Source organism: Mobula birostris, chromosome 12, assembly GCF_030028105.1.
Source record: "Mobula birostris isolate sMobBir1 chromosome 12, sMobBir1.hap1, whole genome shotgun sequence".
In the NCBI taxonomy this organism is placed as follows: domain Eukaryota; kingdom Metazoa; phylum Chordata; class Chondrichthyes; order Myliobatiformes; family Myliobatidae; genus Mobula; species Mobula birostris.
This window is the reverse complement of record NC_092381.1, coordinates 15882826-16027004: the sequence shown is the minus strand read 5'-3', so window position 1 is coordinate 16027004 and position 144179 is coordinate 15882826. Positions and strand designations below refer to the sequence as shown.

At 42.6% G+C, this 144179-nt stretch overlaps 1 protein-coding gene across 5 annotated transcripts; it reads right to left on the bottom strand.

The window, feature by feature from the left end:
- Positions 1-44122: 44122 nt before the first annotated feature.
- LOC140205755 (calcium-activated chloride channel regulator 1-like) lies at positions 44123-132707 on the bottom strand. 5 transcript variants are annotated; one of them, XM_072273356.1, is made up of 17 exons: positions 132639-132707; positions 129006-129108; positions 127271-127352; positions 108634-108849; positions 108316-108459; positions 104192-104342; positions 102387-102495; positions 97218-97383; positions 79014-79235; positions 74874-75098; positions 74615-74792; positions 70391-70497; positions 70084-70305; positions 56002-56263; positions 55369-55536; positions 50796-51023; positions 44123-44810 (listed from the first exon to the last, which is right to left on the bottom strand). In XM_072273356.1, exons 4-17 carry the CDS (start codon positions 108796-108798, stop codon positions 44389-44391), a joined length of 2769 nt encoding a protein of 922 aa, XP_072129457.1. In that variant the 5' UTR covers positions 108799-108849; positions 127271-127352; positions 129006-129108; positions 132639-132707; the 3' UTR covers positions 44123-44388. The 5 variants fall into 5 exon arrangements, with proteins under 5 accessions (XP_072129457.1, XP_072129459.1, XP_072129462.1 ...); XM_072273358.1 differs by having other exon boundaries at positions 127285-127352; XM_072273361.1 differs by lacking the exon at positions 79014-79235.
- Positions 132708-144179: the final 11472 nt, after the last annotated feature.

The following is a 144179-nucleotide window of genomic DNA, read 5'->3' as shown; positions in this document are numbered from 1 at the left end:
GAAGAAGCAGCTTCAGAATAGAGGGGCAACCTTTTAAAATGCAGATGAGGAGGAATTTCTTTAGACGGATACTGGTTAATCTGTGGAATTCATTGCCGCAGGCGGCTGAGGAAGCCAAGTCATTGGGTATAGTTAAGGCAGAGATTGATAGGTTCTTAATTAGTCAGAGCATGAAGGGATATGAGGAGAAGGCAGGAGAATGGGGCTGAGAGGGAAAACAGATCAGCAATGATGAAATAGCGGAGCAGACTCAAAGGGCCAAATGGCTTAATTCTGTTCCTACATTTTACGGTCTTATGATATTGTGTACAATGGCAGTTTTGCAGAAGTAATCTCACCACGTCGGCCCAGTGTCTGAGTAACCTGGTTTGACTGGTCTGAACCAGAATTGAGGGGAACAAAAGAAGTCACCTATGGCATGACGTTGTGTTGCCCTTGGACTACACCCAAGGGGAAGGTGTTATAGGTTCACAGATGAGTCATAGCCAATAACACTGAAATGCAATATTCATCTGGTAATGAACAAATATAAAAAACAGAGGTTTCAATTTCAAAGAGCTATAACTTCAAACGTTCACCATCGTCAGTAAGAACCCCCATACCAGAAGCTGGGAGAAAAAAAGACTGATAGTCTGGCCAAAGGAGATCCCCTATTTCAGTGTAATTAATTGGAAAAGTGGTCTGAGTGAGTACTATTACAAAGGAAACAGTGAAATTCATTTTTAAGTTGTTCGCCTAGGGTCAACACAGTCACATTGTTGTTTGTGCAGAGAGAATAAAATGCGACTTTTGATACCTTAAGGATTTTGTAGGGAATTTCCTAACCGAGTTCCGTTGATGAATGGTGAACAATAGGATTAAGAGGAAAAGGAAACCAGATTGCAACCAACATATAGAGGTAATGGAGTGAAAAAGTGTGGCTAAACCAAGATAGGTGTTGGGAGGAGGATGCTGGGTCCACAGAATCCCTATAACTCATTAAAAATAGCATATTTATTAAAGGAAAATCTCATTGTGTGTTGAATATTATTGCAATACATAACGCATTCTGCATACTTGTTACTGTTATACTTCTAAGAAACGGGAGCCGGGGGCCATGGGAAGACTGGCCAAGCTGTCCTCAGACTAGTGGAAGATCCCAGTCCATAGGACTAGCTGGGTTAGACGTTCACCTGAGCTCTCAGATTAGTGATAAAATGGCAAGAATGGACCCTACTGGCTGTATGGTCCATCGTGGAATGCCTTAGGGAATCTAGCTTCAGATTTTTACAGCAGTGCTTACTCCCGAAGCCTTTCCCATGTGTGGGTATAACAGCTGGAGAAGGATGTTGTCTGGATTGGGGAGCATGCCTTATGAGAATAGGTTGAACTCGGCCTTTTCTCCTTGGAGCGATGGAGGATGAGAGGTGACCTGATAGAGGTGTATAAGATGATGTGCATTGATTGTGTGCATAGTCAGAGGCTTCTTCCCATCTCCTGAAATGTCTAGCATGACAAGACACAGTTTTAAGGTGCTTGGAAGTAGGTACAGAGGTGAAGTCGAGGTAAGTTCTTTACGCAGAGAGAGGTGAGTGCATGGAATGGGCTACCAGAGACGATAGTGGAGGTGGATTCAACAAGGTCTTTTAAGAGACTCCTGGATAGGTACGTGGAGCTTAGAAAAATAAACGGCTATGGGTAACCCAAGGTAATTTCTAAAGTAAGTATATGTTCGGCACAGCATTGTGGGCTGAAGGGTTTGTACTGTGCTGTAGGTTTTCTATGTTTTCTAAGGTGAAGTGTAGGTAGACAATAAGCTGTTAGATCATAACGAGGTAGATTTTGAGGTCAAGAATCCATTTTACTGATCTATATTTGAGACTTGGTCATCATCAGCAAAGCTAACATTTATTCTTCATCCCTAATTGCACTTAAGAAGGTAGTTAAGATTTTTTTTCAAGATTGGCTTCACTTGTAATAAATGCATCAAAGTATACAGTGAAATGCGATGTTTGCATCTAAGGATGTGTTGAAGGCAGCCCATAAGTGCTACCATGCATCTGGTATCAACATAGCATGCCCACAACTGACTAATCTTAACCTGTACATCTTTGGAACATGGGCAGAAACTGGAGCTCCCGTGCTGTAAATCACAGTCAGCGTCAGGAATTAAATCCCAATCACTGATTCTATAAAGCGATGTTAACACTACCCTGCTTCCTTCTTGAACTGCTAATAAACATGCTCCCATGGCACTATTGGGTAGTTAGTGCAAGATTTAGACCCGATAATGATATAGAATTGTTAAGCCAGGTTGTTGTGTGGTTTGGAAGGGAACCTGTAGGAGCCAGAGTTACCTTTGTTTTAATTGGTGATAGAGGTTGTAGGTGTGACTCTTTAATGAATGATTAAAGAGCTAAGATGCACTTTTCTAGATCACTAGTTTGAGGGAGACAGTTCTCGGAAGATTATTGTATAAAGCTTCAAACTCTGGATGTCCCAGTTGCGCAAAAGTGGACTTTGCATGAATCAAGTCATTTTTCGTTGCAGTTTTGATGCTTTTGGAAGGTAACATAGATCCCTACCAAAATCACCCACTGTAAACATGCCTGGGACTTTTTCTCCCAGATGAGGACATTATTGCATTTCACTCTGGGTGGCATTGAAACTGGATCAAATTAGGTTGAGTCAAGTTATGGTCATGTGCACCATGAAATGAGAACATTTTCACCTTTGAGAATCTCAATATCATACACCCTGATTGCTAAATTGCTATTCTCAATCTAGTTGTCTGCTGTTAATTTGAAGTACAGTTACTTTTAAATTTTCTGAAGTAAATTGGTAAATTGGTTTATTATTATCAAATGTACTGAGGTAGAGTGAAAGAATTTTGTTTTGCATGGCATCTCAACAGATCATTTTATTACCACAATGCTTTGAAGTCACACTAGTGAAAAATTAGCAGAGTGCAGAATACAGTGCGACAGTTATAGTAAAGTACAGAGAAAGAGTGGCTCAGCAGGGTAGCGGCCAGCATAATGCTTTACCGCGCCAGCAATAAGGGGCTTCTACGTTCCCCAGAGATTGTGTACGTTTCCTCCAAGTGCTCCAATTTCCTCCCACATTCCAAGTATGGGTTTGGGTAGTAAGATCTGTCATGCTAGATTGATCCTTAGTACATCCTCGGATTGTGTTGGCTGGTGACGCAAATGTTGCATTTCACTGAATGTTTTGATGTACTTGTGACAAATAAAGTTAATCTTTAAATTCTGTTATGCATGTTGGTATGGGACATGCATATAATATAAATTATACCCAAATGATACATAAAAATTATACCAGACAGTGAAAAAAATAATAGTTGCCCAGGAAAGTTCAAGAACCTGATGGTTATAGTGTCAGAGTGATGGAAAAGTACAGCACAGAAGCAGGCTATTCGGTCCATCTAGTCCATGCTGAAAATGTTTAAACTGCCTACTCCCATTGAGCTGCCCAGGGACTAGAGCCCCCCCATATCCCTATCATCCATGTATCTATCCAAACTTCTCTTATATGTTGAAAATGATCTAGCATGTACCACTTGTACTGGTAGTTCATTCTACACTCTCTAGACCCTTTTAATGAAGAGGTTTTCCCTTATGTTCCACTTTAACTTTTCACATTTCACCTTTAACCCATGATCCCTGGTTGAAGTCCCACCCAACCTCAATGGAAAAAGCCCACATGCGTTTACCCTATCTAAAGCCCGTATAATTTTGTACACCTCTATCAAATCTCTTCTCAATCTTCTACATTCTAGGGAATACAGTCCTAACCTATTCAATCTTTCCTTATTACTCAGGTCCTCCAGACCTGCCAACATCCTTGCAATTTTTCTCTGTACTCTTTCAAACTTCTTTATATTTTTCCTGCAGGTAGGTGACCAAAACTGCAAACAATACTCCAAATTAGGCCTCACAAATGTCTTATAAAACTTCAGTATAACATCCCATCTCCTGTACTCAATATTTTGATTTATAAAGGCCAATGTGCCAAAAGCTTTCCTTATGACCCTATCTACCTCTGACGCCATTTTCAACAAACTATGGACCAGTATTCCCAGATCCCTTTGTTTTACTACATTCCTCAGTGCCCTACCGTTCACAGTGTAAGACCTATCCTGGTTTGTCCTATCATTAAAGCCTGCATTAAATTCCATCTGCCATTTTTTCCAGCTGGTCCACCTCCCGCTGCAAATCATGATAGCCTTCCTCACTGTCCACTACACCACCAATCTTGGTGTCATCTGTGAATTTGCTGATCTAGTTAAGCACATTATCATCCAGATCACTTATATAGATGACAAACAACACAGGACCTAGCACTGATCCCTGTGACACACCAGTAGACATAGGCCTCCAATCAGAGAATCAACTATCTACTACCACTCTCTGGCTTCTCCCACGAAGCCAGTGTCTAATCCAATTTACTGCCTCACCTTGAATGCCAAGTGATTGACCCGTTTTGACCAACCTCCCTCGTGGGACGTAGAAACATAGAAACATAGAAAATAGGTGCAGGAGTAGGCCATTCGGCCCTTCGAGCCTGCACTGCCATTTATTATGATCATGGCTGATCATCCAACTCAGAACCCTGCACCAGCCTTCCCTCCAGACCCCCTGATCCCTTTAGCCACAAGGGCCATATCTAACTCCCTCTTAAATATAGCCAATGAACTGGCCTCAACTGTTTCCTGTAGTAGAGAATTCCACAGATTCACCACTCTCTGTGTGAAGAAGTTTTTCCTAATCTCAGTCCTAAAAGGCTTCCCCCTTATCCTCAAACTGTGACCCCTCGTTCTGGACTTCCCCAACATCGGGAACAATCTTCCTGCATCTAGCCTGTCCAATCCCTTTAGGATTTGATACATTTCAATCAGATCCCCCCTCAATCTTCTAAACTCCAACGAGTATAAGCCTAGTTCATCCAATCTTTCATCATATGAAACTCCTGCCATCCCAGGAATCAATCTGGTGAACCTTCTTTGTACTCCCTCTATGGCAAAGATGTCTTTCCTCAGATTAGGGGACCAAAACTGCACACAATACTCCAGGTGTGGTCTCACCAAGGCCTTGTACAACTGCAGTAGTACCTCCCTGCTCCTGTACTCGAATCCTCTTGCAATGAATGCCAGCATACCATTCGCCTTTTTCACCACCTGCTGTACCTGCATGCCCACTTTCAATGACTGGTGTACAATGACACTCAGGTCTCATTGCACCCCCCCTTTTCCTAATCAGCCACCATTCAGATAATAATCTGTTTTCCTGTTCTTGCCACCAAAGTGAATAACTTCACATTTATCCACATTAAATTGCATCTGCCATGAATTTGCCCACTCACCCAGCCCATCCAAGTCACCTCGCATCCTCTTAGCATTCTCCACACAGCTAACACTGCCGCCCAGCTTCGTGTCATCCGCAAACTTGGAGATGCTGCACTTAATTTCCTCGTCTAAGTCATTAATATATACTGTTAACAACAGGGGTCCCAGCACTGAGCCTTGTGGTACCACACTAGTCACTGCCTGCCATTCTGAAAAAGTCCCGTTTATTCCCATTCTTTGCTTCCTGTCTGCCAGCCAATTCTCTATCCACATCAATACCTTCCCCCAATACCATGTGCTTTAAGTTTGCACACTAATCTCCTGTGTGGGACCTTGTCAAAAGCCTTTTGAAGATCCAAATATACCACATCCACTGGTTCTCCCCTATCCACTCTACTAGTTACATCCTCAAAAAATTCTATGAGATTCGTCAGACATGATTTTCCTTTCACAAATCCATGCTGACTTTGTCCGATGATTTCACCGCTTTCCAAATGTGCTGTTATCACATGTTTGATAACTGACTCCAACAGTTTCCCCACCACCAACATTAGGCTAACCGGTCTATAATTCCCCAGTTTCTCTCTCCCTCCTTTTTTAAAAAGTGGGGTTATATTAGCCACCCTCCAATCCTCAGGAACTAGTCCAGAATCTAACAAGTTTTGAAAAATTATCACTAATGCATCCACTATTTCTTGGGCTACTTTCTTAAGCACTCTGGGATGCAGACCATCTGGCCCTGGGGATTTATCTGCCTTTAATCCCTTCAATTTACCTAACACCACTTCCCTATTAACATGTATTTCACTCAGTTCCTCCATCTCACTGGACCCTCTGTCCCCTACTATTTCTGGAAGATTATTTATGTCCTCTTTAGTGAAGACAGAACCAAAGTAATTATTCAATTGGTCTGCCATGTCCTTGCTCCCCATAATCAATTCACCTGTTTCTGTCTGTAGGGGACGTACATTTGTCTTTACCAGTCTTTTCCTTTTTACATATCTATAAAAGCTTTTACAGTCAGTTTTTATGTTCCCTGCCAGTTTTCTCTCATAATCTTTTTTCCCCTTCCTAATTAAGCCCTTTGTCCTCCTCTGCTGAACTCTGAATTTCTCCCACTCCTCAGGTGAGCCACTTTTTCTGGCTAATTTGTATACTTCTTCTTTGGAATTGATACTATCCCTAATTTCTCATCAGCCACGGGTGCTCTACCTTCCTTGATTTATTCTTTTGCCAAACTGGGATGAACAATTGTTGTAGTTCATCCATGCAATCTTTAAATGCTTGCCATTGCATATCCACCGTCAATCCTTTAAGTGTCATTTGTCAGTCTCTCTTAGCTAATTCACGTCTCATACCTTCAAAGTTACCCTTCTTTAAGTTCAGAACCTTTGTTTCTGAATTAACTATGTCACTCTCCACCTTAATGAAGAATTCCACCATATTATGGTCACTCTTATCCAAGGGGCCTCTCACGACAAGAGTGCTAATTAACCCTTCCTCATTGCTCAAAACCCAGTCTAGAATAGCCTGCTCTCTAGTTGGTTCCTCGACATGTTGGTTCAAAAAACCATCCTGCATACATTCCAAGAAATCCTCTTCCTCAGCACCTTTACCAATTTGGTTCACCCAATCTACATGTAGATTGAAGTCACCCATTATAATTGCTGTTCCTTTATTGCACACATTTCTAATTTCCTGTTTAATACCATCTCCGACCTCACTACTACTGTTAGGTGGCCTGTACACAACTCCCACCAGCGTTTTCTGCCCCTTAGTGTTATGCAGCTCTACCCATATCGATTCCACATCCTCCCGGCTTATGTCCTTCCTTTCTATTGCGTTAATCTCATCTTTAACCAGCAACGCCACCCCACCTCCTTTTCTTTCATGTCTATCCCTCCTGAATATTGAATATCCCTGAACGTTGAGCTCCCATCCTTGGTCATCCTGGAGCCATGTCCCTGTGATCCCAACTATATCATAATCATTAATAACAATCTGCACTTTCAATTCATCCACCTTGTTACGAATGCTTCTTGCATTGACACACAAAGCCTTCAGGCGCTCTTTTACAACTCTCTTAGCCCTTATACAATTATGTTGAAAAGTGGCCCTTTTTGATGCTTGCCCTGGATTTGTCGACCTGCCACCTTTACTTTTCTCCTTACTACTTTTTGCTTCTACCCTCACCTTACACCCCTCTGTCTCTCTGCACTGGTTCCCATCCCCCTGTTGCGAACTAACCTCCTCTCGCCTAGCCTCTTTAATTTGATTCCCACCCCGCAATCATTCTAGCTTAAAGTCACCTCAGTAGCCCTCGCTAATCTCCCTGCCAGGATATTGGTCCCCCTAGGATTCAAGTGTAACCCGTCCTTTTTGTACAGGTCATGCCTGCGCCAAAATAGGTCCCAATGATCCAAAAACTTGAATCCCTGCCTCCTGCTCCAATCCCTCAGCCACGCATTTATCCTCCACCTCATCGCATTCCTACTCTCACTGTCGTGTGGCACAGGCAGTAATCCCGAGATTACTACCTTTGCAGTCCTTTTTCTCAACTCCCTTCCTAGCTCCCTATATTCTCCTTTCAGGACCTCTTCCCTTTTCCTACCTATGTCATTGGTACCTATATGTACCACGACCTCTGGCTCCTCTCCCTCCCATCTCAGGATATCTTGAACACGATCAGAAATATCCCAGACCCTGGCACCAGGGAGGCAAACTACCATCCGGGTCTCTGGACTGTGTCCACAGAATCGCCTATCTGCCCCCCTTGCTATCGAGTCCCCTATCACAACTGCTCTCCTCTTCCTTCCCCTACCCTCCTGAGCTACAGGGTCGGACTCTGTGCCGGAGGCACGGCCACTGTTGCTTCCCCCGGGTAAGCTGTCCCCCCCAACAGTACTCAAACAGGAGTACCTATTGTTAAGGGGCACAGCCACTGGAGTACTCTCTATTACCTGACTCTTCCCCTTCCCCCTCCTAACTGTGACCCACTTGTCTGCCTCCCGTGGCCCCCGTGTGACCACCAGCCTGTAACTCCTCTCTATCAACTCCTCACTCTCCCTGACCAGACGAAGGTCATCGAGCTGCAGCTCCAGTTCTGTAACGCGGTCCCTTGGGAGCTGTATCTCGATGCACTTGGCGCAGATGTAGACGTCCGGGAGGCTTGGAGACTCCAGGGCCTCCCACATCCGACACCAAGAACAACAAACTGCCCTCACACTCATACTGCCCCTCTCCTCAAATAACAACAGAAAATGAATACCAAACCTTCCTTGCCTCGCCCGTTGAGCCGAAGCTCTTAAGTCTTCACTCTGCTCCCGGCTCACTCCGCCGCCCGCAAACTACACTGCTCGCTGTATGAGGCTCTGTTCCTTTTAAATCTGCCACGCTGCACTGCCCGACGTCACACGCCTGCGCAGTCCCGCCTCTCTGAACGCCATTGGGACCTTGTCAAGTGCCTAGCTGAACTCCATGCAGACAACACCCACTACCTTGCCTTCATCCACTTTCCTGGTATTTCCTCAAAAAACTCTATGAGATTGGTTAGACATGACCTACCATGCACAAAGCCTTGCTGATTCTCCGTAATCAGTCCACGTCTATCCAAATACTTATATATCTGGTATCTTAGAATACGTTCCAATAACTTTCCCACTGGCCTTTAACTTCCTGATTTATGTTTAGAGTCTTGCTTAAACAGCAGGACAACATTGGCTATCCTCCAATCCTCTGATACCTCTCCTGTCACTAAGGGTGATTTAAGTATCTCTGGTAGGGCCTTGGCAATTTCTGTGCTTGCCTCCTGTAGGGTATGACGGAACACCTCGGTCAAGCCCCAAGGATTTCTCCACCCTGATTTGCCTCGGGATAACAAACACCTCCTCCTCTGTAATCTGTACAGGGCCCATGAAGTTGATGCTGCTTTGCCTCATTTCTGTAGACTCTGAGTCCATCCCCTGAGTAAATACAGATGGAAAAAATATTTAAGATCTGTCCCATATGTTTTGGCTCCACACATGGATTACCATTCTAATCTTCTAGAGGACCAATTGTGTCCCTTGCAACCCTTGTGCTCTTAACATTCCTGTAGAATCCCATAGGATTATCCTTTGCCTGGTCTGTTAGAGAAACTTCATGCCTTCTTTTAGCTCTCCTTATTTCTTTATTAAGTGTTCTCTTGCAGTTCATTTACTCTATAAGCACTTCATTTGTTCCTACCTGCCTATATCCATTATGCACCTCCTTTTTCTCTCTTAACCAGGACCTCGATGTCTCTTGAAAACCAAGATTCCCTGCACTTGTATCTTTACCTTTAATTCTGACAGGCATATACAAACTTTGTACTCTCAAAAATTCCACATTTGAAGGCCTACCACTTACCAAGTAGACTTTTGTCAGAATACTATCCGTCCCAATCCACTTTTGCCAGATCATTTCCAATGCCATCACAATTGGCCTTTATCCATCTTAGAATCTCAACCTTCAGAGCAGACCAATCTTTTTGCATATTTACTTTGAAATTAATGGCACTGTGGTCACTATATTCAAAGTGTTCCCCTGTACAAACTTTTGTCACCTGTCCTGGCTCATTCACTAATAGCAGATCCAGTATCACATGCTCTCTCATTGGGACTTCTGCGTACTGATGAAGGAAAGTTTCCTGAACACATTTGACAAACTCTATTCCATCTAGTCTTTTTACAGTATGGCATTCCCAGTCAATATGTGGAAATTTAAAATCACCTACTGTAACAATCTTATGTTTCTTGCACCAGTCTGCAATCTCTTGCCAATTTTGTTCCTCTAAATCCCCAGTGGATTGCCATGACATTTTTCTTGACTAGTAATGTTAATCCCAGAATATTGATCCGCCAGTCCTGTCCCTCTTGCAACCAAATGTTGCAATATCATAATCCATGCCCTGAGCTCATCAAGCCTTTCTATGATACTTCTTGCATTAAAATATACCTATTTCAAGGTACTAATAGTATCATGCTCAATCTCTTGATTCCTAACTTTGTCTGAGGTCTTACCGACATCTGCCTCACAACCTCTCCGTTAACTGTTCTGGCACTCTGATTCCCATCCTCCTGAAACTCTAGATTAAACCGCACTGTGCAGCATTAGCAAAACTTCTCACTAGGACCTTAGTTCCCCTCCAGTTCAGTTGCAAATCGTCCCTTCTGAACAGGTTCCACCTTCCCTGGAAGAGAGCCTAATGATCCAACATTTTATGCCCTCCCTCCTACACCAACTCCTTCACCACTTGTTAAACTGTATAATCTTCTTATTTCTGGCCTCACTAGCATGTGCCATGAGTAGCTATCCAGAGATCACAATGCTGGAGATTCTGCTCTTTAAATTAGCACTTAGTTACCTGAACTCCCTCGCCCACAGAATCTCCTTTCTGTTCCCCTAACAAACAAATCTCTTGTCACCACAGCACCTCTTCTCACCCTTTCCCTTCTGAGCCACAAGGGTTCTCTGCAATGCCACCTTGACCCCGTTCTCCTTCCTGACTCTCACCCAGCTTCCTGTGTCCTGCACCTTGGGTGTGACTACCTCTCTATGCATCCTATCTATACAGAAGATATGGAAAAATAGCTCTTCTGAACCTCGTGGTGTGGGACTTTGAGTTGATAGCCATAAATCAGAAATATTTGAAAATCCTTTTGGTGGAATATTTGGGAAATGTACAAAAATCCTTTGCTGTTGCTGAAGGGGAAAGTTTCAAATCAAATTAATTGTCATCAGTCAGAAGTAATGTTCATCCCAGCAACCTCAGCTGCATTTGAATTCATCAGTCAAGGATATGTTAAAAACAAAGCTGATGTTACAATGAGAACATACAAGAAAAAAGGTTGAGATGCAGCTCCTGAGAGACTGTGAGAGACCGTGTCTGGAGCTGCGACTTGATGACCTACAGGAGATAGAGAGAAGCGATGGGGAATTAGTTACCCCAAGGCTGCAGGAGTTAGATAAGTGGGTGATGGTCAGGGAAATGAAGGGACGAGCCCAGATAGTAGAGATCACCCCTGTGGTCATCCCTATCAGTAATCATTAGCTCTTTTGGATGCAGTTAAGGGGGATGACCTGACTGAGGACAACCATGGCGATCGGGTCTCTGGCACTGAGCTTGGTTCTGTGGTGCAGGAGGGAAGGAGAAAGATGAGGAATACAGTAGTCATAGGGGATTCCATAGTGAGGGGAACAGACAGGAGGTTCTGTCAGCCTCTGTGCTGCAATACACAGCTCGAACCACATCATCAAGGTGATGACACGTAGTGGGTCTCATCAGCAAGAAAGATGAGCCAGCATACAGAGAGAAGGTGCAGTGGCTAACGGACTGATGCAGAACCAACTACCTGTCTCTGAATGTGAACAAAACAAAAGAGATGGTTGTTGACTTCAGGAGGACACGGAATGACCACTTCCTGCTGAACATCAACGACTCCATCGTAGAGGTTGTTAAGAGCCCCAAATATTCTTGGTTTTCACCTGGCGAAGAATCTTACCTGGTCTCTCAACACCAGCTCCATAGCCAAGAAGGCCCAACAGTGTTTCTACTTTCAGCGAAGGCTGAGGAAAGTCCATCTCCCACCCGCCCCCCCCCCCCCCCCATTCTCACCACATTCTACGGAGGTTGTATTGAGAGCATCCTGAGCAGCTGCACCACTGCCTGGTTTGGAAATTGCACCATCTCGGATTGCAAAACCTTGCAGCGGATAGTGAGGTCAGCTGAGAAGATCATCGGGGTCTCTCTTCCCGCCATTAGAGACATTTACACCACACGCTGCATCCATAAAGCAAACAACATTATGAAGGACCCCACGTATCCATTGTATGAACTCTTCTCTCTCCTGCCACCTGGCAAAAGGCACCAAAGTATTCTGGCTCTCACGACCAGACTACGTAACAGTTTCTTCCCCCAAGTCATCAGACTCCTCAATACCCAGAGCCTGGACTGATACCAACCTACTATACCCTCTACTGTGCCTATTGTCTTGTTTATTATTTATTGTAATGCCTGCACTGTTTTGTGCACTTTATGCAGTCCTGGGTGGGTCTGTAGCCTAGTGTTGTTTTTTTTACATAGTTCAGTGTAGTTTTTGTATTGTTCATGTAGCACCATGGTCCTGAAAAACATTGTCTCGTTTTTACTGTGTTCTGTACCAGCAGTTATGGTCGAAATGACAATAAAAAGTGACTTGACTTGACTTGACTTGACTTGATAGAGATACCCGCGTGGTGTGTTGCCTCCCAGTTGCCAGGGTATGGGATGTCTTGGATTGGGTGCAGAGTATTCTGAAGGGAGAGGGTGAATAGCCAGAAGTATTGATACACGTTGGTACCAATAAGATAGGTAGGAAAAGGGAGGAAGTCCTGAAGAGAGAATTTGGGGAGTTAGGTAGGAAGCTGAAAAGCATGACCTGTAGGGTTGTAATCTCAGGACTGCTGCCAGCGCCACGTGCTAGCAAGTGAAAGAATAGCATGATCAGGCATATTAATGTGTGGCTGACAGACCGGTGTAGGGGGCAGGGCTTCGGATTCCTGGATCATTGGGGCCACTTCTCGGGGAGGTACGACTTGTGCAAAAAAGCATGGGTTACACCTGAACCCAAAGGGGTCCAATATCCTAGCAGGCACATTTAATAGATCTGTTAGGGAGAGTTTAAACTAATCCAGCAGGGGGATTGGAACCGGAGTGATAAGTTTGGGGAAGGGGAACACAAAAATAAATCAAAGATAGAGTGCAACAGAGATTATAGAAAGAACAGGCAGGAGATGAGGCCTTATCACAGCCGGTGGCATGAGTTACAGGGCAATAGAGGCATGGTGCAGGTAAAACAGTAAGCAACAAATACTGGACTGAAAGTGTTATATTTGAATGCACGCAACATAAGGAATAAAATGGACGATCTTGAAATTCAGCTACAGATTGGCAAATATGACATTATGGCCATCTCTGAAACTTGTTTAAGGAATGGCTGCCATTGGGAGCTGAACGTCCAAGGATATACGGTGTATTAGAAAGATAGGTTAGTAGGTAGAGGGAGAGGGGTGGCTCTGTGTATAAGAAATAATATTAAATCATTAGAAACAGATCACATAGGATTGGAAAGTGTAGAATCTTTATGGGTTGAGTTATGAAATGGCAAGGGTAAACGTACCCTAATGGCAGATGTATACAAGCTTCAAAACAGCAGCCAGCATGTGGATTTTTAATTACAGCAGGAGATAGAAAAGGCATGTCAGAAAGGCAATGTCATGATAATCGTTGGGGATTTTAACATGAAAGTGGATTGGGAAAACCAGGTCAGTACTGTACCTCAAGAGAGAGAATTTGTCGAATGTCTAAGGGATGGCTTTTTAGAACAACTTGTTGTTGAGCCCGCTGGGGGATCAGCTGTGCTGGATTGGGTGTTGTGCAATGATCCGGAGGTGATAAAAGAGCTTAAGGTTAAGGAACACCTAGGGAACAATGATCACAATATGATCGAGTTCACATTGAAATTTGAGAGGGACAAAATAAAATCTAATGTGTCGGTATTTCAGTGGAATAAAGGAAATTACAATGGCATGAGAGGGGAACTGGCCGAAGTTGACTGGAAAGGGACATTTGCAGGAAGGACAGCAGAGCAGCAATGGCTGGAGTTTATTAAAAAATGAGGGAAGTGCAAGACAGATTTATTCCAAATAAGAAGAAATTTTCAAAGGGAAGAAGGACACTACCGTGGCTGACAAGTGAAGTCAGAGCCGAAGTAAAAGCAAAAGAGAGGGCATACAAGTCAGCTAAAGTTAGTGGGAAGATAGAGGTTTAGAAAGCTTTTAAAACCTGGCAGAAGAAAACTAAAAAGGTCACTAGGAAGGAAAAGATGAATAGTGAAAGGAAGCTGGGAACTAATGTCAGAGAAGATACTAAAAACTTTCTTAAGTATATAAAGGATAAAGGAGAGTTGACGGTAGATATAGGACCAACACAAAATGATGCTGGAGATATTGTATTGAGAGATGCAGAGATGGCAGAGGAACTGAATGCGTATTGTGCAACAATCTTCACAGTGGAAGACATCTGCAGTGTACCAGACATTTAAGAATGTCAGGGAAGTGAAGTTTCTACAGTGAAAATTATGAATGAGAAGGTGCTTCGGAAGCTTAATGATCTGAGGATGGATAAATCTCCTGGTCATGATGGAATGCACCCTTGGGTTCTGAAGGAAGTAGCTGGAGAGATTGTGGAGGCATCAACGATGATCCTTCAAGAATCGATAGATTCTGGCATTGTACCGAATGACTGGAAAATTGCAAGTGTTACTCCTCTCTTTAAGAAAGGTGGGAGGCAGCAGAAAGGAAACTATAGACCTGTTAGCCTGACATCAGTGGTTGGGAAGTTGTTGGAATCAATTGTTAGGGATGAGATTATGGAATACCTGGAGGCACATGATGATAGGCCAAAGGAAAATCCTGCCTGACAAACCTACTGCAATTCTTTGAGGAAATTACAAACAGAGTAGAGAAACGAGATGCAGTAGACGTAGTGTAATTGGATTTTCAGAAGACTTTTGACAAGGTGCCACACATGAGCCTGCTTAACAAGATAAGAACCAATGGAATTACAGGGAAGAAACTAGCATAGGTGGAGCATTTGCTGGTTGGCAGAAAACAGAGAACAAAAATAAAGGGATCCTGTTCTGGCTGGCTGCCTTTTACCACTGGAGTTCCGCAAGGGTTGGTGTTGGGACTACTGCTTTCTATGATGTATGTGGATGATTTGGACTGCGGTATTAATGGATTTGTGGCTAAATTTGCCAATGATACAAGGAGGAGCAGGTAATGTTGAGGAAACAGAGAGCCTGCAGAGAGACATTGATAGTTTAGGGGAATGGGCAAAGAAGTGGCAAATGAAATACAATGTTGGAAAGTGTATGGTCATGTGCTTTGCTGGAAGAAATAAACAGGCAGATGATTATTTAGATGGGGAGAAATTTGAAATGCAGAGCTGCAAAAAGACTTGGGGCTCCTTGTGCAGGATACCCTAAAGGTTAACCTCCAGATTGAGTCAGTTGTAAAGAAGGCAAATGCAATGTTGGCATTCATTTCTAGGGGTATCAAATATAAGAGCAGGGATGTGATGTTGAGGCTCTATAAGGCACTTGTGAGACTATACTTGGAGTATTGTGTGGAGTTTTGGGCTCCTTATTTTAGAAAGGATGTATTGACATTGGAGACGGTTCAGAGAAGATTCATGAGAATGATTCCAGGAATGAAAGGGTTACTGTATGAGGAACGTCTGGCAGCTCTTGGGCTGTATTCCCTGGAGTTCAGGAGAATGAGGGGGGATCTCATAGAAACATTCCAAATGTTAAAAGACCTGAGCAGAATAGATATGGTTAAATTATTTCCCATGGTAGGAGATTCTAAGACAAGAAGGCATGATTTCAGGATTGAAGGACGTCCTTTTAGAACTGAGATGCGGAGAAATTACTTTAGTCAGAGGGTGGTAAATCTGTGGGATTTGTTGCCGTGAGTGGCTGTGGAGGCCAGGTCATTGGGTGTATTTAAGGCAGAAATAGATAGGTTCTTGATTAGCCAGGGCATCAAAGGGTATGGGCTGAAAGCAGGGGAGTTGGGATGGCAGGAAGAATTGGATCAGCCCATGATTGAATGGCGGAGCAGACTCAATGGGCTGAAAGGCCTATTTCTGCTCCTATATCTTATGGTCTTATAATTTCCACAATTGTCTTCAGTTATTCTACTTTGTTTGGTATCTTAAGTCATTTTGAAACTAATGGTGTCACAAGGAGAATTTGTAAACTCCATACTTCAGAAACATTTTTGCTTTTCTATCTGTTAGAATGCTTTGGATCTAATCACTTTGACTGACCTTGGATTCTTCTGATGTACACTTCTGCAAAATATGTTCAGCTGCATTTTCTCTATTTCATAAGAGCTATAGGAATACTGGTTGTTGTTAGCATTGTAAGAAGCATTTCAACCATTAATTGATAACATGGCTAGAAATTCCCAGGTATCCATGTCTAGAAACTCCGAAGTATGTATTTTGTTGTTGACTTAACTTTCTAAATTCCAGACATGGAGAAGTATGGCGCAACTTCTGGCCACGTTCCAATTGCCCAATCAGCGGCAGTAGCAGGCCACAGCAACGAAGTTTCTCGCAGGTGGGCCTTGCTTCTTTAAAATTTGATCTTCACGGGTGTTCAGGCTCATTCCAATGACCCAATCAGCCCCAGGACCGGCCACTGGTATGAGGTTTCTCTTGCACGTCAGAGACACTTGTTTAAAAGGGACAAGCGGGGCGGCCATTGCCAGGGCAGCTATGGTTGGGAGTAGGCCAGTGGTGAGAGGAGGAGTGTCAGGCTTTGGCTCAAAGGAGGCTTCAGCTCCAAAGAGATGTTGGCTCTGGGTAAGATTCCGTTAAGTTTCTCTTTTTCTCTTCTTCTGTATCTGGTGTAATGAATGACTGCTGTGTATACTTTGTGCAGGATGTTGACATCCTGGGAGATCCAGACTCTCCCAGGGAACTACATCCGTATGCAGTACATCCGACTGCAGCAACTTGAAGACCGCGCTAGAGATTTGGAGCAGCAGCTGAATGATCTTCAACTTGTACAGGAGAGTGAGGAGATCATCGATCAGAGTTACAGGGAAATAGTCACCCTGAAGTTGCAGGAGGAGAGTAGCTGGGTGACTGTCAGGAGAAATGGAAATGTGAAAAGACAGTTATCACAGTACACCCCTGTAGCCATTCCCCTCAAAAATAAGAATATTGGTTTTGATGCTGTTTTGGGGGATGACCTCACAGGGGAATGTAACAGAGAATTGGTTACTGGCATTGAGCATAGGTCCATGGTGCAGAAGGAAAAGAGGGAGAAGAGGGGAGCAGTAGTGATAGGGGACTCAGTAGTCAGGAGAGCAGACAGGAGATTCTGTGGACGTGAACGGGACACCCAGTTGGTATGTTGCCTCCCAGGTGCCAGGGTGAGTGATGTCTAAAATTGCATCCATATCATCTTGGAGAGGAAAGGAGGGCACCAGATGTCTTGGTAGATATTGGTACCAATGGGACAGGAAGGAAAAGCAAAGATGTCCTGAAAAGAGAATTTAGAGAGATAAGTAGAAAGCTGAGAAGCAGGACCTCCAGGGAAGTAATTTCTGGATTGTTGTCTGTGCTATGCGCTGGTGAGGGTAGAAACAGGATGATTTGGCAATTCATGAGTTGCTGAGAAGTTGGTGCAGGGGGCAGGACTTCAGATTCTTGGAACATTGAGATCTCTTCTAGGGGAGGTATGACCTGTTCCATAGTGATGGGCTGCACCTGAACCCAACGGGAACCAATATTCTCACAGGCAGGTTTGTTAGGGCTGTTGGGAAGGGTTTAAACTGATCTGGCAGGGTTGTGGGAACTGGAGTGAAGGGACTCAGGATAGGACGGATGATAAAAAAGCAAAGATAGCGTGCAGCCAGACTGTCAGGAAGGGCAGGCAGATGATAGGACATAATTTCAGCCAGCATGGTGGATATCAGTGCATTAGGGATGCAGAATCAAAAAAGGGTAGCAAATGCAGTACTCATAGTGTTATATCTCAATGCACAGAGTATAAGAAATAAAGCAGATGATCCTGTTGCATTATTACAGATTGTCAGGTATGATGTTGAGGCCATCACTGAATCGTGGCTGAAGGTTGGTTGTAGTTGGGAGCTAAATATCCAAGTTTACATGACGTGTTGGAGAAATAGGAAGGTAGGCAGAGGAGGTGGTGTGGCTCTGCTGGTAAAGAATGGCATCAAATCAGTAGAAAGATATGACATAGGATCTGAAAATGTTGAATCCTTCTGGGTTGAAATAAGAAACTGCAAGGGTGAAAGAACCCTGATGGGAGTTATTTACAGCCCTCCCAACAATAGCTGGGATATGAACCACAGATTACAACAGGAAGTAGAAAAGGCATGTCAAAAGGGCAATGTTATGAGAGTCATGGAAGATTTCAACATGCAGGTTAATTGGGGAAATCTGGTTGCAAATGAATCTCAAGAGAGTGAGTTTGTTGAATGCCTATGATTTGGTTTTTTAGGGCAGTTTGTCATTGAGCCTATGAAGGGACCAGCTATACTGGATTGGATGTTATGTACTGAACTGGAGGTGATTAGAGAGCTTTAAGGCAAAGGAACCCTTAGGAGCCAGTGATCACAATATGACTGAGTTCAACTTGAAATTTGATCGGGAGAAAATAAAGTCTGACATAGCAATATTTCAGTGGAGTAAAGGAAATTACAGTGGTATGAGAGAAGATTTAACATAGAAACATAGAAAATAGGTGCAGGAGTAGGCCATTCGGCCCTTTGAGCCTGCACCGCCATTCAGTATGATCATGGCTGATCATCCAACTCAGAACCCTGTACCAGCCCTCCCTCCATACCCCCTGATCCCTTTAGCCACAAGGGCCATATCTAACTCCCTCTTAAATATAGCCAATGAACTGGCCTCAACTGTTTCCTGTGGCAGAGAATTCCACAGATTCACCACTCTCTGTGTGAAGAAGTTTTTCCTAATCTCGGTCCTAAAAGGCTTCCCCTTTATCCTCAAACTGTGACCCCGCGTTCTGGACTTCCCCAACATTGGGAACAATCTTCCTGCATCTAGCCTGTCCAATCCCTTTAGGATTTTATACGTTTCAATCAGATCCCCCCTTAACCTTCTAAATTCCAATGAGTATAAGCCTAGTTCATCCAGTCTTTCATCATATGAAAGTCCTGCCATCCCAGGAATCAATCTGGTGAACCTTCTTTGTACTCCCTCTATGGCAAGGATGTCTTTCCTCAGATTAGGGGACCAAAACTGCACACAATACTCCAGGTGTGGTCTCACCTTGTACAACTGCAGTCGTACCTCCCTGCTCCTGTACTCGAATCCTCTTGCTATAAATGCCAGCATACCATAACAAGATAAATTGGAAGGAGATGCTGGTGGGGATGACAGCAGAGCAGCAATGACATGAGTTTCTGGGAGGGTGCAGGGTAGATGTATTCCAAAAACAAAGAAATACTCAAATGGCAAAATTGTACAGCCATGGCTGACAAGGGAACTCAAAGCTAAAGAGAGCATGTACAACAAAATAAAAATTAATTGGAAGACAGAGGACTAGGAAGCTTTTAAAACCCTACAGAGAGCAACTAAAATAATCATTAGGAAGGAAAAGATGACATATGAAACAAAGCTAACAAAGTGGATTGTAAAAGATATAGACCTGTAGGAAAATGAGGCTGGAGAAATAGAAACGGAGGCCAAGGAGATGGCAAATGATCTAAACAGGTATTTTGTTTCAGTCTTCACTGTGAAAGACAATAGCATTGAGCTATATGTTATGACAATAGACAATAGGTGAAGGAGTAGGCCATTCGGCCCTTTGAGCCAGCACCACCATTCACTGTGATCATGGCTGATCATCCACTATCAGTATCCAGTTCCTGCCTTATCCCCATAACCTTTGATTCCACTATCTTTAAGAGCTCTATCCATCTCTTTCTTGAAAGCATCCAGAGACTTGGCCTCCACAGCCTTCTGGGGCAGAGTATTCCATATATGTTGAAGGGTGTGAAGGAAGTGAAGTGAGTGTAGTTACTATTACAAGGGAGGAGGTGTTCAAAAAGCTGAAAGATCAGGGCCGGCTGGTGGCGCAATGACATCGGCGCCAGACCCGGGAGTGGAAGTTCCTGGGTTCGAAACCAGTCGGGTCCGCTCCCGAGTATGCTTTCCATCTGTGCCAGGTTGAGCGTCGAGATCACAACTGAACATTGTAAAATAAAGGGAGAAATACTGTGAAAATGTCTGCGTGGGGAGTGGCGCACCACACAGTCTCTCTCTCTCTCTCTCGATCTGCGCCTTGGAAAAAGCCATGAAAAAAGACATCATCACGGACGCATGCACGCACACGCAGACGCACATGCACAGACTCGCACACACGCAGGCACACACCAAAAAAAAGACAAAAAACAAAAAGCTGAAAGATCTAAGGATACATAAGTTACCCGGACCAGATGAACTGCACCCTATGATTCTGAAAGAGGTAGTGGTAGACCTTGTGAAGGCATTAGTAATGATCTGTCAAAAATCATTGAACTCTGGTATGGTGCCAGGGGACCAGAAAATTGCTAATGCCACTCTACTCTTTAAGAAAGGAGAAAGGCATCAGAAAGGAAATTATAGACCAATTAGCCTGAACTCAGTGGTTGGGAAGATGTTAGATTCAATTGTTAAGGATGAGGTTATGGAGTACATGGAGACATGCAGTACTTGGAGACACAGGACAAGATAGGAAAAAGTCAGCTTGATTTCCTTAAGAGAAAATCTTACCTGACAAGCCTGTTGGAACTCTTTGAGGAGATTACATGTAGGATATATAAAGGGGATGCAGTGGATGTTGCATATTTGGACTTTCAGAAAGCCTTTGACAAGGTGCCATGCATGAGACTGCTGACCAAGTTAAGGGCCCATTGTATTACAGGAAAGTTACTGGCATGGTTACAGTATTGGATGATTGGTAGAAGGCAGCAAGTGGGAATAACAGCATCCTTTTCTGGTTGGCTGTGTTATAAGGTGGGTGTTGATGGCAGACCCAAATGCAAGACACAGACACTGAAGTACTAGGAACAGGACTAGGTTTATCGAGATAGCAAGGTAAGTTAGGAAGACTTAGATTAGAAGAATGGGCAAAAGAGTGGCAAATCAAATTCAATTTTGGAAAATGCACACTCATGCTCTTTGATAATAGAATTAAATGTGCAGGCTATTTCTAAACAGGGAGAACATCCAAACATCTGACTTGGGAGTCCTTGTGTAGAACACGCTAATGGTCAATTTGCAGGTAGAGTCAGTGGTGAGGAAGGCAAATGCAATGTTAGCATTCATTTCAAGAGGTCTAGACTTCAAGAGGAGGGATGTGATGCTGGGGCTTTATAAGGCACTGGTGAGGCCTCACCTTGAGTATTGTGAACAGTTTTGAGCTCCTCATCTAAGAAAAGATGTGCTCGCATTGGGAAATTTTCAGAGCAGGTTCACAAGGATGATTCTGGGAATGAAATGGTTATTATACAAGGAACATTTGATTGCTCTGTGTCTGTACCCGCTGGAATTTAAATCGATGAGGGGAATCTTACTGAATCCTTTCAAATGTAGACATGGTAGATGTGGAAAGGATGTTTCTCATGGTGGGGGAGTCTAAGATAAGAGGACACAGCCTTAGGACAGAGAGACGTCCATTTAAAACAGAGATGCAGAGAACTTTCTTTAACCAGAGGATGGTGAATTTGTGGAATTTGTTTCAACAGGCAGCTGTGGATGCCAGGTTTTTGGAGTATTTAAGGCAGATATTGATAGGTTCTTGATTGAACATGGCGTCAAAAGTTACAGGGAGAAACTGGGGAATGTAGCTGAAGAGGGGACAGAATGATCAGCCATGATTGAATGGTGGAGCAGTCTCGATAGGCCAAATGGCCTATTTTGGCTCCTATGTCTTATAGTCTTATGGTCATATCTTCATAGGTTTTTACCTATTTTTGGAGATAATTGGACCTTTGAATATGGATGGAGAACTGGATGATATCAAACAATGGAACATTGTGACAGGAATATAAATGTCAGAAGGAGGTCTATCAGTGGGTAAGAGGTTGGAAAAGGGCTAAGAAGTCAGTAGCAGCACTTCTGAAATTGAGAGATGAGCATTGCAGACAAAAAAGCAGCATATCAAGGAGTCTCATTACAGACTAAGAAATAGTGGTTTTGCAAGAGTGAAGGAAATTGAGGGGAAAGGGAAGAACTTTTCTTTTCTTGCTCACCTTCCAGTTTAAAATGGACATTTTAAATTCAGTTGTCTCAGCAACAGGAATCCCCAGGATGTTAGGGCCAATATTGTCCTACAAAGCTCCAGAAGTAGAATTGCTTGGGCAATGATTCCATCCTGTGAGAAAATTACATGGAACTTGTGTTGCGATTGTAAGGTTGACTTGTGTCACAAAGTTTTGAGTAGTGTTTTTTGAGTAATGTGAATAACCCAGAAATGGTTGTTAAAAGTGTTTTGCGATGCATTTTAACTTGCATTTTGCGGAAATATGTCACAGGAATTATGTCACAGAAGTTTTCACTCATCTAAATTCATAGTCTGTTGTAATTCATAAAGTTAGAAATTACTTTTCATTCCCAGTACTAATTATTACAAAACTTTGCTTCTTATCATTTGCAAATCCAAACATTGAAGGATTTTTGCCATTAATTTGTGGGAAGTTTGCATTCTGACCATGCACAAACTTCAGTTTTGGAATATGTGCTGTCTTCTGTTTGTCAAATCACAAGCAAGAGAAAATCTGCAGATGCAGGAAACTAAAGTAATACACATAAAATGCTGGAGGAACTCAGCAGGTCAGGCAGCATCTGTGGAAAAGAGTAAACAGTCGAGTTTAGGGCCAAGACCTTTCATCAGGTCTGGAAAAAGCTACTTCCTTCAGAACCCGAGGGTGCATTCCATCATGTCCAGGAGATCTATCCACCCTCAGACCATTAAGCATCCTAAGTACCTTCTCATTCATAATTTTCACTGCACAAACTTCACTTCCCTGACACTCTTGAATGTCCGGTATGTTGCAGACATCTTCCATTGTGAAGACTGATGCACAATACGCATTCAGTTCCTCTGCCATCTCTGCATCTCTCATTACAATATCTCCAGTGTCATTTTGTATTGGTCCTATATCTACCCTCAACTCTCTTTTACCCTTTATATACTTAAGAAAGCTTTTAGTATCTTCTTTGATTTTAGTCTCCAGCTTCCTCTTATAATTCCTCTTTTCCTTCTGAATGACCTTCTTAGTTTCCAACTGCAAGTTTTTAAAAGCTCCCCAATCATTTATCCTCCCACTAGCTCTGGCTTCCTTGTATGCCCACTCTTTTGTTTTTACTTTGGCTCTGACTTCACTTGTCAGCCACGGTAGTGTCCTTCTTTTCTTTGAAAATTTCTTCTTATTTGGAATATATCTGTCTTGCACCTCCTTCATTTTTCTCAGAAACCCCAGCCATGGCTGCTCTGCTGTCCTTCCTGCAAATGTCCCTTTCCAGTCAACTTCAGCCAGTTCCACTCTCATGCCATTGTAATTTCCTTTATTTCACAGAAATACCAACACATTGGATTTTATTTTTTCCCTCTCAAATTTCAATGTGAACTTGATCATATTGTGATCACAGGTCCCTAAGGGTTCCTTAACCTTAAACTCTTTTATCACCTCCAATCATTACACAACACCAAATCCAGCACAGTCGATCGCCTAGTGCGCTCAACAATAAGCTGTTCTAAAAAGCCATCCCTTAAACATTCTACAAATTCTCTCTTGAGGTACAGTACTGACCTGGTTTTCCCAATCCACATTCATGTTAAGATCCCCAACGATTATCATGACATTGCCTTTCCGACACAACTTTTTTATCTTCTGCTGTAATTCGTAATCCACATCCTGGCTGCTGTTTGGAGCCCTGTATACAACTGCCATTAGGGTCCTTTTACCCTTGCCATTTCTCAACTCAACCCATAATGACTCTTCACCTTCCAATCCTATGTCATCTCCTTCCAATGATTTAATACTATTTCTTATACACAGAGCCACACCACCCCCTGTACCTACTAATCTCTTTCCGATATACCGTAATTCTTGGACGTTCAGCTCCCAATGGCAGCCATCCTTTAACCACGTTTCAGCGATGATCATAATGTCATATTTACCAGTCTGCTGCTGAATTTCAAGATCATCCATTTTATTCCTTATGCTGCGTGCATTCAAATATAACACTTTCAGTCCAGTATTTGTTGTTTTCTCTTTTAACTGCACCATGTCTCTATTGCCCTGTAACCGTCATGTCACTGGCTGTGATTAAGCCTCCTCTCCTGCCTGTTCTTTATATCATCTCTATTGTATGCTATCTTTGATTTATTTCTGTTTTCCCCTTCCTCAGCCCTATCACTGCGGTTCCCAACCCCCTGCCAAATTAGTTTAAATCCTCCCTAGCAGCTCTATTAAATAGGTCCGCTGGGATATTGGACCACTTTGAGTTCAGGTGTAACCCATCCTTTTTGTGCACGTCAAACCTCCCCCAGAAGAGGCCCCAGTGATCCTGGAATCTGAAATCCTGTTGCTTTCACCTGTCTCTCAGCCACATAATAATACGGCTGATCATGCTATTCTTGCACCCGCTAGCATGTGGCACAGGCAGCAATTCTGAGATTACTACCCTAGAGGTCCTGCCTTTCAGCTTCCTACCTAATTCCTTGAACTAGGGCTGTGGAAAGGGCTTCAAACTAAATAGTAGAGGTGAAGGGTTCAACAGATTGGAGAGGTAAGAATAAAGTAAAAAAGAAAAATGTGGATAAAGAAAAAGCAAAAAGATAAAAAAGTGAAAAGTAAGAGAGGAGTGAAGAAAAGTCAAGTACAAAAGTAAAAAAATTACAAGATTTTAAAAGCACAATGAGTGGAAGGGCACTTTATTTGAATACCCATAGTATTCGAAACAAGGTCAGTGAACTTGTGGCACAAATCAGTACAAAGAGGTATGATTTAGTGGGCATTACAGAGATGTAGTTGCAGTGTGGAAAGGATTGGAATTAAATATCCATGGATATCAAGTAACACGGAAGGATAGGCAAGAAGGTAAGGGGACTGGGGTAGCGCTCTTAATCAAGGGTGAAATCAGGGCAATAGTGAGAGATGATATAAGTTCTAAGGAGCAGAATATTGAATCCATATGGGTAGAGATTAGGAGTAGTAAAGGGAAAAAAATCACTGGTGGGACTTGTCTATCGGCCACCAAGTAATGACATCACAGTGGCACAGGGAATAAACAGAGAAATTGCTGAGGCACGTAAGAATGGAACAGCAGTTGTCATGGGGGACTTTAACTTGCACATAGATTGGGTGAATCAAATTGGTCGAGGCAGTCTTGAAGAGGACTTCATAGAATACATCCGTGATGGCTTTCTTGAACAGCATGTAATGAACCTACAAGAGAACCTGCTATCTTGGACCTGGTCCTGTGCAATGAGACAGGTAAAATTAGTGATCTTGTAGTTAGGGATCCTCTTGGAAAGAGTGATCACAGTATGACTGAGTTTCTCATATAAGTGGAGGGTGCAATAGTTTGATCTAAAACCTGTGTAATATGCCTAAACAATGGAGACTACAATGGGATGAGGGAGGATTTGGCTCGTGTGGACTGGGAACATAGGCTATATGTTGGGACAGTTGAGGAACAGTGGAAGACTTTCAAAGAGATTTTTCACGGTGCTCAACACAAGTATATTCCAGTTAGAAGCAAGGACAATAAGGGTGGAGAGAACCAGAATTGATAATTAAGGAAGTAAAAGAATGCATCAAACTAAAAGCTCATGCATCCAAAGTCACCAAGAGTAATGGGAAACTGGAAGACTGGGAAAACTTTCAAAAGTTGCATTGTACCACCAAGCGAGCAATAAAGAAAGAGAAGCTAGATGATGAAAATAAACTAGCGCAAAATAATAAAACAGATAGTAACAGGTTTGATGATTATATAAAGTGGAAAAGGGTGGGTAAAGTGAATGTAGGTCCTTGGAGGATGAGAAGGGGAAATTGATATGGGGTAAAGAGGAAATGGCCGTGGCTTTGAGTGACTATTTCGTGTTGCTCGTCATGGTGGAGGACACATCTAACATGCCAAAGAAAAATGTTATGGATGCCATGGGAGGTGAAGACCTCGATACAATAGCTATCACTGAAGAGGTACTGCTGAGAAAACTTGTGGGCCTGAAGATAGGTAAGTCCCCTAGTCCTGATGGACTGTATCTCAGGGTACTGAAAGAAATGGCAGAAGTCATAGAAGAGGCTTTGGTGATGATATACCAAACTTCTTTGGACTCTGGGCAGGCCCTGGCAGATTGGAAGACAGTGAGTGTCATGCCACTGTTCAAAAAAGGATGTAGGCAAAAGGCAAGTAACTATAGGCCAGTCAGTTTAACATCTGAAGTTGGGAAAATGCTTGAAGCTGTCACTAAAGAAGAAATAGCAAGGCATCTGGAAAGAAAGGGATCCATCAGGCAGAAACAGCATGGATTCAGCAAAGGCAAGCCCTGTTTGACAAACTTACTGGAGTTCTTTGAAGATATAACAAGCGCAGTGGATAGAGGGGAACAGATGGACGTTATTTACTTGGATTTCCAAAAGGCGTTCAATAAGGTACCACATAAAAGACTTATTGACGAGATAGGGATGGATAGAGTTGGATGTGATGTATTAGCATGGATAGAGGATTGATTAACCAATAGAAAGGAGGAAGTTTTTATACATGGGTGTTCCTCTGGTTGGCAATCAGTGGTGAGCTGTGTGCCACAGGGATCAGTGCTGCGCCCGCAACTGTTCACAATATACAATAATGATCTGGACTGAGTGTAATATATCCAAGTTTGCTGATGATACTAAATTGAGTGGAAAAGCAAATTGTGCAGAAGATACGGAGAGTCTGCGGAGAGATATAAATAGGTTAAATGAGTTGGCAAGTTTCTGGCAGATGGAGTACAATGTTGGTAAATGCAAATTCATCCACTTTGGAAGAAAAATGAAAGAGCAGATTATTACTTAAATGGTAAAAAATTGCAGCATGCTGCTGTGCACGGGGACTTGGGAGCACTTGTGCATGAATCACAAAAGTTTGGTTTGCAGGTACAGCAGGCTATCAAGAAGGCAAATGGAATGTTGGCCTTCATTGTTAGGGGGATTGAATTTAAGAACAGAGAGGTTACGCTGCAACTATACAGGGCACTGGTGAGGCCGCATTTGGAGTACTGCATGCAGTTCTTGTCTCCTTGATGTACTGGCTTTTGAGGGTTGATTCCAGAGATGAAGGTGTTAGACTATGAGCAGAGATTGGGTTGCTTGGGACTGTAATCGCTGAAATTCAGAAGAATGAGAGGAGATCTTTGAAAGGGATAGATAAGATAGAGGCAGGAAAGTTGTTTCCACGAATGGGTGAGACTAAAACTACGGGACAAAGCCTCAAGATTCGGGGGAGTAGATTGAGGACGGAGAAGAAGGAGGAGCTGCTTTTCCCAGAGAGTGATGAAGCTGTGGAATTCTCTGCCCAGTGAAGCAGTGGAAGCCCCTGACTTAAACATACATAAAGATTTGGCCTCTACAGCTGCTTGTGACAAAGAATTCCAGGGATTCACTACTCTCTGGTGAAAGAAATCCCTCCTCATTTCTGTTCTAAAAGGACACCCCTCTATTCTGAGGCTGTGTTCTCTGCTCTTCGACCCTCCCACCATAGAAACATCCTCTCCATGTCCACTCTACCGAGGCTTTCTACCTTCATAAAACATAGAAATCTACAGCACATTACAGTCCCTTCGGCCAACAATGTTGTGCTGGCCATGTAACCTACTCTATAAAATGCCTAGAATTTCCCTACTGAATAGCCCTCTATTGTCCCAAGCTCCATGTACCTATCTAAGAGTCTCTTAAAAGACCCTATTGTATCTGCTTCCACCACCATTGTCAGCAGTGCATTCCATGCACCCACCTCTTATCTGTGAGAAATTTATCCCTGATATCCCTAGTTTTAATAAGGTCACCCCCCATTCTTCTGAATTCCAGTGAATACAAGCCCCGACCCATCAAATGTACTTCATATGACAATCCTGGAATCATTCTGCAAACCCCTTTGAACCCTCTCCGGTTTCAGCACATCATTTTGAAGATAAAGGGCTCAAAACTGCTCACAATACTCCAAATGAGGCCTTACCAGTGTCAACTTTACATCCTTGCTTTTATATTCTAATCCTTTTGAAATGAATGCTAACATCACAATTGCCTTCCTTACAACAGACTCATCCTGAAAGTTAACATTTAGGGAATTCTGCACAAGGACTCCCGAGCTAGGATCCCTCTAAGCTGTGCGCGTGTGCGTGCGCACACACACTTTTTAACCAGTGCACAAAGGAAATTAATGTGTGTACAAAAGGTTAGTTACCTAAAATAACGTAGTAATTAATAATTATACTCATTGAAAATAATCTTTCAGCTAAATGTTTCTTTTAACTAGTTAGTCGGTTTTTCAAATACCACAATGCACATCACTGATTGATTCACTTCATTTTGAGCGAGTCAAAATGAACAAGATAAGAAAGCAGTATCTGGGAGACAATGTTTCGTGGAGTGACAAAGTTAAAGTTTTGCTAAGCCAACAAAGAAAACGTCACAGTAAATGCAAGTCCGCTGTTGACTTTTACAACTAGTCTTTGTGTTCACTTAGAAGAAAGGTTTCCTGAAGATGAGGTACAAGAATGGTCAGCTTTTGGTTTCTCTGCAATTGCAGATTGTGACTTCACATTTGGCAATAAGCAAGTTAATGCCTTATGTCTAAAATATCATGATTTTCTAGCTGAAAATACTGTAATAGTTAGACAGTTTAATGATTTCAAATTTTCTGTGCAATAAAAAAATGAAATCAAAACTGATTTCAAACTTTGCTCAAATGGTGGCATTTGTACTTCAAAATGAACAGTTTTGCGACCTTGCGCAGCTGATGGACATTGGGGGAACCTTTCTTGCAGCTGGTGCGGACTGTGAGCGAGGTTTTAGCCTAATGAATCAACTCAAAAACAAGCTGAGAAACCGTTTAGGTGAATGTCATTTGAATATGTTAATGAGAATCAAAAGCTATCATTTGGATGGAAGTTCTATTAGTTTAGATAGTGTTTACAAAGAATGGGTAAATGCCAAAGACAGGAGAGAGAAAAAAATAACTGAGTGACCTAAATATGTATGTTATTTTGTCGTTATTTTTATGTCAAATATTTTGTAAATGTACATAAACTATGCCATGTGTGCATTCAGTGCGCACATACTTTTGTCACAGGAAAAAAATTTGCACAACATAAGATTTTTGTGCACACTGACTACTAAAAGTTAGAGGGAACATTGCTCCCAAGTCCCTTTGCACCTCAGTTTTTTGTATTTTCTCTGCATTTAGAAAATAGTCAGTCTTTTCATTTCTTCTACCAAAGTGCATGGCCATACATTTCCTGACACTGTATTTCACCTGCCACTTCTTTGCCCATTCTCCGAATCTGTCTAAGTTCTTCTATAGTCTTGCTACTTCCTCAAAACTACCTGCCACTTCACCTATCTTCAGATCGTCAGCAAATTTTGCAACATCCATCATCCAAATCATTGACATATAATGTAAAACGAATTGATCTAAGCACAGACCCTGTGAAATACTCATCACTGGTAGCCAACCAGAAAAGGCTCCCTGTATTCCCACTCTTTGCCTCCTGCCAATGAACTACTGTTTTATTTATGCTAGAACCTTTCCTATAATACCATGGGCTTGTAGCTTGTTAAGCAGCCTATCTGGCACCTTGTCAAAGGCCTTCTGAAAATCCAAGGACTCGACACAAGGTATATAAATGACTTGGATGAAATTATACAAAGTTGGGTTAATAAAATTACTAAGATTGGTGGAGTTGGTTTGATTTTTTTTATTAAGTGCAATCGTGAACAATAGCAAGATCAGAAATGTTGATCAAGTCTATTAGTTCCCAAAGAGAACTCTGATAGGCCAATCAGATGGTTCACTGCTGCTCAGCGATAGAACACAAAAACAGGCACAAGGGTTGCTAGCCCCTGTACCCCAGAAACACACCTGAGCGGTGCGGCAGAGGTACTAGCTATGCATAACCTGATCTGAAAGCACCATGTTGACTCATAACAGATCGTGTTCACGGTGCAACAGCTTAGTCAATGATGGGGTGATCAGCACAGATAGACAAATTACAACTCCACTACCCCTTCAGTTGTAGATAGTGTAGAAGACTGGAAAAGAGTACAGCACAATATACACCAGTTGCAGATATGGGCTGAGAAATGGCAGATGGAGTTTAACAGATAAATGTGAGGTGTTGCACTGCAGAACGGCAAATGCAAAGAGACACTACTCTAGAAATAGAAACATAGAAAACCTACAGCAAATACAGGCTCTTTGGCCCACAAATCTGTGCCGAACATGTCCTTACCTTAGAACTACCCCGGCTTACCCATAGCCCTCTATTTTTCTAAGCTCCATGTACCTATCCAGGAGTCTCTTAAAAGACCCTATCATTTCCGCCTCCACCACCACCGCTGGCAGCCCATTCCATGCACTCACCACTCTCTGCATAAAATAACTTAACCTTGACATCTTCTCTGTACTTACTTCCTAGCACCTTTTAACTATGCCCTCTCATGCTAGCCATTTCAGCCCTGGGAGAAAGCCTCTGACTATCCTCATGATCGATGCCTCTCATTATTTTGATCATTGCCTGTCATTATCTTGTACACCTTTATCAGGTCACCTCTCATGCTCCAAGGAGAAAAGGTCAAGTTCACTCAAACTATTCTCATAAGGCATGCTCCCTAATCCAGGCAACATCCTTGTAAATCTTCTCTGCACCCTTTCTATGGTTTCCACGTCCTTCTTGTAGTTAGGCAACCAGAACTGAGCACAGTACTCCAAGTGGGGTCTGACCAGGGTCCTATATAGCTGCAACATTACCTCTCGGCTCTTAAACTCAGTCCCACGAATGATGAAGGCCAATGCACCGTATGCCTTCTTAACCACAGAGTCAACCTGCGTAGCAGCTTTGAGTGCCTTATGGACTCGGACCCCAAGATCCCTCTGATCCTTCACACTGCCAAGAGTCTTGCCATTAATGCTATATTCTACCATCATATTTGACCTACCAGAATGAACCACCTCATACTTATCTGTGTTGAACTCCATCTGCCACTTCTCAGCCCAACTTGCCCCCTATCAATGCCCCGCTGTAACCTCTGACAGCCCTCCACACTATTCACAACACCTCCAACCTTTGTATCATCAGCAAATTTACGTACCCATCCCTCCACTTCCTCATCCAGGTCATTTATAAAAATCACAAACTGTAGGGGTCCCAGAACAGATCCCCGAGGCACACCACTGGTCACCGGCCTCCATGCAGAATATGACCCATCTACAACCACTTCTGTGGGCAAGCCAGTTCTGGATCCACAAAGCAATGTCCCCTTGGATCCCATGCCTCCTTACTTTCTCAATAAGCCTTGCATGGGGTACTTTATCAAATGCCCTGCTAAAATCCATATACACCACAATTGCAATTTCTAGATATGTTATTCATTAATGGTTGAAATATTTCTTACAATGGTAACAGCCTGCATTGCGATAGTGCTTTTAAAAGAAATGAGTAACACCTGGACACATTTTGCAGAACTGTATGTCAGAAGAATCCAAGGTTAGTCAAAGTGGTTGGATCTAAAATATTCTAACAGATTGATAAACAGAAATGTTATTAACTATTGAGTTTAAACTTCCTCTATGTGACACCGCAGGTTTAAAATGGCTTAAGATAGCAGACAGAGTAGCTGAAGACATTTGAGAAAATTACCCCAAATGTTATCACTTGACTTTCAATGATACATTGGACAGAATTAAAAGGAATAGATTAAAATTTGCCAATTCCATTGAAAGGAAATTTCTGGATTTCATATAAACGTGAGGAGGTGTAACTCGGCTTTTGATGCTGAGGTACATCGTAGGATGCGATGGGACACATCATCAGTGATGTAACCTGTGGTTATTGGGTGTTTCAGGTCTTTCACCATCAGCCACCCTTACCCAGGTGACCCAGCCAGGATTGATCAGGCACGCACTTGTGTCCCAGCAGCATTGGTCCATGGGTCATATCTCTTGATCTATAGCCATCTGGAGGGTTGCTTGGCAGCCTCTGTCATGGTCCTAATCACTCTTTTCTTTACAGCCTAAGGAGAGAACAACCAGCAAAACCTCTAAACCCAACATTGTTCTGCACTACCAACAACTGGTATTTAGCTTTAAACTCAAAGGCGTCCTCAATCCAGTCAGTCAGTCAGTTCTACCATGACCACCTATTTTGAGGTTTCTGACAGAATAACCATGTGATTATGATGCAGTGAAGTCATGGAACTTTAATTACTTGTGCCAAGATCCTTTTAGCTTACTTTGAACTTTCCTAGCAGTTCCTTCAAGACCCAGCATTCAAGTTTATTTGTTATGTGTACATTGAAACTTATAGTGAAATGCCTTGTTTGCATTAACAACAACCCAGACTTCCAATTCGATACCTGGGCCTTGATCCTCGGCATTGTTCCTAGGATGCGTCAATCACCAACACTAGGCCTCGAGTGACAGCCTCACCAATTTGCGAACTCAGGGGTCATTGGAACGCCTTCTTCCTACTCACAAAGAACTCTGACTCCAGAATGTAGCTTCTGCATCTCTCGGGGACATATAGATTTTTCTTGTTCTCCTCTTTCCCTTTTTGTTCTTGCCCATCACTTCTATCTGGTGCCATATCCCCTTCTGTTCTCCTGTGGTTCACTCTTCTCCAATCAGGTTCCTTCATCTTCATCTCTTTACCTTTTCCACCTATTACCTAACAGCTTGTACTCCTCCTCCTCACCACAACCTCTTATTTTGGCTTCTCACCCCTTCCTTTCCAGTCCTGATGAAGGGCCTTGAACTGAAATGTTGACTGTTGATGACTCTCCACAGATGATCCCAGATCTGCTGAGTTCCATAAGACCATGAGACATGGCAGCAGAATTAGACCATTCAGCCCATCAAATCTGCTCTGCCATTCCATTATGGCTGATCCCAGATCCCACTCAACACCTTACACCTGCCTTTTCGCCATATCCTTAGATGCCCTGACCGATCAGGAAATGAACAACTACCACCTCAAATATACTCATGGACTCCAGCGCAGTCTGTGGCGGAGCATTCCACAGATTTACTACTCTCTGGCTAAAAGAATTCTTCCTTACCTCTGTTCCAAATTGTTGCACCTCAGTTTTGAGGCTGTGCCCTCTAGTTCTGGGTACCCTCATCATAGGAAACATCCTCTCTACATCCACCCTATCTAGTTCTGTCAACCTTCATAAGAACATATGAACATAAGAAATAGGAGCAGGAGTAGGCCATCTGGCCCATCAAGTCCGCTCTATCATTTAGTAAAATCATGGCTGATCTGGCCATGGATTCATCTCCATTTACCTGCTTTTTCCCCATAAACCTGAATTCCTCTACTATGCAATAATCTATCCAGCCTTGTCTTAAACATATTTACTGAGGTAGCCTCTACTGCTTTATTGGGCAGAGAATTCCACAGATTCACCACTCTCTGGGAAAAGCAGTTCCTCCTCATCTCCATCCTAAATCTACTCCCCTGAATCTTGAGGCTATGTCCCCTAGTTTTAGTCTCACCCACCAGTGGAAACAACTTTCCTGCCTCTATCTTATCTATTCCTTTCAAAATTTTATATTTTTCTATAAGATCTCCTCTCATTCTTCTGAATTCCAGTGAGTACAGTCCCTGGTGACTCAATCTCTCTTCGTAGCCTAACCCCTTCATCTCTGGAATCAACCTGGTGAACCTCCTCTGCACTGCCTCCAAAGCCAGTATATCCTTCCTCAAGTGAGGAGACCAGAACTGCATGCAGTACTCCAAATGCAGCCTCACCAATACCTTGCACAACTGCAGCATAACCTCCCTGTTCTTAATTTCGTTCCCTCTAGCAATGAACTCTAACAGTCCATTTACCTTTTTGATAGCCTACTGCACCTGCAAACTAACTTTTTGTTATACATTCACAAGCACTCCCAAGTCCCTCTGCTTGGCAGCATGCTGCAATTTTTTTTACCATTTAAATAATAATCTGCTCTTTCATTTTTCCTTCCAAAGTGGATGACCTCACATTTACCAACATTGTACTCCATCTGCCAGAACCTCGCCCACTCGTTTAACCTATTTATATCTCCCTGCAGATTCTCCGTATCTTCTGCACAATTTGCTTTTCCACTCAATTTAGTGTCATCAGCAAACTTCGATACGTTACGCTCAGTACCCTCTTCCAGATCGTTAATGTATATTGTGAACTGTTGCAGGCCCAGTACTGACCCCTGTGGCACACCGTTCACCACCGATTGCCCTAATACATCACACCCAACTCTATGCATCCTTATCTTATGGATAAGACTTTCTATCTTATCTATCTTCTCACCTGCAAATTTGCTTAACACTATCTCTTTAGAGATATCAATTGTATTGAGGTCCTCACCTCCCATTGCATCCATAGTATCTCTCTTTGTCATGTTAGATGTGTCCATCACCGTGAAGACTGGCACAAAATAATCATTAAAAGCCTTGGCCATTTCCTCATTATCCAATATCAGTTCCCCTTTCTTGTCCTCCAAGGGACCTATGTTCACTTTAGCTACCCTTTTTTACTCATAATTATAAAAAATTTTTTACTATCCATTTTTATATTTTGTGCTGGTTTATTTTCATATTCTAGCTTCCCTTTCTTTATTGCTTTATTGCTCACTTAGTGGTACATTGTTGCTTTTTAAATTTTTCCCAATCTTCCTGTTTCCCACTACTCTTGGTGACTTTATATTTGCAAGTTTTTAGCTTGATACCTTCTTTTATTTCCTTAGTTTTCCAAGGCTGGCTCTCCCCACCCTTACCGTCCTTGCTTTTAACTGGAATATGAGGGGTGATTAACAAGTTCGTGGCCAAAGGTCCATTTTCTCAGACAGTGCTTACTTGCAATTTTCAATTATCTGAAACAGAAATACCACAAAAGTTATTAACTTCAAACTTTCTGCATGATCACTCAGAGTAAAACTGCACGTGCATGTAATGAGAGCTGTATAACTCATCTCCTTCTACCGAAGGCCACAAACTTATCAATCACCCCTCGTATGCTTTTGTTGAGCACTGTGAAAAATTCCTTTGAAAGTCTTCCACTGTTCCTCAACTGTCCCACCATATAGCCTGTGTTCCCAACCCTCATCCCATTATAGTTTCCGTTGTTTAGGCATAATACACTGGTTTTAGATCAAACTATTGCACCCTCCATTTGTACAAGAAACTCAGGAATACTGTGATCACTCTTTCCAAGATGATCCCTAACTACAAGATCACTAATTTTACCTGTCTCATTGCACAAGATAACACGTTCCCTTGTAGTTTCAGTAACGTGCCGTTCACGAAAACCATCATGCACGCATTCTATGAAGTCCTCAAACTCCCTTGACCAACTTGATTCACCCAATCTATGTGCAAGTTAAAGCCTCCACGATAACTATTGTCCCATTCTTACATGCCTCAAGTATTTCTGTTTATTGCCTGTGCCACTGTAAATTTATTACTCAGTGGCCTATAGACAACTCCCACCAGTGATTTCTTTCCCTTTACTACTCACTGACGCTGAGAGAGATCGTTCGATGTGGAGAGCCATGATTGCCCAAGCGTGTAACACACAAGGCACATGAAGAAGACTACTCCTAATCTCTACCCAGATGGATTTAACATTCTGCTCCTTAGATTTCATATCGCCTCTCACTAACACCCTGATCTCATCTCCAATTAAAAGCGCTATCCCACCTCCCTTTTAAATAAAGTGGACTTGCACTCATTGTGCTTTTAATATCTTGTAACCATTTACTCTTTCACAGTTGACTTTTCTTCACTCCACTCTTACTTTACTTTTTTCTCTTTTGCTCTTTCTTTATCTTTATCTACACTTTTCTTTTTTACTTTATCTTTACTTCTCCAATCTGTTGAACCCACCCCCCGACTATTTAGCTTAAAGCCCTATCCACAGCCCTAGTTATGTGATTTGCTGGGTTCCAGGTCCCATCACGGTTCAGCTGGAGCCTGTCCCATTGATACAGCTCCTTCCTTCCCCAATACTGGTGCCAATTTCCCATGAATTCAAACCCACTTCTCCCACACTAATCCTTGAGCCATACATTTAACTCTCTAATCTTCTTGATCCTATTTCAATTTGCAAGTGGCTCAGGTAGTAATCCAGAGATCACCACCTTTATTGGTTCTGCTTTTAAATTTAGTCACGTGCTGCTCAAATTCCCTCAGCAGAACCTCTTTCCTCATTCTACCTATGTCATTGGTACCCACGTGGACTATGACAACTGGATCTTTCCCTCCCACTGCAAATTCCTCTGCAGGTGAGATAAGATGTCCCGAACCCAGGCACCAGGCAGGCAACACAGCCTTCTGGATGCTCTATCCTCGCGATGGAGAACTTTCTCTATTCCACTGGCTATACTATCCCCAACTGCTATTACATCTCTCAACCCTCTTGAAAGTTTCCGTGAACTACAGTGCCACAGTCAGTTTGCTCATCCTTCCTACAGACCCCACTTTCCTCCACACAGGGAGCAGGAATCTCAGACCTGTTGGACAAGCTCAAGGGCTGAGGCTCCTCTGGCACTGTTTCTTAGATCCCACTGCCTGACTCATTCGCGGTCACACCCTCTTGTACCTGACCACAGACCGAATTTGAGGCAGCTAATCTAACGGGTATGACTACCTCCTGAAACAGAAAATCCAAGTAACTCTCTCTCTCCCTGATGTGCTGCATCAGATTTGAAGCTCAGCTTCCAGGTCATCAACTTTGAGCCTGAGTTCCTTGAGCAACCAACACTTGCTGCAGATGTGGTCACCAGGAACCACAATGGGGTTCACCAGCTCCCACATCATGCAGCTACAACACATCACCTGATCCTGCATCATTCCTACTTTATTTAATTAGCTGTAAATTAGTGACTTTTTATTCAACTATTACGACAGCCTTACCTGCTACTTACAACTGCCTCCTCACCGAAACCTTATGAGCCTTTTTTAAACTTTTCTCTCTGATCTGTGTGAAGCTCTCTTTCTCTCTATGCGAATCATCCGCTGCTAATTCGGTCAGTTTCAATGAGATCCTCCCACATTCTTGTGAATTCCAGTGAGTACAGAACTAAACCTGGCAAGTGCTCCTCCATGTTGAACTCCCTGACGGTGGTGTCTGAAAAGAGGATGCTGTCCAAGTTGCATGCCATCTTGGACAATGTCTCCCATCCACTACATAATGTACTGGGTGGGCACAGGAGTACATTCAGCCAGTGACTCATTCCACCGAGATGTAACACAGAGCGTCATAGGAAGTCATTCCTGCCTGTGGCCATCAAACTTTACAACTCCTCCCTTGGAGGGTCAGACACCCTGAGCCAATAGGCTGGTTCTGGCCTTATTTCCTGGCATAATTTACATATTACTATTTAACTATTTATGGTTTTATTACTATTGTTTATGGTGCAACTGTAACGAAAACCAATTTCCCCTGGGATCAATAAAGTATAACTATGACTATGACTACTACTATGTTAACCCTTTCATTCCCATAATCATCCTCATGAACCTCCTCTGGACTCTCTCCAATGACAACACATCCTTTCTGAGATATGGGGCCCAAAACTGTTGACAATGCTCTATGTGTGGCCTGATTAGCGTCTTATAAAGCCTCTGCATTATCTCCTTGCTTTTATATGCTATTCCTCTTGAAATAGATGCCAACATTGCATTTGCCTTCTTTACCACAGACTGAACCTGTAAATTAACCTTCTGGGTGCCTTGCACGGAGCCTTCTGAGAGACCCTTTGCATCTCTGATGTTTGAACCTTCTTCCTATTTAGGTAATAGTCTGCACTATTGTTCCTTTTACCAAAATGCTTTATCCTACATTTCCTAGCATTGTATTCCAACTGCAGCTATCTTGTCCATTCTTCCAATTCGTTTAAGCCCTGCTGCAATCGCATTGCTTCCTCAGACTACCTACCCTTCCGCCTATCTTCGCATCATCTGCAAAATTTGCCTCAAAGCCATCAAGTCCATTATCTAAATCACTGACAAACAATGTGAAAAGCAGCAGTCCCAATACTGACCACTGAGGAACACCACCAGTCACCGGCAGCCAATTAGAAAAGGCCCCTTTTATTTCCACTTGCTGCCTCCTGACAGCTATGCTTTTCTCTATGCCAGTATCTTTCCTGTAACACCATAGGATTTTATCTTGTTAAACAGCCTCATGTGTGGCATCCTATCAAACGCCTTCAAAAACTCCAAGTAAATGACATCCATTGCCTCTCCTTTGTTCACCCTACTTGTTACTTCCTCAAAGAACTCTAACAGATTTGTCAGGGAAGATTTCCTTTCACAGAAACCATGCCTACTTTGACTTAATTCATCATTTGTCTCCAAGTACCCCGAAACCTCATCCTTAATAACAGACTCCAACACTATCCCAACCACCGAGGTTAGGCTAACTGACTGTAATTCCTTTTATTGCCTTCCTCCCTTCTGAGAGAGTAGAGTGACATTTGCAATCTTCCAATCCTCTGGGACCATGCCAGAATCAAGTGATTCTTGAAAGATCATGACTAATGCATCTGTTATCTCTTCAGCAACCTCTCTCAGGACACAGACTGTAGTCCATCTGGTCGTTGTCCATCTTAAGACCTTTAACTTCGTCTTGCACTTTTTCCTTTCCATTAGCAATGGCACTCACTCCTCCTGCCTGATGCTCACAGACCTCTGGCACACTGCTGGTGTCTTCCACAGTAAAGACAGATGCAAAGTACCCATTAAGTTCATCTACCGTTTCTTTGTCCCCCATTACTACCTCACCAGCATCATTTTCCAGTGGTCCAATATCAACTTTAACTTTCCTTTTACGCTTGATATAACTGAAAAAAACTTGTGGCATCCTGCTTTATATTATTGGCTAGTTTACCCTCAGATTGCATCTTCTCCCTTCTTACAGCGTTTTTAGTTGCATTTAGTTGGATTTTTAAAACTTCACAATCATCCATTTTCCAACTTACTTTTGCTACTTTATATGCCCTTTCTTTGACTTTTATACAGTCTTTGACTTCCTTTGTCAGCCACGGTTACCTATCCCTGTCATTTGAGAACTTTTCTTCTGTGGGATATATTTATCTTTCTCCTTGTGAATGTAGCCCCCCCCGGCCACTCTCAGGGTCACTCGGCTCGCTGTCGTCTAGGGAAACAGCCTCAGCCCCGGCAAACTGGGTAATTCGTTTGTGTGGATGCTCTGTGAGGTACCCCACCCCGCCCAAATAACAGACAATACACCAGATGCAATTAAATGATTTACAGTTCATAGATATTACTGGAACTATATAAATAAAAGAGAATAAAATATAAAACGAAAATAAAAGGCCCCACACTTATCAAAGTTCGATCTCTTCGTGCATAAAAACCATTGGAGCTCAAGGACCTTCTTCTTCACCCTGCGAACCCCTCGGACCACCTCGACCGGCCGCCTGGGACCAACAACGGTGGTCAACCAGATGCTCCACACGAGTCCGTCTCCGTGACAAGGTCCCACACAGGAGATTAGTGTGCAAACTTAAAGCACACGGTATTGGGGGTAAGGTATTAATGTGGATAGAGAATTGGTTAGCAGACAGGAAGCAAAGAGTGGGAATAATTGGGACATTTTCAAAATGGCAGGCGGTGACCAGTGGGGTACCGCAAGGCTCAGTGCTGGGACCCCAGTTGTTTACAATATATATTAATGACTTGGATGAGGGAATTAAATGCAGCATCTCCAAGTTTGCGGATGACACGAAGCTGGGTGGCAGTGTTAGCTGTGAGGAGGATGCTAAGAGGATGCAGAGTGACTTGGATAGGTTGGGTGAGTGGGCAAATTCATGGCAGATGCAATTTAATGTGGATAAATGTGAAGTTATCCACTTTGGTGGCAAAAATAAGAAAACAGATTATTATCTGAATGGTGGCCAATTAGGAAAAGGGGAGGTGCAACGAGACCTGGGTGTGATTATACACCAGTCATTGAAAGTGGGCATGCAGGTACAGCAGGCGGTGAAAAAGGCAAATGGTATGCTGGCATTTATAGCGAGAGGATTCGAGTACAGGAGCAGGGAGGTACTACTGCAGTTGTACAAGGCCTTGGTGAGACCACACCTGGAGTATTGTGTGCAGTTTTGGTCCCCTAATCTGAGGAAAGACATCCTTGCCATAGAGGGAGTACAAAGAAGGTTCACCAGATTGATTCCTGGGATGGCAGGACTTTCAAATGAAGAAAGACTGGATGAACTGGGCTTGTACTCGTTGGAATTTAGAAGATTGAGGGGGGATCTGATTGAAACATATAAAATCCTAAAGGGATTGGACAGGCTAGATGCAGGAAGATTGTTCCCGATGTTGGGGAAGTCCAAAACGAGGGGTCACAGTTTGAGGATAAAGGGGAAGCCTTTTAGGACCGAGATTAGGAAAAACTTCTTCACACAGAGAGTGGTGAATCTGTGGAATTCTCTGCCACAGGAAACAGTTGAGGCCAGTTCATTGGCTATATTTAAGAGGGAGTTAGATATGGCCCTTGTGGCTACGGGGATCGGGGGTTTGGAGGGAAGGCTGGGGCAGGGTTCTGAGTTGGATGATCAGCCATGATCATAATAAATGGCGGTGCAGGCTCGAAGGGCCGATTGGTCTACTCCTGCACCTATTTTCTATGTTTCTATGTCTCCTCGCCGAACGTCCCGCTAGGGGTCCGACCCCGTTAGCGGACTCACAGCACCTGGTCCATCCTCTGTCTCGCTCTCCCGCCTTCTGCCCCAAAACCCCGCGCATACAGTATCTTCAAATACACCACAACCATAACAACTATCCCAATTGGTTAATAGCACTTACTTATCACACTCTAAAGGAAAAACAAGCTGCTAGCGCAAACTTTCTCAGCATTTAACACAACAAAGCCGCATTCCCTAGATTAACATAACAAAGACGCCATTTTAATTAGCCTCCGCAGTAACATAAAAGTTGAAACCCCCTTACATGAACTATTCACAGAAACTTCAGCCATCTCTGTTCTGCTGTCATCCCCTCCAGTGTCCTCCAATCCACCTGGGCAAGCTCCTCTCTCAAGCCTCTGTAATTCTTTTTTATTCCATTGTGATACTGATACGTGTGACTTCTGCTTCTCCTTCTCAAATTGCAGTATGAATTCAGTCATATTATGATCACTCCCTCTGAAGGTTTCCTTTACCTTAAGCTCCCTAATATGATCTGGGTTATTACACAACACCCAATCTAAGATAGCCATTCCTTGAGTAGGCTGAAGCACAAGCGGCTCTAAAAAGCCACCTCGTAGGCATTCAACAAATTCCCTCTCTTGCGATCAGGCACCAACCTGATTTTCCCAATTGCCTTGCATATTGAAGTTCCCTATTACAATTGTGTCATTACCCTTATTACAAGCCTTTTCCAGCTCCCTTTGTAATCTTAACCCCACATCTTGGCTAATATTTGGAGGCCTGTATATGATTTCCATAATGATTTTTTTAATCCTTGCAATTTCTTAACTCCACAAAGCTTCAACATTTTAGTTCCATTTCCTTTGGCATTTTGTCTGTGTTCCTCTGAATTTCCAGAATCTGCAGAATCTCCTGTGTTTATTTTTACACTGGGTGGTTTATACTGGCTTCCATCAGCCATTTAAATTTCTGATCTTCAATCACTGAGTTACCTGATGTACTGTACATTAATTTACATGTGTCTTCTCCCCTTAACTCTTCCATTCCTCCCTTTGGGATCAAAGACATAAGGTATTAAATAGACGCAAACACCGGGAATTCTGCAGATGCTGGAAATTCAAGCAACACACATCAAAGTTGCTGGTGAATGCAGCAGACCAGGCAGCATCTCTAGGAAGAGGTACAGTTGACGTTTCGGGCCGAGACGTCGACTGTACCTCTTCCTAGAGATGTTGCTTGGCCTGCTGCGTTCACCAGCAACTTTGATGTGTGTTGCAGGTATTAAATAGAATTATGTTAGAACATGGAAGAGTACAGCAGAGGAACAAACCTATCAACCCACAATGTTGTGCTGAACAAGCTGAATAACAAATCAAAAACACCCAAACACTAGTCGCTTCTACATACACATGCCCATGATGTTGCACAAGGTTCACATTTCAACTTCCAGCACTTCTTAATCTTCCAGTTTTTATCAGTTTCACTGCTATTTTTATCACTTTCTCTGCTATTCTCACTATTTTGTCCCTTCTAGCAAATATTTGAAGTTACCCTTGCTCTACTTTCTATTCTATTCTTAAGGATGCGGAAAGGAATGTACTTATGCATAGCCTTTTCTTAAAGAATATTACAGCTATTAACCTTCAACAATAACGAGCAATTAGGCACAATGAAAATCACTATTAACTGACAAATACTGTTATTGGTTCAGTTAACAACAAGCGCGTGACGTTACAAAACTGAGTACCTGTGCACACACCACTGGATTTCCCTGACATTCCCAAAACAGTCAAAGTAGGAAAGATACTACCTGGGACAGGATTCTATGATGGCCAGGTATTCCCCTTGATCCCATTGTAATGTCCATGTTTCTGACATGGGGTTATCCGCTTCTGCGATGGGTACTCTCCAGAGTTGGCACTGCCTGTATCTCGGCATCCTCCATTCATATCCTTTTCCTTATCAGATCAATCTATAATCTTGCAATTTTGTTCACTGTGGCTCATTGACTTTGCTTTGGATCTGGCCCAAGATCCCAAGCATTATATTTGGGCCTAAGATGACTTCTTTTGTTCTTTCCCAAATCAGCCTAGTTCAAACCGGTTTAGCCAAGTCAGCCAAACATTGGCTCATGTTATGTCAGATCACTGGTGGTTCTTTCCACAAGCCTGCCATTTTTTCATAACTGAACAAACAGCTTCTTGTTAGGAAATAGTCTCTCATTTAAATAACTGTCATTTCTGAAGACTAACCTAATTATACTCAGTTACACAAACTTCTGGTGATCACTCAATGAAATAGGATATTCTTACCATTTTAAATAAACAATATGCAAATATGTTCCTTTATTTTCTAATCTCCTCCCTGTTTTACTTAGTATCTTGTTTTTAGATTATAGTTTCTCTCATTCCCCTTTCACAGAAATTTGTTGCTGGTTTAGTCTTTCTTTTGCATGTAAAGCTTCTCATTATAGGAAGGATGTGGAACTTTTGAGAGGATGCAGGGGAGATTTGCCTGGATGATGCTGGAATGGAGAGCGTGTCTTATGAGGAGAGTTTTAATGAACTAGGGCTTTTCTCTTTAGAGAGAAGGATGAAGAGAGGCGACTTGATAGAAATGCCCAAAATAAGAGGCATAGATCAATTGGACAGTCAGAAACTTTCTTTTCCGAGGATGCAAATGGTTAAAACAAGGGGCATACCTTTAAGGTGTTGGAAGGAAAATACAGGGGGATATCAGAGGCAGGTTTATTTTTACACTGAGTGGTGGGTGCATAAAACATGCTGCCAGGGATAGTGATAGAGTGATTAGCACCATTTAAGACACTCTTAAAGGGAACATGGATGAAAGTAAAATGATGAAGCAGGAGGGGAAAGTTCGACTGATGTTGGAGAAAATTAATGGGTCAATACACACCTTGGGCTGAAGGCCTGTATTTTGCTGTTCTGTTCTAAATTCTATGCTCTATGTTCCATAAATATTTTTCCCTGACCAGTCTTGTGGTCAGCTGACTTCTCCATCCTCTGCTAGGCCTCCCTTTCCAACTTTTCTTCTTGAATGTCTTGTTACGTTAAATAGCTCCACTTCATTATAAATGATTGCTGTTACTGGTGACAAAGATGGAATATTCAATGTGTAAGACAAGTATTTGAAGTTTCTATAGAGACTTAACAGACTCCAAAAAATAACTTTCATTATAAACTCCTAAACGTGGTATCAGAAAATGAGTAAAGTAATGCTACCAATTCAGAAAATATTGTTTTTATTGTTACAGAGCTACAGATTATTCAATGATACAGATTCTATCCCAGAAGAAAACCACATCCTCCTCCAAAAACAGTGTCACCAATCTGTAGCATCTGATCAATGCAAGACGATAGGCAACTAATCTGGATGGAATAGCCAAAGAAGATCTTCCATTTGTCTGGGAATGATTATAGATGTCTCAGAAAATGATTATAGATGTCTCAATCTAATCTGCAACGATAATACCTCAGAATAAAGTAAAAGTTCAGCAGCTGTATTGTCTGTATGTTACTGTTGCTACCGGAAATCTGGTTTTGTATTTCTCCTGCACAATATAATAAATAATCCCAATAACCAAACATACAATTACTGCCACTACTACTACAATCCATATGCTGTGCAGAACCTGTACTTTATTGTCCCCCAGTTCATCAGGCAAAGGCACAAAGAAAGAAGCACTGGCAACATTGGACATCTCGGAAGGCTGATTGTTTTCATCATAAGCACATAGAGCAAAATATAACGTGGTATTGTTTTTAAGTTCTGTACTTCCAAAGTCAATTGTAAATGTTTCTTTGGATCCAAATGGTTGCGGTTTCAAACTTGTCAAATTAACCTGTTCAGCTCCTGAGAAACTGTCCCGTAGCTGCAGCAGTTTCTCACTCATTCTCATCTCATAGTAGGAGGCTGATAAAGAAAGGAAATACTGTGAGTGATTGCATTGACATATTGAATGGTATCAGGTAGATGTGAGAATGTGGTGAGTGGTTATACAGCTGATCGATTGTGTGGTAAATTAATTGAATTTTTTTAGTCAGAGGGTGGTGAATCTATGGAATTTGATGCCACGGGCAGCAGTGGAGGCCAAGTCATTGGGTGTATTGAAGGTAGAGATTGATAGGTATCTGCGTAGCCAGGGCATCAAAGGTTATGGTGAGAAGGTGGGGGAGTGGGACTAAATGGGAGAATGGATCAGCTCACGATAAAATGGTGGAGCAGACTCGATGGGCCGCATGGTTGACTTCTGCTCCTTTGTCTTATGGTCTTATGGCTTCCTGTGCGCAGAAAGCTCCCTCTTTTTGTGTGGGCTTTCGAGTGCATATGTTTCCATCTTGGTGGGCCAAGTTCTCTGTTCCCACACTGGAAGTTGCCCAGTATGTGCAGTGGCTAACATGATTCAGTAAAAACATTTAATCAGTTGTCATTGTTTCTCTGTGCATACGTAAACACTCGTGACTGATTTGCCTACTTCGATTTCATTCTAAAACTTTTAAAATTCTTGTTTCATTGTCCTGGTAAGCAACTTAGGATATTTTGCATTCAAGTGAAGTTGTCATTACAAATCAGAACAATGATTTGTTCCGATTTTAATTTTGAAACCTTATCTGTTCAATTATTGCTATTCGAGTTCAGTAGATTCAGATCAGATAAGCTTTATTTGTCACATGTACATTGAAATATCAAAACATACAGTGAAATATGTCATTTACGTCACATTGAATCAGAAGGATTGTGCTGGGCTGCCAGTAGGTGTCGTCACGTTTCTGACACCAACATTGCATGCCCCCAACTTCCTATCCCTAACCATATGTCTTTGGAATGTGGGAGGAAACAGAAGCAGCCAAAAGAAACCCACACGGTCACAGGGAATACATACACAATCCTTACAGGCAGGACTGGGAACTGAACCTTGATCAGTGATCACTTGCACTGTAAAGTGATGGGCTACCTGCTGCACCACAACACAGGGAGGATTCCCTGCCTGCAACAATTCCAGCAGAAAGAGAGGCCAACTGTACCTACCTTAACTCCCTGGGCCACTGTGTGTGTGTTAGTGTGCACTGGAGGTCATAGATGATGAGTCAGTTTGTCATCTTCATTACCAGATATTGACTGGAACTGTAGTGTCCCACTGGGATTAGAGAGAACAAAGGCTTCACTCTGTGACAGCTGTGAAGATGTATGACAGAAACTGACAGGGAATGACACGTATCTTATTCCCCGTGGTCTTTGACTGACTGCGCTCTTCAATACCCACAATATGATCATAAAATACATTTCAATAACCAAAAGGGGTGCTACACACACAAAATGCCAGAGGCGCTCAGCAGGTCAGGCAGCATCTATGGAAAAGAATCAATATTTTGGGCTGAGACCCTTCTTCACAACTGAGAAGGAAGGGGGAAGATGCCGGAATAAAAAGGGTTAGGGAAGGGAAACAGGCTAACTGAAATCTGATAGGTGTAGCCAGGTGGGTGGGGAAGGTCAAGGGCAAGAGAAGAAAGAATGTGATAGCAGAGGAGGGTGGACAATGGGAGAAAGGGAAGGAGGAGGGGGCCCAGGAGAACTAAAAAGGCAGGTGAGAAGAAATTAAAGGTCAGAGAGGGGATTAGAGGAAGATGGGGGGAGATTTGTTGACCGGAAGGAGATATCAATATTCATGCCATCGGGTTGGAGATTTACCGAGACAGAATAAAAGGTGTTGCTCCTCCACCCTGTTGGGGGGTTTCATCTGGGTCAGGAGGAGGCCATTGATCACCACATCAGGACTTGAATGGGAGTGGGAATTAAAATGTTTGGTCATGGGGAAGTCCTGTTTGTGGTGGATGGTGTGGAGGTGCGCACCAAAGCAGATCCCAATTTACAACGGGTCTTACCAATGTAGAGGAGGCTGCATCGGGAGCATTAGCCAACCTCAGCAATTCCCAGTTGAAGTGTTGCCTCACCTGGAAGGACTGTTTGGGGCCATGAATGGAGGTGAGGGAGGAGGTGAATAGGAGGTGCAGCACTTAGACTGCTTGCAGAAATAGTGCCTGGATGGAGATTAGTGGGGAGGGACGAATTGACTAGGGAATTGCGGAGAACGTGAACCCTGCGGAAGGTGTAGTGATGGGGTGGGGGAGGGTTAGGGGTAAAGATATGTTTAGAGCTAACATCCCTTTGGAGATGGCAGAAGTTTCGGAGGATAATATGTTGGATGTGGAGGCTGATGGGGTGGTAGTTCAGGGCTATTGTGGCATTGGGAAGATGGGGTGAGTGTGGACGTATGGGAAATGGAGGAGAAGTGGGAGAGGGCAACATTAATATTAGCAGGAGGACTACCCCATTTTTTAAAGAAGGAGGATGTCTCTGATGTCCTGGAATAGAAAGTCACGCGCTGGGAAGAGATGTGGTGGAGGCAAAGAAACTGAGAGAAGTAAATAGCATTTTTACCGATAATTGGGTGGGTAGTGTTCCATTGAGATAACCTTGGGAATCAGTAGGTTTATAAAAGATGTCAGTGGACTATATGGCTCCAGAGATGGAAACATAAAGGTTGAGAAAGGAGAGGGAGGTATTAGAGATGGATTGTGTAAATTTAAGTGCACAGTTGAAGTTAGAGACAAAGTTGATAAAATTAACAAGCTCAGCATGAGTGCATACGCCAATGCAGTCGTCAATACAGCAGAGGAAGGGTGGGGAGTATAATAGGGAAAGGCTTTGGAGTTTGGAGAAAGTGGGAAGACCCACCTTCTGAGTCTTGAAGGGTCCTGGCCTGAAAAGTCGATTATTTACTCTTTTCCATAGATGCTGCCTAACATGCTAAGTTCCTCCAGCGTTTTGTGTGTGCTGCTTTGGATTTCTAGCACCTGCAGACTGTCTCGTGCTTGAGACAGGAACTATTGGTAAAACCTGTCAGGAAGACCATTACAGATATACAGCTAAGATTGCCACATTGAAGCTGTGTGTACGAACAGCAGGTGTTGGGAATCATTTAGAACCTGTATTCACCCATCTGGAATCTATCTCATTGTGAATATGTAAAATTCTTTAAACTAAAATGTGATCAATGTGTACTTAATTCTAACTACTGAAATAATATTTGACCAGAAGGAATATAATTCATATTCATAAGACCATAAGATGTTGGAGCAGAATAGGAGTCATTCAGCCCATTGGGTCTGCTCCGCTATTCCATTATGGCTGATCCCGGATCCCACTGAACCCCATATACTCCCCTTCTCGCCATATCCTTTGATGCCCTGACTGATAGGAAACTATCACCTTCCGCCTTACAAACATGGATGGACTTGGCCTCCAACGCAGTCTGTGGCAGAGCATTCCACAGATTTACTCCTCTCTGGCTGAAAAAACAAAATCCTCCTTACCTCTGTTCTAAAAGGTCATCCCTCAGTTTTGAGGCTATGCCGTCTAGTTCTGAATACCCCCACCATAGGATTACTGCTGCCATACTCCTCAGTTCCCTACCCTTGTGAGCTAGAGGGTCAAACTCAATGCCAGAGGCACAGCTGCTGTTGTTTCCCTCAGGTAGGCTGTTCCCCATCAACAGAACTCAAAATGGAGCACTTATTGTTGAGGGGGATGGCAACGGGATGATCTCCACTATCCGACATTCTACCTTTCCTCTCCTGACAGTCACCCATTTATCCTTCTCCTTTAGATTCGGGGTGACAGGTCCCTGTAGCTCATGTCCAACAGTGTTTCATTTTCCCGAACAAGTCAAAGGTTATCGAGCTGCAGATCCCGTTCATGATTTGGTAACACTAAACATTTTTCTTCAGTTTACACATATTTCATTGAAAGTGTGGAGAGAAAACGTGGGGTACTGGACTTTATCTTGTTAAGCAGCCTCATGTGTGGCACCTTATCAAATACCTTCTGAAAATCCACGTAAGTGACTTTAACTTATTTTATCATTAGTCTCTATGTACCTCAAAACCTCATTATCATAGACTCCAACACTTTACCAACCACTGATGTTAGGCTATCTGGACCATAAATTGCTTTCTTTTGCCTTCCTCCCTTTTTATAGAGTGGAGTAACATTTGCAATCTTCCAGTCCTCTGGGACCATGCCAGAATCAAGTGATTCTTGGAAGATCATGACCAATGCATCCATTATTTCTTCTGCAACATCTCTGGACTCTAGGATGTACAGTAGTCCATCTGGCCCAGGTGAATTATCCACCTTAAGACTTTTGAGATTGCCTCTCACTTTTTCCTTTGTAATGGCAATGGCACTCGTTCCTTCTCCCTGACACTCACGGACCTCTGGCACACTGCTAGTGATTTCCATAGTGAAGACAGATGCAAAGTACCCATTAAGCTCATCTGCAATTTCTTTGTCCCCCATTACTACATCTCCAACATAATTTTCTAGGGGTCAGTATCAACTCTCACCTCCCTTTTACTCTTTATATAACTGAAAAGAATTTTGGGTATCTTGCTTTATAGTATTGGCTAGTTTGCCCTCCTATTTAATCTTTTCCCTTCTTATTCCTTTTTTAGTTGTCTTTTGTTGGAAGTTAAAAAGCTTCCCAATCATCCAGCTTCCCACTCACTCACTCAAGTGCAACCCATCCCTTTTGTACAGGGCCGCTCTGCCCCAGAAGTCCCAATGATTCAGAAATCTGAATCCCTGCACCCTGCTCCAATTCGTCAGCCATGCTTTTATCTGCCACCTCATTCTATTCGTATCCTCATTGTCACATGGCACAGGCAGCAATCCTGATAATACTACCCTTGAGGTCCTGCTTCTCAGATTCCTTACTAACTCCCTGTATTGTTTTCAGGACTTCCTCTCTTTTTCTTTCTACGTTGTTGGGACCAATATGCACCACAACCTCTGGTTGCTCAGTCTCCCTTTTCAGGATATTGTGGACACTTTCAGAAACATTGCGGACCCTGGCGCTTGGGAAGCAAACTACCAACCATGTTTCCTTTTCGCGTCCACAGAATCACCTATCTGTCCCCCTAACTATAGTCCCCTACTACTGCTGCCATCCTCTTCAGTTCCCTACCATTCTGAGCCACAGGGCCAGACTCACTGGCAGAGACACAGCCGCTGTTGCTTCCTGCAGGTAGGATCCACGCCTCCCCCACAGTACTTAAAATGGACTACTTATTGCTGAGAGAGCCTGCCACAGGGATGCTGTCCACCATCTGACATTCTCCCTTCCCTCTCCTGACAGTCACCCATTTATCTAACTCCTGTAGCCTTGGGGTGACTACCTCCTTGTCGCTCCTGGCTCTTTCTGCTTCACTTTCCCAAACAAGCCGAAGGTCATCAACCTGCAGATCCCGTTCATGATTTGGTAACATTAAAAAAAATTCAGTTTACATTTAAATTATTGAAAGTGTGGAGAGAAAATGAGGTGTATTGTTATGTCAGCTGTTATATGATTATTGCAAATCATTCATTCTCAAATAAAGACATTTGATTGCAGAATAAGGAATTCTGCTACCTTTAGGGGTGGTATGGTGGTATAGAGGATATTGTGAAGCTATTACAGCTCCAACGACCGGGTTCAATTCCACTGCTATTTGTGAGGGATTTGTAAGTTCTCCCTGTTTCTGCTGGGTGCTCTGATTTCCTCCCACACTCCAAAGACATGTAATGAATTAGCAGTAATTGGTCACGTGTGAGTCATTGGGCAGCGCAGGTTTGTTGGGACAGAAAGGCCTGTTACTGTGCTGTATCCCTGCCTGAATAATTTGTTTACAAAGTAATTCACTCGAGTTTCACCCTTTATTTGTTCTTGTTCTTTCATCCTGGGGAATGTGTTTTTATTGTGTCAAACCTCAGCTGGGCAGCAGATTTCTCAGCAATCTGATCACTTCTTTGCTGGCAAGAACAATTCCATGTAGGTTATTAAAATGCAGAAACATTTACCTGTTCCTTGATCCAGGTCTGCTCCTGGTGCTGTCCACTGCAGCTCAATTTTGTCTTTATCTATCGTTGCATGAAGGTCTGTGACTTTACACGGTGGAAAGCTGACAATAGGTGCACCAGGGGGAATTGAAAGTGCTCCTCCTGATTTCACCCTGCTGAAGATTCCTATTTGAGCTGCAGAAACTTCATTACTAACTGGAGGCTTTGGAGGATTTAAGTGAATAACACCTATGTAGAAGGAAAGAAATTGGAATTTAAATTGGTTTATTCTTGTAAACATGTGCCGAGGTACAATGAAAACCTTGTTCGTGCAGATCAATTCATTACCCCGTGCATTAAAATAATATCAATATAGAATAGATCGTAACAGCGATAGAGAAAGTGCAGTGCGGGTGGACAATAAGGTGCAAGATAGTGAGGTAGGCTTTGAGGCCAAGAGTCCATTTTATTGTATCAGGTAATCATTTAATACTATTATAACAGCAGGGTTGAAGCTGTCTTGAGCCTGCTGGCATGCGCTTTCAGGGTTTGTATCTTCTGCTCAATGGAAGAGTGGTAAAGAGAGGAGAAATGTGAAAGGTACACAACTCTGTGGTGATATCACGTGCAATGATGTGCCAGTTCCTGATTGGACAGCACTGAGCATGCACGGGGTTTGCCAGAATGTTTCAGCATGTGGCGGGGTGAAGATGTGTTTAATCATTTCTGTAAATAAAAGTTCTCTAATTCTTCCAGAATGTGATTCTTAATTGTTAACCCACGGTACGTTTAAATAGAAGTAACATAACATGGTGTCAGAAGTGCTTCTGGAAGAAGAATACAGGAGAATCAAGAATCGAAGATAATCGAAACAAAAGAAGAAAAAGGTTTGAATGGTAATCGGTGAAATGGAAGGCTTACAACTTCCACAAAAAATGTAGCTGACTGGCAATGTAGCTGAGAATTGGACGATATTCGAGCAAGAATTTGAACTGTACTTATCAGTGATCAATTATGAAGAAACATCGGACAAAATCAAAGCAGCACTCTTGCTCCATGTAATCGGAAATGGCGCAGTAGAGGTATACAATAATTTTGTCTTTGAAGATGGTGCTAATTTCAATTTAAAGTTGATAATGGACAGATTTGAAGTATTTTGTATATGAAGTGTAATGTGATGTATGAGCACTAAATTTTTCAAATGTCGGCAGAGATCTGGTCAAACGATTGAAACACCACAGTAAAAGATGCGAGTTTGCAGAACTCACAGAATCTATTATTAAAGATAGACTGGTTTGTGGCATTCGAGATAATGCTCTGAGAGAAAGGCTTTTGCGTGAGCAAGACTTAAATTTTGAACAAGCCTTCGCGCTCTGGAAAGCTTCTGAGACCGTAAAGTCGCAGGCTGAAGAGGTTTTTGTTGAAAACTGCAGTGTAAGCGCTGTAAAAAAGCGCAAATATATCAAGAAATATAATAATACGTCTACAAAACCGACGGAGAGCAAGATAGCATTTGGAAAAAAATGTCATGTGATCGCTGTGCGCAGGAACACTGCCCACATCAGTGTTTCACATATGGCAATATTTGCTACAACTGAGGTAAGATTCATTATTTTTCACGCTGTTGTAGAAGTGGAAAGAAGGAAAATGAAATGAAACAAGTAAATGCAGTGAATGAAGATGAACGTGAGGAATTTTATATAGGTGCGCTTTATAAAAATGCTGACATGGAGAATATAAAAGCAGTAGCTGCTGTGTCTGAGACGACCAAACAGGAGGCAATTGATGATGTGAAAAAGCAATGGCAGGAAGAGGTTGCTTCAATTCAAGTGATAATGAAAGGGACACTGAGAGAATATGAGATTCAGTCTAATCACCGTCTAGAGCAAGAACGCTCACAACGGGCACAGTATAAGCAAGAAGTGAAAGCTCAAGTAACAGAATTGAAAAGTTTTATTGAAATGATAAAGTCTCAGCATAAAAAAAAGAGATTACACAGTTAATGAATGAACTAGGATGAAGAAAAGAAGTTTTGCATTTCATTACAAATGGAAGTGGAAGGAATTAGGAAAAGATACAGTCCAAACAGAAGCAGGGAAGCAGATTGCTGAGGAGGATAGTGTAAACTGCTTACCTGAAATTCCAGATTCTAACCAGGAGACATGAGAGTATACTAAAGAGTTTAGTAGAAATACATAATGAAAAGCTTAAAGCAGAAAAGAAGAAGAAAAAGAAGAAGCACAAGGGCCATGGCTCAGATAGAGAACAGCCAACTTCAGAGTTTCAGTTAGCTGATATAGATTTGTTTATTGGTTTATGTTGTTATTTGTTTTTCTTTTTAAGGAAAAGAAGATGTGATTCTTCAGAGATTCAGTTATCTGATGCAGACAAGATAAAACATGTAAATAATAACAAGGAAACACAAGAACTGTGTGTACCACTTAGGAGGTCTATTCATGTTCGTAAACCCACAGAGAGACTGATAGAGACTTGTTGAATTATGTATTTGTTTTGATTAACGTTGTTAATTATTTTTCTTTTTAAGAAAGGGGAGATGTGGTGATATCACATGCAATGATGTGCCAGTACCTGATTGGACAGCACTGATTATGCACAGGGTTTGCCAGAATGTTTCAGCATGTGGCAGGGTTAAGATGTGTTTGTTTACTTTTGTAAATAAAAGTTCTCTAATTCTTCCGGAATATGAGTCTTAACTGTTAACCAATGGTATGTTTAAATAGAAGTAATGATCTCCAGGGTCCAGACCATATGGAGTGAACCATGGTTGAACCATGGACGCCTCCAGCACCTTTTTTTTTCCTGACTGGGGGAGAGTTGGAGAGTGGAACCTCATTGTTTCCTAACAGAGTGAGGGGCAAGTAAACTTAGACAGCCTACTCCCCAAGTTCTTCTTGTTGTTGAGGAATAGCAGGCAGAAGGTACACAAGCTGAATGATATTTAATCTGACATTTTCTCTGATATCCTTTGTCAAAAGCAAAGTATGATGGATGTTGGAAATCTGTGTTAGAAGCAGAAAACACAGGAAGCTTCTCAAAGGATCAAGCAATGTATTCTGTTCATCAGCCAGAGGTGTTAGCACTGTATTTCTCTCTACAGATGTTGCTTGAACTGATGAGAGCTTACATCATTCAGTTCTTTTCTCATTCTCTTGAGCTACCCTGCATTTCTTCTACTTTTTTCATTTTATCTCCCTGATTTTTATTTCTGCCTGTTGCTTCATAATTCCATTCTCCATCTCTGCCATCTTATCCTCACTCAACCCATGGCACATTCCTGCCCGAAGGTCATAAATTTCCTCCAGTGACTTGGGCACAAGGATCGAAGTTGACACAGACTGGGGGAATGCTGCTCTGTCAGAGTTATTGCATGCCTGGTGGGATTGTACCATATTATTGATCAGAAGGCATTTTAAAATCTCATAACATAAATTAATACATTTGGAACAAAAGGGAAGTCCCAGTAATAGTAACAATGAAGTTGTGAGATCATCATGAATCATTCCTTTGTCAGTATTGTCCTTCAAGACAGGGATCCTGCCATCCTTCTGGAACTTCAGATATTATTCTACAAAAACACTAATGTACTTTAAAATCACTTCTTACAGTTTATACACAGTTCATAGACAGCATTGGAAACAAGGTTCCAATAATTACTCAAATATTATTGAAATAATATATACACAACACTCCTTCCTGCTTACCTATAAACTCCAAGTCATTTCAATTAGACCAATAGCATATTTCCAGGGCTTTACTTTAGGAACCAATGTTTTGGAGAGCAGGAGGATGAGGGGGTGACTTGACAGAGGTTTACATGATAAGAGGCATAGAATGAATGGATAGCCTGAGACCTTTTCACAGGATGGAAACGGCTAATAGAAAGTGGCATAATTTTAAGGTAATTGGACTAAAGTATAGGGGGTTTATCAGAGTTAGGGTCTTTCCACAGAGACTGATGGATGCATGGAATGCCTTGCCAGGGGTGCTGATAGAGGCAGATATATTACGGACATTTAAGAAGCTCTTGGAGAGGCACATGGATGGTAGAAAAATGGAACAGTATATAGGAAGGAAGGGTTAGATTGACCTCGGAGTAGATTGAAATGTCAGTACATCATTGTAGCCCAATGGACATTTACAATACTGTAGTGTTCTATGTTCGATGTTCTTTCTAAATCTGGACACACCAGACAGTAGTCTACACCAGCCTACATGTTGTAGACAGACAGTGACTTACCTGAATACCATCCCATTAAAGAGTGCAGGTGGAGTTGTGGGATTGTGTTCTTCCTGATGATAAGTGATTGGACAAACACAGGCAAGATTGCTGGAGGAAAGGCTACCAGTTCACAAAGCAAGCATACAATTCAGTGGCTCACTCTGTCATTACATCACAAACCAGGAAAGGCTTAGATGGATGTAAACCAATGAAGACAAATGGCACTCGGATAGGCAGCATGGACGAGTTGGGCCAAAGGGCCTGTTTGCATGCTGTACAGCTCAATGATTCTCTGACACTGTAATGATAACCAAACCCGTGTTGTCTTATTATGAAATGCCACATATGTATTACCATTTTCTGTGTATCCTGGTATGTACATGGCACTCCCATCTGTTCTGTTTGCCATCGTGGTAGATTCTTTCTTTCCCTCTACCCGCACCTTGAAGTTGTATCTTCCATGTTCATTAATGTTCTGGAAATACTTAGAGTAAACCCCATCATTGCTGACAATATCAGCACCTAAAAGTAAGTAAAGGTCAATGATTTTCAGCCGAGGGGAGAATGCAACACTAATAATACAATTTGGTTAAAAGCTGCCTATAGACGCTTCCTAATCTCATCTCATTGGTAGTCCATTATGATATCCTCAGTGAATGATCAGGTCAAGAACAACAAATTTTAAATGTTTTCATTGCTGTGTACGCTGACAAATGTGAGATATGTTGAGTAGAAACTCTTCTGCGGCAACATTCAAGAATGGTAATTTTTTTCATTAATTGCTCTGTTCCATCACATCCACTGAAGGTGTGACCTCTGAATGGGTCACAAAAAAATCCCAGACAGACACTGAATGCATACAGCACAAAGCCCTATGGCTGCCTTGAATATTCATCATCGGTCAGGTTCAATGCCAAACTTATTTTACATGGTTATGATGTACATGTGAAAAATTCTATTTCTCAAAGAGAATTTTATATGACTTACCTGATCCATTATCTAAAGGCTCCACTTCTTCTGTATGACCCGTGGCTGTTTCAACAATGATCATCACTCTCGCAGATAAGACTGGTAAAAATCCTTGGGAGACTTTCACACAAATGACCACTGGACTAGTGAGATCCTTTCTGGTGATTTTTGTGTTGACTGTGACAGGGGAAACGTTCTTATCCGCTGCTCGGGATGTTACTGTAACTGTTGCTTGCTGCTTATTTCCAGTATTCATGATATTGTAAGTCCAGGTTCCATCCTGGAAGATGATTATGGTTAGTTCTCTGAAAACCAAAGGCAGGAATAACTTCTCAGTGATATTTAAAATCATTAATACTGGACACGTGGTATGACTGATATCTCTTTGATGGGGACCATTAAGAAAGTTATGCTGAGTCATTATCTTCAGTGCTGTAAAGATACTACAAGATCATAAGACATAGGAGCAGAATTAGGTCATTTTGTCCAGCAAGTTGGTTCCCTTATTCCATTATGGCTGATTTATTATCCGTATTTTCTTGCCCTCTCCTTGTAACTTTTGATGTCTTTGGTGATTCAGAACCTATCAACATCTGTTTTAAATATACTCAATATCTTGGCCTTCACATCCATCTGTGACAACAAATTCCACAGATCCACCCCCCTCTGGCTAAAAAAATTCCTACTCATCTCTGTACCAAAGGGATGTTCTAATGTCATGGTTTTGAAGGGAATTCAATGCAAATAAATGTAGTTTAGTAACCTAAATATATTAACCAGCATTCTGCTGGATCCAGGCCCATTTCCTACCACTGGAAAACTACTCTTGTCAGTTTGCAATTTAAGAATGGTAATGGCTGATAATGATGCCAATAATACATCATGTCGGAAGAGCAATATCATATGAAGAATCACAAAGTGATACATCTCAGAAACAGTATCTTTGAACTATCAAATCCAAACCAACCATCAAGCAACCATTTACACTAACCCCAAACCCTATTTTATCTTTTTCACATTCCCAACAACCTCTCAAAGTCTAATCTTATCACCGTGCTATGAGAGGTGGGAACATGTAAGGCTGGACAACAGGGCTCTGGTGAAGCTGTACAGGACAATCCCCTGTACAGTGGATACAATGGATTACAGAAACATTGATGAACTCCAACCATACCATCAGCTATGTGAGAAGAGCCTCAACATCGAGTGAGCACATGATGCAGCACAGGGAAAGTCAACAGGATTCAGCACAGCTGGCAAAGTACCTGTAATGTGAGAACCATGTACAAGACAGGAAAATCCACCATCATAGCAAATGAGATGAAAACAGACAAACTGACAATTCCCGGACTGAGTGGGACAAGATGGAGGTGATCTGGAGAGACTTGACTAACAGACAGGAGAAGTTTCATCTACTCAGGCCATCAGAGCAATGATGCACTACATACAGAGGGTGTAGCCTTCATGATGACGCCAGAAGCACGTAGAAAAATAACGGCACGAGCAGCCATCAATTCCAGAATCATCACTGCTAGGTAGAAAACCAAGGACAAGAAGTTATCCAATGTTGTATACCAACAAACGACGCTAATGAAGAAGACAAAGACGAGTCCTACAATGCTCTCAGTGGAGTCATCAGCACAGGGAAGGAAAAAGACCTGACCATTGTCATGGGAGATTTTAACGCCAAAATATGCAGGGATAATGCAGGATATGAACATGTGATGTGGAAACACAGTCTTGGAGAGATGAATGAAAATAGGGAACAATTGCCTGAAGCTTGTGCTATCTTTAAGCTAATTATTGAAAGAAGCTAACTCCCACAGAAGCAAAGACACAAGGCAACATGGATGACACCTAACAAGATAACAGAGAACCAAATCAACCATGTATGCATCTCAAAGACTTTTCAAAAATGACTCTGTGATATAAGAGTGAAATGTAGTGGAGATGCTGAATCAGATTTCATCTTCTGATCGCCAAAGTACCGATGAAGCTAAAAAAAAACTTTCACACCATCCACTCAGTGACAGGAGTACAATGAGAGCTACTTGAAAGACAAGGAAACAGCTCAGAGATTTGCCCTCACACTTTCCAACAGGTTCCAGGCACTTGAAGACCTTGGTATCGAAGATGAATGGACTGCTGTCAAAAGGCACTAAATGAAACTTGCAAAGAAGTGCTGGGAAAAAGGACATTTGAGTACAAGGAGTGGATTACATGAGAAATGAGGGAAACAATTAGCAAGTGGGAACACTAAAAGAAAAATGCAATAGAAGCAGAACAAGGAATGAGAAAGCCGAGACGCAAGGAAGTAAGGAGAAAGAAGGAAGGCAAACAGTGGTTGTAGATGATTCGTATTCTGCATGGAGGTCAGTAACCAGTGGTGTTCCCCAGGAATCTGTACTGGGACCTCTCCTCTTTGTGATTTTTATAACTGACCTGGATGAAGAAGTAGAAGAGTGGGATAGTCAGTTTGCTGATGACACAAAGGTTGGGGGTGTTATGGATAGTCTGGAGGGTTGTCAGAGGTTACAGCACAACATCAATAGCATGCAGAACTGGGCTGAGAAGTAGCAGATGGAGTTCAACCCAAATAAGTGTGAAGTGGTTCATTTTGTTAGGTTGCATTTGAAGACAGAATATAATGTTAATGTTAAGACTCTTGGCAGTGTGGAGGATCAGCAAGATCTTGGGGTCCATGTCCATAGGACACTCAAAGCTGCTGCACAGGTTGACGGTGTTGTTAAGAAGACATATGGTGTGTGGCCTTCATCAACCGTGGGATTGAGTTCAAGAGTTGGGAGGTGCTGTTACAGTTTTATAGGACCCTGGTCAGACCCCACTTGGAGTACTGTGTTCAGTTTTGGTCACCTCACTACAGGAAGGCTGTGGATACTATAGAGAGAGTACAGAGGAGATTTGTAAGGATATTGCCTGGATAGGGTGTACCTTATCAGAATAGGCTGAAAGAACTTGGCGTTTTCACCTTGGAGCGACGGAGGATGAGACGTGACCTGATAGAGGTACATAAGCTGATAAGGGGCATTGATCACGTGGATAGCGGAGGGTTTTTCCCAGGGCTGAAATGGCTAACATGAGGGGGCATAGTTTTAGGGTGCTTGGAAGTAGGTACAAGGGGGATATCAGAGGCAAGTTTTTCACACAGGGCGGGGGGTGCCTGGAATGCACTGCCAGTGGATGGTAGAGATGGATACAATACCATATTTTATCCAAGGTTTTAAGGAACTCAGGAACCTCGGATCTTTTAAGAGACTCTTAGATAGGTACATAGAGCTTAGAATAATAGCGAAATTCTAGGCAGTTTCTAGAGTAGCTTACATGGCCAGCACAACATTGTAGGCTGAAAGGCCTGTAACATTCTGTAGATTTCTATGGTTCTCTGAGACATCAAGATGGACAAGAGAGAGTACATGAACACCTTTTAATTTCAAGCAGAAGAATCCTCAGCAAATAGTAATATGAAGGAACTGTACGATACTACCAAGAAACTAGCTGGCAACTTCAACCAGATCAACACCCAAGTGAAGGATAAAGATGGATATCCCATACTAAAGAAGACGAATAGCTCCAACAGTATGTATTTTCTTCATCTCTAAGAGTGTCATAGGCTATAGGGAGAAGACAGTTTAAAGGAAAATTCAAGCAACCATGATGAATTAGCTGAGCAGACTTAATGGCCCAAATGGCCACATTCTGCCCTCCAGAACCTTCTTTAATTCCAGATGCACTAGCAGACTTGGATGCCAATTGTGCCAAGCTATCAATGAAGGAAATTATACAGGGAATCAAGAGTTAAAGACCAGAAAAGCAGACGTCCCTGACAGTGGATCACCAGAGACAATGAAGGCAGACCCTAAAGTTTCAGTAAATATCCTGTACACTTTGTTCTGCAACACCCTGGTGAAACTTATGAATCATGGAATATCACAGAAATTTATCAATATCATCAGGAATTCCTGCAACATCATGTCATGAAAAGTCATACATGCAGGATAATTGTCAGAAAGTTTCACTACCAACACTGGGGTGAAGCAAGCATATTTGATAGCTTCTTTCCTGTTCTTGTTGGCAATAGACTGCATTATGAAACAGATAACAAGTGAAAAACGAAATGGAATCCAGTGGACTATGTGCCTGCAACTTGATGATCAAGAGTTTGCAGATGACATTGCTCTACTGTCCAGCTCTAACCAACAGATGCAAGAGAAATCTACACCCTCAATCCATAACTCCACCATGCTGGGTCTAAGACCAATTGCTTGTAAAACAAAAGTGATGAAGATAAACTGCACCTGCAATAGACCCATAGTGATGAGAGATACCACCCTGGATGAAGTAACTTCCTTTGTTTTAGAAGCATTGTGAGTATATGTGGTGGAAGAGATGAGGATGACAAAGTCAGGACCAAAAAGGCCAGAGAAGTTTTCACTATCTTGAAGAAAGTGTAGATATCCAGAATCATGTCAAGGAAAACCAAAATCAGAATCTTCAACTCAAATGTTAAAACAGTGCACCTACATGGGTCTGAAAACAACAAAACAACAACTGTACCACAAAACTGTAGGCTTCATCAACCAGCGCCTGAGAAGGATCCTAAACATCAGATGGACTGGCAAAGTAACCAACCAGACACTGTGGGAAAACATCAACCAGTAATCCATAGAGGTACAAAGACGCAAACAGAAATGGAGGTGGATTATTCACACCTCGAGGAAGCCAACAACATCATCACGAGTCAGGCATTAAAATGGAATCCATGGAGGAGAGACATAAAGACCAAAATTCGGCAATGGGGACATTCTTGGTCCACCCTTGAAGAACAGAGAACAATGGAGACCGGAGGCCATTCACTTTAGACATGCACAATAATTTGGAATCTATAGCTGTCTGTGACAATGTGCTCTACAGATTCACGACCCTCTGTCTAAAGAAGTCCTCCTCATCTCCATTCTAAACAGACAACCTTGTATTTTGAGTGTGTCCTCTGGTCCTCGTCTCTCCCACTATTGAAAACATTCTCTCCAAGTCCACTCTAAATAGGCCTTTAAATATTCAGTATGTTTTAGTGAGATCCCTCCTCATTCTTCTGAACTCCAGTGAGTACAGATCCAGAGCCACCAAATGTTCCTCATATAGCCTTACAGACTCTCCCACCATTGGAAACATCCTCTCCACATCCATTTGGAAAGCATCAAGTTAGATAAGTCATCGAGACCGGATGAGATGTACCCCAGGCTACTGTGAGATGCGAGGCTGGAGATTGTTGATCCTCTGGCAATGATCTTTGCATCATCAATAGGGACGGGAGAGGTTCCAGAGGATTGGAGGATTGCGGATGTTGTTCAATTATTCAAGAAAGGGAGTAGAGATCGCCCAGGAAATTATAGACCAGTGGTTGGTAAGTTAATGGAAAAGATCCTGAGAGGTTGGATTTATGAACAATTGGAGAGGTATAATATGATTAGGAATAGTCAGTATGGGTTTGTGAAAGGCAGGCCATGCCTTATGAGCCTGATCGAATATTTTGAGGATCTGGCTAAACACATTGATGAAGGTAGAGCAGTAGATATAGTGTGATATGGATTTCAGCAAGGCATTTGACAAGGTACCCCATGCAAGGCTTATTAAGAAAGCAAGGAGTCATGGAATCGAAGGGGACATTGCTTTGTGGATCCAGAACTGGCTTGCCCTCAGAAGGCAAAGAGTGGTTGTAGATGGGTCATATTTTGCATGGAGGTCGGTCACCAGTGGTGTGCTTCAGGAATCTGTTCTGGGACCCTTACTCTTCATGATTTTTATAAATGACCCGGATGAGGAAGTGGAGGGATGGGTTAGTAAATTTGCAGATGACACAAAGGTCGGAGGTGTTGTGGATAGTGTGGAGGGCTGTCAGACATTGATAGGATGCACAACTGGGCTGAGAAGTGGCAGATGGTGTTCAATTCAGATAAGTCTGAAGTGCTTCATTTTGGTAGGTCAAATATGATGGCAGAATATAGTATTAATGGTAAAACTCTTGGCAGTGTGAATGATCAGAGGGATCTTGGGGTCTGAGTCCATAGGACACTCAAAGCTGCTGCGCAGGTTGACTCTGTGGTTAAGAAAGCATATGGTGCATTGGCCTTCATCAATCATGGGATTATGTTCAGGAGCCACGAGGTGATGTTACAGCTATATAGGAACCTGGTCAGACCCCACTTGGAGTATTGTGCTCATTTCTGGTCACATCACTTCAGGAAGGATGTGGAAACCATAGTAAGGGTGCAGAGGAGATTTACAAGGATGTTGCCTGGAATGGGGAGCACGTCTTATGAGAATAGGTTGAGTGAACTCGGCCTTTTTTACTTGGAGCGACGGAGGATGAGAGGTGACCTGATAGAGATGTGTAAGATGATGAGAGGCATTGATCTTGTGGATAATCAGAGACTTTTTCCCAGGGCTGAAATGGCTAGTACAAGAGGGCACAGTTTTAAGCTGCTTGGAAGCAGGTAAAGAGCAGATGTCAGGAGTAAGTTTTTTTACGCAGAGAGTAGTGAATGCATGGAATGGGCTGCCGGCGACGGTGGTGGAGGCGGATATGATAGGGTCTTTTAAGAGATTTCTGGACAGGTACATGGAGCTGAGAAAAATAGATGTCTATGTGTAACCCTGGGTAATTTCTACGGTAAGGATATGTTTGGCACAGCTTTGTGAGCCGAAGGGCCTGAATTGTGCTGTAGGTTTTCTATGTTTCATTGTTCAAGAGTACAAACTGTGCAAATACAATAGAGAGAAAAATAAATGAGCATGTGGCGACCCACTTTCCAGCGCACTGGAACCGGCTCACAAAACGGCGCGCGCTGACAGAGAGGCCGGCCCCAAAAAGCGCGCCAGGCCATCTTCACCAGCAGGGGGAAAAACCCTCGCGCGGAAAGGGTCTGCGAATATGCGTTCCCCACAGCAGTCCCGCCCGGAGAGGGCGGGAACGGGAAGGCTTTAAAAGAGACTGCGAAGCTTGAATAAATTTCTTTTATCGCAACTCCAACTCACCGACTACGTGTCGTTATTCTAGCGCTGTGCGTAGCACACCATTACATTTGGTGACCCCGACGGCCCGAACGATATTTGGACCAGAGATGACTGACGCCGCATCTGTTCATGCAGTTTCATTAAAAACTGTCAAACTTCTGGACGCTGCGACCTCGCCTGTGGTTCGAACAAGCAGAAGCACAATTCCACATTCGGCAGATACCCTCGGATTCCACTCATTACTACTATGTGGTGAGCTCCCTCGATCAGGAGACAGCTGCACAAGTTGAGAAATTTATACAGTTGCCCCCGGAGGACGGCAAATACACAGCATTCAAAGCCCTGCCCATAAGGACTTTCGGACTCTCACGGCGCGAACGAGCACGCCGCGTAATGCACCTGGATGGTTTGGGAGACAGGCTGCCGTCGGCATTAATGAACGAAATGCTGGCTCTGGCTGAAGGACACAAACCCTGCCCCATGTTTGAGAAGGCGTTCCTAGAGCAACTACCTGAGGACATACGCCTGCTGCTGTCCGACGCAGATTTCAGCGACCCACGGGAGGTGGCGGCCCAGGCAGATGTGCTGTGGAATGCCAAGAAAGAGAGAGGGGCGCCCATCGCACAGATCACCAAGCCACGTGCCCAACGGCAGACCAGACCAGGCCCGGCAGCAGAGCCTACAAAATCCGGCAACGGGTGAGAGGAGACCAACGAACAATAGTGCTTCTACCACCAGCAGTGGGGCACAGAGGTCCGCCGCTATAGACCGCCCTGCAAATTCCCGGGAACGCCAGGGCCAGCCGCCGCTGATGGCCACAGCGGCTGGCCATCAGGACAGCCTCCTGTATGTCTGGGACAAGCAGTCGGGAGCGGAGATCAGCGTTTTACCTCCAATGAGTTATGACACCCACAACAGAGAACCGGGACCCACCCTGAGGGCCGCAAATGGCAGCACAATACGGACCTACGGCACTCGCATAGTGCGGCTACAGTTCAGCTCCAGCCGGTTCACGTGGAACTTCACACTGGCCACCGTGGCCCAACCACTCCTGGGGGCAGATTTTCTGCGCACTCACAGCCTGCTGGTCGACCTGCAAGGGAAGCGATTAGTCCACGCCAAGACTTTTCAAATGTTCTCCCTGGGTGAAGCACAGTTGCCAGCCCTACACCTGGACTCCATCACACTGTCCGACGACGAATTCACCAGGGTCCTGGCGGATTTCCCATCAGTTCTGACATCGCATTTCACGGCAGCCATGCCCAGACACGGAGTACAGCACCACATCCCGACCCAGGGACCACCCCTCCATGCCCGTGCTTGAAGGCCTCCCCTGGACAGGCGCCGATTGGCGAAGGAGGAGTTCAAGAAGATGGAGGAATTAGGGATCATACGATGGTCTGACAGTCCATGGGCCTCCACTCTGCACATGGTGCCCAAGGCAACGGGGGGGGGGGGGGGGAGGGGGGGGGCTGGAGACCATGCGGCAACTACTGCAGACTGAAGGAGGCTACAACGCCAGTCCGCTACCCTGTGCCGCACATTCAAAACTCTGCAGCAAACCTACACGGCGCAAGGAACTTTTCCCAGGTAGACCTCATCCAGGGATACCATCAAATCCCAGTACATCCGGACGACATCCCCAAAACAGCACTCATCACCTCGTTCGGCCTTTTCGAATTCCTCCAAGTGTCGCACAGACATTCCAGCGGCTAATGGACACGGTGGGACGTGACCTGGACTTTGCATTCATCTATTTGGACGACATCCTCATAGCCAGCAGTAGTCGTCAGGAGCATCTATCCCACCTCTGTCAACTCTACTCCCGCCTGAGTGAATTCGGCCTTACAATCAACCCAGCCAAATGCCAGTTCGGACTCGACACCATCGACTTCCTGGGCCACAGGATTACTAAAAACGGGGCAACCCCTCTACCCGCCAAGGTAGACGCGGTCCGCCACTTCCCCTGACCCAACACAATCAAAGGCCTGCAGGAATTTGTGGGTATGGTGAATTTCTACCACTGTTTCCTCCCCTCAGCAGCCCGAATCATGCGCCCCCTGTTCACCCTGATGTTGGGTAAGGGCAAGGACGTTACCTGGGATGAAGAGGCCGCTGCCGTTTTCGTTAAAACCAAAGAAGCCTTGGCAAACGCCGCGATGCTAGTGCACCCCAGAACGGACGTTCCTACTGCCCTCATGGTGGACACATCCAACACAGCAGTTGGTGGAGTGCTGGAACAACTCATCGAGGGTCGCTGGCAACCCCTGGCGTTCTTCAAACACCTACGACCACCTGAACTCAAATACAGTGCTTTCGACCGGGAGCTATTGGCACTATACCTGGCAATCCGGCATTTCAGGTACTTCTTAGAAGGTAGGCCCTTCACCGCGTTCACGGACCACAAACCGCTTACCTTTGCGTTCACTAAGGTGTCTGACCCCTGGTCGTCCCGCCAGCAGCGACATCTGTCCTACATCTCTGAATACATGATGGACATCCGGCATGTCTCGGGAAAGGACAACGTTGTGGCGGACGCACTATCCAGACCTACCATACAAGCCCTGTCCCAGGGGGGTGGACTATGCAGCACTGGCAGAGGCACAGCAGGCAGACGATGAGATCCCTGGTTACAGATCTGCGATCTCCAGTTTGCAGCTCCAAGACCTCTCCTTAGGCCCAGGAGGGAGGACCCTACTGTGTGATGTAGCTACCGGCCAACCCCGCCCCGTTGTCCCAGCAGCCTGGCGCCGGCAGGTTTTCGAATCCATTCACAACTTAGCGCACCCCTCCATCAGGACAACCATCCGGCTGGTCTCCAACAGGTTTGTTTGGCATGGACTTTGTAAACAGGTCAGTGAATGGGCCAAAACATGCATGCAATGCCAAATGGCCAAGGTGCAGCGGCACTCCAAGGCTCCGCCGCAGCAGTTCGAACCCACCCACTGGATGTTCGACCACGTTCATGTGGATATCGTGGGGCCCCTGCCAGTGTCACTAGGAGCGTGGTACCTCCTAACTATCGTAGACCGGTTCACCAAATGGCCAGAGGCAGTCCCGCTCACCGACACCACCTCCGAACCCTGCGCCCGAGCACTGATCGCAACCTGGGTAGCACGCTTCAGGGTACGGGCCCACATTACCTCCGACAGAGGCGCCCAGTTCACCTCCAGCCTGTGGTAAGCTATGGCCAACCTTTTAGGATCGCAGCTACACCACACAACTGCCTACCACCCACAGTCGAACGGACTAGTGGAGCGTTTCCACCGTCACCTGAAATCGGCTCTCATGGCCCACCTGGAAGGGCCTAACTGGGTGGACGAGCTTCCCTGGGTCCTGCTCGGAATCCGCACGGCGCCCAAGGAGGATCTGCACACCTCGTTGGCCGAGTTGGTGTACGACGCACCCCTGGTAGTCCCAGGAGAGTTCATAGTGGCCCCAAGGGGGCAAGAGGAGGAACCCACAGCAGTCCTGGACAGACTACGGGAGAGGCTCGGTAACCTGGCCCCCATCCCCACTTCACAGCACGGACAGAGCCCGACCTGCGTACCCAAAGACCTGCAGAACTGTAAGATTCTTTTTGTACGACGGGGTGGACACCGGGCACCGCTACAGCGGCCCTACGAGGGGCCATTTAAGGTGATCAGGAACAATGGGTCCACATTAGTGCTGGACATTGGGGGGAGAGAGGAGGTTTTCACGGTGGTCCGACTCAAACCAGCCCACGTGGACTTGGCACAGCCGGTCTAGGCTCAGGCACCGCGGCGCAGGGGCAGACCTCCCAAACAGAGGCCGATCCAGACTGTGGACATTGGGGGAGGTATCGCCGGTTCTGGGGGGGGGGGTTATGTGGTGACCCACTTTCCAGCACACTTGAACCGGCTCACAAAACAGTGCGCGTCGGCAGAGAGGCCAGACCCAAAAAGGGCGCCAGGCCATCTTCAGCAGGGGGAAAACCCCGTGCGCGGAAAGGGTCTGGGAATATGCATTCCCCACAGCAGTCCCACCCGGGGAGGGTGGGAACGGGAAGGCTTTAAAGGAGGCCGCGAAGTTTGAATAAATCTCTTTCATCGCAACTCCAACTCACCGACTACATGTCGCTATTCTAGCACTGTGTGTAGCACACTATTACAAGCAACAAATATTGAGGACATGAGATAAAGAGTCCTTGAAATTGAATCCATAGGTTATGGCAACAGTTCAATGACTGGGTAAGTGATGTTGAGTGGAGTTATTTCGTCTGGTTCAAGATCCTGATGTTTGAGGGGTAATAATTGTTTCTGAACCTGGTGCTGTGGGTCTGAGGCTCTTGTATTTTCATCTTGATGGCAGAAAGCATGGCATGCATGCTGGGTTCCCTAATGATGGATGCTGAATTCCTGTGAGAGTGTTCAATGTAAATTTGCTTAAACTGGGGAGGGCTTTACCTGTGATGGAATGAGTCATATCCACTACTTTTTGTACGAATGCCTGTTCAGGGGTGTTTTGTTTTCATGATACAACCAGTCAATATACTCTCATATAATCTATCAAGATTTCTCCAAGTTTTCGATGTCATGCCAAATCTTTACAAACTTCTAAGGAAGTAGATTTACTGCACTTACCTGCTGGGCCCCAGACAAATCCTCTGAAATGCTAACCAAGGAATTTAACATTGCTGTGCCTCTCCACTATGATTCCCTGATGAGGACTGGCTCGTGGACATCCAGTTTCCTCCTCCTGAAGTCAATAATCAACTCTTTGCTACCTGACATTGAGCGAGAGGTTGTTGTGGCACCACTGAGCCAGATTTTAATCTCCTTCCTCTCTGCTGATTCGTCACGACCTCTGATCTGGCCAATAGTGATATCATCAGCAAACATCAGTATGGTACAGGCATTGTACTTAGCTTCACTGTCATAAGTGTAAAGCAAATGAAACAAGTGTAGTGTGAAAAACATAACTGTATACAATAGTCCAATTTGATCTGTAGAATAGAAAGTGTATGACAGTTCACAGATAACGCTCAGTCAATAGAAACTAAATGAACAAATAATGGACATTGACTGTAATGTTTACAGAAAGTAAAACTAGAAAACCCTGTGGAAACCGGACAGGTCCATCAGCATCTGTGGAAAGAGAAATAGAGATAATCTTTTAGGTACATAGGGCAATACCTGTGCAGTGTCTTCAATTTAGTGGAAGCTGCAGGTGTCAGAGGTCATGAAATGAGTAAAGGTACCATTACTGGTGAGAAAGTCCTTGGGAAATTGGAAGGTCTGAAGGTAGATAAATCACCTAGACCAGATGGTATACACCACAGAGTTCTGAAAGTGGTGGCTGAAGACATCATGTAGTCATTAGTAATGATCTTTTAAGAATCACTATGTTCTGGAATGGTTCTAGAGACTGGAAGATTACAAATGTTACTCCACTCTTCAAGAAGGGAAGAGTTAGAAGAAATTAAACTATAGGTCAGTACTCTGATCTCAGTGGCTGGGAAGATGTGGGAGTCGATTATTAAGGATGAGGTCTCAGGGTACTTGGAGGCACATGATAAAATCGGCCATAGCCAGCATGGTTTCCTCAAGGGAAAATCTTGCCTGACAAATCTGTTGGAATTTCTTGAAGAAATAAGAAGCAGGATAGATGAAGGAGAATTGGTTGGTTTTGTGTACCTGGATTTTCAGAGGATCGTTGACAAGTTGCCACCTATGAGGCTGTTTAACAAGCTATAAGTCCATGGTATTACAGGAAAGATTCTAGCATGGATAAAACAGTGGCTGATAGGCAGGAGGCAAAGGGTGGGTATAAAGGGAGCCTTTCTTGCTGGCTGTTGGTGACTAGTGGTGTTCCATAGGGGTCTGTGTTGGGAATGATTCTTTTTATGTTATCTGTCAATGATTTCGATGATGGAATTGATAGCTAGGTTGCAAAGTTTGCAGACTATATGAAGGTAGGTGGAATGGTAGGTAGTTCAATGGAAGTAGAGGGGCTGCAGAAGGACTGGGCAAAGAAGTGGCAGATGGAATACAGTGTCGGTAAGTGTATTGGCATGCACTTTGGTAGAAGAAATAGAAGGGTTGACTATTTTCTAAATGGAGGAAAAATACAAAAAACTGAGGTGCAAAGGGACTTAGGACTTCTCCCCTAGAAGTTAATTTGCAGATTGGTGAGAAAGGCAAATGTAATGTCAGCATTCATTTCAAGAGGACCAGAATATAAAAGCAAGGATGTAATGTTGAGGATTTGTAAAGCAATGGTGAGGCCTCACTTGGAGTATTACGAGCAGTTTTGGGCTCCTTATTTTAGAAATGATGTGCTAAAACTGGAGAGTGTTCAAAGGGTGTTCCCGAAAATGATTCCAGGATGGAATGGCTTGTCATATGAAAAGTATTTGATGGCTCTGAGCCAGTATTCACTAGAATTCAGAATAATGTGGGGTGACCAAGTTAATGAGAGTGGTGAAAGGCCTTGATAGAGTGGATGTGGAGAGGATGTTTTCAGTGCTGGTAGATCCAAACCCAGAGGACCAAGCCTCAGAATAGAGGGACGTCTTTTTTGTTCGGAGATGAGGATGAATTTCTTTAGCCAGAGAGTGGTGAAACTGGAATTCTTTGCCACAGGCAGCTGCGGGAGCCAAGTCTTTATGCATATTTAAGGTAGAGGTTGAGAGATTCTTTTTCCTGAAGCCAATAATCTGCTCCTTGCCAGCTAACGTTGAGCGAGGCGTTGCTGAGGCACCACTCAGCCAGATTTTAATCTCTTGATTCATCTCCACATTTGATCCAACCAACAACAGTGGTGTCATCAGCAAAACATCAATATTGCATTGAAGCTGTAATTAGCCTCACTGTCATAAGTGTAAAGTGAGAGAAGTAAGTGTAGCGTGATAAACAGAACTGTATTCAATATTCCAATCTGATCTGTAGAACAGTCAATACAGACTGAATAAACAAGTCCAAATAATGCAATTGACTGTAATGTTAATGGAAAGTAAACCTACAAAACTCTGTGGAAACTAGACAGGCCCATCAGCATCTGTGAAGAGAGAAATAGAGATAACCTTTCAGGTACATAGGAGAATACCTGGGCAGTGCCTTCAATTTCGAGCCGTGCGGTGTGTATGTTCTCTTCTATCTCAAAGTCATTGTTGCTGTATACTTTACCATTGGGGTCACGTACAAATACTTGTGGTGTGGACATCTCCCAAGTGAACACAAAATATGTGTTGTTTCCAACAGTTTTATCGATGACAAGTGAATCATTAAGCCAACTGTTTTCATCAACAGTTCTTCCTTTACTTTCAAGCTAGAAAAGAGGAAATAAACATATTATTACAAAGCACATGGTAACATAAAAATAATAGGAAATTAACTCTCTAAGGTAATCAAACCTGGATTGACTGTTGGCTAATGTCACCATCTCCTGATACTAAGGCACTGAATGCATCCATTAGTCCATTTGTGTTCACGTTATCAGTGGCTGTAAACTGTAGACCTCCTAATTAATGGAAAATGGAAATTTCAAAGAATTCAAATTACGTTTATTATCAAGGAATAATAAGGCAGCCACACAACCCAAAAGAAACTAATTTTAAAAAATGACCAGCATCCAATGCACAGAGAAAGCGAGAAAAAAAGCAACAGCATTCTGAACCAAACTGAGTCCATCGGCCTGGAGCCTGGAACAGCCGGAGTAGGCCCATCACCTCACTCCCAGTTCACCACATAGCAGGACAAATCACCACCAAGCTCACAGACAGAAGCGCGCAGCAGCTGGAGCAGTCTCCAACCTCCACTCTCAAGTGCACTTGGTAGCATAAGCAAAATAGGAAATTAATTCTCTAAGCTAATCAAACCTCAATTGACTATTGGTTAATGTCAACATCTCCGGATTCCAGTCCACTGAATTTATCAATTAGTGAATTTGTGCCCACATCATCAGTGGCTGCAAACTGTTGACTTCCCACTTAATGGAAAAGGAAAAATAATCCATAACGCAGATATGGTTTCCTCTTTTATCCTTGATCAGCCCAACCTTCACTCTAGCTATCCTCCTGTTTGTCACATATGTTCAAAGTTTCATTTTATTATCAAAGTATGTATGCAGAATACAACTCTGATCATCTTCTCCAGATAGTCATGAAATGCAGAAAAATTATGCATACAAAGAAAACACATCAACCCCCCCCCCACCACACACAAAAAGAAAAAGAAACAAAAGCTGCAAACTCCAAATCTCTTCAACTCTCCGTCACTTAAAAACTAAGATATCACCCACAAGGGAAAAGAACAGTGACAATTACATCAAACCCCCACCTCCTCTCTCGCACACAATAAACTAGTAGGTCGCCCAGTTGGAATAAAAACACCAACAAGAACATCAGACCTCAAATCCCAAACAACACTCCCCCCACCGCACACAAAAACAAACGTGTCACCGACACAGAGAAACAGCAACAAGAACACCAAACCCCAAAGCCCTAGCCTGCAAATCGGCAACAAGAAAGAATATGGGTGAAATTCATGGGAAAAAAACATATAGAACTGAAAGACACCAATATGACCTATGGTCAGATTGAACAATAGTTCAATCCACAAATCTCACAATTTTGGTAACATCTCTGAGAACACCGAGGAGAGCGGCTCAAACACAGTGGCCTTTCCGAGGATGGTGACTCGAACACAGTGGCCTTTCCGAGGACAGTGAACCAAACCCAGCAGCCTTCCGAGGACAGAGCGACCGTTCAACCACTCGCTCTCCTCTGCATTTGCCTCAAAGTTTCACTTTTCCTCAATGCTTTAATCGGCAAGAAATATAGCTCATCATGGCCCCACGTCTCAATTCTGATCTTCTCTTCGAGGTAGCTCATATTCGTGCTTCTGTCCGAGAATTTTCTTGTATAGAACACATTGGGATGTTCCTTAATCCTGCTCGCCAAAACCTCTCATATCCCCTTCTTGCTGTCCTTGGTCCATTCTTAAGCTCTCTTCTGGCTGCCTTGTAACTCTAGAGCACCTTGCTTTCTAAACCTTAAGTAACTTCTTTCTTTCTCTTGATTAGACATTCCACCATCTTTTGTTAACCATAGTTTCTTCAGCTTACTATCCTTACCCTGCCTCAATGGGACAAACCTATCCAGAGCCCCATGCAAGTGCTCCTGCCATTGCCTGTAAGGAGTTTGTGCGTTCTCCATGTGCCAGCCTGGGTTTCCTCCAAGTTCTCCCATTTCCTCACACAGTCCAAAGACGTACCAGTCGGTGTGTAAATTAGTCATTGTAAATTGTCCTGTGATTAGGTTAGGATTAAATAGGGGGATTGGTGGGTGGTGCAGCTCATAGGGCAGTAAGGGCCTATTCTGCACTATATCTCAATAAATAAATTAAAAAACAAACTCCACATTTCTGTTGTGCATTTCCGAGTAAATCCTTTCTTATTTTATACTCCAAAGTTCCTGCCTATTAGGATCAAAATTTCCCTTCCCCAAGTAAGTACATTCCTATACTCCCATCCTATCCAAGGTTATGTAACATCAGAAGGTTGTTGTCGCTCCTCCAAAATGCTTGCCCACCAAGAGATCTGTCACCTGACCAGGTTCAGTACCTAGTACCAGGTGCAGTATGGTCTATCCTCTAGTCAGCTTGTTCACATATTGTGTTAGCAATCTGTCCTGGACATACCTAACAAATTCTGCCTCATCAAAACTTGTTACACTTCAGAGGAGCCAGTCAAGTGTGGGGAAGTTGAAGACACCCATGGACGACAGCCCTGTTATCTTTGCACGTTTCCAAAATTTGCCTGCCAATCTGTAGCTCTGTATCTGCTGCTATTGGGGGGTCTGTAGAATACCCCCAATGGTGTGATTGTTCCATTCTTGTTTCTGATTTGCACCCACACTGACTCAGTAGATTATCCTTCCACAACGACATTGCTTTCTGCCACTGTGATACTATCACTAACTATCAATGCCTTCTCTTTTACCTCCCTCCCTGTCCGTCTGAAAGATTTAAACCCCAGAACATCCGTTAGCCATTCCAGTCTTTGTGACAGCCAAGTTTCTGTAATGGCCACAATGTCGTAGTTCCATGTACTGACCCATGTTCTAAGTTCATCACCCTTGTCCTCAACTCCTTGTATTAAAATAGACACATTTGAACCCATCCAACAAACTGCAATTATGCTCTATCCACTGCCTCACAATCTCTCTACACACTGCATTTACCTTTATACCAATTGCTTCATCCTCTGATCTATCACTATGCCATCTCAACTCACTGTAAAACTACTTTAAACCCACAACAGTTTGAGCAAACCTGCCCACCAGAATACTAGTCACCTTCATGTACAAAAAGTTGGTAAAATCTACTAAATGGATTAAGCTTTATTTCAACTCTGGTGGTGACAATGTCTATCATTCTCTTCTCTACACATGTGTGGATTTAACAAGACTTTTCGGGGAAGTGTGCTACCATGGATGAAGATTCATTATTGCATAGAAGACAAAAGGTTGGAATAAAGAGGTCTTTTAAGCTGGAGAGACATAACTAGACAGTCTGCCAAGGATCAGTTGGTGGACATGTTACTTTGATTAGGTTCATAACTTTGATGAAGGGACGATGGGATTTCAGTGGTCTTGTGTAGGAATCACCAAAAGTTAGCAGGCAAGTGCAGCAGGTCATTAGAAAGGCAACCCAGTACAGTGCCAGCTGTAAGATTGGAGTTCAATTATCACCACAGTCTGTGAAAGGTTTGAACTTCCTTCTTGTGTCTACGTGGGCCTCCTCCAGGTGTTCCAGTTTACTCCTATTTTCCAAATCGTACAAGTTTGGGTTAATAAGTTGTGGTTTGCAATGGTTTGGCAATTCCTGCAGGCTGCTGCCAGAACTTAGAAAACACAACAGGGCTTTACTCTTTACAGAGAAGGAGGACAAGAGGAGACATGATAGAGGTGTACAAGGTAATAAGAGGAATAGATAGAGTGGATAGCCAGTGCCTCTTCCCCAGGGCACCACTGCTCAATACAAGAGGACATGGCTTTAAGGTAAGGGGTGGGAAGTTGAAGGGGGATATTAGAGGAAGGGTTTTTACTCAGAGAGTGGTTGGTGCGTGAAATGCACTGCCTGAGTCAGTGGTGGAGGCAGATACACTCGTGAAGTTTAAGGGACTACTAGACAGGTATATGGAGGAATCTAAGGTGGGGTGTTATATGGGAGGCAGGGTTTGAGGGTCGGCACAACATTGTGGGCCAAAGGGCCTGTAATGTACTGTACTATTCTATGTTTTCTATGTTCTTGCCCTTTGGCCCACGACGTTCAGCCAATCTTTCTACCATTCAGACTGTGTTGGAAATTGACACAAATAATTCATTTACTCGCATGTTTTGATGTTTTGATGGACATGGGAGAAATAAATCTTATCCTTAAAATGAGTCATTCGCCTTTAATACAAAAGGAACAGAGTCTATAAATCAAATGTATTACTACAATTGTGTCATCCCTCCTCATTGGTGAAGATCTCCACCCCAGAAAATATCCTGGTGAATCTCTGCCCCATCTCCAAAAATGTTCTCACACTGTTCATCCCATTGCTAACTATCTGGCTATTTGGTGCTGGTTACCTGTCTTTGCTGAGAGCTGCTCTAGATTCTTGGCTGCCTCTGGCCCTAGTGCAATTGTGTGGATCGTAGCTCTACTCTGTTCCACCTCTGTGAAACAACTGTTAATACTGTTGTCCTCTCCGTCCGTAAGCAAAATAATTTCATCACCACTTGTATCTCCATCATCACCACGAAGTACCTGAAAGACAATGAGTTGTCAACAAGTTGGGTAAAATGTAATCCCTGAAAGGAATCTGTTAATGAAGTTTTCCAGACCTACCTGAAAGCCAGATCGAACCCCCGCACAGATTCTCGTTCCCCCTTCAGCTGATATTGGTAGCAGTTGTACAAGATGCTTCCTCACATCAGGATTAACAATCTTTTCTAACTGTACTTGAGTGTTGGCTTCATGGTTAAAAGTGACAATTCCAACTTGTGATCCTCCTTCAATGATCTGCAGCAAGAATATCTTAGCAGCTTGTCGAAGCCTGACAATGCGATTCTCCTGTTCACCAACATAAAGCACAAAGTGTGATGTAAGATTAATCTCAGCCCTGTTTAATGGACCAGACAGTGCTGGATACAACTGAATCTTAATGATGTAAACCATGAAGCTGTGACCATTCTGCTGGAGTCAGGTTGTTGCAATTCAGCCCCACATTACTGAATGAGCAAGTGACCAGCACATTTACTTAGAAACATAGAAAATAGGTGCAGGAGTAGGCCATTCGGCCCTTCGAGCCTGCACCACCATTTATTATGATCATGGCTGATCATCCAACTCAGAACCCTGCACCAGCCTTCCCTCCATACCCCCTGATCCCCGCAGCCACAAGGGCCATATCTAACTCCCTCTTAAATATAGCCAATGAACCGGCCTCAACTGTTTCCTGTGGCAGAGAATTCCACAGATACACCACTCTCTGTGTGAAGTTTTTCCTAATCTCAGTCCTAAAAGGCTTCCCCTTTATCCTCAAACTGTGACCCCTCGTTCTGGACTTCCCCAACATCGGGAACAATCTTCCTGCATCTAGCCTGTCCAATCCCTTTAGGATTTTATACGTTTCAATCAGATCCCCCCTCAATCTTCTAAATTCCAACGAGTACAAGCCTAGTTCATCCAGTCTTTCTTCATATGAAAGTCCTGCCACCCCAGGAATCAATCTGGTGAACCTTCTTTGTACTCCTTCTATGGCAAGGATGTCTTTCCTCAGATTAGGGGACCAAAACTGCACACAATACTCCAGGTGTGGTCTCACCAAGGCCTTGTACAACTGCAGTAGTACCTCCCTGCTCCTGTACTCGAATCCTCTCGCTATAAATGCCAGCATACCATTCGCCTTTTTCACCGCCTGCTGTACCTGCATGCCCACTTTCAATGACTGGTGTATAATGACACCCAGGTCTCGTTGCACCTCCCCTTTTCCTAATCGGCCACCATTCAGATAATAATCTGTTTTCCTATTTTTGCCACCAAAGTGGATAACTTCACATTTATCCACATTAAATTGCATCTGCCATGAATTTGCCGACTCACCCAACCTATCCAAGTAACCCTGCATCCTCTTAGCATCTTCCTCACAGCTAACACTGCCGCCCAGCTTCATGTCATCCGCAAACTTGGAGATGCTGCATTTAATTCCCTCATCCAAGTCATTAATATATATTGTAAACAACTGGGGTCCCAGCACTGAGCCTTGCGGTACCCCACTAGTCACTGCCTGACATTCTGAAAAGGTTCCGTTTATTACCACTCTTTGCTTCCTGTCTGCCAGCCAATTTTCTATCCACATCAATACCTTACCCCTAATACCGTGTGCTTTAAGTTTGCACACTAATCTCCTGTGTGGGACCTTGTCAAAAGTCTTTTGAAAATCCAAATATACCACATCCACTGGTTCTCCCCTATCCACTCTACTAGTTACATCCTCAAAAAATTCTATGAGATTCGTCAGACATGATTTTCCTTTCACAAATCCATGCTGACTTTGTCCGATGATTTGGTAATGTGGGGCTTAACATCCCCAGAGTGTGGGATGTTCATTTGGTGCTGTTTTCAATGTTCCTACTGCTGTCTACAACTAAAACAGAATCAGCTTCTTCTGATTTTCATAAATTGTCCAATGCAGTTCAATTCAAGGTTGTTTATTATCATTCTTCAGTAAACGTGCATAAAGGAGAACAAAATGTTACTCTGGATTTGATGCAGCATAAAAACATAATAAATTTAAACATAAAAGTAATTTATAAAACAGACTGTTGAATATTTTCTGCATATACACATGATTAGCTTATATACATAGACTGTATGTACACTAAGGGAACATTAGGAGCATCACATTGTTTCTTTGGGTTAAACCGTGCTCCAATGCAAACCTCGTTCTTTTGCTTATGATGTGAGGGTGAACAAGGAATATTGGTTTGAAGTTTAACTTAGTTAGCACAAGTCTCCCTTGGCAAGGTCAGGCTTCTGTCCTAGAAACAAAGGTTATCAGTAAGTCCCTTGGTCCCTAGAAAATGAATATCTAGCTCAACTTTTGGTCTGACCACCTCCTGGAAATGCTGACTATAACAGTCTTTGCCTCCTGTACTCTGCTCACTGATCCAACTGCTGCTCCAACCATCCATATGGTCTGAGAAATTGTCCTCAGTGACACCTAACTTCTCCCTGCTCTCAGGAACATGCCACTCCACCCACTGCCACCACTGCCCTTGCAGTGGACCAGCGGAGTTGAGGAAAAAGGTAAAATCCTACCTTGCCTTAGCCCATTGCTGCTCACCAACCTCACTTGCTCTTGCTGTTCACCAAAGCCGGCACTTTAACCTACTGACAGCACCTGGTGATCTCTGCACCATTATACACCGAGGGTCTGACAAGTGAACACAGAAAGCTAGCCATTTTATCCAAGCATTCCCAGCTTCCAGCTGAGGGATCAGGTTGAGTAAATTCAGGGTGGGGTAAGAAAGGGTCTCGGCCCAAATCGTCGACTGTACTCTTTACCATAGATGCTGCCTGGCCTGCTCAGTTCCTCCAGCATTTTGTGTGTGTTGCTTTGATTTCCAGCATCTGCATATTTTCTCTTGTTTGTGGGTAAATTCACATACAATATGTAGCTGTTTGGAATGTCTAGAGATGTGTTCTCAGCATAATAAAGATGGCCACACTGTCCTAAGAATCTAATTGTTTTGAGTCTCTGTATTATTCATGGCTGGTTAGCTGTGAAACACTCTGGTTTCGTCAGCTGCGTAAATCTAGGGAAGACAATCTCTGGCTCCAACAAACTTGTGAGATTGAAGTGCGAGCTCACCCTGAATCCTCCTGTTTGAGTGGATGCAGTGTGATTTATTACCCTGTTACAATGAAGTACCACGAAATAACAGACAGTACACCACATACAATTAAACAATTTAGCTTCATAATTCTTAATTTGCCTAAAGGGTTGGAAAAGAAAAAGTGAAAAAATAAGAAAAGATCCCATTTTAATGGAACAGTCTAATGTGCACAAGTTGGAGCTCACGGTTTCCCCTTTGCCCATCCCCCTTCGATCTCCCCGAGCTTCATCAGATCACGGCCCCACTCTGGGTTGAGTCCTATGACCTCTTCTCTCCAATGTCTTCTCCTTTCATCTCCCACCAAACAAAATTCCAGCTCACCCTGGTGTCAGGCACACAACAGGAAAACACACTCCCTCATTGGATGGCTCACATTCCAATGCCTGCGTTATCTCTAACCATAACCCAAACACTGCTTCTACAGAAAGACCATTACGTTAGCAATGAAACCTTTCCCAAGGTGTTACAGCCAAAAATCAGATTGTCTTCATATCCACAATTCTGTTCTACCATCGTCTACCTATTGGATTATAAAGCATCACTGGGTCCAAGGGGTCGTCCTACATTCTGTCCTTTCTCTGAGTGGTATTAATCATTATAGATTGGAAGAAATAAAGGACAGAAAGAAGTAACATCGGCTCAAGTAATAAGATGGGAAAGCTGCCTAAATGATCATTTACACACATCAGCCAAAATCTCACCCCATCACTGAGTGAATGCTGTCTCTTAGTCCAACAGGAATGTTAAACCCACTTCAACATTTTGCAAAAATTTAAACCAAATAGTGTCCATATGTTTTTTTCTACACACATACAGTAAATGAAAGTGAAATGCTGTAGACAAGATATTGCAGAGCTCCCACTCTGTCGCCTCTCTTCAACGATCAAAAATCAAGAATCAAAGATCAAGTTTATTTGCCATATAATGTACACATTTGAGGAGTTTGCTGTGGTGTATTGCTCAGGCCACAATATGCAACAAAAATCAGCAGCATTCAACAATAAATATCAGAATGTATTTACAATGCAACTCTCTTGTTACCCTATCTACACATTTCATTGAGTGGCCTTATTATAAAAGAGCTTACCCGAACCATGCTTCCTGAAACGTCGAGGACTAAGCAAAGTACACGGTCCTTGGCCTGTAGAATTGTGAATGTTGGGTGGGTTGAACCAGTGTAGGGCGAAGAAATGTTTCTAAATTCTTTCGAATTACTGATCACGTCCCAAGTGCTCCTGCAATTGCACATTCTATTCTGCATGTTGGATGCTTCAGTGTTGTGGGTCTTGTCAGTGCAGAATCTGACCGCCTGGAAAAAAATGTGTTTAAGTAGATGGGTAACCAGAAGGAGGTCCTCACCTGAAGGTTACAACTGATCTCTGAGAGCTGTATCAAAGAGTAGTAAGGGGATTGTTCCCAGTTTATACCTGATATTTATCCTTCAATCAACAGGTCACCTGGTCAAAGACAAAAATATGCCCTTTGACCTAACCTGTCCATGCAGCTTTTTGCTCTTTTGCACTAGACCCATTTGCCCCCATCTGAACCATATTCTATTTAAATCTCTTTTTACATGTCAAACATAGTCATAGTCATACTTTATTGATCCCGGGGGAAATTGGTTTTTGTTACAGTTGCACCATAAATAATAAATAGTAATAAAACAACAAATAGTTAAATAGTAATATGTAAATTATGCCAGGAAATAAGTCCAGGACCAGCCTATTGGCTCAGGGTGTCTGACCCTCCAAGGGAGGAGTTGTAAAGTTTGATGGCCACAGGCAGGAATAACTTCCTATGACGCTTTGTGTTGCATCTCGGTGGAATGAGTCTCTGGCTGAATGTACTCCCGTGCCCACCCAGTACATTATGTAGAGGATGGGAGATATTGTCCAAGATGGCATGCAACTTGGACAGCATCCTCTTTTCAGACACCACCGTCAGAGAGTCCAGTTCCATCCCCACAACATCACTGGCCTTACAAATGAGCTTGTTGATTCTGCTGGTGTCTGCTACCCTCAGCCTGCTGTCCCAGCACACAACAGCAAACATGATCGGACTGGCCACCACAGACTCCTAGAACATCCTCAGCATCGTCTGACAGATGTTAAAGGACCTCAGTCTCCTCAGGAAATAGAAACGGCTCTGACCCTTTTTGTAGACAGCCTCAGTGTTCTTTGACCAGTCCAGTTTATTGTCAATTCGTATCCCCAGGTATCTGTAATCCTCCACCATGTCAACACTGACCCCCTGGATGGAAACAGGGGTCACCGGTGCCTTAGCTCTTCTCAGGTCTACCACAAGCTCCTTAGTCTTTTTCACATTAAGCTGCAGATAATTCTGCTCACACCATGTGACAAAGTTTCCTACCGTAGCCCTGTACTCAGCCTCATCTCCCATGCTGATGCATCCAACTATGGCAGAGTCATCCGAAAACTTCTGAAGATGACAAGACTCTGTGCAGTAGCTGAAGTTCGAGGTGTAAATGGTGAAGCGAAAGGGAGACAAGACAGTCCCCTGTGGAGCCCCAGTGCTGCTGGTCACTATGTCGGACACACAGTGTTGCAAGCACACATACTGTGGTCTGCCAGTCAGGTAATCAAGAATCCATGACACCAGGAAAGCATCCACCTGCATCGCTGTCAGCTTCTCCCCCAGCAGAGCAGGGCGGATGGTGTTGAACGCACTGGAGAAGTCAAAAAACATGACCCTCACAGTGCTCGCTGGCTTGTCCAGGTGGGCGTAGACACGGTTCAGCAGGTAGACGATGGCATCCTCAACTCCTAGTCGGGGCTGGTAGGCGAACTGGAGGGGATCTAAGTGTGGCCTGACCATAGGCCGGAGCAGCTCCAGAACAAGTCTCTCCAGGGTCTTCATGATGTGGGAGGTCAATGCCACCGGTCTGTAGTCATTGAGGACGCTGGGGCACGGCGTCTTCGGCACAGGGACGAGGCAGGACATCTTCCACAGTACAGGAACCGTCTGGAGCCTCAGGCTCAGGTTGAATACATGGTGAAGTACTCCACATAGCTGAGGGGCACAGGATTTGAGCACCCTGGTACTGACACCATCCGGTCCTGCAGCCCTGCTTGGGTTGAGATGTTTCAGCTGTCTTCTCACCTGTTCAGCTGTGAAGCCCACCATGGTGGTTTTGTGCGGGGAAGGGGCTGCTACACCTCCAATGTTAGTGTCATCTGCAAATTCGCTGATCTGGTTCACCGTATCATCACCCAGATCGTTGATGAAGATGACAAACAACAATGTACCCAGTGCCAATCCCTACGGCACTACATTAAATACAGATCTCATTTCAAAGAGGAACCATCTATCACCACACTCTGCTTCTCCCACAAAGCCAATGCCTAATAAGAGCAGAATTAGGACATTCAGCCCATCGAGGCTACACTGCCATTTCATCATGGCTGATCCATTTCCCTCCTCAACACTATTCTCCTGACTTATCCCCATATCTTTCACAGTCTGATTAATCAAGAACCTATTTCCCTCCAACTTAAATATACCCAATGTCCTGACCTTCACAGCTGCCTGGGGCAACAAATTCCACAGGTTCACCAACGTTTGGCTAAAGAAATGCCTCCTCATCTCTATTCAAGATGGACATCCCACTGCTCTGAGGCAGTGCTCTCAGATCCTAGCCACATCACCCCACCCCACCCTGCTATAGGAAACATCTGCTCCACATCCACTTTCTCCAAGTCTTTCAACATTTGATAGGTTTTTATGAGTTCATTCCCCACCCCCCATCCACCACTCTTCTAAATTTCAGTGAGTACAGGCCTGGAACCATTAAATGTTCCTATATAAGATAATCCTTTCATTCTGGGAATCATTTTTGTGAACCTTCTCTGATGCCTTTCCAATGCAATGAGTCTCTTCTTAGATAAGGATCCCAAAACTGCTCACAACACTATGTGAGGCCTTACCAGTGCTTTATAAAGCCTCAGCATTACATCCTTGCTTTTATACTCTGACACTCTCAAAATTAATGCTAGCACTTGACTGACAGACTATGGAGGCACCTTTACAAACTCCCACAGTCCCCAATGACCTGTGATTTCAGTCTGAGGTAAATATGAGAACATTCTTAAGGAGGATGAACTCACGAAGAACATCTGGCCCTGGTGGCGTACTTGGCCAAGTACTGAAGACCTGCGCTAAGTAACTGGCTGGAGTGTTTACTGATATCCTAAACATCTCACTTCATCAGTCTAAGTTACCCACCTGTTTCAAGCACGCTTCAATTATACTGGTACCGAAGAAGAATGCAGCAACCTGCCTCGATATCTGTTGTCCAGTAGCAATTATATCCACTGTGATGAAATGCTTTGAGAGATTGACGATGAACACTATCAACTCCTCTCAGAAACAAATTGAATCCACTCCAGTTGCCTATCATCATAACAGGTCCACAGCAGATGCCATTTCATTGGCTTTTCTCTTAAGCCTGGGACATCTGGACAGTGAAGATGCATACATCAGGGTGCTCTTCATTCTTTATAGCGCTGCAGTCAACACAATCATCCCTTCAAAACTAATCAATAAGCTCCAGGACCTAGGCCTCAATACCTCCTTCGGCAACTGGATCCTCGATTTCCTCACTTGCAGACCCCAGTTCATTCAGATTGGTAACAGCATCAGCTCCAGGGTCTGTGCTTAGCCCAGTGCTCTACGCACTTGATGCTTATGACTGTGAGGCTAAGTACAGCTCCAATACCATATTTAAGTTTAACTACTGTTGTTGGCCGAATCAAAGGAGGTGATGAATCAGAATATAGGAATTTTGGATGAGTGGAGGTGCACAACAACAACTTCTCACTCATGTCAGCAAAACCAAAGAGCTGATTATTGGCAAGAAGAGGAGGAAACTAGATATTAGTGAGGGTAAAAGCCGCATAATTTGACAGAAAAATACGTGGCTGAGAAGCTGTGCAGATAAATGCCTGGCTGAGAACTAGTAAGGATAGAAACCGGATGATTTGACAGAAAAATGCGTGGCTGAGAAGCTAGTGTTAGGGGCAGGACTTCAGATTCTTGGATAATTGGGATCTCTTCTGGGGGAGGTATGTCCTGTTCAGAAGTGAGGGGTTACACCTGAACCTGAGGGGTCCAATATTCTCATGGGCAGGTTTGAAAGAGCTGATGGGGAGGATTTAAACTAATTTGGCAGGGGTGGGAACTGGTGTGAAGGGACTGAGGATAGAACGAATGGTAAACAGAGCATGCAGTCAGATTGTCAGGAAGGACAGGCTGGTGATGGGACTTAGTTGCAGCCAACAGGCTGTATCAAATCATTGGACTGAAGATTCAGAAAGGATAGCAAATACAGTACTCAAGGTGTTGTATCTAAATGGACATAGTATAAGAAATAAGGTGGATGATCTTGTTGCAATATTACAGATTGTCAGGTATGATGTTGTGGCCATCACTGAAGTGTGGCTGAAGGACGGTTGTAGGTGAGAGTTGAATGTCGAAGGTTACACATTATATCGGAGGCAGAGGGGGTGCTGTGGCTCTACTGGTAAAGAATGGCATCAAATCAGTAGAAAGATGTGTCATAGGATCGAAAGATTTTGAATCCTTGTGGGTTGAGTTAAAGAACTGCAAGGATAAAAGGACTGTGATGGCATTTATATACAGGCCTCCCAACAGTGGCTGGGAGCTGAACCACAGGTTACTGCAGGAAATAGAAATGGCGAGTCAAAAGGGCAATGTTGTGGTAGTCATGGGAGATTTTAACATGCAAGTCGATTGGGAAAATCAGTTTAGTAATGGATCTCAAGAGAGTGAGTTTGTTGTATGCCTAAGAGATAGTTTTTTAGAACAGTTTGCCATTGAGCCTATTAGGGGATCAGCTATATTGGAATGAACCAAAGGCAATTAGGGAGGTTAAGGTAATAGAACCCTTGGGAACCAGTGATCACAATACGATTGCACTCAACTTGAAATTTGACAGGGAGAAAGTAAAGTCTGATATAGCAGTATTTCAGTGGAGTAAGGGAAATTACAGTGGTATGAGAGAGGAGTCGGCCAGAGTAAATTAGAAGGAGCTGTTGACAGGGATGTCAGCAGAGCAGCGATGACATGGGTTTATGGGAAAAAATCAGAAAGGTGCAGGACATGTGTATTCCAAAAATGAAGAAATACTCAAATGGTAAAATCGTACAACCATGGCTGACAAGGGAAGTCAAGCTATTGTAAAATCAAAAGAAAGAGCATACAGCAAAGCAAAATTTAGTGGGAAGATAGACGATTGGGAAGTTTTTAAAAACCTACGGAGGGCGATTAAAAAAATCATTAGGAGAGAAAAGATGAAATATGAAAGCAAGCTAGTAATTAATATCAAAGTGGACAGTAACAGCTTTTTCAAGTATGTTAAAAATAAAAGAGAAATGAGAGTGGGCAGGGGACCACTAGAAAATGAGACAGGAGAAGTAATAACAGGAGACAAGGAGATGGCTGATAAACTAAATGAGTACTTTGCTGTGGAAGACACTAGCAGAATGCCTGATATTGTAGTGTGTGAAGGAAGAGAAGTGGGTGCAGTTACTGTTACAAGAGAGAAGATGCTCAAAACGCTGAAAGACCTAAAGGTACATAAGTAACCCGGACCAGAGGAACTGCACCCCATGGTTCAGAAAGAGATTGTTAGAGATTGTTGTGCATTGGAAATGATCTTTCAAAAACCATTAGACTCTGGCATGGTGCCAGAGAACTGGAAAATTGAAGATGTTACTCCACTCTTTAAGAAAGGAGGAAGGCAGCAGAAAGAACTGATAGACCAGTTAGCCTGACCTCAGTGGTTGGGAAGACGTTAGAGTCAATTGTTAAGGATGAGGTGATGGAGTACTTGGGGACACAGGATAAGATAGTACAACATCAACATGGTTTCCTTCAGGGAAAATTCTGCCTGACAAACCTGTTGGAATTCTTTGAGGAGATTACAATTAGGATAGATAATGGGGATGTAGTGAATGTTGTGTATATGGATTTTCAAAAGGCCTTTGACGAGGTGCCTCACTTGAAACTGCTTACAAAGTTAAGGGCCCATAGTATTACAGGAAAGTTACTAAGATGTTTAGAGCATTGGCTGATTGGTATGAGGCAGCGAGTGGAAATAAAAAGATTTGATTCTGGTTGGCTGCCAGTGACTAATGGTGTTCTGTAGGAGTTGGTGTTGGGACCACTTCTTTTTATGCTATATATAAATGATTTAGACGATAGAATAGATGGCTTTGTTGCCAAGTTTGCAGATGATAAGAAGATTGGTGGAGGAGCAGGTAGTGTTGAGGAGACAGGTAGGATGCAGAAGGATTTAGGCAGATTAGGAGAATGAATAAGAAAGTGGCAAATGAAATACAATGCTAGAAAATGTATGGTCATACACTTTGGTAGTAGAAATAAATGTGCAGACTATTTTCTAAATGGGGAGAAAATCAAGGAATCTGAGATGTAGAGTGACTTGGGAGTCCTTGTGCAGAACAACCTGAAATATGACTTGCAAGTTGAGTCGGTGGTGAGGAAGGCAAATGCCATGTTAGCATTCATTTCAAGAGGTCTGGAATACAAGAGCAAGGAAGGAATGCTGAGGCTCTATAAGGCACTAGGGAGGCCACACCTTGAGTATTGTTAACAGTTTTAGGCCCCTCATCTTAGAAAAGATGTGCTGGCGTTGGAGAGGGTCCAGAGGAAGTTCACAAGGATGATTCCAAGATTGAAAGGATAATCATATGAGGAACGTTTGATGACTCTGGATCTGTTCTCACGAATTCAGAAGGACAAGAGGGGATCTCACAGAAACCTTTCAAATACTGAAAGGCCTAGACAGAGTAGATGTGGAAAGGATATTTCCCATGCTGGGATAATCTTGGACAAGAGTGCACAGCCTCAGGATAGAGGGGCACCCTTTCAAAACAGAGATGCAGAGAAATTTCTTTAGCCAAAGGATGGTGAATTTGTGAAATTTGTAGCCACATGCAGCTGTGGAGGCCAGGCTGTTGGGTGTATTTAAGGCAGAGATTGATAGGTTCGTGATTGGACATGGCATCAAAGGTTACAGGGAGAAGACCGGGAACTGGGAATGAGGAGGAGTTTAAAAAAAGCATCAGCCATGATTGAATAATGGAGCAGACTTGATGGGCCAGATGGCCTAATTCTGCTCCTATGTCTTATGTTCTTATATTAGAAACCATAGAAATCATAGAAACTACAGCATAGAAACAGGCCTTTTGGACCTTCTTGGCTGTGCCTAACCATTTTCTGCCTAGTCCCACTGACCTGCACATGGACCATATCCCTTCATACACCTCCCACCCATGTATCTGTCCAATTTATTCATAAATGTTAAAAAAGAACCTGCATTTACCACCTCATCTGGCAGCTCATTCCATACTCCCACCACTCTCTGTGTGAAGAAGCCCCCCCAATTTTCCCCTTCAACTTTTCCCCCCTCACCCTTAATCCATGTCCTCTGGTTTTTTTTCTCCCCTTGCCTCAGTGGAAAAAGCCTGCTTGCATTCATTCTATCTATACCCATCATAATTTTATATACCTCTATCAAATCTCCCCTCATTCTTCTACGCTCCAGGGAATAAAGTCCTAACCTATTCAACCTTTCTCTGTAATTGAGTTTCTCAAGTCCTGGCAACATCCTTGTAAACCTTCTCTGCACTCTTTCAACTTTATTTATATCCTTCCTGTAATTTTGTGACCAAAACTGAACACAATACTCCAGATTCGGCCTCACCAATGCCTTATACAACCTCATCATAACATTCCAGCTCTTATACTCAATACTTTGGTTAATAAAGGCCAATGTACCAAAAGCTCTCTTTACGACCCTATCTACCTGTGACGCCACTTTTAGGGAATTTTGTATCTGTATTCCCAGATCCCTCTGTTCCACTGCACTCCTCAGTGCCTTACCATTAACCCTGTATGTTCTACCTTGGTTTGTCCTTCCAACGTGCAATACCTCACACTTGTCTGTATTAAACTCTATCTGCCATTTTTCAGCCCATTTTTCCAGTTGGTCCAAGTCCCTCTGCAGGCTCTGAAAACCTTCCTCACTGTCTACTACACCTCCAATCTTTGTATCATCAGCAAATTTGCTGATCCAATTTACCACATTATCATCCAGATCATTGATATAGATGACAAATAACAATGGACCCAGCACTGATCCCTGTGGCACACCACTAGTCACAGGCCTCCACTCAGAGAAGCAATTCTCTACTGCCACTCTTTGGCTTCTTCCATTGAGCCAATGTCTAATCCAATTTACCACCTCTCCATGTATACCTAGCGACTGAATTTTCCTAACTAACCTCCCATGCAGGACCTTGTCAAAGGCCTTACTGAAATCCATGTAGACAATATCCACTGACTTCCCTTCATCCACTTTCCCGGTAACCTCCTCGAAAAACTCCAACAGATTGGTCAAACATGACCTACCACGCACAAAGCCATGTTGACTCTCCCTAATAAGTCCCTGTCTATCCAAATGCTTGTAGATTCTGTCTCTTGGTACTCCCTCCAATAGCTTACCCACTACCGACATTAAACTCACCGGCCTATAATTTCCCAGATTACTTTTCGATCCTTTTTTAAACAACGGAACAACATGAGCCACTTTCCAAACCTCCAGCACCTCACTCATAGACAGCGACATTTTAAATATTTCTGCCAGGGCCCCCGCAATTTCAACACTAGTCTCCTTCAAGGTCCGAGAGAACGCTCTCTCAGGTCCCGGGGATTTATCCACTTTAATTTTCCTCAAGACAGCAAGCACCTCCTCCTTTTCAATCTGTACAGTTTCCATGATCGCACTGCTTGATTCCCTCGATTCCATAGACTTCATGCCAGTTTCCTTAGTAAATACAGACACAAAAAACCTATTTAAGATCTCCCCCATTTCCTTTGGTTCCGCACATAGCCGACCATTCTGATTTTCAGGAGGACCAATTTTATCCCTTACAATCCTTTTGCTCTTAATATACCTGTAAAAGCTCTTTGGATTATCCTTCACTTTGACCGCCAAGGCAACCTCATGTCTTCTTTTAGCACTCCTGATTACTTTCTTAAGTATTTTCCTACACTTCTCATACTCTTCAAGCACCTGATTTACTCCCTGTTTCCTATACATTTCATACAACTCCCTCTTCTTCTTTATCAGAGTTGCAATATCCCTTGAGAACCAAGGTTCCTTATTCCTATTCAAATTGCCTTTAATTCTGACAGGAACATACAAACTCTGCACTCTCAATATTTCCCCTTTGAAGGCTTCCCACCTACCAATCACATCTTTGCCAGAGAACAACCTGTCCCAATCCACGCTTTTCAGATCCTTTCTCATTTCTTCAAATTTGGCCTTCTTCCAGTTCAGAACCTCAACCCTAGGACCAGATCTATCCTTGTCCATGATCAAATTGAAACTAATGGTGTTATGATCACTGGAACCAGAGTGCTCCCCTACACAGAATTCCGTCACTTGTCCTAACTCGTTTCCTAACAGGAGATGCAATATTGCATTCCCTCTAGTTGGCCCCTCTATATATTGATTTAGAAAACTTTCCTGAACACATTTTACAAACTCTAAACCATCTAGACCCCTAACAGTATGGGAGTCCCAATCAATGTATGGAAAATTAAAATCCCCTACCACCACAACTTTATGTTTCCTGCAGTTGCGTGCTATCTCTCTGTAGATTTGCTCTTTCAAGTCTCGTTGACTATTGGGTGGTCTGTAATACAAACCCACTAATGTGGCCATACCTTTCCTGTTTCTCAGCTCCACCCATAAGGACTCAGTAGACAAGCCCTCTAATCTGCCCTGCCTGAGCACTGCTGTAATATTTTCCCTAACAAGCAATGCTACTCCCCCACCTTTCATTCCTCTGCCTCGATTACATCTGAAACATCGGAACCCTGGAATATTAAGCTGCCAGTCCTGCCCCTCCTGTAGCCAAGTTTCACTAATTGCTATAACATCATAATTCCACGTGTCAATCCACACCCTCAACTCATCCACCTTCCCCGCAATACTCCTAGTATTGAAATATATACACCTCAGAAGATTTTTACTACCACTCACAACCTTTCTATCAGTGGATTTGCTTGAACTTACAACATTTATTAATGGGTAAGTCTTCATCAGCAAGGTCCCCTTGGATCCCATGCCTCCTTACTTTCTCAATAAGCCTTGCATGGGGTATCTTATCAAATGCCTTGCTGAAATCCATGTACCCTACATATACTGCTCTACCCTCATCAATATGTTTAGACACATCCTCAAAAAATTCAGTCAAGCTTGGAAGGCACGACCTGCCTTTGACAAAGCTATTCTGACTATTCCTAATCATATTATGCCTCTCCAAATGTTCATAAATCCTGCCTCTCAGGATTTTCTCCATCAATTTACCAACCTCTGAAGTAAGAGTCACTGGTCTATAATTTCCTGGGATATCTCTACTCCCTTTCTTGAATAAGGGAACAACATCTGCAACCCTCCAATCCTCTGTAATCTCTCCCATCCCCATTGATGATGCAAAGACTATTGCCGGACCATTGGACGTTATCTGTGGACTTCAGTTCTGCACTTAACACAGTCATCCCCCAAAAACTGGTCAGCAAACTGAACACTCTTGGCCTTGGTTCCTCCCTGTGCTCATGGGTCATGGGCTTTCTCACAGTCCGACCACAGCAAGTCAGAATTGGTAAGCACACCTCCACCACCCTCATCTTAAAAATAGGCACCCTGCAGGGCTGTGTGCCGAGCCCTATGCTCTACACACTCGTCAAACATGACTGCACCCCCATCTAAACCTCCAACTCCATAATTAAATTTGCGGACGATACCACAGTTGTTGGCCTGATCTCGGGCGAGGATGAAACAGCCTATAGGCTTGAGGTGGATCATCTGACGGAGTGGTGTAAGGACAACGACCTGGTCCTTAGCACTTCTAAAACAAAAGAGATGATCTTTGACTTCAAGAGATCAAAGGACAGAGTACACAACCCCCTCCATATACCTGGAGAGGTAGTGGAAAGTGTGGAACCTAAAGTTCCTTGGAGTTATGTTGTCAAAACAATTAACATGGACCACCAACAGCTCGCTGCTTGTAAAAAAAAAGGCTCAAAGACTTCTTCCTCAGAAAGCTGAAACAGTCCAAACTCCCACAAAAGCTGTTGCTTAATTTCTACAGAAGGACAATTGAAACCATCCTGACCAACAGTGCCACAGTGTGGTATGCCAGCTGCACAGCCGCTGAGCGACATGACCTGCATCGCGTGGTGCAGGTGGCCCAGCGAATTGTCAGGATGGATCTCCCAGGACTGGACACCATCTATTCCAGCAGACTCAGGAGGAAAGCAATCAGCATAACCAGAGACACCACACACCCCGGCCACTCCCTGTTTGACCCGCTGCCATCCAGCAAAAGGTTCAGGACACCACAAGCCAGAACAAATAGACTGAGGAACAGCTTCTATCCCAGAGCAGTGGCCTCCATCACACCACTCCCACAGAACAATGACTGAAACTGTGAGCACACACAAGGACTCAAATACTCGCACTAACGGCACTTTGTGCATTCCTGTGATATCCTGGTGCTGCTGCTACTTATTTTCTGCTACTTATCTATTTAATACTGTTTACCTATGACTGTCTTTTTTTAATCTACCGCTTTATTCAATTGCCTGAGAGGAAGCCAAACAGAGTTTCATTGTACCTATGTATAATGACAATAAAGATTATTCAGTTCAATTCAATTCAATTCAGAGTCTAAGCAATTACCTCCCTCACCTCCCACAGTAGCCTGGGGTACATCTCATCCGGTCCCGGTGATTTATCCAACCTGATGCTTCCAAAAGATTCAGCACATCCTCTTTCTTAATGTCTATATGCTCAATCTTTCCAATCCGATGTAAGTCATTCCTACAATTGCCAAGGTCCTTCTCCCTCGTGAATACTGAAGCAAAGTATTCATTAAGTACATCTGCTAACTCCTCCGGTTCCATACACACTTTTCCACTGTCACACCTGATCGGGCCTACTCTCTCACGTCTTATCCTCTTTCTCTTCACATACTTTCAGAATACCTTGGGGCTTTCCTTAATCCTTCTCGCCAAGGCCTTCTCATGGCCCTTTCTGGCTCTCCTAATTTCATTCTTAAGCACCTTCCTGCTCGCCTTATAATCTTCCAGATCTCTATCATTACCTAGTCTTTTGAACCTTTCGTAAGCTTTTCTTTTCTTCTTGACTCGATTTTCAACAGCCTTTGTACCCTACCATCCTTTTCCTGTTTCATTGGAATGTACTCATGCAGAACGCCATGCAAATATCCCCTGAACATTTGCCACATTTCTGCATACATTTCCTTGAGAACATCTGTTCCCAATTTATGCTTGATAGTTCCTGCCTGATAGCTTCATATTTCCCCTTACTACAATGAAACGCTTTCCTAACTTGTCTGTTCCTATCCCTCTCCAATGCTATGGTAAAGGAGATAGAATTGTGATCGTTATCTCCAAAATGCTCTCCCATTGACAGACCTGACACCTGAACAGGTTCACCTCCCCAAAAATAGATCAAATAAAGCCTCTCCTTTTGTAGGCTTATCTACATATTGTGTCAAGAAACCTTTCTGAACACACCTAACCAACTCCACCCCATCTTAACTCCTTGCTCTCAGGAGGTGCCAATCAATATTTGGGAAATTAAAATCTCCCACCACGACAGCCCTGTTATTATTACACCTTTCCAGAATCTGTCTCCCTATCTGCTCCTCGATGTCCCTGTTACTATTGGGTGGTCTATAAAAAACACCAAGTGGAGTTATTGACCCCTTCCTGTTTCTGACTTCCACCCATGGAGGCTCAGTAAACAATCCCTCCATGACTTCCTCCTTTTCTGCAGCCGTGACACTATCTCTGATCAGTAGTGCCATGTCCCCATCTCTTTTGTTTCTCTCCCCGTCCTTTCCAAAACATCTGTAGCCTGGCACTCTAAGTAACCATTCCTGCCCCTGAGCCATCCTAGTCTCTGTAATGGCCACAACATCATAGCTCCAAGTACTGATCCACACTCTAAACTCATCCGTTTTGTTCATGATGCTTCTTGCATTAAAATAAACAAATCTCAAACTATTGGTCTGAGCGCATCCCTTCTCTATCACCTGCCTATCCTCCCTCTTGCAATGTCTCCAAGCTTTCCCTATTTCTGAGAAAACAGCCCCTTCCTCCAACTCTTCAGTTCGGTTCCAACCCCCCAGCAATTCTAGTTTAAATTCTCCCCAATAACCTTAGCAAACCTGCCTGCCAGGATATTGGTCCCCCCTGGATTCAAGTGACAACAGAGCACGATACATGTCAGATGAATTCCAACTGTTCATGAAGAAAAATGACATCAAGCATTTCAAGTAGGCTCCTCACCACCCAGCAACAAATGGGTTAGCTAAAGTCACAACACTAATTATGTACCTATCCAAATGTCCCCCTTAAATTTTCACCTTTCACCCTTAACCCATGACTTTGGGTTGTAGCACACAACCTCAGTGAAAAACCTGCTTGCATTTACCCTATCTATACCCCTTATAATTTTGAATACCTCTATCAAATCTCCTCTCAATCTTTTATGTTCAAAGCAATAAAGTCCTAACCTATTCAATCTTTCCTTCAGACATAGCAACATTCTTGTAAATTTTCTCTGTACTCTTTCAAACTTATTTATATCTTTCCTGTAGGTAGCTGATCCGGACTGCATGCAATGCTCCAAATTAGGCCTCACCGATATCTTATACAACTTCAATATAACATCCCACCTTCTGCACTCAGTACATTGATTTATGAAGGCCAATGTGCCAAATGTTTTCTTTATGATCCTATCTACTTGTTGTGCCACTTTCAACAAACCTGTATTCCCAGATCAATATGTTCAACCAAATGCCTCAGTGCCCTACCGTTACACTGTGCAAGACCTACCCTGGTTGGTCCTTCTGAAGAGCAACATCTTGCACTTGTCTGCATTAAATTCCATCAGCCATTTTTCATCCCATTTTCCCAGATGATCCAGATCCCTCTGCAAGCTGTGATAGCCTTCCTCACTGTCCACCACACCCCCAATCTTGGTGTCATTTGCAAATTTAATGACCCAGTTAACATTATCCATCGGATTTTTTGATATACTGTAGGTGACAAACAACAATGGACCCTGCACTGAAACCTACGGCACACCACTAGTCACAGGTCTCCAATTAGAGAGTCAACTATCTACTGTCACACTTCGGCTTCGCCCTCAAAGCCAATGTCTAATCTAATTTACTACCTCATTTTGAATGCTGAGCTACTGAACCTTCTTGACCAATCTGCCATTTGGGACCTTGTCAAATGCCTTGCCAAAGTCCATGTAGGTAATATCCACTGCCTTGCCTTCATCCGCCTTCCTGGTAACTTCCTTGAATAACTCTATAAAGTTGCTTAAACATGACCTACCACACACTAAGCAATGCTGACTATCAGTCCATGTCTATCTGAATACTTATATAATTGATCCCTTGGAATAACTTTCCCACACTGATATCAGACACACTGGCCCATAATTTCCAGGTTTAGGTCTTGAGGCTTTTGTAAACAGTGGAACATTAGCTATTCTCCAATCCTCAATGCTACCAAAGACATGCAAAAGCTCACTTGGAGTTTGAAAGCAAACAAGTTCAAGTAAAACCATCATTAATAATACTCTTTTTTAAGTAAGTTGTGATAAAGTCTCACTGAAAACAAAGAAGAAATGAGCAAGGTGAATTTGTGGGATGTGCCCTGCTGTTGCATTACGAAGTCAACACACTTGGAGTTGGAGCTGGCTGGTTGGAGTGAATGATTCAGAGGGGAGAAGATGGGACAGAGGAGTTCCGATGTCCGACTAATTAACCAATGTACAAGGGTGGAACACTCTAAACGCCGAGCCGATCAGAGAGATTGAGAATGGGTTCTTCGGCAGCGAAATCCAGGTCCAAAGCAAATTGATGGGCAGCATGTTCAAGGCCCAGAGTGATTTTCTGTGCTGAGGCCCGGATCCTAATGCAAGGGCACAATCCACTGTTTGGACAATCTAAATGTCAACCCATGTAGACTGGAAAGGCAGGGTGTCAAGAGCCAGGTGTGGTTGGATCACTGAGTGCTGAGTCAATTTGGAGAGGTTGAGAATGGTTGCTTCAGAAGTGAAATTTAGACCAGGAGCAATTGGCCGGCGGCAGGATCTGGGTCCCAGAGCAAAGTTTTGGACAATTTAAATGCCAGCCCAGATAGGCTGAGGGCTTCTCTCTCTCTGCAACACTAAGGCTGTGAGACTGCCCCCAGACGCTGTGCTTCATGTCTGCGAATTTTGCGGGGATTTACCCTGCTAACATGATGAACTGAATGCCGAGGTTTTGAGCCTAATCCAGGCTTTTTTTAAATTTATTCATTTATGGGATGTGGGCATTGCCAATTAAGCCAAGATTTATTGCCCATCCCTTGTTGCCCTTGAGAAGATGGTGATGCTCTACCTTCTTGAACCACTGCAGTCTCTGAGGTGTAGGTACACTCACAGTGCTGTTAGGGAGGGAATTCCATGATTTTGACCCAGCGACAATGAAGGAGTTGAAATATGCTTCCAAGTCAGGATGGTGAGTGACTTGCAGAGCAATTTCCAAGTGGTGGTGTTCCCAGGTATCTGCTGTTCTCGTTCTTCTCGATGGTAGTGGTTGTAGGTCTGGAAGTTGTTGCCTTAGGAACTTTGGTGTGTTGTTGCAGTGCATCTTGTAGACAGTGCACACTGCTGCAGCTGTTCATTGCTGGAAGGATTGGATGCATGTGGAAGAGGTACCAATCAAGTTGGCTGCCTTGTACTGGATGGTGTCAAACTTCTTGAGTGTTGGTGGAGCCACACTCATCCAGGAGAGTGGTGAGTATTCCATTACACTCCTGACCTAAGCCTTGTAGATGGTGGACAGGCTTCAGGGAGTCAGGAAGTGAGTTACGCACCACAGAGTTCCTATCCTTTTGCCTGCTCTGGTAGCCACGGTGTTTATATGGCTGCTTTGAGTATTTGGATCTTAGGGATCAATTTGGTTTAGAATGCTGTTGTTGTTGCTCGCTTCTACTGTTTAAATGATCAGTTTTGTGGGGGTTTTTTCCCTCTTTTTCTCTGCACACTGGGGATTAGTCTTACTTTTTTTAATTGGGTTATTTTGGGTTCCTCGCATTACAACTGCCTGTAAGCAGACAAATCTCAAGGTTGTATAATTTATACATTCTTTGATAATAAATGCCCTTTGAAACTTTGGTACCTCTCCTGTCACTAAGGATGATTTAAATATCCCTGTTGTAATTTGTTTATTTTTTTTTGTTTTTTACAACTGTACAATTTGATACCTTCTGCGCATTGGTTATTTCTCCATTTTTGTTTGAGTGCAGTTTGTCACTGACACTATTGTGCTTCTTTTTGTTTTCTACAAATGCCTGCAAGGAATTGAATCTCGGGGCAGTGAAATATAGCTACTTTGATAGTAAGTTTACTTGGTCTTTGAATAGAGGACACCTTCAAAGAGTTAAGAAGACAGCACCGATCATTAAGAACCCTCACTCTGGAGGACATGCCCTCTTCCAATTATTACCATTCAGCTGGAGGTTCAGGAGCCTGAAAAATGCCCCCAATATTTTAGGATAAGCTTCTTCAACCCTGTCATCAGATTTCTGAATGTTTCATGAACACATGAACAGTACCTCAATATTTGGCTCTTATTTCCAATATTAATTATTTATATATTATATTGTAATTTGTAGTTTTTTTTATATATTGCAACGTACTGCTACTGCAAAACAACAAATTTTATAACATATGTTAGTGTTAATAGTCTCTGTCCTGTCCCACTTGGAAAATGTTGCGTCATATGCCAGGATGCTTTTTATCGACTTCAGCTCGGTGTCTAATATGATCAACCCTCAGAAGCTGCTGAGTAAACTGTCCTCGTTGGATCTCAGCATTTCTCTCTGTAACTGGATTTTGGGCTTCTTGACACAAAGGCCACAGACAGCAACACCTCTAGCTCCATCACACTGAGAACTGGCGCCATCACCCACCCTCTGTGGCTGCCTGCTCAACCCTCTGCTGTTCATGCTTTTAACTAATTTTTACAGGAGCATACTGTGACCAGGTGCGTCACCATCTGGTATTGGTATTGCAAGGCACCTGACCACAAGACCCTACAAAGGATTGTAATGACTGCTAAGATGATCATCGGGGTCTCTCTTCCACCCATCTGAGATTATTACGAGGAGCACTGCATACACAGAGCTCTTAGCATTGTCAAGGATCCCTCTCATCTATCCCACCATCTCTCTGACCCCTACCATCAGGCAGAAATTAGGACAGCGACTGTTAGGATGGGGAACAGTTTCTCCTCCCAGACCATGAGATGAATCAACTCCCTGCTTCCAACCAGGTCTTTTCACATATAATGCGTCAGTAACATTAAGCCGCTTACTTTTTGACTTGTGTTGTAAGTGCACCTTATGCCAGATGTCAATCTTCTGGAATATAATTTGGTATTTGTTAGTTTATTTGTGGTAATATTACTTTATGTGTTCTGTGTGGGTTATATGTAGTGTGTGGTTGAGTGTGGAGGAATATGGTTTAGTTTAGCGAGGTATACATGTGTACAGTTGAATGACAATAAACTTGAACTTGAAGCAATAAACCTGATTCTGAAGCAGATGAATTCAAGCTGGGCTGGGATATTGCACGAGCCTACAAAGTACCCAGGACATCTTTAGGAAGCGGTGTCTCAGAAAGGCTGCGTCCATTATTAAGGACCTCCTGCACCCAGGGCATGCCCTTTTCTCACTGTTACCATCATATAGGAGATACAGAACACTCAGCGATTCATGAACAGCTTCTTCTCCTTTGCCATCCGATTCCTAAATGGACTTTGAAGCTTTGGGCACTACCTCACATTTTTTAAATATACAGTATTTCTGTTTTTGCACATTTTTATCATCTATTCAATACTGTATACTATTTACCTGCTTATTTATGATTATTATTATTTTCTCTCTCTGCTAGATTATGTACTGCATTGAACTGCTGCTGCTAAGTTAACAAATTTCATGTCACATGCCGGTGATAATAAACCTGATTCTGATTCTGATTCTGACGATGCTCTGCAGTGATCAACTGTAACTAATACAATGAAAAGTTCATCATCAGTTTGGAAAGCAGTCCGGTGTCTCCACTTACATTCTTCAGTCCTTGATTATACATTATTGAAGATGATGCATCCTGGTTCTTCTCTGGATAAAATGCACAATGTCCATCTGGCAATCCTGTCTTTTTATTAATGGTACAGTCGAAACAGTCACCACCACTGCAATCTTTAACCAGTCCTTCTACTTCCTTTGAACACCTGAAAGACCAATGACAAAAATAAATCAGATTTGTTTCTGAGTGACATTTCAATAATTAACCATTGAGTAATTGTATGCCAGCTTTATTAGAAGAGGCTGAGAATTGGAATTTCCCTCAGGTGGGAGGTATACATAGAACACAGGAGAGCTCAGCACAGGAACAGGCACTTCAGCACACATTGTCACTGCCAAACATGATGCCAAGCTAAACAAATGCCATCTGTCTGCACATGCTCTCTATTCCCTCCAATGCCCACCTGTCCAAATGCCTCTCCAAGATCACTACTGTATCTGCTTCTATCGGTTTCCCAGTACGGTATTCCAGGCATTTAACATTCTCTGTGTAAAAAATCTTAAATCGCACATTTCCTTTAAACTTGCTCTGTCTAACCTTAAATGTGTACTCTCTATCACCCTGGGAAAAGACTGACAATCTACCTTATCTATGCAACACACACACACAAAATGTTTCAGGAACTCAGCTGGTCAGGCAACAACTATGAAGGAAGATGAACAGTTGATGTTTTGAGCCAAGATGCTTCATCATGTTCAATAAAGCTGTCCCATAAGATGATATGACCATAAGACATAGGGGCAGAATTAGGCCATATGGCCTATCAAGCCTGCTCCACTATTCTATCCTGGCTTATTTATTATCCTTCTCAACCCATTCTCCTGCTTTCTCCCCATAACTTTTGATGTTCTGACTAATCGACCTCCATCTTAAATATACCCAATGACTTTACCTTCACAGGTGCCTGTGGCAATGAATTCCACATATTCAGCACCCTCTGGCTAAAGGGATTCCTATATATCTCTATTCTAAAGGGGCATTCTAATTTCATGGAAACACACACAAATGCTGGAGAAACTCAGCAGTCCAGGCAGCATTTATGGAAAAAAGTAAACAGTCAACCTTTTGGTCCCAAAACGTCAACTGTTTACTCTTTTCCATAAATGCTGCCAGAGTTCCTGAGATATTTTGTATGTGTTGCTTTGGATTTCCAGCATCTTCAGATTTTCTCGTGTTTGTGATTATAATTGCCTCTTTTTGAATCAAGAACTTACCAACGTTTAATTTAAATACACCCAGTGTTTTGGCCTCCACAGCTGTCTGTGGCAACAAAGGCCTGAAATATAAGCTGTTTATTTTTCTTCACAGATGCTGCCTGAACAGCTGAGATCCTCCAGCATTTTGTGTGTGTCCAGATATCAACCATCTGCAGGATCTCTTGTGTAACCTACCTGTGCATCTCATAGTTTTATGTACTTCTATCTGGTCAACTCCAGATAAACCAATCCAAATTTTCCAACCTTCACTAATAGGTGATTCAGGTTCAGATCCTGTTTAACGTCTCCTATACCCTCTCCAAAGCCTCCACATCCTTTCTTTAATGTGGTGACCAGAACTGCACACAATATTCCCATTATGACCTATCCAAGCATTTATACAGCAGTAACACGACTTCCCACATGGTAGAAGGTAGAAACATTCAAGGAGAAAAATTATACTAGGAGCCGGAGGAAGTGGGTGAGGGACTAAATGAATACTTTGATGGTATCCAGCAAGGACAAGGACATGGAGGACAGTGAGATCAGTGCAGGGGATGATTATATTCTGGAGCAGGTTCATATCAAGAAGCACGTGGTGTAAGGTCTCTTAAAGAACATTAAGGTGGATAATTCCCCAGGGATGGGATCTATTCTAGATTATTAGCAGAGGAAAGAAAAGCGATTGCTGGAGCCTTAATAGAGATCATTCATTAGTGGAGATCTAAGTCATTTATTTAGATCATAAATGACAAATGTTCCAGCACTGAGCCCACAGACTTCGAATCATTGAAATTTCTAGTCCATGTAGATAGAATTTATTGCCCTGCCATCATCAAACATCTTTGTCACCTCCTTAAAAAACTCCTACATCGCCATCTTTTTGGCCAAACCAATTTTGAATCCATGAATCCCATATGTATTAATCTTCTGGATCAGCCTACCATGAAAGGCTTTTGTCATATGCTTTCCTAAACTCCAGAGCCACACACACAAAATGCTTGTCTTTCCTGGGAACTTGTCTCCACCACAATCAGCAAATCCTAAGAACTGTCTATAGGGGCACATTTTGAGAGCATCCTGACTGGCTACATCACTGCCTGGTATGGGAACTGTACTTCCCTCAGTTGCGGGACTCTGCAGAGAGTGGAGCGGACAGCCTAGCACACCTGTAGATGTGAACTTCCCACTAGTCAGGTCATTTACAAAGACAGGTGTGTAAAAAAGGCCCAAGGATCATTAGGGAACCAAGTCAACCCAACCACAAACTGTTCAGCTACTACCATCTAGGAAACGGTACCGCAGCATAAAAGCCAGGACCAACAGACTCCAGGACAGGTTCTTCCATCAGGTCATCAGACTAATTAATTCATGATGACACAACTGCATTTCTGTGTTATATTGTTGTACATACTATCTATTATAAATTACTATAAATTGCACATTGAGATGGAGACGTAAATATTTTTACTCCTCATGTATGTGAGGGATGTAAGTAATGAAGTCAATTCAATTTTGATTGTGTGTTGCTAATTTAATAAAATCCATGCAGACAACATTCATTGCCCTCCTCTCATCAATCATCTTTGTCACCTCCTCTAAAAACTGATTCAAGTTCATAAGACTTGGCCTGCTCTACCCAAAGCCATGCTGATTACCTCAATAAATCACCAGTTTTCCAAATACAAATAAATCCTACACCTAGGAATCCTCTCCAAAGCTTCCCAGATATTGATGTGTGGCTCACCTGCCTATAATTTGCCAGATTACCAATTGCTATTCTTAAGCAAAGGAACAATAAAGACTATTGTCCAGTTTTTGTAACATCGGGCACTAAGTGTGTTGTAGAAAACTGGTTTGCAATCATTAATAAGAGCTTTATTAAGGTGGGCACATATACAAACCAATAGAAAGTTCTAGTCGTTTTGTACTCCACCGCTAGATACCTCAACACAGTCATAATTACAGCATAAACACAAGAGATTCTGCTGATGCTGGAAAGCCAAAGTTACACCCACAAAATGCTGGACTGATGAAGGATTTCAGCCAGAATCATCGACTATTTCCTGTCCAAAGATGTTGCCTGACCTACTGAGTTCATCCCACATTTTGTCTGGAATAACAGCAATTAATAATCTGGGAATATTAATGGATTGTGAAGAATTTCAACATCTTGGATGGCAGTCACTTCCAAAAATTAAGTGTTTCTTGTCCATAAACCAGAAAAAGCACAGATAAAACTTAGGATAAATAAGCCAGTGCCAGAAATACTCAGAAGGTCTGTCAGCATTGTAGAAAAAGACAGCTGGTTAAGAGTGAGCTTATATCAGCACTGGGAAATGATAACTATAAAACAAGTAGGTAGAACAAAGGGATCTGGGAATATAGGTCCCTAATTCATTAAAAGTAGCGGCACAGACAGATAGGGTTGTAAAGAAGCTTTTAGCACAAAGCTTTCATAAATCAAGAGATAGGATGTTACACTGAAGATATACAAGACATTTGTGAGGCTTAATTTGAAGGCCTGAGTTAGAAGGAAAGATTGAATAGCTGCCACTCGACTTGGAGAAAAGAAGGCTGACAAATGGGCTGGAGAAGGAGCAGCCGGCAAACGGCTGGGAGAAGGAGAAGCCAGCGGCCGGCAGGAAGATGGAGTAGCCGGCGGATGGGCCGGAGAAGGAGAAGCCGGCGAATGGCTGGGAGAAGGAGAAGCTGGCAGCCGGCCGGAAGAAGGAGAAGCCGGCAAACAGCTGGGAGAAGGAGAAGCCGGCGGCCGGCAGGAAGATGGAGTAGCCGGTGGATGGGCCGGAGAAGGTTCAGAGGAGCTAACCTGGGTGCAGACAGTAATGCTGCTGCTACTCGAAGACATCGGAGTTGGTGCACAAAAGCAGCGTGCAGTGTAACTGTGAGTGACTGTCTCGGACTTTTCCCAAGCAATCGAAAGACCAGTTGGATATTGGTAACATGAGATGCCACAGGCCTGTTTCACTTGTTTTGGTGGTGAGACTGGCAACGAGGCAGCAGTGTGGCCTCGGTTGTAATGAGGACTAGATCCTCAAACGGGTTTGCCTGCTTCTACGGTCCAGGTGAGACAATGCTGGAGGCTGCATAGCCTGTTGTCTGTGCTTGATCATAAAGTTTAGAGTCATAGAATCATAGATGGTACAGCACAGAAAAGGGCCGTTCGGCCCATTTAGTCCATGGTGAACCATTGATGCGCCTGTCTGTGCTGCCCTCCAGTGTCTGACCAATGGAATGACAGGCTGGATTGCCAGGAGCTATACCAGCAATTTGCATATGTTGCTCAAGGACTTGGACTATTCACATATTTTTCTTGCATAATGCTGTGCTTGCATGTGTTTTTTTCCTCCCTCTCTCTCTCTATTTTGAATGTATTATGCACCTTGTCCCAGACGAACGCTGTCTCGTTTGACTGTATCCATGTATGATTTGAATGACAATGAAATTTGATGAGATTTGATTTGATTTGATTTATTCCTTGGAACATAGAATATTGAGTGAGGTTTGATAGAGGTATACAAAATTGAGGTATAGAGATAGAGTAAATACAAGCATGCCTTTTCCACTGAGGTTGGGTGGGATTACAACCAGAGATCACGAGTGGAGGGTGAAAGGTGAAAACTGTTAGGGGAACATGAGGGGAAACTTCTTCACTCAGAGGGTCGTGAGAGTGTAGTGAATGCAAGCTTGATTTCAATGCTTACGAGAAGTTGAAAAGGTACCGGGATGGAGCAATAGTCATGGAGCAGGTCAATGGGAAAAGGCTATTTCAATGGTTCAGCATGGACTAAATGGGCCAAAGGGCCTTTTCTGTGCTCTACCTTTCTATGATTTTATGACTGTAAATTTTATGGTGCAAAATTAGCTTGGTTGGGGAAGGATAGAGGGGAATTAAATATGATCTGCAAAAATATAATTTGAAGTTCCTCACCTTGTTGCCTCAATGTTTCCATCACTAGATCTGTAAAAGGGCATCTTATCATCATATTCATTAAATACACCCCATTGGAGATGGGCCCATTCATGAACAAATGTTCGTTCTGTAGGAAAAAAAGCGTATTTGTTCAATGTAATGCGTTAATTTTTTAAATTTTATTTTGAGATACAGCACAATAATGTCATCTTCTGGCCCAGCAAGCCTGCACTGCCCAATCAAACCCATGCAACCAATTAATCCTCAAACCCACACACCTTTGGAATGTGGGAGGAAACCACAGTGCCTGCAGGAAACCCAATCAGTTACGGGAAAAGTTTACAACTTCCTTACAGACGGCGGCAGGATTTGGTAAGAAGATAATACAGAGGTTTATAAGACACTAGTCAGGCCGTGCTTGGAATATTGTCAACAGTTTTGGGCCCCTTATCTCAGAGAGGATGTGATGTCATTGGAGAGAGTCTAGAGGAGGTGCATAAGGATGATTCCGGGGAATGGAGGGGTTGACACACATAGAACATAGAATAGTACAGCACATTACAGGCCATTCGGCCCACAAAGTTGTGCCGACCCTCAAACCCTGCTTCCCATATAACCCCCCACCTTATATTCCTCCATATACCTGTCTAGTAGTCTCTTAAACTTTACAAATGTATCTGCCTCCACCACTGACTCAGGCAGTGCATTCCACGCACCAATCATTCTCTGAGTAAAAAACCTTCCTCCAATATCTCCCTTGAACTTCCCACCCCTTACCTTAAAGCCATGTCCTCTTGTATTGAGCAGTGGTGCCCTGGGGAAGAGACGCTGGCTATCTACTCTATCTATTCCTCTTATTATCTTGTACACCTCTATCATGTCTCCTCTCATCCTCCTTCTCTCCAAAGAGTAAAGCCCTAGCTCCCTGAATCTCTGATCATAATCCATACTCTCTAAACCAGGCAGCATCCTGGTAAGTCTTCTCTGTACCTTTTCCAATGCTTCCACATCCTTCCTATAGTGAGGCGACCAGAACTGGACACAGTACTCCAAGTGTGGCCTAACCAGAGTTTTATAGAGCTGCATCATTACATCGCGACTCTTAAACTCTATCCCTTGACTTATGAAAGCTAACACCCCATAAGGTTTCTTAACTACCCTATCTACCTGTGAGGCAACGTTCAGGGATCTGTGGACACATGAGGAACATTTGGCAACTTTGGGCCTGTATTTGCTGGAATTTAGAAGAATGCGGGGGATCTCATTGAAACCTCCCAAATGTTGAAAGGACTAGATGGGGTGGATGTGGAGAGGATGTTTCCTCTGGTGGGGGTATCCAGAACTAGAGGGCACAGTCTCAAAATTAAGGGGTGTTACATATCCTGTGAGCTTGATGTAATTGTGTCATTATCTCGTGATGGGCATGATGTAATTGTCTCATGATAGCGGGGTGATGTGATGTCACGTGATTGCATGGTACAGAAGAAAAAGCCCACCACAGTGACGCAGTTCTCATTTTTATTTTTGTGCAACGTTGTTGTTGCCGGTCGGATGTTTGGAAACAGCACCGGTTCTGTTTGTTGCATGTTTATTTTTCCCTTACAGTTTAGTATCGGAGAGTGAAGGCATTATCAGAGTTATCCGAGCTCAAGGATTGGGTAAAACTTTTGAGCCTCTGGGTCCGTCTCCTGAGTAACAACCAGCACAAGTTTTTCACCCTAACCGCTAACTTCCTATTTTCTTTTCCCAGGTTGTTGTCACAGGAAAGCACCAGACACAGTTTCATCAGATTCAAAACATATGCTGCAAAGATGTTAATTTACCTCTTTTGCCATAAACTTGAACCAGACTGTCGCTCAGTAGGAAGTTTGGCGTAAGGTGAATGTAATGGCCCTTCTCCCCACATCCTCCATACTGCAGGGTGTATGGGGTGTCTCCATACAGAGGATTGGGTTCAGCAATGATCACATTTGCCTGTGAAATATAATTGCTCATTTCCATGTGAAAATCATTGTAATAATTATACTCTGCATAATGTGCCTGTCAGAATAAAAGGTAAAGATAATAAGTGTAGGGCACTTTGGTTTTCAGCCAGTTGGTGGTGTAGTGGCATCAGCGCCAGAATTCAGAGCGAAGGCTCCCGGGTTCGAATCCAGCTGGCTCCCTTGCATGTTTTCCATCCGTGCTGGGTTGAGCACCGAGCTAGCAACTCGGCCTCGTAAAAACAAGAAAGCCTGCAAAAAAACACTTCCTCCCACAGTCCAAAGATCTACTGGTTGGTAAGTTAATTGATCATTGTAAATTGTCCCATGATTAGGCTGGGGTTAAATCAGGAGTTGCTGGGCAGCATGGCTTGAAGGGTCTATTCTGTACTGTATCTATTCTGTACTGTATCTCAACAAACAAACAAATAAATAAATAATGAAGGCCAACACATCAGATACTGTCTTAACCATTCTCTCAACTTGTGCAGGAATGTTGAGAGATTTATGGATTTGGATCCTAAAATCCTTCTGTCCCTCCCCACTGCTCATAATCCTGCTATTAGCTGTAATCCTGTATTACACTTTCAAGTTTGACCTTCCAAAATGCATCACTTAACATCTTTCTGAATTGAACTCCATCTGCCACTTCTCACTCAAGCTTTGATTGCTATCAATATCCTGTTGTAAGCTACAACAACCTTCTACACCATCCACAACACCACCAACCTTTGTTGGATGGTCAAAGATTCAAAGGATCTTGGTCAGCAGGGATGAGTTGGGCAAAAAGCCTACTTCTATGCTGCGTAAGTCTATGGCTGTAAGCTGTCTTCTCATTTATATTTGGCCTCTCTGTAGCAATAGAGGAGGCTGATGACAGACAGGTCAGTGTTAGAGTGGAAAGGAAAGTTAAAATGACATGCAACTGGAAACTTGTGGTAGCCACTGCGGACAGAGCACAGGTGTTCTGCAAAATGATCGCCTGGTCTCTGCAGACAGGCTGATGAACACCTCCACCTATTAATACAGCCAGCACCAAAACATCCACAAAATGCTGGAGGAACTCAGTAGGTCAGACTACGTCTGTGGAAATGAATGTCTCAGGCCAAAACCTTTCTCCAGGACTGGAAAGGAAGGGGTAAGATGCCAGAATAAAAAGGCAGGGATAGAGGAAGGAGGATAGCTAGAAGCCAGGGGGGTTGGAAAGGTAAAGGGCTGGAGAGAAAGGAATCTGATAGGAAACGAGAGAGGAACACAGTAGAAAGGGAAGGAAGAGGGGACCCAGGAGAAATGATAGACAGGTGAGAAGATATAAGAAGCTAGAGTGGGGAATAGAAGGAGAGGGAGGGAAATTTTCTACCGGAACGAGAAATTGATGTTCGTGCCATCAGGTTGGAGGCTAACCAGATGGAATATAAGGTGATGCCTCTCGATCCTGAGGATGGCCTCATCATGGCACAAGAGCAGGCCATGGAACAACAATTTGGAACAGGAATAGGAATTGGAGTTAAAATGTTTAGCTGCTGGGAAATTCTGCTTCTGGTTCTTGACGAAGCGGTTCCCCAATTTACGACGGATCTCACCAACATAGAGCAAGCTGCAACAGGAGCACTGGACACAACAGACAACCTCAGCAGATTCACAGGTGAATTGCTGCTTCACATGGAAAGACTGTTTGCGCCCTTGAATGCAGATGAGGGAGGAGGTGAATCGTCAGCTGTAGCACTTTGGCAGGTTACAGGGATAAGCGTCTCTGCCCCCTACCCCACCTTTTCATTCTGGCATCTTCCCCCACCCTGCTCAGTCCTGAAGAAGGATCTCAGCCCAAAATGTCCATTGTTTACTCTTTTCCAGATGCTGTCAGGCCAGCTGAGCTCCTCTAGCATTTTGTGTTTGTCAAAACTTGAATCTTATCTTCACCGGTGTAAGAGGCCACGTCACAAGCAGTGAATGACCAGGTTGGAAGAGGGATAGGTGTGGATTACAGGGAGGTGTAGGTAATATTTTAAATGGATCTGATGAACATTTGGATTGCCATGGACCTGGTGTCAGTAAATGGGATTGCTATAAATAGGTAGTTGATGGGGAGCCTGGACAAGATTGAGGGCCCATTTCTGTGTGTATAACTCTATGATTCATTGTCAATGAATTTTTACATGCCACACTCTGTAACTGTGAACAGGAACAAACTGAATGGACAATTAAATCACCAAATTACTACCAGCCTTGTTTCCAGAGTACGGTGCAAAGACTAAAACAATGTGTTATGAAACAAAACTTCTCATTTTGATATTACTGACTCTGGCAGCATAACTATTCACTACAGAGTGTCAGAGTATGTTTTGTCAAAAAGGGTACTCCATGGTTTGTAACCCTAAACATTCTGAGAAATTTGATATAAAATCAGTTACTCCCCCCAGGCCATCAGTCTGATCAACACATCCACTGATTAATTAACCCACTCTACCACCCTCAACCATCACTACACACACAGCGGTCACTTCTTTCCACAGCCCCTCAACACACTTCAAACCACCTCCCATGACCTTTATTTTTACTTTGTGCTTTACAGGATTGCTTTTACAATTATATTTATTCTATTTTATGTGTATTGTGTTTTTATATGCTTCATCAGATCTGAAATAACAATCATTTTGTTCTCCTTTACACTCATGTACTGAAGAATTACAATGAACAAAATTGAATCTTGAAGAGCAAGATTTGACCATTTAGCCCATTGTATCTACTCGGCCATTCGAGTGTTGGGGAGTCAGAGATCCTGGACTGCAAGGACCTTCATTCAGTTGTGTGGATACTGAAAATTGAAAATTGATACTGAAAATGGAAGCCTGAAGGTCAATCAGAAAACCAGAAGTCGAAGCCCAATGGCCGAAACCTAAAGAGTAGAGACAGTGATGCGAGGCCTGGGCTTGGGGTCCCATCATTAGCTTGGGTGGGGATCAATGGATCAATACCGAAAACTGAGGCCTGAATGTGGATCAGGAAACCAGAAATCAAAGACTGGTGGCCAAAGTCTGGAGTCTGGAAAACTGTCCATGTATGTGGATGGAAGAGAGAGAAGAAGGGGGCTTGTTGTGGTGTTGTCTTGTTGCCTGTGCTGGTCCATGGTATTTTGTCAAGCATTGTGGGCAGGCTACATTGGTGCCAGATTATGGGACAACACTTGAGGGCTGTCCCCAGCATACCCTTGGATTGTGTTCATTGTTAATACATTACACTGTCTGTTTCAATGTACAAATGATAAATAAATTAATCTAATTCTGAATCTGAATCTGGAGCAGGGACCAGGCCACAATTAGCGTAAAAGGACCACAGGAAAAGGGAAGTGTGTGAACTTAACAGGAGAGTGGGAAATGAGGTGCTATTGAGTTCAAAGAGATCACATCAGAGTCCCGGTGAGTTGAGGAGGAGGGCAGAAACCAGGACTGGGTAAGTTGAAAGGGAAAGAGCAGAAACTGGGTTTCTGTACAGTGAAAGGGAGCTTTGGAAATGGGGCACCAGGGAGGATAAAGAGAGCACAGGAGAAAGGATTTTAGTATATCCAAAGGTGTGCAGGAACTGGTGTCTGGTTGAGTTGAAGGGAGAACAGAAATGGGGCACTGGTGAATTTCAGGGGAGGGGGATTGTTGCAAAACTTCACCAGTTAGCAGATGCTAAACCATCAGGATTTCTGAATGATTGAAATGCAAATTATTGGTGTGATATTGTATATACTTCAGTCTTTCACTTCACCTGTAACTTGCTGCCTATTCAGCAGCTCCATCTACATCAGCGTACATTATCACCCTCTCACACTTTGCCACTCCTTCATCCATAAATTTATAAATGTTATCCAACACATCCATTTCAGTATTGAACCCTGGGCAACTAGATGCGAGCTCTCTACCATTATTCAATCTGATATACAACCATTTACTATCACTCCCTGATTTCTTTGTTCTTACCTTCTCATACGATTGAGTAGTTCGTCTTTGAACCAAGCTGGAGTTAACTGGCCAGGTTTTAGGCAAAAGGATTTTAACATCTGAAAAATAGAGTCGCTGTTTGGTAGCTTGATGCAGGAAGGAGGAGGCTGCAATCATCATCACCTAAAGGAAACACGAGTTTAAAATCAATGTCTCGTTGTATTTTAATTATGATACCAGAGCAATTACGGACACATATTCTTTTAACTCTTCCTCCTGTCATCAAATCCTAATTTCAAGGTAATGCAACACATCATTGACATAAAGCAACAGATATGAATTCATTTTAAATCTTACCTGGATTTCTTTAGGAAGCTTCTCATTATATGGGATACTTGGTTTAATTGCAATCACAATGTCTTTATATCCATTATCCACCACATGTATTCCACAGCTGCTCCCAACATAACCACTTAGGAGATAGCTGAATACCATGGCAAAGTTTTTTCGCAGAACAACCATTGTACTGAAGTTTTGCTCCACTCCACTTGCTTACTGTGCTTAACAAGACACCTTTGCCAGCGATTCAAAAAAAAATGAATAAAATATTATACCCTCAGCACAAAAAGTGTATGATATTGGTTCAGCATTTCTAATTTGTGTTAGTCTTTCAGCATCAGCAAATCTTAACATAACAAGCAATTGTATCAGACACAGAGCTACAAGAATAGGTCATCATGGAATTAACTTAAGCAAAACCCTTCTGAGAGTAACAAATTCAACTTGCTTTGTGACTTTTCTCAGGTTTAAATATGAGAACCTAAGGAACATTATGTACTGTAGATGGAATAGAGAAGGTAGGTCTTTCTTGCAATGGATAAGCTGTGAGGAGAGATTGTGGAGGGATTTAGCCCTGAAGGAAACAAAAACAGATGAAAAGACTTTGAGTCATAAAGTCATCGAAAAGTTCAACAGAGAAACAGGCCCTTCAGCCCACCTGGTCTGTGCTGATCTATTAATCGGCCTACTCCCATCGAACTGCACTCAGAACATACCCCTCCCATCCATGTACTTACCCAAATTTCTCTTAAAATTTGAAATTCAACCACATCCACCACTTGCACTGGGAGCTCATTCCACACTCTCACGATTCTCTGTGAAGAAGTTCCTCCTCATGTTCCTCTTCAGTATTTTTCCTTTCACCCTTAACCCACGACCTCTAGTTGTAGTCGCATTCAATCGAAGTGGAAAAGGCCTGCTTGCATTTACCTATCTCTACCCCTCATCATTTTGTATACCTCTAGCAAACCTCCTTTGATTGTCCTACATTTCAGGGAATAAAGTCCTAATTTGTTCAACCATTCCCCATAGCTCAGGTCCTCATGTCCCGGCAAAATTATTGTACCATCTGCAACCAATCTCTGGCTTTATAAAGCCAATGTCTAATCCAATTTATACCAAGCAGCTGAATGCAAAGCAGCTGAAACTTCCTGAGCAACCTCTCATGCAGGACCTTGTCAAAGATCTTGCTAAAATCCATGTAGATAACATCTACTGCCTTGTCTTCATTAATATTCATGGTTACTCCCTCAAAAAAACTCTGTGAGATGTTTTAGATATGATTGGCCATACTTAAAGCCATGTTGACTATCCCTATTGAGTGCCCATCCATTCAAATACTTATATATCTGATCCCTTAGAATGCTTTCCAATAACTTTCCCACTACTGATGTCAGACTCACCAGCCTATAATTTTCTGACTTATTTTTAGAGCTTTTCTTAAAGAACGAAACATCACTTATCCTCCAACTCTCCAGTACTTCACTTGTTGCTGGGGCCCTACAATTTCAGCTATGTACATTGACAGAATTTTATTTGACCAAAGGATCAAAAGTGATGAGGGAATTATTTTTCCACATAGTGGAATGAACTGCCAAGTGAAAGAATGAAAAAGGAATATTAGCTTTATTTTTCACATGTAGATCATAACATACAGTGAAATGAATTGTTGTTTAAAAGCCATAAGGAGAGAAAAGATGAACTATGAAGGTAAGCTGCCAATAGAAAGAGTAAAAGGGAGATGAGGGTGAATATCGGACCACTGGAAAATGACTGGAGAGGTAGTCATGGGAGAAAAAGAAATGGTGGATGAATTGAATAAGAATTTTGCCTCAGTCTTTTCTGTGGAAGAAAGATCAGAAATGCAGGAGTGTCAAGTGGCAGAAATGAGTATTGTTGCTATTACTAAGGAGAAAGTGCTGAAGGTAGATAAATCACCTGGACCAAATGGATTACATTGAAGGTTCTGAAAAGGGTACCTGAAGACATTGAGGTATTAGTAATGATCTCTCAAGAACCTACAGGTTCTGAAATGGTTCCAGAGGCCTGGAATTTTGCAAATATCACTCCACTCTAGGTAGACAGGGAGTATTGAGTGGCTTAGAGCAGCACAGTACAGTTCATTCAGCCCACAATGTTGTGCTTTTTAACCTATTCTAAGATCAATCTAACCCTTCCCTCACACATAGCCCTCCATTTTATTTCATACATGTAGATATCCATGAACTCGGAGTTTAAGTACATAATTTGTTGAAATTGGTGTCACAGGTAGATGGAATGGTGAAGAAGACATATGGCATGTTAGCTTTCATCAGTCATGGCACAGAGTATAGGAGCTGGGATGTTATTTTATAGTTGTACAAGATGCTGGTGTAGCCACACTTTGGAAATTATGTCCAGTTTTGGTTGCCTGTTATGGGAAAAGCGGTGTTAAGTTTGAAAGAGTGCAATGAGGATTAACAAGGATGTTGCTGGGATTGGGAAGGCTAAGTCTTTATTCATTGGGGCATTGAGGAGTAAGGAGGCTCTAACAGTATATAAAATCTCGAGGGACAAGGACAGGATGAAGGCACACAGTCTCCTTTTTTCCCGGGAATGGAAATAAACAGCTTGAGAGCATACGTTTAAGGTGAGAGAAGAAAGTCTTTAAAGTGTCTAAGAGCCAACTTTGGAGGATGGTGCATATACACCAGAGAAATTAGTTGAGGTAGGTATGATAGCAACATTTAAGAGATTAATGGATAGGAGGAGATAAGGGATATGGGTCAAATGTGGCCAAATGCTTTGGTGGGCACTTTGGATAGCATGGAAATGTTGAGTTAAAGGGCCTGACTCTGTGCTAGATTATTCTATGATTCTATGTCATTCTCCATCCCAATAAAGAATTGAAATTGGACCATCGGACCATGTTGCCAGAGGAAGGCATTTGAATCATGCCACATGCAGCTTGCCTTCTGGAACCATGAGCATTTATGAAAATAAAAATTCTCAGGGTTCCTTGTTCTATCTACCACTTTCTTGCCCATTCCCAGAATCTGTCTAAGTTCTGCTGCAGACATCCTGCTTCCTCAACACTACATTTCCCTTCACCTATCTACGCATCATCTCCAAACTTGGCCACAAAGCTATTAATTCCTAATTCATTGACATATAATGTGAAAAGAAGTGGCCTTAACACCAACCCCTGCGGCACACTAGTTACCATAGGCAGCGAGAAAAGGCCCACTTTATTTCTACTTTGGGCCTTCTGCCAGTCAACCAATCTTCTATCTTCTGGTGGAGGGAGGATGGATTAGTGTTTGGTGTTTTTGATTTTCTTTTTAGCCGGTTTGGCACAACTCTGCAGGCTGAATGGTCTGTTCGGTAATGTTCTGTCTTCTATGGTGAAAGCCACGATTCCAAGAGTTCCATCTATATTAAATAACATTTTTACAAATGTCTTTTTCTTGAATAAAATGAGAGGTTGTCCATTAACTAAGGTAGCTCACCATAAGAAATACTTAAAATGTGTGGAATTGTATAGATCTGATTGCTTTGCTGAAGCATCTGAATGTCCCTTAGTCTTTTTGTGTGTTAATAACAAGTTAGAGTCATAGAACTCTACAGCACAGAAATAGGAACGTCAACCCATCCCTTCTGTGCCGAGCTGTTCGTCTGTCTCGTCCCATTGACCTGCACCCACACCATAGACCTCCATACTCCTCCCTCCAAGTACCTTTCCAAATTGCTCTTAAAAGTTCAAATCAATCCTGTATCCACTACGTCCATTGGGAGTTCTTTCCACACTCTCACCACCCACTGAGTCAAGAAGTTCCCCCTCAGGTTACCCTGAAATATTTCACCTTTCAACCTTTACCTGTAACCTTTAGTTCAGGTCTCAACTAACCCAAGTGGAAAAAATCTCCTTGCATTTACACTGATTATATATTTCTTAATTTTGTATGCCTCAATCATATCTCCCCTCATTCACCTATGCTCCAGGAATAAAGTCCTAACTTGTTCAGCCTTTCCCTATAATAAGTTCTCAGGTCTTGGCAACATTTTCTTGGTGCTCTTTCAACCTTATTATCTTTCCTGTTGGTAGGTTACCAGAACTAGACTCAGTACTTTAAATTAGATCTCAATGTAACATCCCAACTCCTGTGCACAATACTTTGTGTAACCCTCTCACTGTGAGCTCATAATAATTTAACTATTACTGTGAATGAAAATGAAGAGCAACATTACTCTGCAATGCATGGGAATAATGATGAAAAGGACATTTCTAATAAATAAACAGATCTAGTGTAAGAATGAATCAGGTAAACACAAATAAATGTTTGAAAACTTCCTTGAGGGAAAGTACGATGACTGACACCACACCCATATGTATTTACTTTTCTCCAGAATAAATTTAAATTAAAATTGACAAAATAGTTTAAAGTACAAAAAAGGGCCCATCATGTACATATATTAGTCTATAATTTGTACGTAATCATTGGAGCTCATGGTTGCGTAATTAATCTAGACTGCTTTACTTTGTTTACTGATAGTTTCAAAATGGTTCTGCCCTGAAAAACCAGTCCAAGTGAAGCATAAGTAAAAGTCCATAAAACATCCAAGGAAAAAGGCTTTGAACTTCCTCCAGTGTTGTGTACTAGCTAACTAACTGAACGTTATCTGCATGTTCTCTGTGAATCCTCTACATGAGGATTTTCTGACATCCGTATCTGTCCTTCCAAATGGATCCTGTAAGTGTTTCACTGTTCTTCTGCTATCTTTGTTCTCTTGCCATTTTCCTTCTTTCTTCTTCTCCCATTCTCTCTCACTAGAAAATCTCAGTGTTTGTCACAACCAAAGATTCAGCAGCGCAGCAGATATGGCTATAGTGCTTGTGAATATGCATGTGTCAGCTAATTATTACTTATGTACCCCTAGGGGTCATATTTTCCATGGACTGTCACTTTGAAATGTCAGGAAAAGGCGACTGACTTTTGGACACTGTTTGAGATGTTATAGAGAGAGAAAGAGGTGAAGACTGCCTTGAAACTGGTGTTTATACGAACTCTAAAGCTTGTTTTGAATATACAAGGACACTGGCTACTGCTGTCAGCTTTTGGGTTGACATGGAAGGAGAGAGAGGTGGAGTTATTTGATGGACAATCAATATTATGGTTTTTCTGCAGTGTGTTTACTTTTTACAAGGACAGTTACAGACACAGAGAAACACGTGCTGGGGGTCAAGATGGTTTTGATCAATGAAAGACACCAGTGAGCGAGGTCCTGCTTTAAACTTTCTAAGTAGCCCGTAAGGGTGAGTTTGATTCCATTCGAATATGAAAGTGTGGTTGTCACATAGTTAATCCACAGGAGTGGGTTCTCTAGTGAGGGGAGTACCTTGTGAATACCACTTGTGTGTTACCCTTGTCTGGGTGTGGTAGTTCACTGAAGAAAGGCACCCCGGTGGCAAATCACTGTTGGAGTTATTTTGTATGTCGTGGAACTGGATAAGTGGCTTCACGTTGTGTGCTTGGGGTAACCTTGTGGAATCTACTGATGTGTCGACCCTGGCCTGGGCGGTGGTTCTCTTGAAGCGGGTCCCCTTAGTGATAAGCTACTATTGGTGATAATCCATACATGGATTTTATTGGAGTATCCTGTGGCCACCACTTTGAGTTGTCCCGTAGCTGAACTTGGGTGTGGTATCACTTGTGTTGAAAGGATATTCGTTGAAGATCACTGTTGGTGATATTTCATGTGTGGAGTGGAACAACTTCGGAGGTAAAAGCTACTACTATTTTTATCCAATATTGACATAATTGCCTTCTCACAACATTCACCTTTGGATTACAAACATCTCGCATTAATTAACCCGATAAATTAAATATCTCTCTCTCTCCATCACTACTCAACTCAATACCACGAACTGAAATGAACTTTATTCATCATTGTAAGACTGTCTATTTACCCCTAGGCATGAAGAAGCATGGTTTTCATATATCTCCACATATATATAATCATCGCTAACCTGTTTGCTATATCTGCATTTATATTACTGTATTACATAGGTACTAATAAATACCATTAGTTAGTAGCAATATTGGACTCCAAAGTGTTATCTGTTTCTGCTGGTTCTTTAACCCATCACGGGGTACATGACACTTAGTTGTGATGATTTCTGAACTGCATTCTTTACATCGTAGCACTTGTCAAGACTTGAGCAAAGCACAGCAACGTTTCGCTGCCTGCTTGCATTCAGCCTTGCCTGGGAAAATAGGGCTGTCGAGTCAACTGACTCTGACAACTAGCGGTATTCGTTTTATGCAACACACATAAAAGTTGCTGGTGAATGCAGCAGGCCAGGCAGCCTCTCTCGGAAGAGGTACAGTTGACGTTTCGGGCCGAGACCCTTCCTCGTCTTTGCGGTATTCATTTTATATTTAATTGTTCCTTTCAGTCGTAGTGTTGGCTTCATTTTCCATTTGACAGCCCTGTTTGGTCCAGCGTTTATTGTTTCATTTTCCCTCTAACTCTGTTTGCATTAAAGTCTGTGAACTATTGAACCGCTTCAGTGTCTCTCGCTCCACACTCAGCCCATATCTGAACGCAATGACAGTGTTTTGCTCAGTTGCAATGATCAGAATTTGGAAAACAAAACAGATTAACATTTACCCTTACAAGGTTAAATAGTGAAACATAAAGGTCTTTTTACAGTTTTACAGAATTCCTGTAAGTTAAACCATTGGTTTTTCTGACAATTAATCTACAAACTTTGTACTTAAACTCAGTTCTGGCTATCTCTCACTGTAACAAAACATTCCTTGCCAAAAGAAATTTGGAGAAGTTCATAGATGGGAGGGGTATGGAGGGCCATGGTCCAGGTGCAGGTTGATGGGAATAAGCACAATAACAGTTTAGCATGGACTCATTTGGACGTAGTGCACTATAACTCAATGATTCTATGATAATAAATGTGATTCTGATTTTGAATCTGATATAATGTCAAACGCTAGGCTATCACAATAATTTGTGAATCTGTTGAAAAGACCCCATATGGATTTAGTAAGCCCTGTTCAGATTGGTTCTGCATCAAGTTCAGACTGAAGCATGGTTGCCATAGTGTCAAAACAACTTCTTGTGCCCATAGCTCAGGTCATACAGCATGTGTTTTACCAGGATCTGACAGGGTCAGCCTTGGACAGTGAGCTGTTAACTAACCAGGACCTGGCATCTGATGCCTTCTCACTTGGTTTGAAAATAAACAGAGAAACAAAACCCATCTGAATGAAGATTAGCAACTTGAAACAACTACTAGTAAGAACATTAATCTACCATACCTGCAGTCTCAGTATTTGGTACAACAAGGCTGGAATGAAAAGAGGAATCACAAATGGTCAAGCATGCAGAGAGTGCGCAGCACTTCAGTAACAGTGGTAACAGATTTCCATTCTACAACATTTCATGTTTATTTCAGCCAATTTATGCCTGACATCACTGGACAGCATTCCCAACGATGACTGGAATTGACACATTTGATATCTCAATCAATCAGAGCCCTATTGGCAGCTGATGGAGTGACATCATTTTAGATTGCTCCTACCCTAATTACTATATTGTCTCCAACCAGTTTTTTTTTGAAACCTTAGTATAATACTTTAATACTGATCTACTGTGGCTGGGAAAAGAACAAAAGCTTCTGCAAAAGAAAGAGAAACAGAAGATGAATCCCCAGCCACTTTGGATTCAATCAGTGACTTCCTTAAATGGCAAAAATCGGAATTTTCTGAGGAATTTCAAGGACTTTAATGGCAAATTGGATACAATCCAATAAACTTTAAATGAGCATGAGAACAGAATTCAGGAAAATACTGCAAAGCTGGTGACACTTGAAGAGGATATTGAAGAGACAATTAAACTCTGCAAAGAGTTACCCTTATCCAATGAAAAAATGATGAAAAGGATTATCAGTCTAGAAAATAGAAACAGGAGAAATAATTTGTGAATTAAGAGGGGGAGGGGTTGCATTGCTTGTCAGAGAAAATATTACAGCAGTGCTCTGGCAGGATAGATTAGAGGTCTCGTCTAGGGAGGCTATTTGGGTGGAATTGAGGAATGGGAAAGGTGCAGTAACTCTTATGGGGGTGTATTATAGACCACCAAATGGGGAGTGAGAATTGGAGGAGCAAATCTGTAGGGAGATAGCAGATATTAGTAGTACGCACAAGGTTGTGATTGTGGGCGATTTTAATTTTCCACACATAGACTGGGAAGCCCATACTGTAAAAGGGCTGGATGGTTTGGAGTTCGTAAAATGTGTGCAAAATAGTTTTTTGCAGCAAAACATAGAGCTACCAACGAGAGAAGGGGCAGTGTTGGGTCTCCTGTTAGGGAATGAGATAGGTCAGGTGATGGAGGTTTGTGTTGGGGTGCACTTCAGGTCCAATGATCACAATGCCATTAGATTCAATATAATTATGGAGAAGGATAGATCTGGACCCAGGGTTGAGATTTTTGATTGGAGAAAGGCTAATTTTGAGGAGATGCGAAAGGATTTAGAAGGAGTGGATTGGGACAATTTGTTTTATGGGGAGGATGTACTAGAGAAATGGAGATCATTTAAAGGTGAAATTTTGAGAGTACAGAATCTTTATGTTTCTGTTAAGTTGAAAGGAAAGGTTAAAAGTTTGAGAGAGCCATGGTTTTCAAGGGATATTGGAAACGGTTCAGAAAAAAAGAGAGATCGACAATAAATATAGATAGCATGGAGTAATTGAGGTAATCGAGGAATGTAAAGAATGTAAAAAGAATCTTAAGAAAGAAATTAGAAAAGCTAAAGAAGATATGAGGTTGCTTTGGCAAGTAAGGTGAAAATAAATCCCAAGGGTTTCTACCATTATATAAATAGCAAAATGATAGTGAGGGATAAAATTAGTCCCTTAGAGAATCAGAGTGGATGGCTGCGTGTGGAGCCAAAAGAGATGGGGGAGATTCTTAACAATTTATTTTCTTCGGTATTCACTAAGGAGAAGGATATTGAATTGTGTAAGATAAGGGAAACAAGTCAGGAAGTTATTGAAACTACGATGATTAAAGAAGAGGAAGTACTGGCGCTTTTAAGGAATATAAAAGTGGTAAGTCTCCGGGTCCGGACAAGATATTCCCTAAGATATTGAGGGAAGTTAGAGTGGAAATAGCAGGGGCGCTGACAGAAATATTTCAACTGTCATTAGAAATGGGGATGGTGTCAGAGGATTGGTGGATTGCTCATGTTGTTCCATTGTTTAAAAAGGGTTCTAAGAGTAAATCTAGCAATTATCGGCCTGTCAATTTGACATCAGTGTGGGTAAATTGATGGAAAGTATTCTTAGAGATGGTATATATAATTATCTGGAAAGACAGAGTCTGATTAGGAACAGTCAACATGGATTTGTGCGTGGAAGTTCATGTTTGACAAATCTTATTGAATTTTTTGAAGAGGTTACGAGGAATGTTGACGAGGGTAAACTGGTTGATGTTGTCTATATGGACTTCAATAAGGTCTTTGACAGGGTCCCACACAGAAGGTTGGTTAGGAAGGTTCAATCGTTAGGTATTAATATTGAAGTAGTAAAATGGATTCATTAGTGGCTGGATGGGAGATGCCAGAGAGTGGTGGTAGAAAACTGTTTGTCAGATTGGAGGCTGGTGACTAGTGGTGTGCCTCAGGGATCTGTACTGGGTCCAATGTTATTTGTCATATGCATTAATGATCTGGATGATGAGGTGGTAACTTGGATGAGTAAGTATGCACATGATACTAAGATAGGTGGCATTGTGGATAATGAAGTAGGTTTTCAAAGCTTGCAGAGAGATCTAGGCCAGTTAGAAGAGTGGGCTGAAAGATGGCAGATGGAGTTTAATGCTGATAAATGTGAGGTGCTATACGTTGGTAGGACTAATCAAAATAGGACATACATGGTAAATGGAAGGGCATTAAAGAGTGCAGTAGAACAGAGGGATCTAGGAATAATGGTGCATAGTTCCCTGAAGGTGGAATCTCATGTGGATAGGGTGGTGAAGAAAGCTTTTGGTATGCTGGCCTTTATAAATCAGAGCATTGAGTATAGGAGTTGGGATGTAATGTTGAAATTGTACAAGGCATTGGTGAGGCCAAATTTGGAGTGTTGTGTACAGTTTTGGTCACCAAGTTATAGGAAAGATGTCAACAAAATAGAGAGAGTACAGAGAAGGTTTACTAGAATGTTACCTGGGTTTCAGTAGAAATAATAAATGGGCAGACTATTATTTAAATAGGGAAAAAATTCAAAGTTCGGAGGTGCAATAAGACTTTGGAGTCCTCGTACAGGATACCCTTAAGGTTAACCTCCAGGTTGAGTCAGTAGTAAAGGCGGCAAATGCAATGTTGGCATTCATTTCTAGAGGAATAGAGTATAGGAGCAGGGATGTGATGTTGAGGCTCTATAAGGCGCTGGTGAGACCTCACTTGGAGTACTGTGGGCAGTTTTGGTCTCCTTATTTAAGAAAGGATGTGCTGACATTGGAGAGGGTACAGAGAAGATTCACTAGAATGATTCCGGGAATGAGAGGGTTAACATATGAGGAACGTTTGTCCGCTCTTGGACTGTATTCCTTGGAGTTTAGAAGAATGAGGGGAGACCTCATAGAAACATTTCGAATGTTGAAAGGCATGGACAGAGTGGATGTGGCAAAGTTGTTTCCCATGATGGGGGAGTCTAGTACGAGAGGGCATGACTTAAGGATTGAAGGGCGCCCATTCAGAACAGAAATGTGAAGCGATTTTTTTAGTCAGAGGGTGGTGAATCTATGGAATTTGTTGCCACGGGCGGCAGTGGAGGCCAAGTCATTGGGTGTATTTAAGGCAGAGATTGATAGGTATCTGAGTAGCCAGGGCATCAAGGGTTATAGTGAGAAGGCGGGGGAGTGGGACTAAATGGGAGAATGGATCAGCTCATGATAAAATGGTGAAGCAGACTCGATGGGCCGAATGGCTGACTTCTGCTCCTTTGTCTTATAGTCTTATGGTCTTATTTCTTATACTACATGTATTGAGATACAATACCTTGAATACCGCATTTGCTATCCTTTCTGATTCTGCATCCCTAATGATTTGATATTCAGCCAGTTGGCTGCAACTAAGTCCCATCACCTGCCTGCCCTTCCTGACAAACTGACTGTATGCTATCTTTACTTTTTTTCCATCCATCCTATCCTGAGTTCCTTCAATCCGGTTCCCACCCTGCTGCCAAGTTAGTTTAAACCTTTCCCAACAGTTCTAACAAACCTGCCCGCGAGACTATTGGTCCCCCTCAGGTTCAGTTGCAATCCATCACTTTTGAACAGGTCATACCTACCCCAGAAGAGATCCCAATTATCCAAGAACCTGAAGCCTTGCCCCCTGCACCAGCTTCTCAGCCATGCATTTATCTGCCAAATCATCCTATTTCTACCCTCACTGGCACACGGCACAGGCAGCAATCCAGAAATTATTACCTGGGAGGTCCTGCTTCTCAGCTTTCTACCTAGCTCTCTAAATTCTCTTTTCAGGACCTCATTGCTTTTTTTTCCTATGTCATTGGTACCAATATCTACCAAGACATCTGGCTGCTCCTCCTCCCTCTCCAAAATGTTGTGGACGTGATCTGAGATATCCCTGACCCTGACACCTGGGAGGCAATATACCATATGGGTGTCCCATTCACATCCTCAAAATTTCCTATCTGTTCCCCTCACTATTGAGTCCCCACCATAAGTGCTCCCTTCTTCTCTCTCTTTCCCTTCCGCACCACGGACCCATGCCCAGTGCCTGTAACCCGGTTGCCGTGGCATTCCCCCGGGAGGTCATCTCACACAAAAATATCCAAAGTTTGAGGGGAATGGCCACAGGGATGCTCTGCTCTAACTGCCTATTTCCATTTCTCCTGACAGTCACCCAGCTACTCGTAAGCTTATTAAAACCTTATTTCAAATTCATATTAACAGAAGAAAAAATTGATCAAATAAGAAATATAAGTTTTGGACATCAGCCTTCAGAAACTCTTCTGCGTCTTCAACCGACTTCATTCTTCTTTGCAATCCGTTCTTCAAAACAATACTCAGACGGGCAGGAAATCGAAGGGATGGTTTAAATCCTTGATTGTAAAGTTTTGACATATCATTCTAGTGAATCTTCTCTGTACCCTCTCCAACGTCAACTCATCCTTTCTTAAATAAGAAGACCAAAACTGCCCACAGTGCTCCAAGTGAGGTCTCACCAGCGCCTTATAGAGCCTCAACATCACATCCCTGCTCCTATACTCTATTCCTCTAGAAATGAATGCCAACATTGCATTCACCTTCTTCACTACTGACTCAACCTGGAGGTTAACCTTAAGGGTATCCTGTACGAGGACTCCCAAGTCCTATTGCATCTCCGAACTTTGAATTCTTTCCCCATTTAAATAATAGTCTGCCCGTTTATTATTTCTGCCAAAGTGCATAACCATACACTTTCCAACATTGTACTTCATTTGCCACTTCTCTGCCCATTCTTCCAATCTATCCAAGTCTCTTTGCAGACTCTCCATTTCCTCAGCACTACCAGCCCCTCCACCTATCTTCGTATCATCAGCAAACTTAGCCACAAAGCCATCCATTCCATAATCCAAATCATTGATATACAATGTAAAAAGAAGCGGCCCCAACATGGACCCCTGTGGAACACCACTGGTAACCGGCAGCCAACCAGAATAGGATCCCTTTATTCCCACTCTGTGTTACCTGCCAATCAGCCAATGATCTATCCACGTATGTAACTTTCCTGTAATTCCATGGGCTCTTATCTTGTTAAGTAGCCTCATGTGTGGCACCTTGTCAAAGGCCTTCTGAGAATCCAAATATACAACATCTACTGCATCTCCCTTGTCTAGCCTACTTGTAATTTCCTCAAAAAATTGTAATAGGTTTGTCAGGCAGGATTTTCCTTTAAGGAATCCATGCTGAGTTCTGCTTATCTTGTCATATGCCTCCAGGTACTCTGTAACCTCATCCTTGACAATCGACTCCAACAACTTCCCAACCACCGATGTCAAGCTAACAGGTCTATAATTTCCTTTTTGCTTCCTTGCCCCCTTCTTAAATAGCGGAGTGACATTTGCAATCTTCGAGTCCTCCGGAACTATGCTAGAATCTATCAACTTTTAAAAGATCATCGCTAATGCCTCCGCAATCTCCACAGCTACTTCCTTCAGAACACGCGAGTGCATTCCATCCGGTCCGTGAGATTTATCTACCTTTAGACTATTCAGCTTCCTGAGTACTTTCTCTGTCGTAATTGTGACTGCGCACACTTCTCTTCCCTGCCACCCTTGAGTGTCCGGTATACTGCTGATGTCTTCCTCAGTGAAGACTGATGCAAAATACTCATTCAGTTCCTCTGCCATCTCCTTATCTCCCATTACAATTTCTCCAGCATCATTTTCTATCGGTCCTATCACCTGTCTCACCTGTCTTTTACTCTTTATATATTTGAAAAAGCTTTTAGTATCCTCTTTGATATTATTTGCTAACTTCCTTTCATAGTTAATTTTTTCCCCCTTAATGACCTTCTTGGTTTCCTTTTGTAAGCTTTTAAAAACTTCCCAATCCTTTGTCTTCCCACTAATTTTTGCTTCCTTGTATGTCCTCTCCTTTGTTTTAACTTTGGCTTTGACTTCTCTTGTAAACCACGGTTGCATTCTTTTTCCATTCGATAATTTCTTCTTTTTTGGAATATACCTGTCTTGCACCTTCCTCACTTCTCACATAAACTCCAGCCACGGCTGCTCTGCCGTCTTTCCTGCCAGTGTCCCTTTCCAGTCAACTTTGGCCAGTTCCTCTCTCATGCCATCGTAATTTCCCTTACCCCACTGAAATACCGACTCATCAGATTTCGGCTTCTCTTTTTCAAATTTCACAGTGAACTCAATCATGTTATGATCACTGCCTCCTAAGGGTTCTTTCACCTCAATCTCTCTAATCATCTCCGGTTCATTACACAATACCCAATCCAGTACAGCCGATCTCCTAGTGGGCTCAACAACAAGCTGTTCTAAAAAGCCATCTCGCAGACATTCTACAAATTCTCTCTCTTGAGATCCAGTGCTGACCTGATTTTCCCAATCAGGTCATGTTAAAATCCCTCACAATTATCATAACACTGCCCTTCTGACAAGCCTTTTCTATTTCCTGTTGTAATTTGTAGTCCACATCCCTGCAGCTGTTTGGATGCCTATAAATAACTGCCATCAGGGTCCTTTTACCCCTGCTATTTCTTAGCTCAACCCATAAAGATTCTGCACCTTCCAATCCTATGTCACCTCTTTGTAATGATTTAATATCATTTCTTACCAATAAAGCTGTGCCTCCCCCTCTGCCTACCTTCCTATCCTTCCGGTACACCGTGTATCCTTGAACGTTCAGCTCCCAGAGACATGTATCCTTTAGCCAGGTATCTGTGATGGTCGCAATATCATACCTGCCAATCTATAGCTGTACGACAAGATCATCCACCTTATTCCTCATGCTGCGTGCATTTAAGTATAACACCTTAAGACCAGTATTTGGTACTTTTTGCTTTGATTTCACTGCAACTTTATTGCACTGCAACTCATCCCAATGGCTACAAATTTGCCCCATCTTTCCTGACATCTTTACTGCTCACTATCTTAAATTTATTTCTGTTTTCCCCTTCCTCCGCTCTGTCATAAGGTGGATGATGTTGTTGCATTATTACAGATTGCCAGGCCTGATGTTGTGGCCATCACTGAATTGTGGCTAAAGGATGGTTGTAGTTTAGAGCTGAATGTCCAAAGTTACACGTTATATCACAGGGATAGGAAGGTAGACAGTGGGGGCAGTGTGGCTTTCTAGTTTTAATAACTTATGGCCAGATCTTTTAATTACATGATGATTTATATTTAAAATGGTTAGAAATCTTAACTTATTTAGTTTGAGTGTGAAAGGGCTGAATCACCCCAGTAAACGGAACAAATTGTTTGCTTATACTAAAAAATTAAAAGCACCCATTATTTTCTTACAAGAAATGCACATATACAGCTGTGATAGCTTACGTTTTTTTACTCAGTGGAAGGGTATGCAATTCCATTTTTTGTTGAATGCAAGATCACGTGGAGTTTTGATTTTTGTAGATAGCGCAGTTTCCTTTGTTCAGCATAAAGTTGTTTCGGATCCTAATGGTTGATTTGTTATTGTATCAGGGAGTTTAGACAGTAAATTGATTGTTTTCTCTAATGTATATGCCCCCAACATAGACGATCCAGGATTTTTTGAATGTCTATTTTCGTTTTTGCCAGATTTGTGTACTTACTCTCTTGTGATGGGAGGAGATTTTAATTGCTGGTTAGATCCATTATTAGATTGCTCATCTGTCAAGCCAGCCACACTTAATAAGTCAGCTTTGCTTATCCAATCCTTTCTAACTAAATGTGGTATAGTTGATGCTTGGCGTTTTCTTCATCCGACGGACAGGGAGTATTCTTTTTTCTCTCATGTCCATCATTCGTATACCAGGATTGATTAGTTTTTTTATTGACAGTCGAATGATTCCATTGGTTCGATCAATTGAATATAAAGAGATTGCTATTTCTGACCACTCTCCTGTACTTCTATCTCTAAATCTTCCTGGTCCTATCCTTATGAGTAGATTTTGACAACTTAATTTAACTCTGTTATCCGATGAGGACATTTAAAAATTTATGAAGAATCAAACCATTCTTTTTTTTTTGAAGAAAATACATTGGAAAAGACATCTAGCCTTATTGTATGGGATACTTTTAAAGCATATATCCAGGGTCAAGTTATTTCTTATACTGCAAACATCATTAAAAAGTTAACAAAAAGAAAAACAAACTAGCTAATCAGTTAAAACAATTGGATCATAAATATGCTTCGGTACCCGATCCTGAAACATATAAGAGACGTATTGAAACCAAAACTAAATATGATCTTCTTTTAACATATCCAATTGAAAGCCAGCTTTTAAAAGGTAGAGGTAAATTTTATATTCACAGAGGTAAAACTGGTAAGCTACTAGCTAATCAATTGAAGCCATTTATAGCCAAGTGGCAAATTAAAGAAATATGTAAAATTAATGGGGATATGACAACTGACCACTTTGAAATTTATGACAGTTTTAGGGAATTTTATTCCAAATTGTATAGTTCTGACTCTGTTAATAATAATATTGCAATGAATAATTTTTAGTTCAATTAAATATTCCTAATCTTTTGATAGATGATTGCAGACAATTGGATCAACCCTTTTCCCAGGAGGAAATTTCTCAGGCTATTCGGGAATTGGCTCCGGCCCGAAACGTCGACCAATCTTTTCCACTGATGCTGCCTGACCTGCTGAGTTCCTCCAGCGTGTTGTGAGTGTTGCTCTGACGCCAGCATCTGCAGATTATTTTGTGTTTATGATTCGCTACTCGGCTGCGAAGTCTCTTCGAGGTATGTCTACCCTGAATAAGTTTAAATCCTCTCTTCGACGGGAGTTCACTGAGACTCTCTCTCACTGCTCCCCCTCTGTGATCTCCGCCTCTCTCCGACTCTTCGACCACATCCTGACTCAGAACCGCTACCACAGCCACGTCTCCTTCCTGGGAACGTGTCTCCGCCAACATCTGTTACCGCAGGGATTCCAGCTCCGGTTCCAGGCCTCCTAGTTCGGACCTGACGTGGATCCCATGTACCTCCATTTCATTGACCGCTGCTCCCGCCAGATTCTCCGCACCACGCTCGCTGCCATGCGGAGATACCTACGAGCCCTGTCCCTCTCTCTGCCACCACTCCGGGCCACGCTCTCCACTGTCTGCCATGGACCTCTCCTACACTTCATTCTTCGCCGGATTCACGTCTCCAACCACTGTTTCTTCTCCTTCCTCGCATCCAAGAAGGACCACAAGCTCGCCCGCCTGGAGCCTACAACGACTGGCTCCAGCCCGGACCCCACGACGACCGGCTCCAGCCCGGACCCTGACCCCTTGGACCTCGACTTCTCAGGCCTTCGGCAGGCTGAAGGCCTATCCACCTCTGACTCTGACATGGGCACCAGCCCCCGGCGGGCCATAGATTCATTTGCCTCCGACTCCGACCTCAGTTCTGGGGCCCTGCAGGCTACAGGCTCCGCCACCCACAGCTCCGGATCCAGCTCGGACCAAGGTCCCGACCCTCTCTGGACCGGGACCGCTCTTACTGTCGCTGGGTCCTACCACCCGGCTGATTCCCCCACTACCCTCTTTCCTCCCCGTGACTCCTAACCTTCCCTCATCACCCCTCCATTCTTCTGATCCCTCATCCTCCCCTAACCCCGCTCTCTCTGAACATCCCAACCCCCCTCTCCCTCCTGAGACCTCCGACTCTTCACCCTCCTCCGACCCCAGCCCCAATCTTTGCCGTGTTTTCACCATCCCCTCTGACCTTCCACGTTTTGTTCTTAGCAAGGGCCTCACTTTTGTCCCCCTCCGTCCACACCTCAGTTCCGTGCCCGCCAGTCCTGACGAAGGGTTCCAGCCCAAAACGTCACCGATCTTTTCCACGGATGCTGCCCGACCTGCTGAGTTCCTCCAGCGTGTTGCGAGAATTGCATTCTGGGAAATCCCCAGGACCTGATGGATTCTCTGGAGAGTTTTATAAGGCTTTTGTCTCCTTGCTTATACCACACTGATGTTCTACCCTTACAGATTCCTTTAAGGTAGGAAGATTACCGCAGTCTTTTTACGAAGCTTCCATTTTGCTTATTCTCAAAAAGAATAAGAATCCTACTGAATACTCTTCGTATAGCCCTATTGCTTTACTCAATTTTGATACTAAAATTTTATCTAAAGTGTTGGCTCGCAGACTTGAAGGTATTATATCTTCTGTAGGTTTGGATGATCAGACAGGATTTATGAAACATCGATATTCCCATTTTAATATATGGCGTTTGTTATATGTTATGCATTCTCCATCTAAGGAAATATCGGAATGTGTGATATCTTTGAATGCGGAGAAGGCCTTTGACAGAGTTGAATGGAATTATCTTTTTATATCCTTAGAAAAATTTAATTTTGGATCTAATTTTATTCATTGGATTAAATTATTTATTTCCCTCCACTCGGGTTCTTACTAATCTTCAGGATTCTAAACCCTTTAAACTCCAACGTGGAACTAGACAATGTTGTCCTTTGAGCCCTCTGCTTTTTGATTTGGTATTAGAACCTTTAGCAATTGCTTTTCAAGAGTCTAAAGAGATTACTGTTTTTTTAAGTGGAGATACTATTCATAAAGTGTCGCTCTATGCTGATGACCTATTGCTTTTTATATCTAATGTTACAACCCTTTTACCATTTGCATTCCATTTACTGACTAATTTTCGTCAGTTCTCAGGATATAAATTAAATTTACATAAGAGTGAACTGTATCCTTTAAACAATTTAATACCAACTGATATTAACCTCCCTTCTAAAATTTTAAGAAAACACTTTACATATTTAGAGGTAACAATTACTAAGAATTATAAAGATTTATTTAAGGAAAATGTTTTAACTTTAATGAACACTTAAAAAAAACACTTTCTAAATGGTCACCTCTCTCTTTATCACTGACTGGCCGAATTAATTCTATTAAAATGGATATCTTACCTTAATTTATATACCTTTTTCAAGCAGTGCCTGTTTTTATCTTTAAATCTTTTTTTGACTATTTTGATCCAATACTTTCTTCCTACATATGGAAGAATAAAAAACCTCGAATAAATAAAGTTCACCTTCAATAAACCAAACAGAATGGAGGCTTTGCCTTATCCAGTTTTAGTTTATATTATTGGGCAGTTAACATGAAATATTACATTCTGGATATATTACATTAACCATGAGAATTGCCCTATTTGGGTTTCTTTGAAAGTCAACTCTGCTATGAAATTTTCCATTATTTCTTTACTTGGATCCTCGCTTCCTTTATCTTTAAATAAACTAACTGACAATGTGGTGATTAAACATACTTTGAGGATCTGGTTACAATTTAGAAAATATTTTGGTTTGTTGAGATTCTCCCTCTCGAGTCCCATCTTTTCTAATTGTTTTTTTAAACCATCTCTAATTGACCTATATTTGAAAGAATGGGATAGATTGGGTATTTAATGATTTCAGGATTTGTTTGTGGAGGAATCCTTTCTTCTTTTGTGCAACTTTCAACAAAATTTAACCTTTCTAATACCCACTTTTTTCGATACTTACAGATTAGAGATTTTTTAAGATCCCAATTACATACATTTCCTACAAGTCCAGATAAGAATATAATAGGTACAATTTTTAATCTGAAACCCTTTGATCACGGTTCGACTGAAAAAGGCCCGTTTAGATAAAATTAAAGGAGAATGGGAAAAGGATTTACAGATTTTCATAACTGAAGAGAGCGGGAAGATTATTTTAAAATTGATTAATTCTCCATCATTATGTGCTCATCATTCTTTATTACAATTCAAAGTGGTACATAGAGTTCGTATGTCTAAAGACAAGCTCTTTCGTTTCTACGCATATATTTCCCCCAAATGTGATAGATGTACTAATGGAGTGGCGTCACTAATTTATATGTTTTGAACATATCCAAGCCTTGAAAAATTTTGGAAAGATGTATTTCAAACTTTTTCTGTACTTAATGTTAGTTTTAAGCCCAATCCCTTGACTGCCATGTTTGGTATTGTTGAGGATAGTATCACAAAACTGAAGCCATCTGATTTGCTGGTATTGGCCTTTATGTCTCTTATGGCCAAGAGGGTGATCTTGCTCAAGTGGAAGGAGGCTGCCCTGCCCACTCATGTTCAATGGCTATCTGAAGTTAGGTTGTGCCTTGGTCTAGAGAAGATTCGTTGTTCGATTCCTGATTCTAAACATGGTTTTCTAATGTTATGGGGACCCTTTCTGAGTTATTTTCATAACCATTGAACTGTTATTAAAGTATGGATCTGAGCCATTACTATTATAACATTATATGGTAAGGTATTTTTTTCCTCTTTATTTAACCCACCAGCTCATTTTGGTAGTAGGGGTAGATTTTTATGAAATAAAATACAATTATTTTATTTTATTTCATTTCATAATTCAATCTTTTTTCTACATGATTGATTTGGAATATGGGATATTGTGATCATATTACTGTGATTTAAATGTAATGTAATTCGTATTACTTGTATCCTTATGATTTTTGTATTTGTATTTATCCAATTTATATAATATTAATAAAAATATTGAAAGAGGTATCTCAATCAATGTCAAGGATGTTTCAGCCTTTCCTCTTCCCTCTACTTTAAGCTCCAAGATTTTCTAGTCAAAGACTTTTGTTCTGGCCAGAATTTTGCAGAGGAAGAACTTGCCTTACCTTTGGGTTATGTCAGCACTTTTGACCTCCCTTTTCAATTCTTCTTATTCTTTAACAGTATCAGTGGGATATGGGACACAACAATGCAGAGAAATGGAAAAGACTAGAGAAAGTAGAGGGTACAGGTCAGTCAAAATTCAAAGAAATGTTATTGTCAGAGTACATATATATCACCACGTACAACACCAAGTTTCACTTTCCTGTGGGCATACTCAGCAAATCTATAGAATAATAACAGGATCAGTGAAAGATCAAATAGAGTATAGAAGACAACAAAATGTGCAAATACAAATATAAAACAAACAACAAGAGCATGAAGTTACAAAATAAAACATCCTTAAAATGAGATAATTGGTGGTGGGAACATCTCAATAGATGAGTGTAGTTACCCCATTCTGTTGAGATGTTCCCACAACCAATAATCTCACTTTAAGGATTCCTTAAAGAGTTCAAGCTCCAAGATTTTCTGGTGAAATACATTTGTTCTGGCCAGGACTTTGCAGAAGAAGAACTGAAAGAGGTGGATACAGGCCAGTCCATCACAGGCAAAGCCCTCTTCATCATTGAGCATATTTACAAACAGCACTGTCACAAGAAAAAAAGCATCCATCATCGAGGACCCCACCTTACAGGCATTGCGTGCTTCTTGCTACTATGATAGGGCAGGAGATACAGAGCCTTATGTCCCACACCACCAGGTTCAGGAACAGTTGTTACCCTACAACCATCAGGCTCCTGGATCGCCATGGATAGCTTCACTCAGGACACTATGAACTGATACCACAGCCTACAGACTCACTTTCAAGGTCTTTACACATTAGGTTATCAGTATGATTTATTTTTAATTTGACAATATCTCTTCTTTTGTCGATTGATTGTTTGTCAGTCTTTGTGTATAGATTTTCATAAATCCTGCTGTATTTCTTTATTTTCCTCTAAATGCCTGCAAGAAAATGATCTCAAGATAGTACATTGTGATACACGCATACTTTGACATTAAATTAACTTTGATTTTGACTTTGCATTTGCACAAGAGGGCCATCTGTTGGTAGCAGATTTATTGTGTGCCTGGATTTCTCTTCGTAATTCTCTCTCACCAGTGACTGTTGCCAACATTTTATACAGTGGGAACACAAAAGACTGGTGATGCTTAAATCTCCAGCAAGAGTTGGATGGGGAAAGCCAGCTGTACCTGCAGGGGGAAAGGCGTTGTCCACCTTTCAAGGTGAAACCCTACATCAGGACTGGTAAACACAGCTCAGCACATCAAGCAAACCAGCCTCCCCTCTATGAACTCTGTCTATATTTCTCACTGCCTCAGTAAAGCAGCCAGCATAAGCAGAGACCCCACCCACCCGATACTATCTCTCTTCTTCCCTCTCCCAATGACAGGAGATATGAAAGCCTGAATCCATTTACTAACAAGCTCAAGAACAATTGCTAAATCACTGTTAACAGGGTCATGAACATACCTCCTGTATGATAACGTGAACTTTTGATTTCACACTCTTACTTGTTATGATCTGGTGCCTTATTGTTTATCTGCTCTGTACTTTCCCTATTGCTATTACACTGCATCCTCCCATTGTTTTTCTTTGTTCTACCTCAATTCACTGTGCAATGATCAATATGAACAGTATCAAGACAAATTTTCACTGTACCTCAGTACACGTGACAATAAGAATCTAATACCAATACCAATTGCTTGAAAAATTCAATGCACTTCTAAAATTGCTGGGTACAGAGTTCTAGAGTTTTGCTGTTAAGGAAGCAGTAATACATTTTCCGGCCAGGATAGAATGTGATGAGAAGAGGAACCTGTAGTTTCAAGTTGCAGGGTGTCAACATCTCAGAAGATGTATCTTGGGCCCAACATATTGATGCAATTATGAAAAAGGCACATTTGTGGCTATGCTTAATTAAGATATTGTATGTTACCAAAGACTCTAGCAATTTCTTACAATGTACCTTGGAAATCGTTCGAACTGATTGCATCACCATCTGGTGTAGAGAGGCCATGCACAAGATCAGAAAAAGCTGCAATGGAGTGTGAACTCAGCCATCTCCATCATGGACACTAGCCTCCCCTGCTTTAAGGACACCACCCAAAGGCAATACTTCAAAAAATGCGGCATCTATCGTTTAGCACATCCATCACCCAGGACGTGCTCTCTTCTTATTTGTATAGTCAGAGAGGAGGTACTAGAGCCAAGAGACATACGATCAGTGTTTTAGGAATAGCTCTTCCTATCCACCATCAGATCTGTGAATGGACAATGTACCAACTCATAAAAACTATCTCACTGCCTTTGCTCTCTTTCTGCAGCACTTATTTAATTTTTAATATATTTCATATTGTAATGTATAGTTATTTTATGTATAACGCTCTACTGAAAAACCATAAATTTCATGACATATGTCTGTGACTTTAAACCTGATTCTGATTCAGAGGTGATTCAAAGTTCAAGGTATGTACAGTGTATGCCATTATATATTATACTACCTTGAGATTCATTTTCTTGCAGGAAAATCATTAAAGAGGTCCTGACTGGCAGGAGTGAGAATAAAGGAGACCTTTTCTGGTTGGCTGCCGGTGACTAGTGGTGTTCCACAGGGGACCGTGTTGGGACCGCTTCCTTTCATGTTATATGTCAAAGATTTTGATGATTCCGTTGATGGCTTTGCAGCCAAATTAGTGGATGATACAAAGAAATGTGGAGGGACAGATAGTGTTGCAGAAGCAGGGTGCCTGCAGAAGGCCATGTACACATTACGAGAATGTGCAAAGAAGTTGCAAATGAAATACAGTGTAGGGAAATGCATGGTCATGCACTTTGATAGAGGGAATAAAGGCATAGTCTATTTCCTAAACAGGAAAAAAAAAATCAGAAATTAAAAGTGCAAATGGACTTGGGATTCCTCATACAGGATTCACTGAAAGTTAACTTGGAGGTTGAGTTTGTAAGGAAGGCAAATGCAGTGTTAGCATTCATCACAAGAGAACTAGAAAATTAAAACCAGTTTTCCTGACCTTCTTCACCCTCCACTGATGCTACCAACATTTTCTTCCTTCACATATCACTCAGATCCCAATCTGTCCACACCAGGACAGAGATTTTTAGTTATGGTTTAGATCTGATTCAAAGTTCAAAGTAAATTCATCATTAAATTATGTACAGTATTTGTCATCATATACAATCCTGAGATTCATTTTCTTGCTGGCATACTCAAAAAATTCAATATCCATTATAGAATCAATGAAAGACCGCACTAACAGGTCGGATAACCAATGTGCAAAAGAGAACAAACAGTGCAAATGTAAAAAGAAGAAAAGAAATAATAATAACACTAAATATACACTATAAGCAATAAATATCAAGAACATGAGATGAATCCATAGGTTGTCCACAGTTCAGTGATGAGGTAAGTGAAGTTGAGTAAACTGATCCCATCTGGTTCAAGAGCCTGTTGGTTGAGGGGTAATAACTGTTCCTGAGCCTAGTGTTGTGAGTCCTGAGGCTCCTGTACCTTCTTGATGAAAGCAGCAATTAAACAGTAGAGTTCACAGAAAATCTCTGTTTATTATAAAAGCATGCAACAATTATGTATAGTCAATAATAAGATATAACTCACGTCTCTCCTTCCATTCACAGGACTCAAGAGCGATGGCCAGTCTCAACCTGCAGCTGTTACAAACTTGGTCAAAGGGGAATTTTGACAGTCAGTTGAACAACCCTGCCTTTTATACTATCAAACGGACATGGCCAGAATGCAGAGGAAATTACTGCTTATGATATTCATGACAATAAGATAATCTTGGCATAACACCAATGATACAGTCCCACATCCAATGAAAAATTTTAACCTTCACACTGTATATTAACCCATTAAAGCCAGTGTATCATTACTCTGCACGGTATAAATGTGACAAACACTTTTGACAACAGTGAATTAATCTACTTAACAGCAGTTGGTCGGGCTACTGAATGCATATTCATTGCCATGTGGGTGCACCAAATGTGCTGGAGGAACATAGAAACATAGAAAACCTACGGCACAATACAGGCCCTTTGGCCCACAATGCTGTACTGAACATGTACTTAGAAATTTCAGAGGGTTACCCATAGCCCTCCATTTTTCTAAGCTCCATGTACCTATCCAGGAGTCTCTTAAGAGAACCTGTCGGATCCTCCTCCATCACCATTGCGGCAGCCCATTCCACGTACTCTCTGCGTAAAAAAAAACTTATCCCTGACATCTCCTCTGTACCTACTTCCAAGCACTTTAAAACTGTATCCTCTCATGCTAGCCATTTCAGCCCTGGGAAAAAGTCTCTGACTATCCACACGATCAATGACTCTCATCATCTTATACCCCTTGGATTGAGGGATGACTGCGCAAGCGTGTGGACGTCAGTGAGTTAGACCAGCTCAAAGAGTTGAAAAGGCAAACAGATATGCAGATGGAGAAGTTGCAGCACCAGGTTTTGTAGCAAGAGCAGCAGCTCTTATAAGCATTCTAGTCCCTTGTTCCTGTTCTGGCATTCAATAAGATTCCAGCCAATTGATTATTCAGTGCCATGTTTGCAGGAATTTAAATAAGCAATACATTTTGGTTCCAGCTGGAACTGCTGAAGCCCAGCCACTACTTGCTGGTGGCCAATGAAAGAAAGACAGCAATTAAATACTTTGCACTCACACTTTTTTCTGGTAAACAGTTAATCTGTGGCTTCTCTGTCTGAGTTGAATGACCTGTAGGACCTGGTATTTTTGTGGTGTGGGCTGAGGTCTCAGAGACACAGGACAATTGCAGGATGTCCAGGCCAGAGATGCTGGAGCAGACTTGGAGAGAATTCGATTTTGTGGAGCCATGGTGAGGTGAAGTCAAGGAAAGGACAAAGGTCTGATCTATTTAAGAGTGGAGCCAAATTGTTTGTCACCAGGTTCGGATATGGCCCAAGTGCGTAGTGATAGACACTGAAACAGGTCGATAGTTCACAGACTTTAATTTTAAAACAGTGTTAAAGTGAAAAGAAAACAATAAACTCTAGGCCAGACAGGGCCATTAACTAAATCTCGCAAATGGAAAACCAAGCCTACACTGCGGCTGGAAAGAACAACTAGGAATAAAATGAATCTTCAGATTCAGTTGACTTGACAGGCCAATTTCTCAGGCAAGGCAGAATGCAAGCAAATAGCAAAGCATTGCTGTGTCTAAGTCTCGACAAATACTACGAGAGAATGAATGGAGTTAAATACTATCAGAATAAAATAATAATTAGCTGACACATGCATATTCAGGAGCTCAATTTCTGTAAGTGCTGTGCTGCCAAAGCTATGGTTGTGATATTGGTAAGTCAGGTACCAGCTGAATCAAGGTGGCGGTGCCCGAGCCTGAAGGCGTATCAAAGTAGTAGAGATTGAACAATTTAAGTGCCAGCCAGATTGAAATGGTCAGGGTGTCAGGGTTGGAGTCCATGGACAGCGCAGTTCGGCTCACTGCTCTACAGGGTTTGCTGCGCTCTCTGCTGGACTGATGTTGTGGCCTGCAACTAGTGGACTTCAGGATCGGCTTCAGTGATGCCTGGCTTTGTGAACTTCAGTTCTGAATGCTGTTTTCTTGCTTTTATTGTTTGCATGATTTATTTTTTCTCTCTCTCTGCACACTGGGTGTGTGATGATTTTCTTTTATTTTTAATAGGTTCCATTAGATTCCTTTGTTCCATGGGTGCCTGTAGGGAGACAAACCTCAAGGTTGTATAGAGTAGACACCTTTTGGTAATAAGTGTATTTTGCACTTTGAAATTGGACTTGATGAAAAGAAAAGTGTTTGTTACTCTTCTATCATCTGGCACAAAGATAACCAGGAAGCAATAGTTAAAATTTGAATACTTGCTGAGTATGTGCAGAGTTCCACTATCCATGTGACTTTTCACATCACCACTGTCTGGAATGAGTTTGTACGTTTGCTCCATGACCATTTGTGTTTCCTCTGGGTGCTCTGATACTCTCCCACATTCTAAAGGCGTGTGGGTTAGTAGGTTAATTGGTCACGTGGATGTAGTTGAGCAGCACAGGCTTTTTGGGCCAGAAGGCCCTGTTACTGTGCTGTAACACTAAATGATTGGTTTTGTCTATCTTATCCGATGATGACAATATCTGAAACCTGTGTGGGAGAGTTTTTAAAAGTGGAAAAGCCATTGCACTGGGCGGTTCCGCTCTCCTGAACTCAGAAGTCCATTAGGAGTAAACTTCCTTGTTTGCAATGGATGACCTTGTCTTTTGCTCTTTGTGAAGTGTTGCAGAACCACAATCCTGGTCGTTGGATCTCACTGTTGGTCTTATCCAACCAGTCCCTCCGAGCTGACTTCACGTGCTATGACAGGTATGTTTGTCCTCATCTCACTGACAATGAGGCCTGCCAGCTATGCTCACCTACAGTGGTTTAACCTGCCTGATGAAGCATTAAACCAGGATATAATCGCTGTTGCATGCAAATAACTATTTAGAGCAACTGGTGAGAGCTGAGTGTCCTGTGGGGATGAAAGATGGGGGAACTGCCCCAGAGTGGACATGACAAGCCTCTTCACCAGAGCTGCTACCCCTCACTGTACACCCCATACACCATCTCTAAAAAAAATTTTTAAGAAACTCTTCTCGGGTTTACCTTATTGTTCAAAAGACTTCCTGAAAAGTTGTTTCCTTTGCATTGTGATTATATCCGTTTGACGTGATGGATTATGAAAACAGTTGGAATTAACCTTCAACTTGGATTTGTGATCAGTGCTAAGGAACTTGGCAAGATAAGACTAGGCATCAAGCCATCACCTTGGTGTCCTGTGAACAGAAGTTTCACCTTTTGCTGTTGATTTTATGTGACTTTTGCATACTTTTATAATAAACTGAGATTTGTTGTAAATCTCCACTGTACTAGTTTGATTTTTACACCAATATTAATCAGACCTGAACCATAACCATAAATGCCTGTGCTGATGTAATAATGCTCCATAATACAGTTCTTTTAGCATCCAAATATCTTTTGATCTCAGCTATGAATATACTCAGCAAGGGTGCTTCCAGAGACCTCTTTGATAAAATATCAACAAACTGCAAGATAAAGAAATTTCTTCCAATCACTGTCCTGAATACCTAACCATTCATCTTAAGAATGACCTTAGTTTCTAAATAGTTAGATATGAGAAATATCATCCCTACAAAAGAACTTGATATGTTTCAGTGATCACCTCCAAATTATTCTGAATTCTATACAATATATTCCCAGATCAGTTACACTCTCACCTTTGGTTTACTACCCATTCCAGGAATTATTCTTGTGATCCTTCATTCGATGCCTTTTACCTCATTTATACTTCTTTATGTCGCGAGACCTGACCTGCACGTGTGGTCTGACTGATACCCTAGTCAGGATGGCAAGCAAAGACTTTCACTGTATCTCAGTACCTTTCGCTGTATAATCAGTATCTCAGATAAACCAATTATCCTCCATAATTGTAATAAAGAACTGAAATCTTGTTACAATAAAGCCAAAATATCGTGTGCTTTCTGAACAGCTTGCTTCATTTGCATATTATCTTTTGTGATTACTTACAAGAACCCAGGTCTCTCTGAGTACCAACATATCTCTCTCTCTCACCATTTAGATACCTCTTCTCCCTGTTCCTGGCAACCAAAATAGATGATGTCATATCTTTCCAGCCTATTTTTCATCTATTTTTTCCTCACCCATGCAACTAATCTATCTACATTTCACTGAACCCTCTTGCATTTCTCCACAAACCACATGCTTAATCATCTTTTCATCATTCACAGACTTGGATAGTTTCACATTTTATATGCCAAATAGATGTTCCAAATTAGTGATATAGATGCAGCCCTAGCACTGATTGATATAATCCCACAGCAGTGTGTAATGTATTGTGTGAGTATTCGTAGCGTCGGAGTGCGTATGACGTCAGAACATGGAGAAGTAAAAATGGATGTCTGGTGAATGAACGTGGTTGTTCAATCTACAGCAGCGTCTGAGTCACATCAATATTACATGGTGTCAGAAGAAATCGCGAAAAAGAAGGAAGAGAAGACATGTAAAAGATGTCACAGTTACAGCTACCGTCAAGTTTAAGCCGACAAGGTAATCTTGCTGAGAACTGGAAAATATAAATCCAGAGGTTTGAGCTGTTTTGCACAACTAGCGGCGTAGCTGAAAAGATGGAGAAAGAGCAATGTGCTGCGTTTCTGCATGTGGCGGGAGAAGAGGCAATAAAGGTTTGCAACGCGTTTGTCTTCCAAGATGATGAGCAAGATAAAACTGAAACGTTGAAGAAAAAGTTTCAAGATTACTGTGAACCGAGAAAAAACCTACCGTACATCCGACACCGGTTTTTCACGAGGGCTCAAGGACCAATAGAGACCATAGAAGCCTATGTAACAGATTTGAAGAACAAAGCAAAAGACTGTGAGTTCGGGCAACTACATGCCTCTTTAATACGTGGCAGGATTGTATGCGGCATACGGGATGATCAAGTGAGAGGCAGGCTATTGAGAGAGGCGGATCTTACATTAGAAAAGGTGACTGATTTTTGCCGTGTCAGCAAGATCACGTCAAATCAGGTTGCAGTACTCAATGAAGAGATTGAAGTGTGCAAAATAAAAACTGTGAAAACTGACAAGAGTAGGACAAAGCCAGCTCCACAGGATGATCAAAAGGAAGTTAACTGCAACAGATGTGGTTATAAACATGGATACAGAAAATGTCCAGCCTTTGGTCAGACATGCAAGTTATGCCAGAAAAGAAATCACTTTGCAAAGTTGTGCAAATCGAAGGAGCACGCAAGGAAAATGCATGCTGTGGAACAGTGTGAGGGCAACAGTGACATGTTCATTGGCACAGTTGAAGTGGAACAGGAGGTATGCATCAAGAATATTGACAATGCAGAGATGGAGGATGAAGATGTTTGGACTCAAGATCTGATAATAAACAGGAGGAATGTGACATTTAAGCTTGACACTGGGGCAAAGTGCAATGTAATGTCAGCAGAAACATTCAACTCACTGGACATCAGAGGAAGACTGAGAAAATCCACCCGCAAGCTTGTTGCATATTTCGGCCACAAGAAGGTGCCACTGGGCAAAAAAGCACTCACTTGTGTGTACAAAGGTCAAAAATACAAGACTGAGTTTGAAATAGTACAGCAACATGTTCCATCAATACTGGGCAAAGCAACATGCACAAAGCTAAGCCTGGTGAAGCGAATCTATGGTGTTGAAAAAGAAAATGACTTTCTCAAAGACTTTGATGACTTGTTTTCTGGATTAGGATGTTTACCAGGGAAACACCATATCCATATTGATCCAACTATTGCACCAGTCACGCATGCCCCAAGAAAGATTCCAGTAGCTCTCAGGGATCAAGTAGTGGAGGAGCTACACAGAATGGAACAGATGGGAGTCATAACAAGACAAATACAACTGACTCACTGGGTCAACAGTATGGTGATAGCGGTCACAGAAAAAAGACGAAGATTTGCATGGATCCACAAGATCTCAACCAAGCCATCAGAAGAGAGCACTATCCGCTGCTCACGGTTGAAGAGGTTGTCTCCCTTATGCCTAATGCGAAATACTTTTCAGTATTAGACGCAAATCAAGGTTTCCGGCAGATCAAGCTGGATGAAGAAAGTTCCAAATTATGCACTTTCAACACGCCCATAGGGAGATATCATTTCCTGCGTCTACCCTCTGGGATTTCTTCTACATCAGAGGTATTCCAGAGATCTGTGGCACAAATGATTGAAGGCCTGGACGAGCTGGTCAACATCATTGATGATTTGCCAATATGGGGTGACACAATTGAGGAACATGATCAGAGACTGAGGAAGCTCCTGGAGAGAGCACGTGAGTACAACCTAAAACTGAACAAAAGTAAATGTAAGATCAGAACTACAGAGATCACATACATAGGTCATGTGCTCAGTGCTGATGGGCCAGATGATGAAAAGGTCAGAGCTGTGGTACAGCTACCACCACCCAAAGACAAGCAAGAACTATTGAGGTTGATGGGCACGATACAATATCTTGCCAAATTCATTCCCAACTTATCAGAGGTCAGCGCTCCACTCCGAAAGCTACTAGAGAGCAACACTGAATGGCATTGGGAAGACGAACAAAAGAAAAGTTTTGACACATTGAAGCAGTTGGTTACCAATGCACCAGCACTCAAGTTCTATGATGTCAATAAACCGGTGACGATGTCTGCGGATGCCAGTTCAGAAGGAATAGGAGCTGTTATACTGCAGGATGGGAGGCTTGTGGTGTATGGATCACGAGCATTTACAGACTGTCAATGCCGATATGCTCAAATTGAGAAGGGATTACTCACCATAGTTTATGGGTGTGAGAAGTTCCACCAATATGTATATGGCAAAGACATCCAGGTTGATAGTGATCACGAACCACTTGAGAGCATCTTCAAAAAGCCACTCCACTAAGCTCCTATGAGGCTGCAAAGGATGCTTCTCAGTCTACAGAGGTACACTCTCACAATCACCTATAAGCCAGGAAAAGAACTGTACATCGCTGATGCTTTGAGCCATGCTTATCTCAAAGAGCAAAAGGAAGAGTTGCTAGGAAGAGAGCTGGAGGTCAACCGGGTTACACCTCAGCTTCCCATCTTTGAGGAGAAGTTGAACGTGTTCAGGAAAGGGACTGCAGATGATCCTGAAATGCAAATGCTAAGAGACATTACAATGAATGGATGACTAACAGAAAGAAAAGATGTTCCAGAAGGAATGCAGAAATACTGGACATTTAAAGAGGAAATCAGCTTTACATCAGGACTAATGTTCAAAATGGCAAAACTCATCGTACCAAACCAAATGAGACAGGAAATGCTCAACATAATTCATGAGTCACACCTGGGGATAGTGAAATGTAAAGAAAGAGCAAGGGACATTCTCTATTGGCCAGGCACGTCAACTCAGATAGAAGACATTGTGTCTCAGTGTGCTGTCTGTAATGGAAACAAAACAACAATCCAAGTGAGCCTCTGCTTCCCCACCCACTACCAGGAAGACCATGGGAGAAGATTGGCACAGATCTCTTTCACTACAATGGTGCAGAATATCTGCTTTGTGTGGACTACTATTCAAAATATTCGGAGATCACCAAGTTAAGTGACACATCCAGTCGAGATGTCATTACCGCAATGAAGTTGACATTCGCAAGACATTGTCGTTAGTGACAATGGTCCACAATATGCCAGTGGTGGGTTCAAAGGGTTCTCAGAAAGCTGGGAATTTCAACATGTTACTTCCAGTCCAGGGCATTCTCAGTCTAATGGACAAGCAGAGCGAACTGTACAAACTGTCAAGAACATGCTCAAGAAGGCACATAGCAGCAACGGTGACCCTTACATTGTTCTGCTTGAATACTGCAACACACCAATTGAGAGTGTGGGGTTCTCTCCTGCGCAGCTGTTGATGGGACATTGTCTGAAGTCCAAACTGCCAACATCCACAACTCTACGGACTCCTGAAGGTAATGCTCAAGTACATGACAAGCAAAAGTACAAGCAAATAAAGCAAAAGAGCTACTATGACAGACATACAAGACAGTTTCCAGATCTGCAAACAGGTGAAAATGTCATAATACAGAGAGGAGACACTGGGCAACCAGCTGTGGTTGTGAACAGACATCAGCAACCAAGATCCTTCATAGTTCGCACGCCAGATGGAAGAGTCCACAGGAGGAACAGGAAGCATCTGCTGAAGACAGGCGAGAGGGAGTTTCCACGTACAGATGCACAGGACGTTTCCACATACACAGACATGGAAACAAACGACACCGAGTGATGCAGACCGCAAAGACACAGAGGCCACTGGAGAGACTGACATTGATGAAGGACAAGCACAGTCACAGTTGTATCACACACGGTCTGGGAGACAAGTCAAACTTCCAGCTAGATACAGAGACTAGACATACATACAGTCTCACGCAGTTTGAGGCAAAGTCACACTTGTCGTAAGTTCCAAGGTGTGAAATAAAAGATTTATTAGTCGATGTTAGTAAAAGAAAATACACTGCTGTTAGTATTGTAAGATACAATGCAGAATACAGTACAGGGCAAGATTTTTTTTAGTTTATGTCATGGTTGTTGCACTGTAAGAAGGGCGTACCTAGAGGCATTGTTTTGGTAATTCACAGTATTGTAAAAAGAAAAAAAAAAATCCTGAGAAGTGGCATGTAATGTATTGTGTGAGTATTCGTAGCGTCAGAGTGCGTATGACGTCAGGATGGGGAGAAGTGAAAATGGAAGTGTGGTGAATAAACGTGGTTGTTCAATCTACAGAGGTGTCTGAGTCACATCAATATTACACAGTGGACTAGTCTCTGCCTCCATTTATTCCCATTCTTCATTTTCAGTCTGTTAACCGATCCCCGATCCTTACTAGCATCTTATATGCACGCTAACTTATCTTTTGTGGTTTAGAGTTTCAGAATGTAATGACATCTTGTGTGTCACCATATCCATTGACAGGTTCTCCTTAATCCAATTAAACCTCAAAAAACAGATTAATTAAATATTGGTTCCCTTTCAGAAACCCTTGTTGACTCTGCTTAATTCTATCGCTTTTTTCTACGTGCTTTTGCAACCACATCCGGGTTTCTGCTCGCTGCTGATGTAAGGCTGACCAGTTTACAGCTCCTTGTTTTCTCCCGAACTTCTTTTGTAAACAATAGCAAAACATTTGCTGCCTCTGTTCTGTGGGGACCATTCTGTATTCCACTTAGTTTTGGAAAATAACAAACAGGGCACTTACTATTTCCATGGCTGCCTCTTTTTTAACATCAGGATGCAGGTTATCAGTCCTATGAATCTCTCTAATTTTTTTAATCAGTGCCATTTCCTTTCAATTTCCCCTTCTATCCCAACTTTTTGTTCTTTATTATTTCTGGGAGTTTTCTTTGTCCTCTTCCATGGGGGCACACACAATATATCAGTTTAGTTTCTCTGCCATTTCCTTATTTCGCAATATATCACTTAGCAAAATCTACAAAGATTACTTTCTCTTTTGTGTTTATATCCCTGCACAAGCACTTAAAATCTGTTTTCATGTACCTCCCCAGATTACTCATATTCTACTTTTCCTTTCCTACCATTTCTTGGCTCTGCTGAAATCAAAAATCCTGATAGAATCAGAATTAGGTTTATTTGTCACTGACATATGTTGTGAAGATTGTGTAATGTTATTTTCTGTACACAAGTGTAAAGCAGAACAAAACAAGTTACTCTGGAACTGATGCAGCACAAAAAAGACATGAAATATAAGGAACACAATAATAATAAAAAATAATAAATGCAAATACATAAGAGAGCTTGTATACATACTAGATTGATTGTATGCCCACAGAGTGACATTAGGTTGTACATAAGGTGACTGACAGGAAATAATAAAGTAGTGGTGGAGTTTGTGAGTGGATGTGTTGGTCAACTGTACTGCTTGGGGAAAAATAACTGTTTTTGAGTCTGGTAATCCTGGTGTGGATGTTACATAGCCTCCTTCCTGATGGGAGTAAGAAAAACAGTCCAAGAATAGGATGGGTATGATCCTTAATGAAGTCACTGGCCCTTTTCAGGAACCTGCCTGTATACATGTCCTTGATGATGGGTAGGCTGGTAGACTCCAGCAATATATGGAACAAGAACTGCCAGATGTTCAAGTTGGTTTTAGAAGAGGCAGAGTCACCAGAGATCAAATTGCTAACCTACGCTAGATAACAGAGAAATTGAGGGAATTCCAGAAAAGTATTTATTTATGTTTTATTGACTACTCTAAAGTCTTTGACAGTGTGGATCATAATAAACTATGGCAAATTCTTAAAGAAATGGGGATACCTGGACATCTGATCTGCCTTATGAGAAACTAGTAGGAAGATCAAGAAGCAACAGTTAGAACTGAACACGGAACAACAAACTGGTTCAAGATTGGGAAAGGAGTACAATAAGGCTGCATATACTGTCATCTTATTTAATCTAAATGCTGAACACATCATGAGGAACGCTGGTCTAGAGGATTCAAATGTTGGAATCAAAATGCTGGATGAAATATTAACAACCTCAGATATGCAGATGATGCTATTCTAATGGCTGAAAGTGAGGAGGATCTGAGGAAGCTTCTAATCAAAGTGAAAGAAGAAAGTGCAAAAGCTGGCTTGTTGCTCAATATTAAGAAAACCAAGATTATGTTGACCAGCCCTATTAACTCCATGGTAATAAATGGAAAGGAAGTGGAAGCAGTGATGGATTCCTCGGTTCAATGATTTCTGTAGATGGTAACTGCAGCCACGAAATTAAACTGTGCTCACTTCTGGGGAGGCAGCAATGGCAAATGTAGATAAAACACTGAATAGAAGAGACATAATAGTGTCTACGAAGATCCGTACAGTCAAGTCTATAGTATTTCCAGTCATGATGTATGGCTGTGAGAGCCGGTCTATTAGTAAGGCTGAATACAGAAGAATCAACGCCTTTGATCTTGGATGCTGGAGGAAAGTGTTAAGGGTTCTTTGAACAGCAAGAAGATCCAAGAAGTCAATACTTGAAGAAATAGAGCCAGACTGCTCTCTAGGAGGCTTGATTATGAGACAAAAGCTCAGATATTTTGGCCACATCATGAGAAGACAGGATTCCTGAAGGAGACTCTTATGTTAGTTAATCAGAAGGTAAAAGAAGGAGAGGGCAATAAAAACTGCGATGGATAGATAATATTACTCAGACAATGCGTATGACCTTGAGGGATCTTAGAGAGACAGTTTCCAACAAGAAGACTTGGTGAGCAGGAGTCCATGATGTCGGATTCAACTTCATGACTGAACAACAAGGATGCTCCTCAATGCCACCTGAGATTTTGCCTTCAATAGTCTAGTCATGATATTTATAGATGGCACATTTATAGATGGTGGTTAAGTTGTAGTTAGCCACACAGTCAGAGTATAGAGAGAGTAGAACAATGGGCCAAGTACACATCGTTGAGGTGCACCTGTGTTGATTATCAGAGACAAGGAGATATCATTAACAATTCTCATTGACTGTGGGCTTGTGAGGAAGAAGTCAGGGATCCAATTGCAGACAGAAGTACAGAGGCCCAGGTTCCAATGC

What these genes read in the sequence shown, in the direction of transcription:
- LOC140205755 (XM_072273356.1), bottom strand. Translation starts at nt 108,798, where the DNA reads ATGGTTGTTCTGCGAAAAAACTTTGCCATGGTATTCAGCTATCTCCTA. An exon ending in ATAATCAAGGACTGAAGAAT is followed by an intron (nt 79,236 to 97,217) that starts GTAAGTGGAGAC and finishes ATTTTTTTCCAG; the next exon opens with GCGGTCAGATTCTGCACTGA. An exon ending in GCAGCTCTCAGCAAAGACAG is followed by an intron (nt 70,498 to 74,614) that starts GTAACCAGCACC and finishes TCCATTAATTAG; the next exon opens with GAGGTCTACAGTTTACAGCC.